The sequence below is a fragment of the Dermacentor andersoni genome, chromosome 1 (genome assembly GCF_023375885.2).
Source record: "Dermacentor andersoni chromosome 1, qqDerAnde1_hic_scaffold, whole genome shotgun sequence".
Classification (NCBI taxonomy): domain Eukaryota; kingdom Metazoa; phylum Arthropoda; class Arachnida; order Ixodida; family Ixodidae; genus Dermacentor; species Dermacentor andersoni.
In genome coordinates, this window is record NC_092814.1 from 7,085,829 (window position 1) to 7,230,007 (window position 144,179).

General features: G+C 46.0%; 4 protein-coding genes across 6 annotated transcripts; all 4 read right to left on the reverse strand.

Annotated features, from left to right (window-relative positions):
• Positions 1-9,065: 9,065 nt before the first annotated feature.
• Positions 9,066-99,762, reverse strand: LOC126544207 (prolactin-releasing peptide receptor-like). Of its 3 annotated transcripts, none has more exons than XM_050191446.3 (2): positions 99,687-99,762; positions 9,066-13,833 (listed from the first exon to the last, which is right to left on the reverse strand). In XM_050191446.3, exon 2 carries the CDS (start codon positions 13,827-13,829, stop codon positions 12,849-12,851), a length of 981 nt encoding a protein of 326 aa, XP_050047403.1. In that variant the 5' UTR covers positions 13,830-13,833; positions 99,687-99,762; the 3' UTR covers positions 9,066-12,848. The 3 variants fall into 3 exon arrangements, with proteins under 3 accessions (XP_050047403.1, XP_054917144.1, XP_054917143.1); XM_055061169.2 differs by lacking the exon at positions 99,687-99,762 and adding an exon at positions 99,572-99,660; XM_055061168.2 differs by lacking the exon at positions 99,687-99,762 and adding an exon at positions 99,438-99,660.
• A 4,673-nt stretch (positions 99,763-104,435) lies between these two features.
• Positions 104,436-104,955, reverse strand: LOC126544210 (uncharacterized). Its single transcript, XM_050191451.3, has one exon. It carries the CDS (start codon positions 104,953-104,955, stop codon positions 104,482-104,484), a length of 474 nt encoding a protein of 157 aa, XP_050047408.3. The 3' UTR covers positions 104,436-104,481.
• A 1,758-nt stretch (positions 104,956-106,713) lies between these two features.
• LOC126544217 (uncharacterized) lies at positions 106,714-108,789 on the reverse strand. The gene is made up of 4 exons (XM_050191456.3): positions 108,223-108,789; positions 108,053-108,160; positions 107,493-107,567; positions 106,714-107,184 (listed from the first exon to the last, which is right to left on the reverse strand). Exons 1-4 carry the CDS (start codon positions 108,527-108,529, stop codon positions 106,799-106,801), a joined length of 876 nt encoding a protein of 291 aa, XP_050047413.2. The 5' UTR covers positions 108,530-108,789; the 3' UTR covers positions 106,714-106,798.
• Positions 108,790-111,415: 2,626 nt separating this feature from the next.
• LOC126545674 (uncharacterized) lies at positions 111,416-112,633 on the reverse strand. Its single transcript, XM_050193615.2, has 2 exons — positions 111,719-112,633; positions 111,416-111,505 (listed from the first exon to the last, which is right to left on the reverse strand). Exons 1-2 carry the CDS (start codon positions 112,631-112,633, stop codon positions 111,416-111,418), a joined length of 1,005 nt encoding a protein of 334 aa, XP_050049572.1.
• Positions 112,634-144,179: the final 31,546 nt, after the last annotated feature.

Here is a 144,179-nt window from a genome sequence, read left to right on the forward strand (position 1 = left end):
CGCCGACCCGGAAATGTCCGAGGAAAAGAAAGTCCGGCTACTGATGCGTGGTGTAAAGGAGGAACATTTCGCCGGTATGGTACGAAGCCCACCGAAGACTGTGGACGACTTTCTTCGCGAGGCCACTAGCATCGAGAAGACACTGGAAATGCGGAACTGTAAATTCAACCGCCGCACGATTTCGACAAGCTACGCCGGTGTTCAGTCACTGGCCACCGACGACCTGCGCGAGACTATCCGAGCGGTCGTGCGGGAGGAGCTACAGAAGGAAGCTGTTCCTGTCATCACGGCCTGAAGTGGCTTCGATTGCCGACGTCGTACTTGGGGAGCTCCAGCAACTCGGAGTAGCCGCTGAATCACCGCAGCCTCAGCCGCAAGCGCTGACATACGCCGCTGTAGCCCGCCGATCTCAGATTGGTGAACAACCTCGCGATATCGCCGACTACTTCGCCACCACTCAGTGGAGCCCTCGACGACCGTCCCGTTCGCCATCACCAGGCCGCTACCTGTCGCCGCAGCGCCAACCATACACTGGCCTAGCCCGGGGCCGCTCTACGAGCTCATATCCGGAAAGCTAAAAGCAGCAACCGATGGAGGTGCGGTTGCTGTTCGTCGAACTGTCGAAGATCCTCCGCTGCCAACGAAGACGACGAAGAGACCATCTCGACGACATAATAACGACACGCCGCCGTCCTGACGAAGTCAGGAAGCCAAGACTACACCGACGAAAGACGACTTGACGACGCGACGTTCCAGCTTCAGTTCAACACGTCGATGCCGTGATCCGACGCCAAGACCTAACTGCCACGCCAGACAATGAACGACCGACCTCGACGTGCTTCACGACGGCCGCGCAGTCACCGCCTTAGTGGACACAGGGGCTGATTACTCCGTCATGAGTGGACACATCGCCGCCCAGTTGAAGAAAGTTAAGACTACATGGGAAGGCCCTCAAATTCGTACCGCTGGAGGACACCTCATAACGCCGATTGGAATATGCACGGCAAGAATTACCATTCACGACCGGACTTACCCTGCCACCTTCGTTATTCTCCAACAGTGTTCACGAGACGTCATTCCCGGCATGGACTTCCTGAATTAACACGGCGCAATCATCGACCTGAAGATGAAGTCAATAACGCTGTCAGAAGGTCAAGCGATACCACCGCATAGCCTTCCTAGTCAGCGCGCCTTGAGTGGGCTCGAATATCAAGTGAGCATTCCGCCTCGCTCCAGCATTCTCATTTCTGTCGGCACCAAAACACCTGCCGACGTGGAAGGCGTCATCGAGGGTGACCAACGTCTACTGCTCGATCGCAAAATTTGCGTCGCAAGAGGAATCGCTCGACTGCGTGGAGGAAAAACTGAAGTGTTGCTGACAAACTTCAGCCAGGAGTTTGAGCACATCAACAAGGACGACGATCGCGTACATCGAGGATGCTCAGGAAACCAGTAATGCGTTTGTCCTCTCGGATACCGCCGCGTCTACCCCGACGACCATGGTTCTCGAGCCAGACTACGACATTAGTACGTTGTTCGGCGCCTACGATACTACAACCTTCGGATGGTTTTCGTGAAGTACCATCGTCAACTCCTAGCAGCAGCAACAGTGCAGTCTACCAGTCGTGTGAAGCGGCGCTGCGGGCCACCTGGACTATAAGAGCTGTCAACGAGACACCGCAACCCAAAGGGCACGGCAGCTGGGCTTGCGCACACATGAATAATCCGCTTGTCTTCCTCGTGCAGTTCATCGCCAGCCTGCTGGTGATACCGGCGGGAAACCAACAACCGCGCCAAACTTCCAAGCCACCGATTTGCTTCTGCGCCAGAATGACAGTTGTTCGGCGCCTACGATACTACAGCCTTCGGATGGTTTCCGTGAAGTACCATCGTCAACTCCTAGCAGCAGCAACAGTGCAGCCTACCAGTCGTGTGAAGCGGCGCTACGGGCCACCTCGACTATAAAAGCTGTCAACGAGACACCGCAACCCAAAGGGCACGGCAGCTGGGCTTGCGCACAGATGAATAATCCGCTTGTCTTCCTCGTGCAGTTCATCGCCAGCTTGCTGGTGATACCGGCGGGACACCAACAACCGCGTCAACACTTCCAAGCCGCCGATTTGCTTCTGCGCCAGAATGACAGTTGTTCGGCGCCTACGATACTACAACCTTCGGATGGTTTTCGTGAAGTACCATCGTCAACTCCTAGCAGCAGCAACAGTGCAGCCTACCAGTCGTGTGAAGCGGCGCTGCGGGCCACCTGGACTATAAAAGCTGTCAACGAGACACCGCAACCCAAAGGGCACGGCAGCTGGGCTTGCGCACAGATGAATAATCCGCTTGTCTTCCTCGTGCAGTTCATCGCCAGCTTGCTGGTGATACCGGCGGGACACCAACAACCGCGTCAACACTTCCAAGCCGCCGATTTGCTTCTGCGCCACAATGACAGTTGTTCGGCGCCTACGATATTACAACCTCCTTCGAATGGTTTCCGTGAAGTACCATCGTCAACTCCTAGCGGCAGCAACAGTGCAGTCTACCAGTCGTGTGAAGCGGCGCTGCGGGCCACCTGGACTATAAAAGCTGTCAACGAGACACCGCAAACCAAAGGGCACGGCAGCTGGGCTTGCGCACAGATGAATAATCCGCTTGTCTTCCTCGTGCAGTTCATCGCCAGCTTGCTGGTGATACCGGCGGGACACCAACAACCGCGTCAACACTTCCAAGCCGCCGATTTGCTTCTGCGCCAGAATGACAGTTGTTCGGCGCCTACGATACTACAACCTTCGGATGGTTTCCGTGAAGTACCATCGTCAACTCCTAGCGGCAGCAACAGTGCAGTCTACCAGTCGTGTGAAGCGGCGCTCCGGGCCACCTGGACTATAAAAGCTGTCAACGAGACACCGCAACCCAAAGGGCACGGCAGCTGGGCTTGCGCACAGATGAATAATCCGCTTGTCTTCCTCGTGCAGTTCATCGCCAGCCTGCTGGTGATACCGGCGGGAAACCAACAACCGCGCCAAACTTCCAAGCCACCGATTTGCTTCTGCGCCAGAATGACAGTTGTTCGGCGCCTACGATACTACAACCTTCGGATGGTTTCCGTGAAGTACCATCGTCAACTCCTAGCGGCAGCAACAGTGCAGTCTACCAGTCGTGTGAAGCGGCGCTGCGGGCCACCTGGACTATAAAAGCTGTCAACGAGACACCGCAACCCAAAGAGCACGGCAGCTGGGCTTGCGCACAGATGAATAATCCGCTTGTCTTCCTCGTGCAGTTCATCGCCAGCCTGCTGGTGATACCGGCGGGAAACCAACAACCGCGCCAAACTTCCAAGCCACCGATTTGCTTCTGCGCCAGAATGACAGTTGTTCGGCGCCTACGATACTACAACCTTCGGATGGTTTCCGTGAAGTACCATCGTCAACTCCTAGCGGCAGCAACAGTGCAGTCTACCAGTCGTGTGAAGCGGCGCTGCGGGCCACCTGGACTATAAAAGCTGTCAACGAGACACCGCAACCCAAAGGGCACGGCAGCTGGGCTTGCGCACAGATGAATAATCCGCTTGTCTTCCTCGTGCAGTTCATCGCCAGCCTGCTGGTGATACCGGCGGGAAACCAACAACCGCGCCAAACTTCCAAGCCACCGATTTGCTTCTGCGCCAGAATGACAGTTGTTCGGCGCCTACGATACTACAACCTTCGGATGGTTTCCGTGAAGTACCATCGTCAACTCCTAGCGGCAGCAACAGTGCAGTCTACCAGTCGTGTGAAGCGGCGCTGCGGGCCACCTGGACTATAAAAGCTGTCAACGAGACACCGCAACCCAAAGGGCACGGCAGCTGGGCTTGCGCGCAGATGAATAATCCGCTTGTCTTCCTCGTGCAGTTCATCGCCAGCCTGCTGGTGATACCGGCGGGAAACCAACAACCGCGTCAACACTTCCAAGCCGCCGATTTGCTTCTGCGCCAGAATGACAGTTGTTCGGCGCCTACGATACTACAACCTTCGGATGGTTTCCGTGAAGTACCATCGTCAACTCCTAGCGGCAGCAACAGTGCAGTCTACCAGTCGTGTGAAGCGGCGCTGCGGGCCACCTGGACTATAAAAGCTGTCAACGAGACACCGCAACCCAAAGGGCACGGCAGCTGGGCTTGCGCACAGATGAATAATCCGCTTGTCTTCCTCGTGCAGTTCATCGCCAGCTTGCTGGTGATACCGGCGGGACACCAACAACCGCGTCAACACTTCCAAGCCGCCGATTTGCTTCTGCGCCAGAATGACAGTTGTTCGGCGCCTACGATACTACAACCTTCGGATGGTTTCCGTGAAGTACCATCGTCAACTCCTAGCGGCAGCAACAGTGCAGTCTACCAGTCGTGTGAAGCGGCGCTCCGGGCCACCTGGACTATAAAAGCTGTCAACGAGACACCGCAACCCAAAGGGCACGGCAGCTGGGCTTGCGCACAGATGAATAATCCGCTTGTCTTCCTCGTGCAGTTCATCGCCAGCCTGCTGGTGATACCGGCGGGAAACCAACAACCGCGCCAAACTTCCAAGCCACCGATTTGCTTCTGCGCCAGAATGACAGTTGTTCGGCGCCTACGATACTACAGCCTTCGGATGGTTTCCGTGAAGTACCATCGTCAACTCCTAGCGGAAGCAACAAGTGCAGTCTACCAGTCGTGTGAAGCGGCGCTGCGGGCCACCTGGACTATAAAAGCTGTCAACGAGACACCGCAACCCAAAGGGCACGGCAGCTGGGCTTGCGCACAGATGAATAATCCGCTTGGCTTCCTCGTGCAGTTCATCGCCAGCTTGCTGGTGATACCGGCGGGACACCAACAACCGCGTCAACACTTCCAAGCCGCCGATTTGCTTCTGCGCCAGAATGACAGTTGTTCGGCGCCTACGATACAACAACCTTCGGATGGTTTCCGTGAAGTACCATCGTCAACTCCTAGCGGCAGCAACAGTGCAGTCTACCAGTCGTGTGAAGCGGCGCTGCGGGCCACCTGGACTATAAAAGCTGTCAACGAGACACCGCAACCCAAAGGGCACGGCAGCTGGGCTTGCGCACAGATGAATAATCCGCTTGGCTTCCTCGTGCAGTTCATCGCCAGCTTGCTGGTGATACCGGCGGGACACCAACAACCGCGTCAACACTTCCAAGCCGCCGATTTGCTTCTGCGCCAGAATGACAGTTGTTCGGCGCCTACGATACAACAACCTTCGGATGGTTTCCGTGAAGTACCATCGTCAACTCCTAGCGGCAGCAACAGTGCAGTCTACCAGTCGTGTGAAGCGGCGCTGCGGGCCACCTGGACTATAAAAGCTGTCAACGAGACACCGCAACCCAAAGGGCACGGCAGCTGGGCTTGCGCACAGATGAATAATCCGCTTGGCTTCCTCGTGCAGTTCATCGCCAGCTTGCTGGTGATACCGGCGGGACACCAACAACCGCGTCAACACTTCCAAGCCGCCGATTTGCTTCTGCGCCAGAATGACAGTTGTTCGGCGCCTACGATACAACAACCTTCGGATGGTTTCCGTGAAGTACCATCGTCAACTCCTAGCGGCAGCAACAAGTGCAGTCTACCAGTCGTGTGAAGCGGCGCTGCGGGCCACCTGGACTATAAAAGCTGTCAACGAGACACCGCAACCCAAAGGGCACGGCAGCTGGGCTTGCGCACAGATGAATAATCCGCTTGGCTTCCTCGTGCAGTTCATCGCCAGCTTGCTGGTGATACCGGCGGGACACCAACAACCGCGTCAACACTTCCAAGCCGCCGATTTGCTTCTGCGCCAGAATGACAGTTGTTCGGCGCCTACGATACAACAACCTTCGGATGGTTTCCGTGAAGTACCATCGTCAACTCCTAGCGGCAGCAACAGTGCAGTCTACCAGTCGTGTGAAGCGGCGCTGCGGGCCACCTGGACTATAAAAGCTGTCAACGAGACACCGCAACCCAAAGAGCACGGCAGCTGGGCTTGCGCACAGATGAATAATCCGCTTGTCTTCCTCGTGCAGGTAAGAAAGCGTTTTGGAAAATGCTTTCGTTCTAGGGAGCGTTGTCTTGTCGTGCTGCCGTGCCCTGCGGTACTTCTCGATGCAATGTCTGACGTAGTGTACATAACAAAGTTACTATTGCTTGCCGGCGATGTTGAAACTAACCCTGGACCTGATATGGCGGAACTTTCACGACAGCTGCAACAGATTGCAGAGGACATAAAAGTAATAAAAGAAGAACGACTAACAGCAATCGACAACAAATTAGAGCACTTAAGTTTCCTAGAAGACAAGCTTTCCTCGTGCACGGAACAGGTAACCAATTTACAGCAGGTGGTGTCATCCTTGGAACTAAGGCTAGACGACCTCGAGAATCACTCCAGAAGGTCGAATCTCATAGTCTATGGTATGTCAGAAGAAGATGAAAATAACGAGTGCCTGGAGCGCTCTGTGAATAAAAAGGTTGTCAAAGGTTCCTTGAAATTGGATGAAGTCGCGATCGAACGTATTCACAGGTTAGGTAGACCGGAAGAAAACAAAACAAGGCCAATAATACTAAAGCTTCTAGATTTCAGGGACAAAGCTAAAATTTTGCGAAATTGTCACAAACTAAAGGGGACTGCGTTTGCCATCAGTGAAGATTTTTCACCCCGTGTTCGCGACATTAGAAGAAACTTGTGAAAATACGGCAAACAAAAAAAAATTCCGGTGATAAAGACTCTCTGGTTTACGACAAACTAAAGATAAACGGAGAGCTATATTTTTGGGACGATGTAAAAAAAGACGTGTGCCTTGTTACACGTGCTTCAAACCAAACAAAAAACCAGGACACAGAAGCACGAACCCTTCGCCCACGCCGCCAGCAACGTCCCAAATAACTTTCATGAACATAAATGCGCGTAGTATTGTCAACAAGCTCGGTCACCTTGAATCATTACTAGTGGGTTTCGAGCCGGACTTCCTAGCCGTTACGGAAACCGGGCTAACAAAAGACATTAACAATTATGAAATAATTCCCCCAAACTACGCTATAATTCGTAAGGACCGACCGACACGTGGTGGAGGTGCGTGTTTGTTAATAAAAGATGAAGTCCCTTTCCTTACAATGCCTGAAGTTGAAGGGGTGGAAGCGATTTTTTGCAAACTCTGTTTTTCTAGTAGCGATATCATAGTTGGATGCGTTTTTCTCAGCCCTTGTTCTTGTTCAGACATATTTCAATTATTATGTACTTATATAACATTCGACGACTGCTGTATAAAAGCCGACGTGCTTGACCCGCTGATCAGATTTTCGACGATCGCCGACCGTGTTCGCCGCTATCGTTGTGCTATAAGTATAGCCTGTTTTTGTGGGCACAGGTTCGCCCAATAAAAGTTAGTTTTGTCTTTCACAGTATTGCTACTGTGTTTTTCAACGTCACCAGCACGTGACAATATCTTGAGGCATGCTCGCCGCGCTGTTAGGAAAAAAGCAAGCCGGCCATAGTGAGTTAGTTTTGCGTGTACAGAATTTTAGTGGAACAAGTTTGTGACGCATTTGATAGCCCTGCAACAACATATACCTTATTTCGGTACTCACGCTTGTCGAAAACGCGACGAGCGATTGCCGAGAGTGATAACACGGGAGTGTGGCATGAGCCGGCAGGACGCGTAAGAGATAACACGGAGGACCTCAAGAACGTGACATTTATGTATTCTGAGCGACTGAAAACAGGCTTTGCACCCACGAGTCTGACTTGAGTGCGATTAGAAGGCATTCTGCGAGCGTGTAACATGGTCTGTCTGAGCCTGTGTTGTAGCCACCTCTGTGTACATGGCGTCCCATTGCGTCGACTGAGGCTAAGTTGTTTTGAAAACGCGCAGTCACCCGTGTATTTGTGCACTTAATGTGAAGGAAATAATGCCCGGGAAAGGAGGGGTGCTTGAAAATCGAATGTTTTGTTCAGACTTTATGGCATTGTTTGGGAGGAGTCTTTGCTGCGAAATGTACGTAAGTGAATTTATCTGTAATGCCGCTCATTCACCAGTTACGGACGTTTCGCCTCTACACGCAATACTCCTGTTGGGTCAATATACCAAAAATGATACATGCTTGTAATTCACTTTCAGCTGATGGCATTCGGTGGAGCATCGTACGGTAACGACTGCTGCTTACCTGGTGCCCCAACTTTGGATGAATGTAGAAGAAGCCCGGAACTAGCATTTATATAGAGCAAAATAAACATTTCCTCATTTCAGAAGACTTCTTGCGTTTTCTTTATGAAATTGCACCTGACGGATTCGGTGGAGTCTTGTAAAAGTCGTTCGCAATCATTTTTACTAAATAACGAAACGATTCCACGCAAAGGCCACGCGGGGTTCAGCAGAAGCGAAAAAAAAATGCCGCACCGATCAGCGGAGCCGGCGCGGCGTGTACCAACTGGTGTTCAAAACGCGCGCGCCCAAAACCGAAACCGGGAAAAGTTACTACCATCCGCTTGGTGTGCTACAGTCAATTCGGACGCTGGGCTCTATGGGAGTGTCCGCTCTCGTTGAAATTTCTTTCTCTATGGCTGAGGATAAAAATGGCGAGAACGAAAAACACCAGCCAAACGCAAGGTCCACGAGTTCCAAGGGCAACCGCAGGGATACTAATCATCATGGAGAAAAACGGGGGCAGAACTGGGAGGACGCGCAAGGGGCGAGGAGGTCGGGCGGTGGCGGCAGAGTTGCTTTGAAATTCCCAAGATGTTTTAAGCGCGAGTTGACCGAGTCGTCGGCAAACGCCGGGCAACCGGCACAAGTTGGGCGTGCGCGTGAGAAGGACGTGCGGTTTGCAGCAATGCATCAGGCAAGGCGGCAAAGCTTAGAAACTCTGGAACAGCAACCATAAGCTTGCGCCTAACGCGTGTTCACCAAGCGTCACTATAATTTCATACAGGGTGCCCCAACTATCACGCACCAAGATTTAAAAATATGCAAGTGGCATGTAACTGGACACAACCAACGTAATGCTCTTTGCCGTCGCTTGCAGATACTCAGATGTTGTTTTGCATTCCGTCTAATTACATATTCAGTCTAAATTAGTTAATGAACTTCTCAAATATTACAATTAGATGAAAGTGTCAATAACAAAATTGTAGAGCAACATAAACAACTACCGATACAGCTTTCTGTTGCTGAATACGTGCTGCATAAACGTGTTTTTCGCATGTACGCGAATCCATGCAGAATTGTTGCGCCACTGCCCACTCTAGGCATTTTGCGTGCATTCGCGGACCTCTTTCACGCTCGGAGAAACACTTTTATGCAGCACGTATTGAGCAACAGAAAGCTGTAGCGGGAATTTCTCATGTTGCTCTACAATTTTCTCATTGACATTCTTCATTTAATTATAATATTTGACAAGTTCATTAATTTTATTTATTTATTTCACATGCTGTCAATCCCTCATGGGATTATAACAGGAAGGGCAAGTACATATAGTAGTATTTGCGAACAAAGACTATAAATATATTATATAATCATAAGTGTGTCATATAATCATAAGGCTTTGGCTTCGCTAAACAAAAGAATTAAGTACTTCATCACAAATGCAATATTTGGGTACAATGTACTATAACGAAGAAGAATCTGAGAAAAGAAGAAACCAAACAAGAGAAAGAAAAAAATACACCTGAACATACATGTGATATAAAATACCCAATGAACATGAGAAACAGAATGCAGTCATGCGTATAATGCATCATACAAAAAGAACTCTCATAGATTAAAGTGTTAGGCTATGAAGATCGGTAACAGACCTGAGTATGTAAATCAGAGCTGTAAGGCAACATGTTTTTCCACTGAATTAGCAAATGTATCTAATGAGGAGCTGTTACTAATGGATTCACTCAGTTTAGTCTACTCTCTTATCGCTAAAGGAAAGAATGAATTTTAAAGCAATCGTTATGAAAAGAATGCTCATTGAGTGTTTGTGTGTTATTATGTCGCGGTGGCCGTGTTTCATTTGTAGACATGTAACTAGAGGTATCAATATTAAGCTTGTTGTGTAAGAGCTGGTACATAAGTTTAGAACGGGCTAGTACAGCTCGGTTTTGTACTGTTAGGATTCCGGCTTGGTTAAGTAGTTCGGTGGGCGAGTCTGTTAATTTATGTTTATTGTATACATACCGTAGAGCTTTACTTTGTACATCTGCTAGTTTTTTAATTATTTGTTTAGTGTATGGGAACCAGATAATATTTGCGTACGTACTCAAGGACTGACCTGACGAAAATTTTGTAAGCCAAAAGTTTTATATCGGGTGGTGCTAGTCGGAGGTGTCTTCTAAGAAAGAAAAGGCGTTTCATTGCAGTCGCTGTAACGTTATTTATATGAGAGTTTCATTTGAAGTCGTGCTGTTAACGTTAATCCGAGGTGCTTGTGTTCATGAACTCGTATTAGTGGCACGTCGTTAATGGTATACATAATGTTCGAGTTACTTTTTTTCCTGGTGATTGAAAGAAGAGCAGATTTCTTAGTATTGATGGTCATCTACCAGTGGGTACACCAGTTAGACACAGATTTCAAGTCGTCATTTATTGTTATGTGGTCATCATGCGAGTTAATATTTCGATAAAGAATGCAGTCGCCTGCAAATAGCCTAATGTTTCCTGTGATTTTTGCGAGTAGGTCATTAATAAAAATTAGAAATAAAAGGGGAGCCAGAACGCTTCCTTGGGGGACTCCCGATGTTGCCCGGGCTGTCTGGGAAATCGATCCGTTCACTTCCACAAACTGGGTACGGTTAGTAAGATAGTCGCAAATCCAGTCAATTATGGGGCCTGTACCTAATGTAATCTCCAGTTTTCTTATGAGCTTTTTGTGTGATACCCGATCAAATGCCTTCGAGAAATCGAGTAGGATGAGATCCCTTTGTCTGTGTTGGTCGATATTAAATGATATGTCGTGGGTTAGTTCCAGTAGTTGAGTGATTGTAGAAAGGCCTCTGCGAAAGCCATGTTGATATGGCGATATGATACTCTCGTTTTCTAAGAAAACGGTTATATGTTTTAGTATGATGTGTTGTAGAAGTTCGCGCACGGTACTCGTAAACGAAATCGGCCGAAAGTTGGACGGGTCGTCTTTGCAGCCTGATTTCTGTATTGGGACAACTTTTGCAGATTTCCAATCCTGAGGAAGAACAGATGATAATGATTTGTTAAATATTATACAAAGGTACTTGGTCATCCATTCTGCGTTTCAAGAAAGCGTTGGGTATTTTGTCCGGGCCTGGCCCTCTTATTGTGTCCAGGTTTAGGAGAAGGTTCAATACTCCGGCCTCCGTGAGGGGGCTTAGTGTGCTGTTAACGGTGATGTCAATTTGACGTAGTTTCCCATGGTCAGTTGTGAAGATAGAAGAAAAATAGTTATTTAGTGAATTAGCGCTTTGTTTGCTAGTTTCGGGCGACACTTAGGGATCGCTTGATGCCTTAGGTTTAAGGTAGTTCTAGAATTCGCTCGGTTCATTTCTTAGGAATCCTTGAAGTGTGTTTGAGTAAAAGTGATGCACACGTCGCCCCACGCTCATTCCGCCTACACCGTAGCTTCACTGTCGCCGCAGAAAAGGACCGGAAGGCCGCGGTGATTCCGTAGAAACATCAAGTCACCCATCAACTTAAAAAGAAAGATCGCTGAGCGGGTTGGCGTAGTTTCTTCTACACCACACAAGCTTTGTTCACCATCAAGGAGAAGCTATCAAGAAACAAAATGCCCCGTGTGAAGCTGCTACAGGCGGAATGGGGGGTCGTGTACAGAATCCCCTTGAGCTGTGCCGCATGATAGCCAGACGAGCAGACATTCAAAGGATCGCCTGCGAGAGCGTGTTGACAATGTTAGGAAGGTTTTCCAGCCCTGTGTTGCAGCGCCCCTGCGTTCAAGTAATTTTTCACGCACATGCACGACCGCAGGCGCATGAATTTCGAAGCAGCTAGCATGGCACGTGAAGGAAGTGAGCCACCCTTGTCGCAAAGGGGTGTTTCCAGACAACGTCGGCGCGAACAGTGGGCGGTATCTCTGGTTTATGTCACATTTCGCATATTTCATTCCCTCTGCTATATATGAACTGCTGTATCAAACAATAGAATTTCAGTAGGCAGCAAGCGCTCGTCTTTTCTGTTTCCCTTTCTCCTGCTCCGTGCACATCATGGAAAACCAACTAGCCCAAACCACCACCCTTCCTAGGGTGGCATTACTGGAGTAAGCGTGAAGCCGAGGCGAAATGAGCAAGCCAGGCTTTGCCCACGACCGGGGCCTGACATTGCTCCTGTAACGTTCACCATCCCATGCTTTTACGGACACCTAATTCGGTTGAGAAATCAAATAGCCCTAAACTTTCAAAGCAGATAGCTTCATTTGCCTCTTTCGCCCGTTGGACGTCGGAGGTCGAACTTGACCGCAGTTAACAAAAGCGCCGGCTTAATTACAAGGCGCGTTCGCCGTCGAGTTCGAGAAGCTCGTGCAGCCGCAGGTGAGCTTTGTTCCCTGTGAACGTTTAGATGCTTTAGTGCAGTGCAAAAAATAAAAAAGGCCGCGCTGTTTTGTTGCGGAATGCGCGGTTACCATATTAGGAAGCCATACTGCTGAGAACGTGGACTCCTAGCAATGCGGCTAAGCCTACGATGGCAGTGCACGTAAAAATGAAGACATTCGAAAAGAGGAGCGCTTGTCTGCATGCGCGTCTCTTTCACGAACTGCCTAACCTCCCTGTGCGGGTCATGCAGCAACACAGGTTTGCAGCAACACATGAAAGTAGCCATTGTTTCACGTATTGAATGTCTGCACTGACACCGCTTGACTTGCACTCGTCCACCGGCTTTATTCAGAGCTTGACGGCGTCGCCGCTGCACACGTAGCGCACGGCGGGCGCTTCGGCTCGACGGCTCGCGAAGCACGGCAGCACGGCCTTGAACTCCTTGCGGAAGCTGTCGTTGAGCCAGGTGTAGAGGAAAGGGTTGTAGCAGGTCGAGCTCATGGCGATCGCATGCGCCAGGAAGAAGAAGGCGTTCGCAAACTGCCAGCTGGCTGCGCGCACCGAAAAGTCGACGGCCAGGTTGTACAGGTTGAGCGGCAGCCAGCAGGCGCCGAATATGGCCACCATCGAGACCAGCATGCGGTTGGTGCGCCGCGTGCGCCGCCGCTCCAGCTGCTCCCGCTGCGCCGACTTGGCGCCGGGCTTGGCCCGCGCGCGCGCGCCCAGCTTGCAGCAGACGCGCATGTAGCAGAAGCTGATGACGGCGAACGGCAGGCCGAACTGCAGCGCGCTGGTGCACAGGCTGAAGGCGCGCCGGCTGCGCTCGGAGGGCCAGCGCTCCTCGCAGAAGCCGCCGCCCAGGCCGATGAAGAGGCCGTACGGCAGCGTGAGCAAGCCGCCGGCGAGCCACACGAGGCCAACCAGGGCGCCGCACACGGGCAGCCGCAGCCGGCCGCGGAACGGGTGCATGATGACGACGAAGCGGTCCACCGCGATCGCCGTGAGCGTGAACGAGGACACGTACACGCTGACGCCCTGTGCGTACGGCACCAGGCGGCAGAGCGCGGCGCCCAGCGGCCAGGCGCCCACGAACTGGTGCAGCGGCGTGAAGGGCACCGCGAGCGCGCACAGCAGGATGTCGGAGAGCGCCAGGTTGGCGATGAACAGGTTGGTCACCGTGTGCATGGCCCGCTGCCGCGCCACCACGAAGCACACGAGCGCGTTGCCCGAGATGCCCACGGCGAACACGAGCGCGTACACGCAGTAGAAGAAGGCCCGCACCGCCGGCACGCCCGACACGTAGTCCACGGGCTGGCTCGCGTTACCCATGGCACTGCACGAGAGGTCGCCGCGATGTCAACATTCGTGGTCGACAAGGCCTCGCCGCATTTGACAGAAAGACCATCGAGCGAGCCCATTACTTGCACGTTGCGCTGTAAACACAACTCGATTCTGCAGTCTTCGGTCTGCTCTTTTGTTAATTACACATCAATGATATCGTTATCAATATTTCCGTTAAAATCAGGTTCTACGCTGATGACGGCGCGTTGTGCCGAGACATAAATTCAAGAGCAAGTTATTTATAGGGGTTCAACAGGACGGTTGAATGCTCACCCACCGTGGTGGCATTGCGCTTAGCACGAGGTCGCGGGAGCAAATCCCGGCCACGGTAGCCGCATTTCGACGTCCGCGAAATGCAACACCCGTGTACTGTGCAATTTATTTGTTTATTACATAAACCCACATTCGCTCCAAGAGCATTATAGTGCACAAGGGGGGGGGGGGGGGGCGGGGGGTGATATACACATATTCCACAAATTTTACACATTTGAACATGCAAATACAAAACACTGTGTCGTAAATAGCAAACAAAGCTTTATACGACATAACCAAAAGATCGCTAGTATCGAGGTATCGTAGCCATATAGAAAAAAAAGATGCACAGGATGAAGCAGTGCTATACAGCTTGAACACGTATAAAACAATGGGTGTACATTAAAAAGCATACAGGCGGTGAAAATTAATCCGGAGCCCCTCACTACAGCGTGCCTCATAATCAGGTAGCTTTGCGGGCACGTAAACCTCCAGAAATTAACTAATTAATTAAATATTGCAGCCAATGGAAAATTTGTCTTAATTTAATTTGTGAACACAGTATACATGTCCAGGAATTCTGGACATTCACCTTCCGAACTTCACAGTAATGCGCAAGTGTACCTGAATGGGCAAAATTCTTTTAAGAATTAGATTTCAAAATATGGGCCTGAGGATCAAAACGTTTCAACTGACTACAACGAGAGGGTAGTCCCTTCTAACAACATACGAGGGTCGTTTGATAAGTATGGTAAAATAAAAGAGATGGCGCTACAAGTCTGTTTTCTGAAACTGAAAAAGGAACTGCGCACTAAACGACCTGGGTTAGCACAAAAAAAACTCGTCTTTCACAAAGACAATGCTCCGCCCCACAGATCGCTTGTTGCAATGGCCAAATTGCACAAGTTAGGGTTCGAGGTTGTGCCTCATCTGCCCTGTTCTCCGAATTCGGCCCCATGCGCCTATTTCCTCTTTCCAAACCTGAAGAATTGGCTGGGTGGAAAGAAATTGTCTTGAGACGAAGAAGTTACCTCAGTGATAAATGACTACTTCCAGGGCCTCGGTCTATCCTTCTTTTTCTGAGGCGATAAAAAATTGGAGCAACGCTGGAACAATAATTAATTAATTTATGGGGTTTTACGTGCCAAAACCACTTTCTGATTATGAGGCACGCCGTAGTGGAGGACTCCGGAAATTTCGACCACCTGGGGTTCTTTACCGTGCACTTAAATCTAAGTACGCCGGTGTTTTCGCATTTCGCCCCCATCGAAATGCGGCCGCCGTGGCCGGGATTCGATCCCGCGACCTCGTGCTCAGCAGCCTAACACCATAGCCACTGAGCAACCACGGTGGGTACGCTGGAACAAGCGTGTGGAGCTGGAAGGGAACTGTGTTGCAAAATATTGTTTTCTGCAAACATGTTATCTTTAATTGCTTTTTGCGATAGTTATCAAACTACCCTCGTATGCATTTATGGCACTTAGTCGGAACATTGGCGGTGTGTTAAAGAAAGCAGTGTTTTGGTCAGGGATAGGCGGTGAAGTCACACGACAGGAGCAAATCGTTTTGCACCCTCCCGGCAGAGGGTACATTCACTTGAAGAAGCTCCAAATTGAAACAGTAAAGTGATTTATTGCAGCTGGCGTTGGAACGGTAATGGTAAAGAGAGTGTTAGGCAGTCTGTTTGCACGCGCAGGTTTTTTAGAGGCAGCCGGGACGGAGTTATTATGCGTATGCAGGTCTTGAGCGCGCGTGCCTCCGTATTTGCGTTTGCATGCGCGGCGTGTGCGCATGCGCGCATTTTCGTGTACGCGCCTGTTAGTGCATGTGTGCGTGCTTGCCGCACATGCGTGGGTGCGTGTGAATGTGTACGTGAGCGTACCTGTGTTCGTTTTTCAGCAAGCACGCGTGCGAAGAAATCTGTGTGCGTATCGATGTCTGTGCGTGCGTATCATGTATGTGTGCGTGTGAGGGAGAGAGAAAGAACGTGTGTGCGTGTGTGTGCGTGTGCGTGCGTACTTGTGCATGCGTACTGTATGTGTGAGCTGCGTTTCTCTTGACGTTCGCAGCTTCGCCGAGCAGGGGGAAAGAGAGCTGAGAGAGAGTTAAAGCAGAGTATAAAAATAGCATAGCGCAGCATATCAACGCGGCCAGGGTGGGTGGTGCCTAGCGGGGGAGAAGGAGCGGCGGGAAAACAGGTGGTGTGACGTCACTGCTCTCCGATAAAAACTGGCGCGCTCGCTTCGGCGGTCCTCTTTCTCGCAGTGGAAAAAAAATTATGCGTGACTCTGCTAACGCAAACACCAGACACCAGCGGAGCTGGGGAAAGCCCAGCAAAAGTTAGATAAGTGTGCGGTTTGACACTACTGTACTGGCCTTTCCCAGCTCCACTAGTCTCTGGTCTTTGCGATAGCAAGCCACGCATATTTTTTTTAATCCATCAGACAACAAATGACACTGCTTCTGAAGCATTAAGTCTTGCCGAGAGCGAAACCCACGCAAAAAAATTTGGAGGACGCTTAAGCTTCGCCTTCAAGACTGGAACGCGGTAGCGTTATCGCACCCCGTTCGCACCGCCTACTCAAACGCGCTACGCCAGCCAAACGTCGCGATCGGCACAGATAGCCGGGCCCCGACGCGCCATGGAGGCGGACGCGATCATGGGGCGAGTGGCGCGCCACGTGTCTGGGCAGCGCCGTACATTGCGAGGATGGGGTCTTCTGTGTTTGCCGCAAGATGGCTCTGCGTGTGCGCAGAGCGCAGAAGAAATGTAGCGGAAACGTACTTCACTACTCGTGAAACTGCGCCTTCTGTAAGTTACATGGTCATAATTACCGATATATACCGCAGTATAACTTTCTACGGCACGTTTCTAAGGCAACACCGCATTCACTAGAGGTGATTTTGCCCCGTTTTGAAGGAGCGAACTTGTGGCTGAGTGGTAGCGTCTCGGTTTCACACTCCGGAGACCCTGGTTCGATTCCCACCAGCCCATCTTGCATGATGTTTTTTATTTATGAAGTGCCTTCTAGTATTTATCGCTCACGGCCAACGCCGCTGACGCCGACGCCGACTTTTCTGCTACACGAGCTCCTAACGCTGTCGCGTTAGAAGAAGAAGAAGTGCTGGAGGCGTGAAGATCGCGGCCTAAGATTTCGTCACATTGACACCATCGGCACTGTCTAGCTGTTATCTTCCTTCCCCCTCGGCGGCAGTGAATTGATGCCAGCGCTAAATCTGCACCATGATTGCGTCGTACATCGCTACTGCGACCAAGCAACCTTTCGGCGGCGCATGTTCGCTGCTATATTGACACTAAAGTTTTAGTCTGCTTGCCTTCGAAACAACAACGTGAACAAAAATGGAAAGTGAACTGGTCGCAAGGAACGTGCTCACGGAGCCGTATTATTCATTAGAGGTTAGATAAAGGCGTTCGATACTGTACGTACCTCATTGCCGTCTGATTGCCAAATTGTCTGGCCTTTGTATTGATTCATTACCACGGTGTTGGCTACGTCTTATCTTCGTGCCAGCAATTGACAGTGGTCAACATAGTTACGTCTAACATTTGCGACGTCACGTCCAGTGTCACCCAAGGCAGTGTGCTAGGTCCATTACTCTTTTTAATATACATCAACGACTTGCCCGCAAATCTTTCATCCTCAGTTAGGTTGTTCGCTGACGATTGCGTTATTTATCACAATATTAAATGTTTCGATGACCCTTATACTCCCCAAAATGACCTTGGACTAACCTATATATGGTGCGTAACTGGGCAGATGTCCCTCAACGCCTCCCAATGCAAGTTAATCTCGTTTAGTCGAAAGCGCACCAACTCTGTGTTTCACTATTCGATTAATAAAAGCGTAGTTTCGATTGCCCCATCGTACAAATATCTCGGCATTTACCTTTCATCGGGCTTATCGTGGATAACGCATCGAGCAGCTGCCTCATGCAGAACTTAGTCTCTCGGCTACCTGCGCAGACACGTGCGCAACGCGCCTTCTAATGCACAAAAATCGGCACATATATCTTACCTATGTTTGCCCACAAACAGACAACGCTTCACTCACACGGTCACCATATCAAGATTATCTAATCCGTATGTTGAAAGCCGTTCAGAACAGGGCAGCCAGATTCATCTCCGGCAACTACGACTTTCATTCGAGCATTACCCGAATAAATCAAGACCATGCGTTTCAGTCATTGGAAGATCGCCGCGTCATTGCTCTTTTATGTCTGTTTCACAGGTATATTTACAGTAATAACTTTCACTGTTTGCCGGTTCATACTCCTGTGCGCACATCTCGACGCGTTCACAACGCAATTAGTTTCATCCGCATTCATGGTCAAACCCAGGCATTTCACTCATCACCACTACCTGGAGCTATTGCACATTGAAACGGTCTCCCGGATGCATCCATCTCTAATCGTGAAACATTCCGTGATAACCTAATTTCGTTGCGTGTTAATATTGCATAACGATGTTGCACTTTGTTATTTTTCTATCATGTAATCACTGTTGCCCCCCTTACTCAATACCCTTCAATGGGCCTGTAAGGTATTGCGAATAAATAAATAAATAAGAACATAACAAAATGCTGGACGCGGTCAGGTCGACCTTATGCAGACGTTATTTTTCTCCGTCAGTTGTGTTTCCAAAGAGTTTATTTGCAAAATATTTCTTCGTGTGGACTCTTACAGAAGCATGTTTAATAAAAATTCTTCGCGCAGCTAGATAATCACCAGGACTGGATCCAAACCACTCTTGCTTTAGTTACCTAAGATCGATTAATGAAAAGTTAATGACCGAAGCTTCGTGTATTACGCAAGCAACTGCTCGACTTGCTCCCTATATAGAGGTTACCAATTTGAACACTCGAATAATAGAATGATGTCACCAAGATTTACATGGGTTTATTATATGTATTTGGTGCACTTAATAGCAGCCGTCCTATTGATGGTGCAGTAGGCTTCTTATAAAGCAAGTGTAACGGCTTGGACAGGTTTTCTTAGCGCAAATCAAGTTGATGAACTTAAACGCCGCCGCTCAACGGTGCACTTTACAACCGATGCTCCTACCGAATGCACGAAGCACCTCAGCGGTACATGACGCAAGGTGTGCGAGAACACTGTGCGCGCTCCCGATTACACTTGTGAGCGTTGGTGGCATCAGGCTCAGTTTCCTGGCATCATCAGGAATAAAAACAGCTGCCTGGGGGAAAGCATGGGATACATTTTCAGTACTTTGTAACAGATGGAGCAGCGCAGACATGTGCGTTAGAACGAAAAGTACGAAAGTATTATGATGGTTGGTTCTTTGCGGCATACATTACTGTCTAATATTAATGTTTTTTTATTTTTTTACATAATACTGCAGACCTCATGTGGTCCAAGCAGGAAGGGCAGATAACAAGGCATATTTACAAACGCCATCAAGTTATTGCATAGACAAAAGGTTGGATACATGATACAAATGAGCGAAACAAGTCAAAGGAAATACATTGCAGATCAATCAGCACATCAAAATTCATTTCTAAGATTTCTTTCAAAACTGTCACTTGAGACAATCTGTTCAGGCAGTGCATTCCAATCGTTTATTGTGCGCGGAAAGTACGAGTACTTAAACAAGTTTGTTTTCGCAAAATATGGTGTTAGGGCATGGGTATGTTGGTGACGGGTTTTTCGTGTACTTGAAGGTGTAACATAAGGTGAAGAAGAAATTCCAAACTTTCCCTGGATGAGTGAATGAAGAAACGTTAATCGAGCAATTTTCCGTCTTATATGAAGAGGTTTAATTTCGTTGGAGGCCATTAAAGCAGATGGGGAATCAGTTCTCTTGAATTTATTGTAAATGAAGCGCACAGCCCGTCTTTGCACGTTTTCCATTTTTGCTATATCTTTTTTGGTGTACGGGTCCCACACTATAGCCGCATACTCAAGTTTGGGCCGAATAAGAGAGTTATAGGCTAATAGCTTAACGTGACTGGGTGCTCCTTTGAGCTTGTCTTTCAAAAATCCAAGTTATTTTTTTTTTACGCAAATGAAAGGTGTAATCAACATGGTCGCTCCAGATAAGCTGTGAATTTATTAAAACGCCTAAATATTTGTATTTTTCGACTTCCGAGATAGTAGTGCCGTAAGCAGAGTAACTAAAGGGGATAGGACGTTTCTTTCTTGTCATGCGCAAAAGCACAGTCTTATCAGAATTGAAGACCATTCCTGATCTGTCACATCAGGCCACAATTTCGCAGAAAGCATCATTCAGTAATATTTGGTCAGCCACAGAACTTATTGGGGTGTACAGCATGCAGTCATCGGCAAATAAACCAATTTTAACATTTCTATCAATGGAACACACAATGTTGTTTATATGAACCACAAACAACAGTGGGCCTAGTACACTTCCTTGGGGCACGCCAGATGTCACTCGGAGTAACGTGGAAGAGGTGCCACCAATATCCACAAACTGTGTTCGGTTTTGTAGGTAGGAAGCAATCCAGTTTACTAAAGTCAAGGGCACGCCTATTAATTTCAGTTTTTCAAGAAGTTTATTATGGGGAACTTTATCAAACGCTTTGCTGAAGTCTAAAAAAATTATGTCCAGTTGTCCAGATTTATCTAATACGGAACTAAAGTTATGGATAGCAGTAAACAACTGCGTGACAGTTGAAAAACCTTTTCTGAAGCCGTGTTGAAATGGAGACAAGAATCCTTTAGAGTTTAATATTTCAAGTATGTGGTTAGCGATAATGTGTTCGATTAGTTTGCAGCAGGTACTCGTCAAAGAAATCGGACGGTAATTGCTTAAACACGCGCGGTGCCCATTTTTATGCACAGGCACAACTCTGACTGTTAGCCAGTCGGGGGGCAATGAAAAAGACGATAAGGATAAACAGAAAATTTTTGTTAAGGAATGAGCTAATGATTCAGCATAACGGCGTAAGAAGGCGTTTGGTATGTCATCTGGACCATGCGAACTTTTGGTATCTAACCAGAGTAGGGATTCAACAACGCCTTCGTAGGATACAGTCATTGATTCTTCAGGTGAAAGGTCAAACACATGTTCATTGGCACTTTCTTCAGAAAATACAGAATGAAAGTAGGCATTGAAATGCGTAGCAATTGATTGAGGACACGTAATCACGTTGTTATGCACAGTGATTTGATTTATTTGCTTGTGGGAAGTTCGAAGGTGGTCCCAAAATTTATGGGGATCATTTCGTATAAATTGTGGAAGACTCTCTGTAAAGTAATGTTTTTTTGCTGAATTAATGTTAACAGAAAGCTCTTCTGCTAAAATAGCTAGCTGACTAGAACTGGCGTTCTTAGCTTTTTTCAGCCGTTTAAGCCTTCGTTTTAGGTGAATAATGTGCCGATTTATCCATGGATTTGCTTCCTTTAAGCGCTTCTTCTTATCGGGTATGAAGCTATTGATACAATATTTACAGTGTTCCTTGAACGTGTTCTATAACTGTGTGACACTGGTTCCCTCAAAGCTTTCATAAGCCAATTCCAAGTAATCAAGGATGGATTCATCCAGTGCTTTTGAATAATCTTTTACGTTCTTATGCTTTGCTTTTTCTATACGTCCGTGGACTACAGGTAAAGATACTACTACTAACTTGTGATCAGATATCCCATCATGAACAGATACTGTGTAATCACAAAAAGAGCGTTTTATGAATACTGAATCTAAGATTGACTCAGTAGAACCATGTATTCTAGTTGGTTCGGTGACTATTTGCTGAAGGTTGTGGGACAAAGATCTACAGAAGAAAATATAGGAATATCGGGAATATACTGGCATACGTACAGTCGTGTTGAATACGGGCTTTGACCTGGCGCCCATGGTGGAAGCAGCCCCAAATCTGCACGGCTACATTGGCACACGGAATATGTTTTTTATTATATACCATTAATCGGAACAGTGTTCAGCTCTGCAATTTTTGGTATGTCGGTGCCGCTGTGCATTCTTGGGGGCCCCTTCAACCATGTTTCAGCTAATATTTAAGGTGACTGTGCTACATTTTTTAAAATCTTTTCCCGGTGACGTTTCTTAAGTTATTGTTTGGGGCTAGACACGCATGCAGGTACATGAAATTTCCATAATGGTGTCGCAGATTTTATTGCGAAACAGTGTGGGTATGCGAATGGTGATTTTCGGGACCGAATCGAATACGAATCGAACCGTGCCAGGATCAAATACTTTTGGAATACTTTTGCAATAATGACCAGCCGTTATCACAATTAATATAAGACGATGTTCAGTATTCTTAAAGTTAGCAAGTTTCTGCAATTTGATCGCACGTTATTAGGCTATGTTTACGAAAAGCACGTCTGGAGCATCAGGAGAAGCTTCTTGGCATGCACGTGACTGCCATTCGAGAGCGCGGACGATCGATGCCTGCAAAGTGAGTGGCTCCCGTATGCAAGCTCTCGTGTAGCATGTCTACACCATGACCATACTTTCGCATTCACAATTATTCGATGGGTGTCAGAAAAATATTGGCATTTACGAATAGTGAATGAACCAATTTTGGGGTCTTACGTGCCAAAACAACGATTTGAATACCAGGCATGCCATAGTGGGGGTCTCCAGATTAATTTGGCCCACCGGGGGATGTTTAATGTGCTCTTATGGTACGCGGGACACGGGCGTTTCTGCATTTCGCCCGTAGTGAAAAGCGGCCTCCGCGGCCAGGTTTTCATCCAGCGACCTCGTGCTTAGCAAAATGATAAATTATTTCCCTAAAAGTGTAAATACCCGCCGTGGTTGCTCAGTGGCTATGGTGTTGGGCTGCTGAGCACGAGGGATCGAATCCCGGCCACGGCGACCGCATTTCGATGGGGGCGAAATGCGAAAACACCCGTGTGCTTTGATTTAGACGCACGTTAAAGAGCCCCAGGTGGTCGAAATCTCCGGAGTCCCCCACTACACGGCGTGCCCCATAATCAGAAAATGGTTTCGGCACGTAAAACCCCATAATTTAATTTTTAAAAGTGTAAACGCACACAGAACAAAAGTCCTAGTCCATTTCCAAGTTTTCACTCAATGAAAATGTAGCACGTCTATACTGCCACGTTGTAGTAGTGTGAAGAACAAGGCAGTTTAAAAAAACGACTCACGAATCTAACTCATTACACAGTTTTAGAATAGCGTTTGCTGCCAAACGTAAAAGCATTACCTACGCAAGGAAATACCGTTCGGCCTCACTGCGCATGCTCCGAACGTTATTGAGTTTCTGCGGCTTACGTGCGCTATGATAACGCACCTTATTTGGAGAATTCAACGCTCCTAATGTTCACGTAAGCTAGGAAATGTCGAACATGGCGACACCCATCGCTTCAGCGTGTTTTCTCGCCATGGCTGTGCTCTCGTCGAACAATGAGCTTCTTTTCAATTCTCCTTGGGAGCACAGCGTGTCCAGTTTCTTCGATCATTGGGCGATCCTCAACGAGACGCGTCCACGCAGCAGTACGTGATGGCGTTGGCTCGAGTACGTCTCACACAAGGCGCCAGGCGGCGCCCCGTCTTTAAAGATTTTTCAAACTTCCTGAGCTGACGCAGTGATGACGTCATCAAGAATAATATAATTAAAAGGTATCCCTGCGCATTGAACTTGTCCCGCCGGCGTTATCAGTGTTCTTGATAAAGCCTAGCCAGTGGGAGGACACTCCCCGGTTTCGGTGGCAGAGGTAATTGGTGCCATCTCTGTAATGGGCAAACGCAAAAATCCGTTTCCCTTGCATGGCCTCATAGATCGTCGCGCGCACGCGCGCCGATCCAGGTGGCCTAGCCCTTTCCCCATCCAATTCCTCTCCAATCGCCCTCCCTCGTTACTCCCTCGAAACTCCCTCACCTTCGACTGTCCCCGCGCGCACGCCGAGCGGCCCCGCCGGCCCGGAGTCAGCTCATCCCGCTGCATGACGTTTCATGTTTGGTTATCTGCTGTTATCGCGAAGCGTGCGCTACTGTGCTTTGACCAGCGTGGCTAGTTTCGTCAGTTTCGTGGTCCTCGGTAGCTGTGTGCTTGTGCTCCGCGATGTTTCACCCGTTTCACGACTCTTACCGCTCGTGCATCGTGCAGTGGTGCACAAATACCTCAAAAACAAGCCCTGCAAGGTTGTTCCGGGTGCCTGCAGACAACAGGTGAGCGCTCAGACCCAAGGTGATCAGAAGGTGCATGTACACGAACACAGCCCTGTCCATTTGTGTGCTCCATGAGGCTCCGTACGTCGCTGCGCCTTGATTGTGCTACACTTGCCTCTTCCCGGTAGAGAAAGCTGACAAATAGATGTTCCTCCTCATTGTCACCTGGTCTGTGACTTGTGTTTTTCTGTGCCAAGTCTCATTCTGCAGCTTCAGTAACTTGCCCAGCTTTCCATACCGCCCTCAGTGCTTTTTCTGTGTATCACGTTCTACAAACGTACTAACAGCTGAAAAATTATTGTTAGTGTTTGTGTACTATCTCAGTAACCAACGATGGGAAAACCGCGCGAAAAACCTTCATGTGTAGGCATGATACGCTTTTTTTTTCTTCTGGAAAGCATGAGCATTGCAAGTGTCCTACATGCAGATTTTTGCAGTTCGTGTTTATTATACACAGGAAAGCCCAGTAGGTGCGACTTGGTGCCTTAAGTGAGGTAATTTTATTGCTAAGCATTGCATTCGGGTCGAAAGAAAAGTCGTGTTGTTGGCTTATTTTACCTGGTCTTTGATTGAGGAGTAAGGCCCAAACAATGAAACCTTCCTTTTGTTCGAGCGCTTCCTAACCTTACGTGAGGCCTCCTTACAGCGAAGGACCGATGGAGGAAGCAAGCGTACTCTGAAAGCTCCCTTCACCCGTCCTCACGTAAGGAGCGGTTGCAGCATGCCTGGGTTCGAGATTATCTCTTGAAAGCTTTACGCGAACACCATTATTCAATAAAAATGTTGTATCGTCACACAATCTTTAAATTGAAGAGCTAATATAGAGAAGCGTGGACGCTTTCTTCTAGTTTTGTTTACTAAACTTTTAAAAAAGTAGCGCATTACAGTGCAATACTTGATGTGCTCCAGCAACGCTGACACGCCGGCGTCGTGCAACGCCTAGCAACGCCAAGCAACGCTTCCATGCCGCACACGTGACTGAAATGAACATGCCGGGCAAGAGTACCGTACACTGTAGCAAGACGTACCGTGCTCGCGCTTCTGCGCAGGTGGGCGACAGCGCGCATGCGCAAGCAAACATCACGTGGTTAAGCAGTAAGGTGAAGCGCTCGTTCAGGGCCAGGAGCGGCGTAAGGACGCATGAAGGTAGCTTTGGAGATACCTTACGCTAAGGAAGCACCAAGGAAGTCTTCGCTGAGGGCCCCTCAGTAAGGAAGCTTTCAGAGTGACATAAGGTAGCCTTCCTTACTGAGGTAAGGAAGATTGCATTGTTTGGGGGGGGGGGGGGGGGGGGCTTTCTGGGAATGTTTTCTATGCGCTGCTGCAAAAGCCGACTACCTTCTGTTCCCCTTGCCACCGTTACTCTAGTTGTGGCCAAGTGCAAAGTAATGTGATAATGTGTGTTTCAGTTTTTAGTACAATGTTATTTTTTTTCTGCCATCTTTTTTCAATTTGTTCAGCAGTAATCAACATTTCACGCATTTCTTATAATTTCGTGCAGATTTATAAGTAATCTCTTTCTTTTGGTATGGCTCTCAATCAAACAACGTTAGCATTTTATTCTATTTTTAGGTATTTTGAGTGTCATTGTTTTTGCCATTACCAGTGAGTTTTCCCTTTTTATAGTTGTCATGACTATGTCATACATGTCGTCCAGTTTTGTGCAATATCTTAGTGCATATATCAGAAGCTCGTCTACATTTCGGTATTGAGGACGTTATATAAAAATCTTGTTTTTTTATGTGTGTGTACATGAAACGGCCTTCGCGTTCTCTAGCGCTTTCTTTTGTTATTTCACCGTCTGTGAACTTTTGTGTTTAGTACTCTTGTATATGTCATGCACCTTTCACCATTGCTCATTTTTTGAGCGTGAATCACACGACATTATAAGAAAAATCTGGTTTCGGAAACGAAGTCAATAAATCGAGACCAAAAGATCTGTTGTGTTGGAAGTGGAATGTTTTTTTATGCCCCGGCACATGCTGGTATAATATAAGTATGGGCAAGACTGCGTGCCTGCCAACGCATAGCCCACGGCGCGCCAGCTCGCAAGCCATGCCAATGCGCTGCGTAGCGCGCGCATTGCTTGCGAGCTGGCGCGTGGCGCGCTGTCACAAGCGCGCTATAAAAAAAAAAAACGCGCCATTTACGGGTAAAAACAAAAAAAAAGTGAACGGCGCGCGCGGAAAGGGCGAAAGGGAGTGGAGCGGGTGGGCATAATAAAAACAAAAAGGAAAGAACATCGTTTGGGAGAGGAGGTGCGGCGTGTTGCCCTGACAACGTAAAAAATCATGTGCGCCGCCATTTTGCTTCTGCATCGCCCATTGCTGAAGGCCGTAACTGAAGGGGTCCTTGGCGCTAGCGTCGAAAGAGCGTCTGCTCAAAAACGGCCAATGGGAGCCATACGGAGTGTCCCCCCCCCCCCCTGGCCTAGCCACTCGTCGGCTGGAAATGACTTATCATCCTGAGAGCGTTTAGTCCCGACGAGGCATGGTTGATTGTGGGCTTTTGATACGGTTCTTTTTCTTCTTCTTTCTCTTTTTCTTTCTTTTTGATGCTACGGAGTAAACAAGCTAGGGTAATTAAAATGAAATTATGGGCTTTAACGTGCCAAAACCACTTTCTGATTATGAGGCACGCCGTAGTGGAGGACTCCGGAAATTTCGACCATCTGGGGATCTTTAACGCGCACCTAAATCTAAGTACACGGGTGTTTTTGCATTTCGCCCCCATCGAAACGCGGCCGCCGTGGCCGGGATTCGATCCCGCGACCTCGTGCTCAGCAGCCCAACACCATAGCCACTGAGCAACCACGGCGGGTTAGGCTAATCGTTAGAAGCACTCTGTGGCAGCCTTCCTTCACTCGACACACATTCTTAACGTCCGAACATCGCACAGCGTCTACGAGAGACGTTGTCGTGGACGGCTTTTGATTTTGACCTGTCGATTTCGTTCAGGTGCCCCCAATTATTTCCCTAACGACTTTGCAATCCGCACTCACGGGTTACCGCAGCAGCTGCAAATCGAGATGTGCTTAAGTATTAAGATATATACATGGATATGTTTGTTTTGCACCTTGAGGCAAAAGGCCCGACACAAGAATTCTGTAAACTGCCTGTGTTGTCGTCCATTAGCATGCAATGGCCGAAGCTGCTCGCAATATTACGTCACATTTACTGGCCACAGGGCCAGGTATACCTTTGGGTATAACATGTATACTACTTGCAGTTCGTTGCCAAAGTAGTCTCCTGTCACGGTTATCCACGTGCGTGAAGGAAGACCGCTATTTAAAATTATTGTGCACTAATATATGCGGCATTTGTCTGTTCTACATATTTTCTACCATGTTGCCGTTCCGCTTTTATAATATAGCTGCAAAGTAGACTAGCAGATAGCGAACGCCATAAAGGCTACCCACAAACTCAAAGACCTGCAGGACGGTTTTTGCATTTCGCTCCCGTCGAAATCCGGCTCCCGAGGCGGGGATCGAACCTGCGGCCTCGAGCAATGCCATAGACGTCAAGCTACCGCGGCAGGCGCAGAGTACTTGATTGGACATGCGACCACTTCAATAGTGTCGCCTACACCCTACGGTGATTAAATGCGGTTTTGCGTCTGCGCGCGCTGCGTCAGTTGTCCACAAATTTGCATAGTGTTTATTTATGAGTGTTAATTTATTATGGCTGCAGCGGTGGAGCGCATCGCGCACGAAAGCTTGCACGGTCCTCTGTCTTACAGGGAAACCTGATGTTTGATCTGCGCGCCTCGACACTACCTGGCTGCCTGTGCTGCCACCTCTCCTGAAAATCCGCTAAACACGAACAAATAACACGGCCAGCTCAGCGGGGGGCGTCTCACGTTATTTCGGCTGCAGCGGTGAAGCGAATCGCGCACGAAAGCTTGAACGGTCCTCTGTCTTACAGGGAAACCTGATGTTTGATCTGCGCGCCTCGAGACTACCTGGCTGCCTGTGCTGCCACCTCTCCTGAAAATCCGCTAAACACGAACAAATAACACGGCCAGCTCAGCGGGGGGCGTCTCACGTTATTTCGGCTGCAGCGGTGAAGCGAATCGCGCACGAAAGCTTGCACGGTCCTCTGTCTTACAGGGAAACCTGATGTTTGATCTGCGCGCCTCGAGACTACCTGGCTGCCTGTGCTGCCACCTCTCCTGAAAATCCGCTAAACACGAACAAATAACACGGCCAGCTCAGCGGGGGGCGTCTCACGTTATTTCGGCTGCAGCGGTGAAGCGAATCGCGCACGAAAGCTTGCACGGTCCTCTGTCTTACAGGGAAACCTGATGTTTGATCTGCGCGCCTCGAGACTACCTGGCTGCCTGTGCTGCCACCTCTCCTGAAAATCCGCTAAACACGAACAAATAACACGGCCAGCTCAGCGGGGGGCGTCTCACGTTATTTCGGCTGCAGCGGTGAAGCGAATCGCGCACGAAAGCTTGAACGGTCCTCTGTCTTACAGGGAAACCTGATGTTTGATCTGCGCGCCTCGAGACTACCTGGCTGCCTGTGCTGCCACCTCTCCTGAAAATCCGCTAAACACGAACAAATAACACGGCCAGCTCAGCGGGGGGCGTGTCACGTTATTTCGGCTGCAGCGGTGAAGCGAATCGCGCACGAAAGCTTGAACGGTCCTCTGTCTTACAGGGAAACCTGATGTTTGATCTGCGCGCCTCGAGACTACCTGGCTGCCTGTGCTGCCACCTCTCCTGAAAATCCGCTAAACACGAACAAATAACACGGCCAGCTCAGCGGGGGGCGTCTCACGTTATTTCGGCTGCAGCGGTGAAGCGAATCGCGCACGAAAGCTTGAATGGTCCTCTGTCTTACAGGGAAACCTGATGTTTGATCTGCGCGCCTCGAGACTACCTGGCTGCCTGTGCTGCCACCTCTCCTGAAAATCCGCTAAACACGAACAAATAACACGGCCAGCTCAGCGGGGGGCGTCTCACGTTATTTCGGCTGCAGCGGTGAAGCGAATCGCGCACGAAAGCTTGCACGGTCCTCTGTCTTACAGGGAAACCTGATGTTTGATCTGCGCGCCTCGAGACTACCTGGCTGCCTGTGCTGCCACCTCTCCTGAAAATCCGCTAAACACGAACAAATAACACGGCCAGCTCAGCGGGGGGCGTCTCACGTTATTTCGGCTGCAGCGGTGAAGCGAATCGCGCACGAAAGCTTGCACGGTCCTCTGTCTTACAGGGAAACCTGATGTTTGATCTGCGCGCCTCGAGACTACCTGGCTGCCTGTGCTGCCACCTCTCCTGAAAATCCGCTAAACACGAACAAATAACACGGCCAGCTCAGCGGGGGGCGTCTCACGTTATTTCGGCTGCAGCGGTGAAGCGAATCGCGCACGAAAGCTTGAACGGTCCTCTGTCTTACAGGGAAACCTGATGTTTGATCTGCGCGCCTCGAGACTACCTGGCTGCCTGTGCTGCCACCTCTCCTGAAAATCCGCTAAACACGAACAAATAACACGGCCAGCTCAGCGGGGGGCGTCTCACGTTATTTCGGCTGCAGCGGTGAAGCGAATCGCGCACGAAAGCTTGCACGGTCCTCTGTCTTACAGGGAAACCTGATGTTTGATCTGCGCGCCTCGAGACTACCTGGCTGCCTGTGCTGCCACCTCTCCTGAAAATCCGCTAAACACGAACAAATAACACGGCCAGCTCAGCGGGGGGCGTCTCACGTTATTTCGGCTGCAGCGGTGAAGCGAATCGCGCACGAAAGCTTGCACGGTCCTCTGTCTTACAGGGAAACCTGATGTTTGATCTGCGCGCCTCGAGACTACCTGGCTGCCTGTGCTGCCACCTCTCCTGAAAATCCGCTAAACACGAACAAATAACACGGCCAGCTCAGCGGGGGGCGTCTCACGTTATTTCGGCTGCAGTGGTGAAGCGAATCGCGCACGAAAGCTTGAACGGTCCTCTGTCTTACAGGGAAACCTGATGTTTGATCTGCGCGCCTCGAGACTACCTGGCTGCCTGTGCTGCCACCTCTCCTGAAAATCCGCTAAACACGAACAAATAACACGGCCAGCTCAGCGGGGGGCGTCTCACGTTATTTCGGCTGCAGCGGTGAAGCGAATCGCGCACGAAAGCTTGAACGGTCCTTAGTTTTACAGGTTGGTCTATCTCTGTAATTTGAACCTTCCTATTTTTGCGCTCCGCTGCTGCCGCTGCCAAACTGCTTGTCTGTGTCTGCTGCCAAACTGATTGTCTGAGTTGATCCTTAATGCGTTTTAGCCACTGTAGCTCTACCATTTCTTACATGTGCTGGTGATTGTGGTTGTAGGTAAAAGCTGCCTACAATGTCCCGATGTTGAACGTGCCATTTAGATATCGGCGAGCAGTTCTGACGTGCTCCGACTGCGGATTTCTTTTTCATATTGGACAGGGTTCGGGCGTGAATGAGGCCGTGAACAAGTGTGAGAAATGTCAGGGGAAAGGAAGCAAAACTGTTGCACATGTACAGGATCAGGTAAAAGATCCGGAAATAATGGTGAAGCTGGTAGAATTGGATAAGAAGCTTAATTTGCTTTTGGACTTGCCAAGTAAAGTAAGTGGCATTGAGCAATCTATCCAAGTGCTGTCTGATCAATTTGATGGAATTTAGAGACATCCGGACTGTCACGAAAAAGACATCAACAATGTAAAGCGTAGAGTGGAAAAGATGGAAGGGGCTCGAACCCTGAGGACCTTAGTAAGCATCGGGATGGCATTGACGCCCTTGAATGGCACAGCAGGCGCCTGAACCTAGAAATTCATGAAGTTCATGAGACTGAGGGCGAGAACTTGTCATCTCAGGTGAACAAAATGGCACAACAACTTAACATCGAATGTTTATCGGTGGAGCACGTTGTGGCTATACACAGGCTGCCAGCTAGGTCGGGCAGGACCCGTGGCATTATTGTGCGCTTCGCGCGTCAGGAACTGCGAAATGCCTGGCTTCCTAAGAAACGATCACTCAGAGATAGTTCGATGAAAGTTTTCATTGCCGAGAACATGACAACTCGATCCAGAAAGCTTCTGGCTACCGCTAAGGAATGGGCAAAACATTCCGGGTATAAGTATGCATGGCACGCGAATGGGCATTTGCTTGTACGCAAAGAAAACGGTGCCCAGGCTGTAGTCATTAAGCACGAGGATGAGCTCTCGACTCTTATTTAGTATGCCTTGCTGATGTTCCTTGCTGTTGATTTTATTCTTTTTCAGCACCATGAATCACTTAGGGTCGCTTTCTAAATAAGAATGGTTTGCCCACATAGAAGCTGAACAAAAGGGAATTAGTTGTGTTGATATTACCGCTGAATCTGTTTCTAGCAAAACAGAAGAACTGGAAAGCTTTTTTGTGGGGATAGATAAGCTGTGTGACGTTGTTATGATAAGGGAAACCTGGTATACGAATGACAGTCACATTTTTCAGCTTCCGCACATGAAAATATTTTACCTTAATAGGTTAACAAGATGCGGGGGAGGTGTGTCGCTATTAATGTCTGGCCATATACCTTGTGAAGTACTTCCTAATTTTAGGCGTACAACGAGTGATTACGAAGTTCTATGTGTTCATTCAGAGAAAGACCTCTTTGCTGTACCGCCCTCCTGGTGGTGTTCGTGCCCATTTTCTTGAAGTTTTTGATGATCTGTAATAATTTGCTAATGAAAAACGCCTAAATGTAATTATTGGACACTTTAATGTAAACATTGGCGCGGATACAGTACGCCGGTCCGATTTTGAAAGGGTATTCATTTGAAATGGTTCTATAAATACAATTCATTCCAGCACTAGAATAACAGAAAATACGGAAACTACGCTTGATTTGTTTATAACGAATTACTCTCCTCAGTGTATCATAAGTGCTGTTTTGAGTAGTGCTATAAGTGACCATATGCCTAGTTGCATGTTTGTCCAAACTAGAATAGCTAGCACCTCGCACAGAACCACAAGCGGAACCTTCCAGAAAGTAACCGAGGATACCCTAACATCTTTTCAAACAGAGCTGAAGAAAATTAACTAGGATGACGTTTTCCAGGAACATGATGCTGAATCAGCGTACAATATATTTCTTAGCAGGTTTGTTGCCGTGTATAAAAAACATTTTGTCTAGAAAGTTAACAGGAGAAAGAAATGCCTCAGAAAGCCATGATTAACGAATGCACGTTGTAAAAAAATGAAGAAGTGTGACAAACTATGTGCCAAATTTATCAAAACTCGAGAACCTCTGGACTTAAAAACATTTAAAATGTTTCGTAACAAATTATGCAAAGAGCTACGGAAAGCACGTGATGCTTATTTTCTACAGATGTTTTCGTCTTGTATGAATGACTAAAAGAAACTATGGAATAGACTAAATGCTCTTATGAATAGAAATCAGAGGAGCGATCCAATTGAACAAATTAGTTAAACGGTAGAGTGTTGGTAAAGGAGGATTCAGCGAACGCCATTAATGATTATTTTGTACACAGAGACGTTGACCTGAATCATCCCATGCCGCACTATGTGTTCATTACTCCAAACGCAAACACAATATTTTTTCAGCCACTCATATGCCTTCGGATGTATGTTCTGTATGCCTAAGACTCAAAACATCTCGCAGCTGCGATGCCGATGGTCTCCAGATTCAACTTATAAAATAGGTTATATATGATATAGCCCCTATTTTGACACATATTTATAATTTGTGCATTTCCACAGGCGTATTTCCAGAAAATATGACGGTTGCTACGGTAGTAGTATTATTTAAAAAGGGTAATAAATTAGATATAAAAAATTATCGCCCAATCTCGATCCTCTCTGTTTTTTTTTTTTTCAAAAGGTCTTGAAAAAATTATTCGAAGTCAGTTGTATTCATTCTGTGAAAAATACAAGATAATTTCAAATGCTCAATATGGTTTCCGTAAGAACAGGTCGACTGAATTAGCTCTTCTGGATCAAAAAGAACTTATATTGCAGAACTTCGAACATAAGCTATTAACAATAGGTATATTTGTTGACTTTACACAGGCGTTTGATCATATTATTCACAACATTTTTTTCAATTCAATTCAATTTTATTTTTCCAGAAATGATGGGTCCTGGAAAGGGTCAAGAGCTAAAAGCTGTCTCGACAGCTTGAGTAGGCCCATGACCTCCTCTACAAGGCAGTATTGGTGCACAGAAACAGGTAGTGTCCATGACGTCAAGAAATGCGAAGAACAATAATTATACAGTAGCATAAGGGCAATTCATTAATAAATCTACAGCATATGATTTCAAAATGTGTGTAATAACTTTATCTATAGTTGTGAACACAAGACAATACAAACAAAAGAAGTTAAGACACCAAAAGGCAAACATACATAGCCATTCATTCTTTGGATAAAAAATACATTCTCAGTACTTTTACGCCGTAATTGATCACACATTTATGCTCATTTCGAATAAATGGCAGATTATGCTGTAATGACTGAACTTTATAATTATTTCGAAATTTAGGGCGAAGCCAAATTTTTAGTTTGTATTCTACAAACTAGAGAAATATGGGATTAGAAGCATTCCACTTCAATTATTAAAATGTTATCTTAATAACATGCGCCACTTTGTTTCTGTAGGCCACAATACATCACTCTTATTTGTTCTTAGTCACACTTTAGATCCTTTACATATCTTAGCAAGCACCATATTTGTTTAAGGCACAAGATATTTGCCACAGCAGTACCTTGTGGTAAAGGACGACGCCAATCCTTCGGCAATTTGCTGCCTATCCTAACCGCTAGATTTTTTACGCAAATAAGTCGTCGCCGACGGATTTTGCTTACCTGGAAAGGGCCTTAAAATTTTCAGAATTATCAGGGAATCGTAAAAAAATTAATTCGAAATACAATCGTGTTCAATTAGAAGGTCGGTAACCAAGTATACACTGTAATCTCATGTCGACCTAACCTAAAATGATTTTGTATCACGATTATGTCAGGTAGTCCACCCGTGAATTGTTCAGAAAACAGTGCGCGCACAGTTCCTAGCCTAACTAACAAGAAAATGGAGCTACGTACGCTAGCCAGATGGGGGGGGGGGGGGGGGGGGCAGAGGACGCTTAGCCTTCATCTAGACCAGTACTAGTCAACTAAATACTGCCAAATTAACGACGATAGTATTTCGAAAGAATACCAGTGTAAAGTCATTAAGTGTTCAGCGGCGCGTCCAAGTTGCATTCGACACAGCGCGGTGCATGACGATCTAATCTGCTTAGCCAAAATAAAGTCGTACGCTTAAATATTTCCGTGTTTCACTTGAGTTGTTTCACGTGTGACAGTAGCCTTCTGCATTTATTATTAATTATCATTATGCAGTTACACCTTTGCTTTGCCTATGTACAGCAATACAAGGGATTTGTCCCTGCAAAGCGTACCCTTGCGTACTGTGCACACTGCAGGGAAAGAAAGTTTCACGCAGAAACTGCTCCGTGCCTGAGTAGGCGGAAGCATGGTGCCACTTGCTCATCTACACGGCGTCATTATCAATGTTATAGAACTTGATCCGACCAACTCTCATCGGTCGATCGCTTATCATGTTCGACACCGAACATAAGGCGAGTTTAATTAAGAGAGAGTTCATTACGGTACTGGAAGCCACTACCATTGGTGTTATGTCCAAATTAATTAAGCAAGTTTAATTAAGATATAGGTAATTAAGGCACTCGAACCCTCGACCTTTGTTAGGAATTGAACAGACGACTTTGGTGTTAAGCTGAATTAGGGTTAATTTAGCAAAGCTCCCACTATATTTGCTGAGGGGTGTATATATGCAGTGCTTTAGTGATGGTTCGAATGCTTGTTTTGAGCTTGTTCTTTCTTGAAACGTATGGCTGTTGTGTGTGTTGTATGAGTGATTTCAATGAATGTATGGGCTGTTCGCTTCACTTTGCTGAGCGCTTTAGCCTCTTCCTTACGTGGGTACGAGCCATTGCAATTTTTGTGCTTGCTTACGGAGGTATGAGCCATTCATTGTCTTACGTGACGGGCAAGTTGAGGAAAGTATCCCCAACGCCGCAACCATAAAAACAGCGTCCATCGTGGAAGCGGAAGAGACTGCCATTGCTTTGGCCATCATGAATCCCTCCGTGCAAACTATCATTCGCGATTCCAAAAGTGCAATCATCAACTTTTCTAGAGGCAGCATAGGCGTCTGTGCAGCGCGAGTCCTACTCAACCTTACAAATGAAAATACTGTTGAACTCGCATAGGTCCCGGCTCATTCGGGGAATCAAGGGAATGAGGAGGCACACTGGGTAGCCCAAGGTCTAATCAACCGGGAGGTGTGCCCCTTAGACTCGGATCCCATGGATGAGGCACCGACGACATACCACGGGATAAGAAACTACTACAAGCAAAAAAAGGCGAATCTACCCGCCTCCAAACCAACGGGCAATGGAACCCAATATGCCAAACTGCACAAATCAAACATTGGTTACCCAAAATCACATTCTTTAGGGGTGCGAGGGCTTACCCCCTCCAAGGTCGCTCCTGCCCCTCACAGCAGACGTGGAAGAAGCTGCTCAGAACGCCGGATCGAAAACTACAAAAAGCCCTCGTTGCCTGGGCCGAAAGGGTCGCTCCTCGTGAGGGGCCATCCTAGGACTCGGGCCTGCCACATCATAACTGAGCAGAATCTCAATAAAGTTTTTGCCCCCACCAACCTTGTTGGGTAGGCATAGAAATGCTTACCCATTTGCCTATTAGCCTTTAATCTCTGTATAAGTAGGCTTCTTTTCATTGAGTTATGTATTTTTTCTATTGCTATCTGCTGTATGAACACTTGTATGAGAACGTTTATTGTTTCTGTTTTGTTCTTTCTCTTTTACCCTCCCTTTTTTTGCCATGTGTTTGTTTTCAGCTGCTGCTCTCACGAGAAGGATTAAGGACTAGTCAAGTTGCTCTTTTGTAACTTTTTTCCTTATATCCTCCATGAACTTGTATATTTATGGAAATAAATTCATTCAATTCATTCATTCAATTTAAACTTCCACCGCAGCTCATGTGCGCGGGTGTAGCACGGGCCGCCAGCGCTCTCGAGCGTGCGCATCGCTGTCCGCGCGCAGCAACGCGTGACCCCCACCGGCTGGATTCTCGGCTGCACGCTGGCGCCATCTTGTTTGACCGGTGCTGTGCACGCACTGCCGCTGCTTTTCGGAGTGGTCACGTTGGCGCTCGTTGCGCGGCCTTACGCAACTTTTCAGCCACCGAAGAAACCAAGTACGCTGGATAACTGGCCGATTCTAATTTACTCAAGTTTGAATTACCCGATTCCAACAAGATTTTTTTATTTCCAAGTTTTTACTCACAGCTACACAAGCTTGCTGGATGTATGAACCAAGCAGTGATAAACCACATTTGCCCTTCAGTTGGGCCCATTCAGAGTTCAAACACCCGTGTACTTAGACCCCAGGTGGTGGAAACTTCCGTGGTCCTCCACTACGGCGTGCCTCATAATCGGAAAGCGGGCAAGTAGACCCGCATAATTTCTTTTGATGAACTTGAAACCTGCTGCGAGTGGCTATGCGGGCGCGATGACGGGTGCTTCGTGGAGGGTCGGAGTGCAAAGGCGGAAGCGATGCGCCGACGTAACACGAGGTCTGGAAGACGGCGATTCCAGCGACGTGACGCTGACGTCACACGACGTTTTGTGCCACTTCATCAGCGTCGATGCACCTGACATACCTCGCTGTCTGCAGTGCAGCGCACGGCAAATGAAAATCGATGCGAAAGAACTGTAGCGATGACCGTGACGCCCGAGCGACACCCTTTAAACAATCAGTATTCGATCGATGGGCAAATTTTAGACCACGTGACAAGCTATAAATATTTGGGCGTACTTATCAGCGCGGACTTAAAGTGGAGCAGGCACGGGTCACACATGGAAAAGAAAGTCATACAGAAGCTTGGTTACTTGAGGTGTTGCTTAAGAAATTCACCCCGTGAGATAAAGCTACTAGCTTACAGAACTTTCGTCTGCCCAATTCCTGTCGTCTGGGGCCCACAGAGCGATATTAACATAAAAAAAGGTGAAATCAGAGAAAGGCGATTCATTTAGCCGGTATGCATCACCAAGTGCTCGAAACAGCAGAGCTAGCTGCCCTACAAAAACGTCAACGTGCACCACAGAAAATTCGGCATCGACACGCACACCGAGCCTCTCGCCCGCCGATCGACTACCCGCTAAGCAGCTTACAGACTGCAAAATAGAAGCGTTTAGAAATTCATATTTTCCCCGAACCATTAGGCATTGGAATGTACAGTCGCGGACAGAATAAAATGGACCACGGAATCTCCGAAAACGTTCAATTCCCGAGCAGCCTGTAGCCGTAACCAGTAAAACTGCCCACGACAATGTTGTTAGCATATTCTAGTCGAGGTCCAAAATGCAAATACCAGATTGCGTTGTGAGGTTGCGGAGATATTCAGCTTTTTCTTAGATTTCATGGTCCATAATATTCTGTCCGCGACTGCACTTGCTGTTGCGGTGGTTGCCTGCGACACCATTGAATCATTCTTAAAACTCCTTAAAGAAATTGTATAAATGAGCGGGGTATATTATTTTTGTCTGGTATCATGTATGTTCTGAAAGCGTTTGCCCCGCGTTGTATGCATATATTCTTCTAGTTTCGTGTTCTTCTGTCTCTTAAATGTTCGCCAATTTAGTGCTAAGAGCACTTTGCATTTTCTTCTGTTGGAATGGTTTCACATTGTTAGCGCTAAATGCTACGTTTTTGCAAATTACAAGCTGTTCATATTTTCGATTTCAGTGCTACTTCATTTTGCTCACGCTTCGCGCCTTGTACTCAATGTATTGCTCGTCATGTATGTAACCACTCCTGCTTAAGGCCTCTACAGAGACTCTGGCAGTACTCTTGAAATAAATCAATAAACAAACAAACAAACAAATAAATAAATAAATGGGCTTGATGCGAATTCCAGACTGCGGAGGCGTATTCTAGTTTCGGTCGAACAAGTGATGTGTAGGCAAGTAATTTTACGTGATGTGGGGCTTTCCGCAAATGACGTCTTAAGAAGTTTTGTTAGAAGCTGAAATGATGGTATGCACATGCGTACGCCAGCTGAGGTCGATTGACACAGTGACACCGAGGTATTTATAAATGCCAGTTGATTCTATACCCTAATTATTAACTGTGTACGCAAACGTCCGAAGATTATGGCTGGGGGTGAACGACATCCTTTTGCATTTGTTAACGTTTAATATCATTAACCAACTGGCACAACATTCTGAAATATTAGCACGGTAACTTTGTAGGGTTATCTGATCAGAAGTGTTACGTACGGCGCGGTAGATGAATGAATGAATGAATTAATGAATTAATTAATTAATGTTTATTTTGACAGAAAAAAAATACAAAGAATCTCTGTCAAAGAGGCTGAGAAAAAGGCACAAATGCCTGACTCAGCGTCAGTCCCCTTCCCCGACCCGTTCCCAGTGCACAAAACACTCAAGCACACAGGGCAAGCATGGTACACAAAGTGGATACATACACAAAAAAATGAGAAGTACATGAAATACGTAACAGAATATTGAATGCGATTTGTGTAAAAAAGAATAAACAGTCATACCTGAAGCGACAGCAAATACATGTTCACTTTTTTTTAAATCCTTAGGGACGGCGATACATTTATTATAGTGAGTAAGCCAGGGCGATGATTCAGAAAATCTGCAACTATGAATGCCTGCTTTTGCACGCCGTAATTTGTACGGATCTTGCCCTTGTAAGTTAATTGCCTTGTGTCGTATTTATGTTCATTCGGCACGTATGCTTTAAAAAAGGCGCTTTCATTGAGTCCTACCTCTTTAAATATTGCAATGGCTGTTTTTTGTTAATGAAGTTTTCTATTGTTAAAGTACAATTCTTCGTGAAAAGCGGAGCGGAGTGGCTTCTATAGGGCGCATTTCAATTATCCTAATCATGCGTTTCTGCAAGGTTAGTAAACTATGGATGTTGGTTTTCGTCGTGGTACACCAGACAGATAAACAATATTGGAGGCGCGAAATCACTTGGCTATAGTGTAATTGTTCTTTTAATCTAGAAGGTAATAGAAGATTTAATTTATTAATAACACCGATGAATTTTGCAATGCTGGTTTTAATGTTGCCGACATGACTGGACCAGTTTAAGTTTTCTTCCAACGCAACACCAAGGAACCTCTGGGAGGTAGAACGGGTAATGACTTCATCACGGAATTGTAATACAAAGCTATCATCAATACACTTGTTACGAGGCCGAAAAATAATGTATTTTGTCTTTTTAGTGTTTAATTCCAACTTATTTGCTCTAAGCCAGTCTGAAAGAATAATGAGCCAGATATTTGCTTCTTGCGCGAGAGTAAGGAAGTCTCCACCAGAAAAGGAGATATTAGTGTCATCAGCATACATGATTATGCCAGGTGTTAGAGGCACGTTTGTGATGTCATTAATGTATAAGAAAAAAGTGTCCCTAGGATGGACCCCTGCGCAACACCATATTTGATTTCACCCATTGCTGATTTTTTTTTCTTTCGAAAGTAGTCCTATTAGGGTTATTATAATTACACGAAGGTATTTCGCCCTCGTCAGCAGCAGTCCTTGAGATAGTTATTCTGGCGGCTAGCTTCCCACGCTATGCGTGCCGCCATCGCACCTGGTTAAGCTTCTCCTAGACTCTAGAGTTATACTATGTCCGCGCAACCTTGAGCGATCGGAAAGCGCGTTTTCCCCTCTTGGCCGGCGGGGACGGGAGGATTTGTTCCGGCCGCAAAGCCCTCCACGTCTCAGTAAGGTGCCTGGTGGTGGTCTCGTACGGACGATGCCCTCTCGGTGAGCGCAAATTTCCCCTCATCTTTTAAGAGGTTCAATACTTACAAGCATTTCTCTCGCAAACCATATTTATTTCAAGGAAATTTTCCACGTCTCAACAATTTCTCTCGTCGTATTCGAGTGCTGATTGCCGTGTTATAGTTTGTTAACGAAGCTTTCCCTCAAGTCTAAATATTTTAAGGCAGTTTGCCGGGTGCGTACCATGGCCACGTACGCTTATATCGCCTTCCGTTTCTCTACCACGGGTGCGCTTTAAAACCACGGCACTGCAATTTTGCTTCAGAGACTTTCCTTTCCTTCCTTCTTCGCCTCCCTTAAACTGGCTCTCTCAACTACTACACGCAGAGATAAAGCAACAGCGCGCGCATTAGATCCCATAGATGAGATGAATATTTACAATTATTGTTAGGGTTATAATTATATTCGAGTGCTGATTGCCGTGCTATCGTTTGTTAACGAAGCTTTCCCTCAAGTCTAAATATTTTAAGGCGGTTTGTCGTGTGCGTATCATGGCCACGCACTCTTATATCGCCTTCTGTTTCTCTACCACGGTTGCGCTTTAAAACCACGGCGCTGCAATTTTGCTTCAGAGACTTTCCTTTCCTTCCTTTTTCTCCGCCCTTAAACTGGCTCTCTTAACTACTACACGCAGAGACAAAGCAACAGCGCGCGCATGCGATCCCATAGATGAGATGAATATATATATATATATATATATATATATATATATATATAGAAAACTATCAGTCATAGCTCTCGTAGTATAGCCCTCTGGGCCGTTTCCTTTTTTTTCTTTCGAAAGTAGTCCTATTAGGGTTATTATAATTACACGAAGGTATTTCGCCCTCGTCAGCAGCAGTCCTTGAGATAGTTATTCTGGCGGCTAGCTTCCCACGCTATGCGTGCCGCCATCGCACCTGGTTAAGCTTCTCCTCGACGCTAGAGTTATACTATGTCCGCGCAACCTTGAGCGATCGGAAAGCGCGTTTTCCCCTCTTGACCGGCGCGGACGGGAGGCTTTGTTCCGGCCGCAAAGCCCTCCACGTCTCAGTAAGGTGCCTGGTGGTGGTCTCGTACGGACGATGCCCTCTCGGTGAGCGCAAATTTCCCCTCATCTTTTAAGAGGTTCCATACTTACAAGCATTTCTCTCGCAAATTATATTTATTGCAAGGAAATTTTCCACGTCTCAACAATTTCTCTCGTCGTATTCGAGTGCTGATTGCCGTGTTATAGTTTGTTAACGAAGCTTTCCCTCAAGTCTAAATATTTTAAGGCAGTTTTCCTAGTCTCTAAAGCCGCTCGAGTTCGCACTTCTCCTCGGGCAGCCATTTTTCCAAGAAAGTATGCCATGTTGACCGACTATCGGGGACAACTAGAGTCCCTTTCCACGTAAGTGTGAGGCTCGGAACAGGAGCTGTGGCGCTTGAAAATAGCCTGGGGCCTGACGAACCAACCGACTGAGCTATCTTTCCGGGCAGCATCGAAGGGTCACGAGTTCAAATCACCTGCTATGTTCCTTTTTCCCCCCCTTTTTCTTTCCTTTTTTTCTTTCTTTTTAATGTCTTTTCCTTTATTTTATCACTGTACGGGAACCCTCCTAAAATAAAAAAAAGAAAGATATATATCTTCAATTATGTATGGCCTCACATGTGCAGGTCATAAATACCAGGTTCTCTAGCCGAGTGCCATCCGTGCGGTATAACCGAGCTCAGATTGGTCCACCTTGACTGATCAAATAGTGCACCACTGTATATTAAATGAGGCGTACAACTCCTGCGGGACCCGCCGTGGTTACTCAGTGGCTATGGTGTTAGACTGCTCAGCGCGAGGTTGCGGGATCGGATCCCGGCCACGGCGGCCGCATTTCGATGGGGACGAAATGAGAAAACACCGTGTACTTAGATTTAGGTGCACGTTAAAGAACCCCAGGTGGTCGAAATTTCCGGAGTCCTCCACTACGGCGTGCCTCATAATCAGAAAGTGGTTTTGTCACGTAAAATCCCACAATTTAATTTTTAAATTTAACTCCTGCGGGGACGGTAGAGTATCCGCCTCCCGTGCAAGAGGATCGTGATTCGAATCCCGGGCCGCACAATTCTCCACCGGAAAATACCAGAAAAAAACAACAACCGTGTGTTGAGAAAATTGCACAAACAGGCCTGGAGTGCGGCCTGATCCCGGTGACCAGAACCGGTAACGCACTCTCTCACCAGAGCAGGATTGGCCACCCTGGTGCAGTACTTGGCCGCAACCTCCTATATGAACACAACAATCAAGCCCCGGCCCTCAGTCCACAGCAGCTGCGAAGCAACTGACCACGGCGGCGGTCAGACCTGCGACGCTGCAGAGGGTGCTAAGAATCCCTGGCTCCGGACAGGCCGCCATTGGAATATGAACCTGGCAACGTTTAACGCTAGAACGTTATCTAGTGAGGCGAGTCTAGCAGTGCTATTGGAGGAATTAGAGGGCAGTAAATGGGATATAATAGGGCTCAGTGAAGTTAGGAGGCCAAAAGAAGCATATACAGTACTAAAAAGCGGGCACGTCCTGTGCTACCGGGGCTTAGCAGACAGACGAGAACTAGGAGTCGGATTTCTGATTAATAAGAACATAGCTGGTAAAAAACAGGAATTCTATAGCATTAACGAGAGGGTGGCATGTCTTGTTGTGAAACTTAGTAAGAGGTACAAAATGAAGGTTGTACAGGTCTACGCCCCTACATCTAGTCATGATGACCAGGAAGTCGAAAGCTTCTATGAAGACGTGGAATCGGCGATGGGTAAAGTCAAAACAAAATACAGTATACTGATGGGCGATTTCAATGCCAGGGTAGGCAAGAAGCAGGCCGGAGACAAGTCAGTGGGGGAATATGGCATAGGCTCTAGGAATAGCAGAGGAGAGTTATTAGTAGAGTTTGCAGAACAGAATAATATGCGGATAATGAATACCTTTTTCCGCAAGCGGGTTAGCCGAAAGTGAACGTGGAGGAGCCCGAATGGTGAGACTAGAAATGAAATCGACTTTATACTCTGCGTGAACCCTGGCATCATACAAGATGTAGACGTGCTCGGCAAGGTGCGCTGCAGTGACCATAGGATGGTAAGAACTCGAATTAGCCTTGACTTGAGCAGGGAACGGAAGAAACTGGTACATAAGAAACCAATCAATGAGTTAGCGGTAAGAGGGAAACTAGAGGAATTCCGGATCAAGCTACAGAACAGGTATTCGGCTTTAACCCAGGAAGAGGACCATAGTGTTGAAGCAATGAACGACAATCTTATGGGCATCATTAAGGAGTGCGCAATAGAAGTCAGTGGTAACGCCGTTAAACAGGAAACCAGTAAGCTATCGCAGGAGACGAAAGATCTGATCAAGAAACGCCAATGTATGAAAGCCTCTAACCCTACAGCTAGAATAGAACTGGCAGAACTTTCTAAGTTAATCAACAAGCGTAAGACAGCGGACATAAGGAACTATAATATGGATAGAATTGAACAGGCTCTCAGGAACGGAGGAAGCCTAAAAGCAGTAAAGAAGAAACTAGGAATAGGCAAGAATCAGATGTGTGCGTTAAGAGACAAAGCCGGCAATATCGTTACTAATATGGATGAGATAGTTCAAGTGGCTGAAGAGTTTTATAGAGATTTATACAGTACCAGTAACACCCACGACGATAAGGTGAGAGAGAATAGTCTAGAGGAACTTGAAATCCCACAAGTAACACCGGAAGAGGTAAAGAACGCCGTGGGAGCTATGCAAAGGGGGAAGGCAGCTGGGGAGGATAAGGTAACAGCAGATTTGTTGAAGGATGGTGGGAACACTGTCCTAGAAAGGTTGGCCGCCCTATATACACAATGCCTCATGACCTCGAACGTACCGGAATCTTGGAAGAACGCTAACATAATCCTAATCCATAAGAAAGGGGACGCCAAAGACTTGAAAAATTATAGACCGATCAGCTTACTGTCCGTTGCCTACTAAGTATTTACTAAGGTAATCGCAAATAGAATCAGGAATACCTTAGACTTCTGTAAACCAAAGGACCAGGCAGGATTCCGTGAAGGCTACTCAACAATAGACCATATTCACACTATCAATCAGGTGATAGAGAAATGTGCGGAATATAACCAACCCTTATATATAGCCTTCATTGATTACGAAAAAGCATTTGATTCAGTCGAAACCTCAGCAGTCATGAAGGCACTACGGAATCAGGGTGTAGATGAGCCATATGTAAAGATACTGGAAGCTATCTATAGCGGTTCCACAGCCACCGTAATCCTCCACAAAGAAAGCAACAAAATCCCAATAAGGAAAGCCGTCAGACAGGGAGATACAATATCGCCAATGCTATTCACAGCATGTTTACAGGAGGTATTCAGAGACCTGGAGTGGGAAGAATTGGGGATAAAAGTTGATGGAGAATACCTTAGCAACTTGCGATTCGCTGATGATATTGCCTTGCTTAGTAACTCAGGAGACCAATTGCAATGCATGCTCACTGACCTGGAGAGGCAAAGCAGAAGGGTGGGTCTGAAAATAGTCTACAGAAAACTAAAGTAATGTTTAACAGTCTCGGAAGAGAACAGCAGTTTACGATAGGCAGCGAGGCACTGGAAGTGGTAAGGGAATACATCTACTTAGGGCAGGTAGTTACCACGGATCCGGATCATGAGACTGAAATAACCAGAAGAATAAGAATGGGCTGGGGTGCGTTTGGCAGGCATTCTCAAATCATGAACAGCAGGTTGCCACTATCCCTCAAGAGGAAAGTGTATAACAGCTGTGTCTTACCAGTACTCACCTACGGGGCAGAAACCTGGAGGCTTACGAAAAGGGTTCTACTTAAATTGAGGACGACGCAACGAGCTATGGAAAGAAGAATGATAGGTGTAACGTTAAGGGATAAGAAAAGAGCAGATTGGGTGAGGGAACAAACGCGGGTAAATGACATCTTAGTTGAAATCAAGAAAAAGAAATGGGCATGGGCCGGACATGTAATGAGGAGGGAAGATAAGCGATGGTCATTAAGGGTTACGGACTATATTTCAAGGGAAGGGAAGCGTAGTAGGGGGCGGCAGAAAGTTAGGTGGGCGGATGACATTAAGACGTTTGCAGGGAGAACATGGCCACAATTAGTATATGACCGGGGTAGTTGGAGAAGTATGGGAGAGGCCTTTGCCCTGCAGTGGGCGTAACTAGGCTGATGATGATGATGATGATGATGATGATGATTGCTGATTTAGAATTACAAATGTATGTGTACTGTAATCGGTTGGTTAAATAATTTTAATTAGGTTAAGAGCAGTTCCCCTAATGCCGTACTTATTTAACTTTTGTGACAAGATATCGTGTTTAATGAAATCGAATGCCTTTTTAAAGTGAAGAAATAATCCTATTGTGTACAGCTTGTCCTCAATGCTGCTGATTATTTTTTCTTTCATCTTTAGCAACGCCATTTCAGTACATTGGTGTTTTCAGAAACCGTATTGCTTTTGTGTTAAAATATTATTTTGAGTACAGAAATTTCAAATTCTTTCGTTATTGACCTGCTCTATAATTTTGGAAAAGATTGGGAGAACTGAAATCGGTCTGTAATTGTTCACGTCATTCCTGTCTCCCCCTTTAAAAACTACCGACACCCGTGCAATCTTTAATTCATCGGGGAATGCGCCAGTGCACAAAATTCTATTGCATATGTGTGACATTGCAAATATGCAGCGCCACAGCTTGTATTGGTTCTGCCTTTATGCCATCCACACCACATGCTTTGGAATTCTTTAACTTTAGAAATAAGTCACTTATTTCTGCCTGAACTGTTGGTGCAAGAAATAGCGATCTGCTCATACGACGTGGAATATAAGACCTGTAAATTGGGCTATCAGCATCAGACCCGCCACATTGTAAGAAATGCTGATTACACCTATCGGCCAGTGCAGTCCCTGTGAATTTATCCATAACCTCAAAAACAGGATTACCGCTCGGAAGCAGATAACTAAATATTTTCCAAACTTTTTTTGGATCATTAAGACTAACATCTTATGGTTTGCCTGATGCCAAGGAAACATGGCAAGAAACGGAAACAAAATTAATTGAAGTACTAAGCGAAATCGTAGATTCATTTCCAGCTGGTTCAACTGAACGTGCGCATGGTCCGGGCACCGAACAAATGCCGTCCCGTTATTGTGAAATTTGTGAACTTTGAAACCGAGGAGCAGCTACTTTCCGCACGCAAGCTGTTAAAATAAAAAAAATTAACAGTATCTGAAGATTTCTAGTCCTCCACTCGTGTCACACGAAGAAAACTAACCGAATTCGCCAAAGACCTTCCCGGTTCCCCATCCTTTCTACTCAGCTACAACAAGCCCATTGTTAATAAGAAACGCTACAACACAATCACGGATAGCATCGAAGAAGTTAAAACCAATGAACGCACTGAGCAGCATGAGCCCGTCACTGCAAATGCAGGCGAGATGGGCGGTGGACGGCCATTCGCACAACTGTCTATCATGTACACCAATGCACGCAGCGTCGTCAACAAACATGATTCATTGTCATCGGCGATAGATTCCTGCTCTGCGCACATTGTTGCTCTTGCGGAAACTTGGCTCTCTCCTAACCTACAAGATCGCCAAGTCTTTCACGAAGCTTCACATTTTAACATATACCGATGCGACCGCACTGCGTCTCGGGGTGAGGGCGCACTACTTGCGGTTTCAAAAGATATTCCTTCATCGATCATATCAGTGAGCAGATACCTCGAAATCATCTGGCCATTAGTAAAAATTGACCATCGCAAACTCATTTTAGGCGTGTGCTGTACACCCCCTTCTTCCTGTTTTTAAATGAAGTGCATGACGTCCTTAATACGATTTACACTCGGTTTCTCACGGCACCCGTCATACTTTTAGGGGATTTCTACTTCCCTAATATAATATGGAATACGAACCCTCCTACTTTAACTCCGTACTCAACCAAATCACAAGAATTTTTGGATATGTGTTCGGCCTTTTCGTTAACCCAAACTGTTTCCGAGCCAACCAGATTATCCGCTACTGCACCCCACACACTTGACTTAATTCTAACAACTACCACTGATCTTCTCTCTGATGTTACTTGCTATCCTGGAATTAGTGACCACATACTGCTAAACTTTCACATCGAAACAACCGCGCCAAAACGCTCAAAACAACGCAAAAATATGTTTGACTACTACAGAGCAAATTTTGACACAATCAATACTGAACTTCATGCATTCATAGACCTGTTCTTGCATAACTTCGACAATAACTAAGTACACTCTAATTGGGATGTATTCGAAACTAAAGCGAACGAACTAGTGAAAAAATACATTCCAAAGCGAGTCATCACCACCCATTCGCAGGCACCATGGTATAACGTTTATTTAAAACGGCTATCCAACAAGAAAAAACGTCTTTATCGCGCAGCCAGGCTCTCGCCTTCTCATTTATGTTCGGATGCTCACAAGACTGCATCTGACGCTTATCTTGCAGCCATCAGAAACACCAGAGAAAACTATTTATCTACTGTGCTTCCGTCGATGCTAGCCTCTAACGTAAAGAAATTTTGGCGCACCATTAACCCTCCACCGCCACGACACTATTACCTTACGTGATTCTTCTGACGAACCCGTATCCAACAAACTTTGTGCGACCCTTCTTAATCAAACAATTGTACAGAATTTTTCCTCTGCAAATGAATTACCCCTGACACAAGCGCTCAATTGCGTAGCTATGCCTTCAGTGCGAATCGACGTATCTGGTGTCGCTAAGCTTATCGACGGGTTAAATAACTCCTCATCTCCTGCCTTCGACGCCATTAACACCAAATTTTTGAGAAACACTAGTGCCTACTGCTCTATTATAATAACAAAAATATTCCAACAATCTTTGGACACGGGTACGCTCCTCGAAAAATGGAAAATAGGGAAGGTGATTCCAATCTTCAAATCAGGCAATAAAAACTTTCCTTGTAATTATCGCCCTATTTCTCTCACCAGTATCTGTTGTAAAATACTAGAACATGTAATCTACGGTAACTTGGTTAACTTTCTGGAATAAAACTCATTATCTAGCGCGGCTCAACACGGCTTTCGCAAAACATCTTCATGTGAAACGCAGCTTATATGTTAGTCACGCGTTGCACCAAATATTAGATCGATCATCTCATTCCATTTGCTTATTCTTAGATTTTTCAAAAGTGTTTGACAAGGTCTCACATAGATTACTGCTTCATAAACTAAATCAACTAAATTTAGACACTAGTGTGTTAAAATGGATTGAATTTTTTCTTACACATCGTTCACAGTTTGTGGTCGCGAATCAGTGCTGCTCTGCTTTTAGCTACGTTTCTTCAGGCGTTCCGCAGGGATCGGTTCTTGGACCGCCTTTGTTTCTTATTTATATCAATGACTTGCCGCCTCTCCTAAAATCTAACGTTCATTTATTTGCTGACGACTGTGTTATTTTTCGCGAAATAAGAACTGTTAATGACACTACCCACTTACAGTCCGATCTAGATGCGGTTGCTACCTGGTCCAAAACGTGGTTCATTGAACTGAACGGTAGCAAATGTAAAACAATGCATATTTCCCGCACTAGGACCTTCATATCTTCTTTTTACCTTAACAATGTTCAATTAGAATCAGTCACCTCGTACAAATACCTCGGCATTCACATTACCACTAACTTAACCTGGAACATTCACATTGAACATATAGTCAGCAACGCAAACCGCATGTTAGTTTCCCTACGTCGTAACTTCCTTAGAACGCCATCGTCACTTAAGCTATTGCTGTATAAAACACTAATACGTACCAAGCTGGAATACGCATGCTCGATATGGGATCCAAGTCAGGACAAACTTGTAACGGCACTAGAACTTGTTCAATATAACTCCGTTAGGTTTATTCTGTGCAACTACAATAGAACCGCTAGTATTACTGCCATGAAGTCTAATTTTGCTCTCCCTTCCCTGTCTGCACGCCGCCAAATTTCCCGACTAACTCTTTTTCATAAGTTGCACTATCATCCTGCTCTGCGCGACCAATTGATCTCTAGGACCCATTACGGATCCCATCGCATCGACCACAGCCACAAAGTTGGTATTGACATTTGCAACACTAAGCATTTCTTTCACTCCTTTTTGCCCCGGACTAGTCGCGATTGGAATCACCTTCCTTCTGTTGCTGTAGCTATCAGTGATAACCAACACTTCCGAAATTTTCCAGCCAACAACGTAAAAACAGGGTCTTTGTAATGTTGCTTTTTCATGTTATTGTGCTAATATCTTATGTATCTTTCTTCAATGATATAGCTAACATTGTAAAATGAGCGAATATTGTATTTTTCTTGTACGTTTTGCTTGTATATTAACACCACTTCCCTCTGTAATGCCTTTGGCCCTGAGGGTATCATAAATAAATAAATAAATAACTTAATATGAGTGAACTTATTCTCATAATACCTCTCCCTTGCCAGCTTTATATCACGGCCTAATTTATTCCTGAACCCCCCCCCTTATTGTATTTCATTAAGTACTCTAGTTGCCTTGTCTTTATAAAAGTAGCGAAAAGTCTATCGCGTTCCTTTATTCGTTTCAGAAGCACGGTGTCAACCCACGGTTTCCTGCATTTCTTGCTTCTTCTAGCTTCTCTTAGAGGGAAAGCTTCGTGATAAAGGAATTTGATTATGGCCGAAAAAGCGATTCAATGCCTTGACAGGATCCGTCAATGCGTATATTTCGGACCATTCCGCTTTGCTGACTGACGCTTCAAAATCAGCAATCGTGTTCTTGGTTATCTATCTGTACTGTCAGCGTGTGTCACTTTTGCGCTGTTGGCACACTTTCGTCTCACGTGTAAAAAACTGGAAGATAGGCATGTGATCACTTACATCAGAGATGAGGACATCCGAATCTAATCCAGTTGATCGCATAGTAAAACACAAGTCAAGTAGGCTTTCAGAATTGTTCGTCACCCTGGTTGGAACAATAACATTTTCGTAGCCAAACGAAAACATCCAGAAACGCTTGTTTGGATCGGTCCATTGAGAGGAGGTTAATATTAAAGTCGCCCGTTACAATGAGGGGAGTGCCAAGCTGTGCAAAAAAATCCAACGTACATTCAATGAAATCTAATATCATGGATACAACACCGGATGGAGGCCTGTAAATAACCACAAATATAGTATTTGCACACTTGATAATGAAGGATTTATAGTGCTAGTTCATGACAGAAAACTCACAAATTACATCAAAAGATAGATTGTGTTTTACATAAAAAGCTACACCACCTCCTTTCTTGTATTTACGGGACAGTGAACAACACTTATAGCCTGAGAAGTGTACAGCATCCTACTCGTCGCGGAACCAAGTCTCAGAGAACGCTAAAATATCATATTCATGGTGCAATTCACGTAGAAGCATGCAGACAGATTCGTGTTTGCTTTTTAAACTTTATGCATTCAAATGAAACAAAGACATCTGATTTCTATTACGTAACTCTCTGCTCTGTCTGAAGGAAAGCTTGTCGTAGTACTTGCATTCCTGAAAAGGCATTGCCATCTTGAAGAACGCGCATACAAAACCATACTGCCTGATTATCCTATTCTGTCAAGGTGTTCCATTGTGATAACCCTGATGAGTCGGTCACGAGGACCGCGACGCACGAAGAATTTTCCATTCTTATACCAGGCGAACTTGTACTCTTTTTCAGCCGCCCGCGTCTTCATATGCCAGAAAAGCTTTTTGTTCTGTGGTGTGAGCTTCTTATTCAGGTCAATTTCTGACTGATTTTTTCAGTTGCGTTTTTCTCCCGAGCTAAGCATCTCTGGTCGCGCGAAAAGTGAAGCGAACCAGGATAGCTGGGACATTTTCTGATTTTTCTGTGCCGATCGTTTCATTTTCAACGTCAACCGAGTCAGCCTTGACCTTCAACGGAATGCGGTGGACGGCTTCAATGTCCTGTTTCGAAACTTGTGGAAGCTCGAGATCATCCGCTAAACAGTTCAACTTTTTTAGCAAGTTTTCATCGACATGATGCGACAGACCACGCACTTCCGAATTCAGGCGTCTGCCGTACTGATCGATATCCTTCGATCCTTTCCAAGTTTGTCGATTTCTTGCTCTTTTACCTTGATTTCAAGTTTTTCCACACGCTTTTGAAGATAACACAGTCATCCACGAATTATGTGTATATTACAGCATTCATGCAAAGGTAAGTCGTCGATATAGATTCAGAATAGGAGCGGGCCAAGAACCGATTCCTGGGGGACGCCTGACGTTACTGAAACCGGAGTGAATAGGTGGTTACTTATTACAACATATTGACACGTGTACTTATCTTTATCGGGCGACCACGTTTTACCGCCTAACAAATGTTATCGCACAGCGCGGGACGCGCCTGCATGTATCCGAAGTTTCTGGAATGTGATCGATGCTTCTATCTGCTGTCTGTTGTCGCCGAACCTTATGTTATCTGATTTCATCTCCTGACGCGAATGGTGTAGAACTTTGTGGAAGGCACGCCGGTCCCAACGATTAGTCTGGAACGTTCGACGATTGATGTATAAAAGCCGACGCGCTTGACCCGTTGATGAAATTTTCGACGATCGCCGACCGTGTGCGCCGCTATCGTTGTGCTATAAGTGTAGCCTGTCTTCGACGAGCACGCCTATGCCGAAATACACACTGACGCCAGTAGCCTAGGCCTCGGTACCGTCCTCGTCCAGAGAAAAGATGGACATGAACACGTGATAGCTTACTCTAGCCGGTCGTTGTCAAAAGCGGAAGGCAATTGTTCTACAACCGAAAAGGAATGCCTCGCCATCGTTTGGGCTACAACGAAATTTCGCCCTTACCTATATGGCAGGCCATTCAAAGTGGTCAGCGACCACCACGAGTTGTGTTGGCTAGCTAACTAAAAGGATCCTTCAAGACGGCTGGCACGGTGGAGCGTCAGACTACAAGAATACGACATCACTGTAACATACAAGTCCGGACGAAAACACTCAGATGCCGATTGCCTATCACGCGCCCCATTGACCCGTCACCGCAAGATGACGAGGATTACGACGCCTTCCTTGGAATAATAAGCGCGGAAGATTTCGCCGAACAGCAACGAGAAGACCCGGAGCTAAAAGCCCTAGTCGAGTATTTGGAAGAGCACACCGACGTTGTCCCTAGGGCATTTAAGCGTTGATTGTCTTCGTTCACGCTTCAAAACAACCTACTCGTGAAGAAGAACTTCTCACGAGTCCGCGCCAACTACCTTTTTCTTGTTCCGTCGGCGCTGCGTGCAGAAGTACTGCACGCCCTACATGCCGGTTTCTTCCGGACGCTATCGAGGATACAAGAAAGGTATTACTGGCCGCACCTAACTGCCAATGTCGCCTGTTACGTCAAGACATGCCGAGAGTGTCCGCAAGACACCACCGATAAGGCCAGCGGGATTACTACAGCCGATCAAGCCTCCTTACCGACCTTTTCAGCAGATCGGGATGGACTTGTTGGGACCGTCTCCGACATCAACTTCCGGAAATAAGTGGATCGTCGTGGCGACGGACTATCTCACCCGCTTCGCTGAAACTAAAGCTCTACCGAAAGGCAGCGCAGCCGAAGTGGCGAAATTTTTCGTCGAGAACATCCTGCTGCGACATGGTGCTCCACAAGTCCTCATCAGCGACAGAGGAACGGCTTTTACAGCAGAGCTCACGAGAGCCAATCTGAAATACAGCCAGATAAGTCACATGAGGACAACTGCCTACCATCCGCAGGCGAATGGTCTCACGGAGCGACTGAACAAGACCCTCGCCGACATGCTAGCAATGTACGTCGACGTCGAGCACAAGACCTGGCATGCCGTCCTGCCGTACGTAACATTCGCTTACAACACGGCGGTGCAAGAAAAAACACAGATCACGCCATTTAAGCTGGTTTACGGCAGGAACCCGACGACGACGCTCGACGCCATGCTGCCGCACGTCGCTGACGAGGAAAATCTTGACGTCGCGACCTATCTCCAGCGCGCCCGCCTGGGGATCAAGAACCAGCAGAAGACCGACAGCCGACACTACAACCTCCGACGACGCTTCGTCGAGTACCAGCCCGGCGACCGTGTTTGGGTTTGGACCCAGATACGCCGACAAGGACTGAGTGAGAAACTATTGCGGCGCTATTTCGGACCCTGCAAGGTCATCCGACCTATTGGTGCACTGGACTATGAGGTCGTGCCAGAGGGCATTTCGCATTCACAGCGGCGCCGCGCACGATCTGAAGTGGTCCACGTGGTGCGCCTTAAACCCTTTTACGGACGCTGACGAACTTCCTTATTTTGTTGTTCTCATTGCTATGAGTGCTTTTCTTTATTACTTTCGTTTGTTTGCAGCATCGGGTCGATGCTTTTTAAGAGGGGGGTAATGACACGTGTACTAATCTTTATCGGGCGACCATGTTTCGCCGCCTAACAAATGTTATCGCACAGCGCGGGACGCGCCTGCACGTATCCGAAGTTTCTGGAATGTTATCGATGCTTCTATCCGCTGTCTGTTGTCGCCGAACCTTATGTTATCTGATTCCATCGCCTGACCCGAATGGTGTAGAACTTTGTGGAAGGCATGCGGGTCCCAACGATTAGTCTGGAACATTCGACGATTGATGTATAAAAGCCGACGCGCTTGACCCGTTGATCAGATTTTCGACGATCGCCGACCGTGTTCGCCGCCATCGTTTTGCTTTAAGTGTAGCCTGTCTTGTGGGCACAGGTTCGCCCAATAAAAGTTACTTTTGTCGTTCACAGTATTGCTACTGTGTTCTTCAACGTGCCCACCACGTGACAATATTGCGATCTATTAGTAAAATTCTGTAATCAATGTTGGGACAGTAGGATGTAAATTTAGCTAGGAGAGTTTCGCAAGCAATCGTTGGTGAGACACTTTATCGAATGTTTTAGCATAATCAGGAAGGATCGCGTTAGTTTGTACGTTACCATCCAGGTTAGTGTAGATGTCATATAGAAAAACTGCAAGCTGTGTTTCACATGACAACCCCTTGTGGAAGTCATGTTGTGAAGGGTGAAAAAGTTATTGCTGTCAAGAAAATTTGTTAAGTGGGAGTGATCACATGCTCCATGATTTTACAGTGGACGCTTGTTAGGGCGGTAATTAAGTGGGGAATTTCTGCTACCTGACTTGAAGACCGGAACGACCTTCCCTGTCTTCCAGTCGTCTGGAATAACTCCTGAAAAAAGTGACTGTGAAAAAATTAGGGTGAGATAAACTGAGGCATTATCTTTGGTGTTTTTCAAGATGTTGGTATTAATTTCGTCCATTCCAGCTGAAGATGACAATTTGATATTTCCTATTACGGATGAAATCCAATTTTCACAGAAATTGATCACTGACATGTGACAATCAAAGTCAAGCAAAGGTAAACGGGAGGGTGCGGTCAGTTCATCGGAAAACACTGTAGTAAACAGCGTAAAGACCTTGAATAAGTTCGCACAATCCACGTCAGCAGTCGTTTCATTGAGATCACTGGTGAGTACGATTTATCGCGGTTCGTCATCTTTCAGTGTATTACAAAACTGTTTGGGATTAGTATTTAGTAGCTTGGGGAATTCTAAGTGGTAAAAAGACTGCTTTGCTTGATGTAGAGCAGAAAGGTAGTTTTTATTTGCTTCGTAATACTTCTCCCATGCATTTGGTTGATCTGTAAGCTTTGCAACCCGGAATAGGCGTTCCTTTCTATTTGCAAGCCTTATTAATGTTTGCGTAAACCATGGTTTGGGACGACTGGCGCTGAAACTTACTTTAGGTAGAAATTTAGCTGTTAATTTCTTCAGCTTTTTCTTAAAGCGTGTCCAAGTGGTATCAACATTATGGTTGTGAAAAGTTGTCCGAAATGTGAGGTAAAATGTGCTAAGGCCCCCATTTATCGCTTCATAATCACCTTTGTGGTAGAGATGTATCGTTTTCTTGTACATTTCGTGCTTTGTTGGTCCAAAAGAAAAATCGGCATGAATTACTTTATGGTCGCCGATTTCGTTGAGATAATGAACGTATGATAGGCTTTCGGGGTTGTTGGTTAATATTGGATCTAAGATATTGGATGTATTCTGTGAAACACGTGCTGCTTCAGAAACTAGCTGGGTCATATTAAAATTGAGGCAGATATCGAGAAAGTTCCTGGCTTCGGTTAGTCCTGTCAATGAACACAAATTGTCAGTGCGCCAGTCTATTTGCGGGAAGTTGAAATTGCCGAATAGAAGTAAATGCATTTGGGTGAGCAGCAATAAGTTGACACATAGTTTGGTTAAGCTGGCTGCAAAATTCGGAAGTACTGTGGGACGATCGGCAACAAACGCCTAGTTGTACGGTCTGTGGCCGTGATTGAATAATCACCCATAATATTTCCAGCTGCGGCTGAATATTGATGACTGCACAAGACAATCGCTCGTGGAATGCAATCAGTACACCGCCACCGCGCGTAGATGCACGGTCGTTGCGGTACTCACGAAAGTTCGGTGAAGCCCGATAGCACTTCAGTATCACTCACGCCGTCAGTGAGCCACGTCTCGGTAAGTATTAGTGTATTACTCCTAGAGGACAATGCAATGCTAAATATACGTTCACGCTTTTGAAGAAAGCCGCGGACGTTAGTGTAAATTGCAGAAAGTGAAAGAGCATCGCTAGAGACAGCATATGCTCGGTTCTTTTTTTTCATTTTCTTGGCGCTTCGGTTGCTACGATAACTCTTTGATGCAGTTTGTAGCGTCGTCAAAGATGTACCGCTTTTGGTTCATGCACAGCGTTTTGAAACGCACGGCAAATGGCTTTTTCTTGCTTTTTCGCAAAAGCAAGGAGTTGTTTACGGACATTATGGACTGGGCGCGAGAAATCCTCACCGATGCCATAACTTGTCCCTTTAAGCATACGGCCATTTGACAGTGTTGCAGTGTGGGTCTTATGTAAAGCAAGCTTCACTATTACGGGCCGACAGCGACCAGTTGAGGGACGGCCGAGGCGATGCGCGCGCTCTATATCCCTTGGTTCCAAGGTTAACTGAAAGTTATCGCGGCAAAGGTTTGCTCTGTCTCTGCGAGTGTTTCCGAGGAGGAGCGGTCGGGGATGGCGAAGAATATTAGGGTATTTCGCCTCGAACGGTTTTCGGCGTCATCCATACGGGCTTCCAGCTCCGAAATTCGAGAGGCAGTGCGCTCTGTGCTAGTGCGCATGATTTCAATTTCTTTCCGCAGTGGTACCAATGCCTGATAATGATTTTCGAGATCTGTTAGTCTTTTGTTCAACTCCCCCGATTGTTTTGTCAGTATTGCCGAGCTGAGCTTTCAGGCCTTGTATTTTTGCAATCAAGTGCGCTTGGCCGTTTGTCAGGCTACGCAATTCAGCGAGAAGGGCTTCAGTAGAAGGGTCGGGATTATACTCAATATCGCCACCTAGGAGTAGTAGCAAGCGTATTACACAGACACATTCCGTAACAATAGTAACACAGTACCATGGGCTCGGCAGCCGTACCAGGCAATAATTGCTCGTTGTTTTCGCAAACATGATGTAAGGTTCACCAACCTGCATAGCGAGAGTGAACTGATTAGTGATCTGTGCAGTTGCAGTCACCAAGCCCACAGGGTTGCGCCGAGGGTGCTTGTTCTTTTATGGCTGGTGGACTCGTTATCGACGATGGTGCGGCCGCCCATGCTTGGTAGAGTTCCGCTGTCCGGCGTGCCCCATGCGGCTTGGGCAGGAACTGCAGCTTGCGACAGGTAGGAGCCGGGCAGTGGCCCCGTAGCTTCCAGGTTAGGTGAGGCCGCATTCCGATGATGTTGGCGATGCTGCATGCGAAAGCGCAGGTAGCAGCAGACGCACAACGACGCAGTAGACCATCTGCATAGCGAGTGTGAACTGATTAGTGAGCCGTGCAGTTGCAGTCACCAAGCCCACAGCGTTGCGCCGAGGGGGCTTGTTCTTTTATGGCTGGTGGACTCGTATGTAATCGACGATGGTGCGGCCGCCCATGCTTGGGAGAGTTCCGCTGTCCGGCGTGCCCCATGCGGCTTAGGCAGGAACTGCAGCTTGCGACAGGTAGGAGCCGGTCAGTGGCCCCGTAGCTTCCAGGTTAGGTGAGGCCGCATTCCGATGATGTTGGCGATGCTGCATGCGAAAGCGCAGGTAGCAGCAGACGCACAACGACGCAGTAGACCATCTGCATAGCGAGAGTGAACTGATTAGTGAGCCGTGCAGTTGCAGTCACCAAGCCCACAGCGTTGCGCCGAGGGGGCTTGTTCTTTTATGGCTGGTGGACTCGTATGTAATCGACGATGGTGCGGCCGCCCATGCTTGGGAGAGTTCCGCTGTCCGGCGTGCCCCATGCGGCTTAGGCAGGAACTGCAGCTTGCGACAGGTAGGAGCCGGTCAGTGGCCCCGTAGCTTCCAGGTTAGGTGAGGCCGCATTCCGATGATGTTGGCGATGCTGCATGCGAAAGCGCAGGTAGCAGCAGACGCACAACGACGCAGTAGACCATCTGCATAGCGAGTGTGAACTGATTAGTGAGCCGTGCAGTTGCAGTCACCAAGCCCACAGCGTTGCGCCGAGGGGGCTTGTTCTTTTATGGCTGGTGGACTCGTATGTAATCGACGATGGTGCGGCCGCCCATGCTTGGGAGAGTTCCGCTGTCCGGCGTGCCCCATGCGGCTTAGGCAGGAACTGCAGCTTGCGACAGGTAGGAGCCGGTCAGTGGCCCCGTAGCTTCCAGGTTAGGTGAGGCCGCATTCCGATGATGTTGGCGATGCTGCATGCGAAAGCGCAGGTAGCAGCAGACGCACAACGACGCAGTAGACCATCTGCATAGCGAGAGTGAACTGATTAGTGAGCCGTGCAGTGGCACAGTCACCAAGCCCTTTTAAAGGCTGAGGTCTTTTGTGCGGAGGCTTTTAGAGGCCTTTTGTGCAAAAATCACTACTAGTAATAACATTTAGCGCTTCCCTTTGGAAGACACCGCAGTTAAAATACTGGCTTGCGCGGACGATGTTGTCACTTTTTGCTCTGACAAAGAGCGTGTTACGAACGCAATCGTTAAAGGGCTCTGATATCACTGGCTGAGCATAGGCAGCTCTGGAAGTGCCAGGGCATTTGGCATGGCGAATGGTCATCGTCCGAAAACGTCCACTGGTGGACAACACCAACATGATAGTACACACCAAACAAAGACACAAGGCAAAGGTAACACATAAGCACTGTTATCATAATAATTACAGCGCATCATAATGAATGGCATAACGAATGGAACGCCCAACTTTTACAGCCCTCGATGACAAATATCCGGACACGGCCGCCCGAACACAGGAATTTAACACACAGGGCCAAACAATGAAACCTTCGTTACCTTCGTAAGGAAGCCTTCATTGCGGTGAGTCTACCTCATGTCACTCTGAAAGCTTCCTTACTGAGGGGCCCTCAGTGAAGGCTTCCTTGGTGCTTCCTCAGCATAAGGTAGCTCCAAAGCTACCTTCATGCGTCCTTACGTCCCTCCTGGCCCTGAACGAGCGCTTCACCTCACTGCTTAACTACGTGACGTTTGCTTGCGCATGCGCGCTGTCGCCCACCTGCGCAGAAGCGCGAGCACGGTACGTTTTGCAAGGCATGCTCGTTTCAGTCCCGGTGCGGCATGGAAGCGTTGCTAGGCGTTGCACGACGCCGGCGTGCCAGCGTTGCTGGAGCACATCAAGTTTTGCACTGTAATGCGCAACTTTTTTTAAGTTTAGCAAACAAAACTAGAAGAAAGCGTCCTCGCTTCTCTATATTAGCTCTTCAATTTAAAGATTGTGCGACGATACAACATTTTTTTATTGAATAATCGTGTTCGCCTAAAGCTTTTAAGAGATAATCTCGAACCCAGGCATGCTGCAACCGCTCCTTACGTGAGGACGGGTGAAGGGAGCTTTCAGAGTATGCTCGTTTCCTCCATCGGTCCTTCGCTGTAAGGAGGCCTCACATAAGGTTAGGAAGCGCTCGAAGGAAAGGAACTTTTCATTGTTTGGGCCACAGACTCTACGATGGTCAATATCAACTCGAAATTTCTCAAACAACTTCTCGTCTTTGTTTTTTGGCTAAACTTTTCCAACAGTCGCTTGGTCATGGCATCCTTCCTCTAGATTGTAAAGGTGGTTCCCGTTCATAAAACAGGTAACAAACATTCTCTCCTAAACTGTTTGCACTAACAAGCATTCCCTGCAAATTAATGGAGCACATCTTGTACACTCATAGCCTTAATATGGTAAAATACAATTCCATCTCAACACGGTGTTAGGCGTTCCTTTTCTTGCGACGCTCACCGCTGTTCACTGATCGTTTACATTCAATATTTGACAGTAATTCCAGAATCGATGGTGCCTTTCTAGATTTCTCGAGGGCTTTCGATAAAGTTAACTACGTCCTACTTATGCTCAAACTCTCTTACTTAAACGCTGTCCGCAGTCTTGGGTCGAATACTTTCCAATCAATCGTAGACAGTACGTTTCTGTAAACGACCACGATTCGCCCTTAACTAACGTAGCATCAGGGGTACCGCGGAAGGCTCCGTTTTAGGCCCACTGCTATTCTTAACCCTCTCAACTGAATTTTTTCAGCTTACAGAATTTTTTCTTCATTTTCTATATCTTTACTACCGCTTAGAAGCACATAAATATATTTCCCGTACCCTATCACTGTAGGATATGGCGGCACGGCCTCTAAACAGGTCACCAGGCTTAGTGGTCGTAAAAAGCAATACGAAGTATTTCCGCGTTTCAAATTATGCGCAGCTGGTTCACACATTTACCTTTCTTGGAAAACTTGCTCGATTGTAACGAGACCGGGGTTATTGCACGGGGCATAAAACATTACTTATGCACAGGTGTTTATTGTACTTGAATAGCCGCCACCTACATCTTGGTCGCTTCGTCAAATTTATTTCCGTCATAGGTGCCTGACTTCTCGTCTACTGCCTAGCGGTTCATCCCGCCGGCATTTGCAAGCTATATGTCCTGCACGTGATCGTCGTCTACTTCCGACACGTATTGTTCCTGCAATGCAGCAAACATACGTTAGTCCTCCATGCACGGCAGTTTAGACAAAAAACTGAGAAACGGGACATCAACGAGGGGGCTCTGCATGCATGGCAGAAACGACCGGCCTGGTGAAACATGATCGAAACACATGTTTTTTTCGCCATCTTGTTTTGATGGAAGACGAAGAAACTGCTGCCTAGGCTGGTAGAATATCCAGGATATCTCAAGGTCTTTGTGCTTCTTAACCGTTTTTGTCACAACCTAGAACCATTTGTCTTCATGTATTTTTTTATAGACACCAGGATACATTAACGACTGACCCGATTGTGTCTCGTTGCCTGTTCCCTTATAAGCCGATGACTGCGTACTGCATCGCGAGGATCGTAATGATAATGACAAGGAAATTCTGCAGACTGACTTGAATAAAATTGCCGCTTGGTGTGAAAATTGCCTCATGCAATGAAACCATAAAAATGCAAGCTGATGACTGTAGGGCTGTTCCACGTCAACTGTCCCAACCGTGGCGCTCGCGAAATATCCATTTCTCTCAAAAATTTCAAAAACATTAGACGTATACAACAATTACTTGCACATATTATGAGGAGACACAAAGGACAACATAGGGGAAGTTACTTGTACTTACTAATTGAATTAAAGAAATTATAATGGAAATGAAAGTGGATGAAAAAAAGTATGCATATCCCACGAACTGTGAGAATCGATGTAAGCGAAGCATTCCGTGCTGGATGCTTTGATTGACGATAATTACAGCTGATGTTGACAAATAAAGCTTAATTTATTCAACATTTAGTCTAACACGCGAGCGGTGAGTTGATGTTAAACGTTACTTTGCGGTCACCACTGCTGTTCGTCTCCGTAGTACACACAACACACAGGGAGAGGTGTTTGCTTGAGACATTGTTGTGCGCCATATTTCATAACCTCTCAGAGGGTTGAGCATTGCCATTGCATCATATGGCACATCGCACCGTAGCAGAAGTATTAAACTTGGATTATGGGGCTGTAGGTGCCAAAACCACAATCGGATTATGAGGCACGCGTAGTGGGGGACTGCGGATTCATTTTGACACCGTGATGCTCTTTAACATGTCCCAAAATCTAAGCGCACGGGCGTTTTCTATTTCGCCCCCCGTGGAAATGCGGCGGTGGGGATCAAATGCGCGACCTCTGTCGATGCCGCAAAGGCGGCACACAAGTGGTCGAGCGCCTGTGCCCTGCGGTGCGCTTGAATTCGTGGCGCCTCTGCACGACCTGCGGAGTTTGTCATATACTTGCATGGTGTTCAGAAATAGCAGCAACGTACTCTACCGTACCTTCAACTTAAGCTTATTCCCCGCCGTCGTATAGCGTTTGCTTGCCTCTTCACCCCCTCCCTTGTATGGGAACTGCGTCAGCTCCTCCCTACAGTTCTATCTGCGTTAGAAGTTTATTTCTTTACAGAAAGAGGAAAGAAGAGCTAGAGGCCATATGACCTTTATCTCTAACACCCCTGTAAAGCGGGAAATTGCACCTACGGAGAGTGCACTCGGTTTTAAGTGCACTTTCCCAAATCTAAACGTCGCAAGCTGAGTGCACTCGCAGAATAGTGTGTCGGAGTGCGTTCAGGAAACGCACTTTGCTGGTCGAGTACGTAGCCTCGCCGCCAGCGGTTTCAAAGGTACAAAATGTAATGCGTAGAAAAATTACACAGAAGTTAATTCTAGCTGTTGAACAGCTTTCAACAAAGTAATTAGAGCATAACTCGCTGACATTCTGTTCTAGCAGGATCAAATGCCGCCTCGTCGCACGCCACCATCTTGTTCTGGATTGGCTAGGCATTCGTCTTGGCCGTCCTTGACTTGCAACGCTCTCATGATAAAAATACTTTCGTTTTTGTTGAGTAAATATAGATTACGATTGTTTTTTTTTTTAATTTGTAATACAACTAATGCAGTCGCTTTTTAGAAACTCTTATTTTATTTTAATCTACATCTTCAAAAAATAAGGTTTTAGTCTTCCGCCATTTTTTTTAATGCGAGTGCACTGTTTTCCCGTTTAGCACCGCGTAGCCTATAGTGTCACTCAAGCTTACCGTAAGTGCACTTAACTTGCCCGCTTGACAGGGGTATTAGTCCCCTCTGGACCCGCACTTTAGTAGAAAGGGAAGCGTTGCAGTTTCTGCAATGCTTCTGAGGAGAGTCACGAGTAATTACAGCTGTCAAGAGGCTAATGTGGCGACGGCCAGACACCTCCAGAGGTAATAGTGCAAATTCGACGCAGTGGGATGAAAACGAGTTTCTAGCATCGCCTTTCCTCGCTGACTCACTCCTGTCGTGTATGCACATGCACCCCCCCCCCCCTCCCCCACGCTGTGTGCCTGACAGCAGCAGCAGCAGACAAGTCGAAGGAAGAGGCAAAGAAAGCTTCGCTTTAAAAAAACTTGCCGCAGGTGGGGAACGAACCCACGTCTTCGCATTACGCGTGCGAGTAATGCTGCGGATACAACACCTTTTTTTACGCAGCAAATTTAGTTGGTTTGCGTGTCCCACCAACATGCTATGAGGTGAAGTAAAATATATTGAAGGGTAGGCAAACCAAAAGATTGTAATGGTGGGACTCAAATCCAATTTTTTTTATTTCTCGGTGAGAACGCAAATTAATACAATTAAAATTAGTGTCGTGAAAGTCGTTACGCTCGTCAATTGTATCCCCTTCTCTGCGTGTTTTTCCATGGACCACCTTAGTGTGTTACCAATGTCTAAACATAGGCTAAGCTGGCATTTTTGGTAAAGTCAGGCGTTTATTTTTGAGCCTGGGCGCAGTACATCGGGGAAAATAAAATGTTTGAAGATAGCACGTTTTAATGGGCCCCTCGCCAGGTCAGGCCATATTGAGCTGACAAGCGCAGAGATTACATTGAGCGATAGCGATCGTGTCTGCAAAGTATTGCATTGCTACGCGCCACGGAAAGACCTGAAATTTCAAACCGAACACTGTTTTTCCTTCTCGCGGACGCCGCGCTTCAAGTCGGACGGTGACGTAGTCGTGCCCTTGCGCCTATGTAGTCGTGTCCGCAGTGTGACGTCGCTCGTGGTGACATGTGACTTCGAGAATTATTCAAGACAACCTCTGTTATCTGTGCGATCTATTGCTTGAATTGACAAATTGAAGTTTAGAGAAATAATAAAACACACAAACAAAATATGTGCGTGTTTTTTGTTTTACTTCGCACCGAAGGAAGAGAGATGGTACTTCCGCTCGTCTGCTTGGTCCCACGGTCGTGCGGTCACGTGCGCAGGTGCCGAAACTATGCCATTTTCTACCGTGCTCCTGCGCGTGATCATGCTCTGTAATCCGCTTGTTCTGTCTCAGTATTCGTGTAGCACTGAATTATACCGCTAGTCATGTGTCCTTGTTCAGCGCGCGCAAAATCGCGCGCTGCGCGAACGAGGCAACAGCTCGCGCGACGCCGTCAGCGGAAATGCGGAGCGCCGGAAAAAAAAAAAAGCGAGGAGAAAAAAATGAAGGCGGGACCTGTGACGTCTGCGTCACGTGACCCTCGAAGTGTGGGAGAAAGCAGGGAAGGAATTTCGCTTGCGAAGGCTAGACGGGGCGAGTGGAGAGAGCGTCTTGCTTGGCAGTGGAGCCCGCATGCTCGTGGCACTGAAATATTTATATCTCGGCTATTAATGGGCCGATTTGAAAACTTCTTGCGGCTGAACGCTCCCTAGAGGACACGTAACGACTTCCGGCGTATAACCAACATTTTCTATGGGGCCTGGTGAGGGGCCCCTTAAGGATAGTTCCATAAAAATAATTCCAAGTTTCCTTCCGTGACCTTTTCCTGATAGAAAATTCCCCAGAACGCTACAATTTATGCATCTTTACTTCTTTGCTGAAGATTGAAAAACAAAAACACTTTGCGAAACTCTTTCCAAGGGCTGTTCACCAGGCCCCATAGCAAACGTACTGCAGCGATGCAGCCGTTCTGCCGCAGCGGCTCAAGGGGGTGAGCTCCGGCCGGGCCAAGTACAGATCCGCAGCTACGAAGACGACGAGAGGTGTCATTTGAATAACTAGGTTTGTTAATTTGGGATTGAAGTTTACACTGTACACATGTATTTACACAAAAAACGATGTCATACCCAACGTGCCTGACCGGCCTCCCGTGGTGAAGTGGCGCCGTGTGCGCTTGTCTCCTTGCTCTCCTCAAAACTACTCCCGTCTTCAATAAGTAGATTTTTGGCAAATTTTTGTTTCGTACCTGGTTTTCCATCGTTTCGTGAAATCAAAATGGCCCTCACGGGCAGAAAAAAATTCTGCTCATAATATTTTTGGGTAAGAACTGTGGTTGTGTATGCGCAATGTTTTTGTAATTTCGCGAGAGAAATGGATACTGCTTGAGTGCCACGGTTGGGACAGTTGGCGTGAGGCCAAGTGTGCGCTCCTGCATATAAGCTGTCCATCTAGAAGATCGATTTACTCTTATGTAACTCTTATGTAACTCCCACAACCAAACTTTCTGATGCCCTATTGCGAACTGTGCTTTTGTACGTCTCCGTTTTTTGTCGTTTCCCTACTTTTATTCCATCAATCCTCCAATCGCCTCTTACTAATCCCTACTGCGGACATCTTTACTTTTTCACTGCTGTTACTGAACCCAAGGGCTTGAAGGAGGCCAGTGGAGCCTAAATCGACCGCTGGGTAGACATCACATTCTAATAAAACATGCCCCATAGTTTCCCTAGCTTTACCGCAGCGAGTACATGATTCTTCTTCCTTCTTATATCTCGCTTTAAAGGTGCGTGTTCTAAGGCATCCCGATCTCGTTTCAAAAAGTAAGGAGCTTCCCTTTGAGTTATCGTAAACTGTTTCTTTACTGATTTCGTTTTTTCCTCATAAGTAGTTACTCATACCAGCTTTCTTTTCCATTGCCGCCACCCATGAGATTATCCCAGCCTCTCCGACTTCCCGCTTGACGTTCGTTGTTGCTGTGTTGCCCACCCTACAGGCCGCATACTTGCCTGTAAGCTTCCTAGTTCTTTTCCTCCACTGTGAATCAATGTTTTTCCTGTACAGATACCTCAATACTCTCCAAGCCCATTTACTTTCTTCCATATTCCTCAGTCGCTCTTCATACTCAATTTTACTGCGAGCTTCCCTCACTTCAAAACTAGCCCAGCCCATATCACCCTGCACAGCTTCATTTGTAGTCTTCCGGTGAACGCCCAATGCGAGGCATCCCACTGACCTTTGGTTGGCATCGAGTCCTAATTGTACTCCCAATTTCAAGCAAACAACGGCATTTCCAAAAGTAAGTCACGGAGCCATTATACCTTTCCACATGACCTCGAGCACCTCATACTTACAGTATCTCCATAGCGCTCTGTGTTTCATTATGGCCGCGTTTCACTTCCCCCTTGCCCTTATTGTTTCTTCTTGTGCTTCCATATATCTATTGCCTTCGTTTATTCATATAACCAGCTATTTATATTCTTTAACCCGAAGTATTTTCTGGCCATGTATTGACACTGTCTGTTCACTGTTTTCATTCAATACCATAACACCTGATTTTTTACGCTGTATTTCAGCCCTAAATTCTCACCTTCCTGTCCGCAGATATTAGCCAGACGTTGCATATCACTTTGCTCGTTAGCTGGCAACACAATGTTGCCTGCATAAAACAAACCTCGAAGCTGCTGCTCTACTACTGTACCCTCCTGTTTGTATGAGAGATCAGACGCGATATTTCTCCCTTCTATCGCCCTTTCCATCCTCACCATGTACATCATAAACATCAGTAGGGATGAAGAGCAACCCTGCCTCAGTCCCTTGTTGATATAAACTTTCTCCTCGCTCCTCATCCATTCCCATTCAACACAAACGGTATCTATTAGGTAAATCGCTCTCAAAATTTGTATAAAGTCGTTGTCTATGTCTTCCTCTTCCATAATATCCCACAATATGTTGCGGCTTACATTGTGAGACGCTCCGGTTATGTCTAAAAATGCCAGATATAGCGGTCTCCTCTTTTCTCTGGATATTGCAATACACTGAGCAAGGACAAATAAGTTATCTTCCAAAGGGCTACCGATTCTGAAGCCATTCTGAAGTTCTCCCAATGTGTCATCACTCTCTGCCTATGCTCGCAGCTTTAATTTAATCGCCTGAACTTAATCACCAACCTAACCTGTATATTACGGATGTAATGGTCCGCGGTCTATACGAGTGAACTTTATGCTTCTCCCCTTTACCTTTATAAATTAAATTCATCCTAATTTGTCGCCAAGTGTTTGCCATTCGTCTATCTTTTAAGGTTTTTTTCTGCAGCTTTCAACAGAGATCCCTTACTTTTTGGTCCTACTTCATTATTCAGCCTCACGGGAACCTCGTCTAGCCCTGTGACTGTGCGCTTAGGAATTTTCTCTTCGGCTTCTTCTTTTCTCATCGACTTTACAGCAAGAAATGAGTGACAGATGTCAAAATGTAAAACGTGTGTAGCAAGAGACCGCGACTCTTCGCGGGTGGGTCGACGACGCGGAAGACAGATCGCGACGAGGAAATCTCATATTCTTCGGGATATGGAATTACGACGCAAGCAGCGGAAGAACTATTGAACGCGAGAGCATCTGGATTACGAGGGGCAGAAAAGGCAAGAAGGACGCAGAGCATCAAACGACACAAGAAAGCAACCCAGCCAAGCAACAAACGAATGGAAAGCCAACACCACCGCAGCAGCGAAATCCCCGAATGCCGCCTCTACCAGTCGACGACTACGAGGTCGTATTCCGCCCACAAGCAGGCCTCGAGCTTGCAAAGTGGAACAATGTCGCCATTATGCACGCCATCGGAAGAGCCAGCGGTTTCTCGCAGCAAGACTTCGGCGAAAAAGTGTGTGTTCAAGTGCAAAGAATTGAGAACCTGGGGCCCTATAACGTAAAACTATTCCAATATGTTTCTATTCCAATCTCCTGACGTCAAATTTGCGTAACCACCGACGCAACCAACGGGCGGTCACCCGCAGGTTTGTCTGAACACACCAATAAAACGCTCTCCTCGTTCATAGGAGGTCACTTTTGTTTGCTTGAAAAACGAATAACATTGCCTAGACTGAGCGGCTTGTCGTATCTAATTGGCTGACAAGAGGCGAGGAGAACGCTCAAGTGGAGAGGTATTCGATGGGGCAGAGCCAGTGCGCTGAAAATCGGTAACCGGATGAAGAGGGTGGTGCCGGCGTCTGCGATTGGTCGGCTTTCCCTTGCTTAGCTTGCGGTGGCTGGTCGAAAATCGCGGCGGCATGCAACGGAAGCTTAAGAATGACGCTAAAACAGACCCTCAGCAGAGCAGAGTTGGCAGAATGAGGTGGTAAACGTGCCGAAAGTGCTCGAAAACGTTACACGGCCACGCAAGAAGCTTTATTATGCGCAAATACACCCATGCTCTCCGGCAGACGCGAGTAGCCAGCGCCTGAGTGATCGGCGGCAGACATATTTTATTCCTTTCGGAACGGGGCAGCCTGCGGCTATTCAGAAGAAAATTCAGTTTTGTTCGGCATATTAATGCATCTTTAATGCGTACACGTCACTTTGACGCGGTGAGCTTTCGCGGTTTTGTGACGTCGTGTGACAGGCAGATGAAGTGGGTGCTGCCCGAAAACTGGCGAAACGGCGTCGAATCAGAAATAACTGTTTTTCTTTTTCCTGTCAAATCATGCATAATCAGTGTGTACACATCATATCAGATGGGGAGGTATCGCCGTTTTCGTGACGACGCGTGACTGACAGGTGAAGTGGGGGTGGTCGAAAAAAGTTTTTGACCAATCGTGGAGGGCTGATAGCAGAATTGGAATAGAAAAGTTTGGAATGGTTTTACGTTATAGCGCCCCTGATTATTGCAAGCACGGCCGAGTGGGAAGACGCGATGAAACTCGAAAATATCAGCACAATACAACTTGGCGGCACTTTCTTCACTGTAAAAGGCAACACGAGAACCCCAGACGACGTATCCAGAGGCGTAATAAGCGGGCTCTTAGCTGGCACGAGTGAAGAAGAACTCAAGGCAAGTCTTCGCGCACCAGCGAGGTACACCGTCCTCAACGCTCGTATGCCGGAGCAAACGTGCGCGGCCGTGATCTTTTTCCAAGGACCGCACGTTCCTTATTACGTCCGCTTCCAGAGCCTCGATTTTCGATGCCGACCCTACCGCAAGTCAGTGCAATACTGCAGAACTTGTGGCAACACGGGACACCGCCAGGATGTCTGCCCGAGACCATTGCCAGCTTTTTGCTCTAAATATGACAAAACCGATCAACTACCCGACCACGAGTGCAAACCCGTATGCAAGTTATGTGGAGAAGGGAACGAAACCGCAAGCAAAGATTGCAAGAAAAGACTGAAACCCAACCCGCCGCCATTCAACCTACGACAGTAACGCATCGACAGGCTCAAAGTGTGAGACAGTCGCTGGAGCTCAGGCGGCGAACAATTTCCACAATTAGGAAGCTCAACCACCAGCTTGAGGGACAGTGATGGCAGCCTCCCCAAACGAAGTAGATCTAGATCTATACTCCGATCGCCTTCCCGATCACGCTCACGCTCGCACTCGCCCAAACGCGTGCGCTACGCGGATGTGGTAAGCGGATCGAGTGGATCGACAACCACGAGCAGCTCCAAATTCTTATCGGCCGAAACTGCGGCCCTTCAGGCTCTCAAAAATAAGGTGCAAATTCAACAAAACACGTTGCACAATCAAAACAGTCAACTACAAAGCCAACAGGCCCTCATCGATAAACTGCAACAGAGATGAACGAAAGTCCAAGAGAACATTGCGCAGCCGCGACCCTTACTTCCCGACGCAGATGTTCAATCCGTAGTTGACGCAAGATTCCGAATCCTCCAAGAAACTCTCATGAAATGTACCCATGACACAATTGAGAATATCGTCCAGGTAGCAATAACGAATTTTGCCGCAAGTATAGCCAAGAAGGACACCACGCTAGACGCCAAGGTGGATGGACTCGCAGCGCAACAAAACAACTTCATAGCCCACATCAAGAAGACGTACGTAACAAAACAGCACCTCAACACGTCACTAAATGACATTCAGCCTGACAGAAAGCGGCCGCGAGCGAACGGCCGAAGTGCCTCTCGTTCAGATTCACCTAGCCGCGAGCGCCGGCAGGGAACAGAAACAACCGAAGATGGTGGTCCCTAATCACAGGCCTACAAATGCGCACTCAACTCTCCGCATTTGGCAGTGGAACTGTCGTTCCTATCGACCACGGCATGCTACCTTAGAAGAATTTGTCAAACAAGACCCACCCGACCTCATAGCGCTGCAAGAAACAGATACACAAAACGTCCGGTTACAAGGGTAGAACGCCCACGTACAAACACAACGCACGGCAATTCTCACCAAGAAGGATCTCACTGTACAGGAATTGGAACCCGTCAATACACCGATCGAACACACCTTAATCGAAATCATACCGGAAAGGAACTCGCTCAAGAGCGTATTCGTAGTCGGTGTGTACAGCCCTCCCAGAGACGCCCTTTCAGACTTAGACCACCTTGTCCGAGAAATTAAGACGCGCACCGATGGTCATCAAGTCGTTATAGTAGTGGACTTCAACGCCCCACACACGGCCTGGGGATACCAGACCACCACGAAGAAAGGAGCCAGGGTGCGCGACACTGCACAACAGCACAGACTCACCATGTGGAATGACCCACTCCAAACAATGAGGATAGGTAATAGTGTCTCCAGGGACACAAACCTGGATCTCACCTTCACGCTAAACGTGCCCTCGGCAGAATGGAGCTCGACTCCCAGAAACCCTGGGCAGCGATCACCACATCCTCTAGCTAACCGTGGCTCACACTCGCAAGCCCGCTAGGCTGGGAATGGTCCGGGTAACGGAGTGTAAGTCATTCAGAGACGTGCTAAATGTCGAGACCATGATCGAGAACATAGATGACTGGCTGGAGAAAGTCCTCGACATGGCAGAACGCCACACGAAAACAATACAGCTGAATGAAGTAGTGCCAGCCATCGACACGCACCTCCTTGTGGAAGAAACAGAAGCTAAACAAGAAATTAAAGAAGCGAATTGCCCTCCTCACCGAGCAAGCACAGGCATACGCGGAGAGATTAGGAAGACAGAACTGGCACGCATTTTGCGACAAACTCCAGGGAACGCTGAGCACAAACACGACGTGGCATCTCCTGCGCGCCCTTCTCGACAACGGCCCTACGAAGACGGTGCAGCGACAGAACCTCTGTAGGCTCGTGCACAACCACGCCGGATCGGAAGAGAACCTCCTCCGAGAAATTCAGAAGAAGCTGTGCGGCGACCCACCCGTTAATACGACGGCACATGACAAAGTTTACGGTGGGAAACCAAACCCCGACCTTGACCAACCCTTCACGCATGCTGAACTCTCTGCAGCACTATCGACGCTCACCAGAAACACCAGCCCGGGCAAAGATCGCATCATGAACAAGCATCTTCGGAACCTTCCGCAGCAGGCTACCGCAGCCCTGCTCCAGTACTTCAATGCATGCTGGGAGAGAGGAAAGCTACCGGCTGCATGGAAGCACTCGCAGATTACCATGATCCCCAAACCAAACAAACAGCTCAGCATCGAGAACTTGCGCCCAATTTCCCTTACCTCGTGCGCAGGGAAACTTTTCGAGCATATGATTCACAACTGGCTAACCTCGTACCTCGAAGACAACGGATATTTTCCAAACACTATGTTCGGTTTCAGGCAGAACCTGTCAACGCAAGATGTCTTCCTTCTACTCAAGGAAGACCTCATCGACCACCTCGGTACCAGAAGCAAATCATCGATTTCAGCCGTCGACGTAAAGGGAGCTTTTGACAACGTCAGTCACGAAGCTACCCTCTGCAACCTCGAAGACCTGGGCTGCGGTTCTCGGACATACGACTATGTCAGGAATTTCCTCACGGGCCGCACGGCCACAGTTGGAATATACAACCTGCGTAGCGACAGCTTCCGACTACCGAGCAAAGGCACCCCGCAGGGTTCGGTCATATCGCCGTTGCTCTTCAAAGTCACAATGATCAAAATACCCAGCCTCCTTGACGCGATACCAGACGTAAGACACGCTTTCTATGCAGATGATATCACGTTATGGACAAAGGCCTCAAACACTGGAACACAAGAAACACGCCTACAGGAAGCAGTAGATACCATCGAGAGCTACTTGCACAAATGCGGCCTCCACTGTGCTCCCGAGAAGTCCGAACACCTCGTCCTCAAGTCAAGAACGAGAGGCAGACCACCCGGCTACGATGAACCTGATCCTAACATCACCCTCAATGAAACGCACATTCCAAAAGTGGAAACCCTACGAGTTCTAGGGCTACACATACACAAAGACGGGTCCGGGGCGGCCACCCTCCCGTGACTACAGCGAGCGCTATCACAGCTCACACATCTCGTCAGAAGAGTTGCAAGCCATAGAAGCGGACTTAAAGAACAAGACACGCTAAGCGTGATGCAAGCACTCCTCACCAGTCCAATAACATACGGCACGCCCTACGTCACGCTGAAGAATGTAGAGGTAGAAAAAATTTACATTCAAATACGAAAAGCCATCAAAATCGCCCGGGGCCTACCATCTACGGCTTCGACTACGATACTTCTCAAGATGGGCGTACACAACACCTGGCAAGAGCTAGCTGAAGCTCACAAAGCCAGTCAATTAGAACGACTGAAGCTCACGCCCACCGGAGGATCAGTGCTGCAACGGCTGAGCTACGGTGAAACCTTTATAGCCACCACGAATTCCTTCAAACCTCCGCGAATCCCCCTGCATAGCCCCAATACAACGCAACATGCACCCCTCGTACCACAAGGAAAGAAGACAAGCCCGAGTGGATGCTCTACGGTGAAGACACAGGCAAGATCCGGACGCCAGATACACCGACGCAGCCAAAATACCCGCAAAGAAACGCTTACGCCCTGAGCGTCGTAGATTCTCAGGGCAGAGAGCTAGCGTGATTGATTGAAAACCCCGAGATTGCAGAAGAGACGGCGATCGCCCTAGCAACTACCACGTGCATGGACGCAGCTGTCATCTCCGATTCTCAAGCAGCCGTCAGGAACTACGCAAAGGGTCGCGTGCCGACAGAAGCACTGAAGCTATTGAAGCACCGCAGTACTCCGATCCCCTACACCTGCGGGACATGGGTTCCTGGGCACGAGGGGCTGGAGGGGAACGAAGCGGCACACGCCGCGGCCCCCGGCCACACCTGCCGGGCCAACCCTTCCTACTCTCGAGACGCCCGGTCTGCGCCAGCGGAGGCAGAGACCGTACCCATCACGTACTCAGGGATCCTTCAACATCACAGGCTGGAACGCAGGGTGTACCCACCACCTCACCCAAAGCTCAACAAAGAAGAAAGCACTACACTCAGAAGACTGCAAAGTAATACTTATATCCACGGAATCATCATGCATAGACTGTACCCAACGCTACACGAATACCACTGCCCAATGTGCGGCGTACCGGACACCTTAGCGCACCTGATCCTTGATTGTCCATGGCATCTAGACAAAGACGCATTGCCTTCAACGAGAGACTGTTGCAACGCCAGACAAAGCGAAGACCTCATAGAAACGTGGGAGGCCAAGCTCGTCTCCGAGGACCTGGAACAACAACGACGTCTCGTCGACAGGGCCAAGGAAGCAGCGAAGGCCAGAGGGTTCCTGGAATGAGGAGACCTCCCACCGAAAGTAGAACCGGGGCTTACCCCGGAATACTGTTTCCAAAATAAAAGTTTATTCCTCCTCCTCGGGATATCCCGTATGAGAATGCGCGTCAGTGTGAAGAAACAGTTATCTCCATCGCCTCAGACAAACTAGATGTACGTCTACCACAAGATAGCACAGAGCGTGCACATAGAATCGGTAAATTTGCCAGCGGGAAAAACCAGGCCTCCAGTAGTGAAGCTTGCCACCTTCGAGACAAAAGAGCTGGCGTTTCCCAAACGGTCCCGGAAAACTGGTCTCGGTGTAAGCGAACACTCTTGCTCTGCAGCACGTGCGGAAGAGACTTCTGGAATTCGGCAGCGGCTTAAACACTAACTTCAAATTAAGAGACTATTTTCGATGGGCTACGTGTTGAATACTGACGAAAATTCTGTTATCGAAGTGAGCACTGACCCATGAGTAACCCGTTCCGGGCGTGTCTATGCGGCACACGCGATGGGTGGAGGCTCATCACCAACAGCATCCGTAATTTTTACTAACATTCAGAGCGTTTTTCCTAAAAGTTTCAACAGTCTAATTAGCGATACTGGAGCTGGTGACTGGCAGCAGCGTTGGAGACACACGGCTTACGCTTGTGTATCGTATTCGGTCCTTCCAGGTTAGAAATCGCATGAGTGTCTACTTTTTATGGCTTGCGTAAATATTTTTGTTGCAGCTGCCATGTGTTGACTAGTCGTTCTTGTTTCTGTCGCCCTATTCTCTTATTCCAAGTATGACACCTGATCCTGAAATGTTAAAAATGTTGAAAGAAATCAAGCAGGAAATTCGTGACATGCGCGCTTCTCTGAAACGAGAATTTAGAAAGGAAAACAGAGAAGTAAGAGCTAACATGGAAATGATTCACCAATGTTTCGAAGAAATGAAAGCTAGCATTCAAAAGGAAAACGCAGATATTAAGGTTCACAATGCTTGCCTTTTGTCTGAGTGTGCACTCCTTAAAGAACAGGTGCAAGCGAATGAACTGAGAATGGTAGAACTGGAACAGTACTCAAGAAACGAAGACCTAGAAATAAGGTATTCTAGTTTCGCCGGATGAAAGTCTCCAGAACATTTCGTAACACATTGGCTATGCGGTCGGTAAATCAATTGTACAGGGCGATGTTGAAGTATGCCGCAGAATTCTAACAAAAGGCTCAGCGCAGTCAAACATTCTTGTACAGTTTTACAGCAGATCGAAACGCGATGCAATTTTAGAAAAGGCTAGAAAGAAAAGATTTTCAACGGCTCATATTGGTTTCGCAGTCTGCCCAAGTATATATGAACGAGCATTTATGTTTCGAATTAAAGAAGCTGCTGGGCATGACACTCGCGAAAAAGAAAGAAAAAAATTGGCGTTTTGCACGGATATAGCACGGCAAAGCTTTCGCAAGGAAAACTGAGTTTCCCGAGCAATGCGTATAGCTTGCATCTCTGATCGTGATAATATCAACTAGGATGTTTTCTTTCGACGACGTAATACCTACAAACACCTCTTGTCCTACTTATCTCTCGCCTTGCGAAGTAGGTAACTTATATGCAAAAACAAGAATTCATTATCTTTCGTCCACATTAACGCACAATCAGCCAGAAATAAGGAAGACCAAATTGTAGCGCTTACTGCATCATTTGGTTTCACCCCAGATGTGCTAATGATAAGTGAAACCTGGTATACAAATGAAATAGATGTGCTTTGGTTGCCCGGTTATAAATCATTCTTCGTAAATCGACCCTATCGAAGAGGAGGAGGCGTTATGTTGATCTTAAAAAACACGCTGCATTGCCCATGATTGAGTCGTTTTCCTCTGTTACTCTTGATTATGAAGTGCTTTGAATTAAATGCAATGATAATGCATATTGTGTTGTATATAGACCTCCAGGTGCAAACATACCAAGATTTCGGTCCTTTATAGGTGAGTACCTAAGCTGGACTAACAATAATGGTTTCAAGCTCATTATGGCAGGTGATATAAACATTGACTTGAAGACTTCTAAACCACGTGATGAATTGTATAGGACACATGAATCTAATGGTTTTGCAAATTTAGTCAACTCTCCCACTCATATTTCAGATTACTCAACTACGCTAATAGACGTCTTCAAAACAAACATTGAAGATACAAATCTCTCATCCGGTGTTGTAGGCACTCACATCAGCGATCACCTCCCAATTCTTTTATTTTTTAAACATAACACATCTATTGGAACCACGAACGACATTCCTTTGACTGCACGGGATACTAATGCACATAGTTTAAACAATTTTTGCAATGAAATATTCCTCATTGACTGGTCACCTCTACTGCTTATTACAGACCCCGAGACCACTTACGAATATTTTCACGAAGAGTTGAAATCTGCTTACGAGAAATTTTTCAGGCACAAGGTTTTGAAACCTGTGCGTAAATGTAGAAATCCATGGGTCGCGAAACACTGTTTAGAAGAAATACGAACAAAAAAATCGTTGTTGACGTCATTTCAACGTGGCCTGAAGAAATGTTGGGGCAGTTTAGGATTCAAGGGAATAAAGTAAATAGTTTTCTGCGTCGCGAGAAATGGATGTACTTACAAAATTTATTTAATGTTGACGTTATGAAACAGACAGATATTGTTTGGAAGCGTATAAACACAGTTCTTGGACGAAGCGGTTGTAATGAGACTGTTAGGGAATTTACAATTAATGGTAATGCAATATCACCAAAATAACTAGCCGAATGTTTCAACAAGTATTTTACTAATTTAGCAAAGAGTTATCAGGATCCAAATTGTTCGCACTAACTACAAGGACCAGCCACTCTGCATTTTTGACTCCTACGACAGATAGGGTAATAATCGACACTTTCTTATCTATCAGAAATAGTAAATGTTGCGATGCCGATGGTTTTGAAATTCAGCCTGCCAAATACGCACTAGATGCCATCACTCCGGCGTTGACACACATTTATAACCTTGTTTTATCTGATGGTACTTTTCCAAAAAGCCTCCAGGTTGCTAAAGTTATAGTGTTACACAAGGGCGGCGATAAAAACGAATTACCTAACTATAGACCAATATCCGTCTTGCCAATTTTTTCAAAACCTCTGGAAAAACTAATTAACAGCCGCATTACATCCTTTACAACTAAGCATAAATTAATAACAAACACGCAATTTGGATTTACGAGAGGTCCAATCTACTGAAACTGCCCTTCTAACACAAAAGGAAATTATATTAGATTCTTTCGAACGTCAGCTATGTACATTGGGTATTTTGTCGACTACTCAAAGGCGTTCGACTGCATTAATCATGCTACCCTACTAAAAAATGTAACTGTTATGGCTTCCGAGGCGTTTTTTTGAAGTTAATAAAAACACATCTCCAACACCGCATGCAACACGTAGTTATAAACAGTTACGCGTCCGATTTGAAACCACATATCGCAGGAGTACCACAGGGCAGCATTTTGGGCCCCTTATTTTTTTTGTATCTATATTAATGATCTAGTGACTATCTACAAAGACGTAAAATTTATTGCATATGCAGACGACATTACAATTCTTGTAACCGAAAAAAATGCTGAAGATCTCATAATTAAAGCCAACGAGGTGCTGTCCAAATTATCATCGTGGAGTATCGCGAACTCGTTAACAATAAATGTTAATGAAACAAAGGCTGTACTTTTTAGGCCAGAAAATCGAAATATTGATACTTGTACCCTTTTACAGCTTAACAACTCCATTCTGCCTATTGTTCCTTCCATTAAGTGTCTTGTAGTTATATTTGAGCAACATTTGTCGTGGAATGCTCACGTGGAAATGGTAATTGGTAAGCTCTCTCGAGTGACTGCAATACTATGCAAATTGCGTTTTTTTTCTTCCAGAAAATATTAAACTCATTTTGTACAAATCACTGTCATTACCACATATAAACTATTGCCATCTTGTCTGAGGCACTACAAGGCTGTCTAATATCAATGTACTGCATAGAATAGAGAAAAAGGCCGTACGTTGTATACTAGATGTCCCTTAATTAACGCATTCTAGTCCTCTATTTGAAAAGCTCAATTTGCTGTCAATACTTAACATTTATGAAAATGTGTTACTACGAAATTGTATGACCAGTATTAAAAAAAGAACTACACCCTTAAACGTATTTCCAACTTAATAGCAAAACATAAGGCGGTCAGTACAGGGAGTTCTGAAATATGGGAACTACCGAGGCCTAGAACAAATTATACTTATCAAATGTTACGTTTTCGACTACCCTACCATTTAAACAAGGTAAACATAAAGTAATGCTTATTTCTGTGCTAGGATAAACATATATCTAGATGGAAATATGTATATAGACGGTTGAAGGTTCTTTGAAAAGGTTCAATTCTTCTACAATGCTTTTTGTACTGCGCGTATCAAATCTTTCTGTACATGTTACTGTAAAATATTTTCATATATTGTGTCTTATAATAGAGATGTACATAGTGCTGCACTTTTTATTAATTCTTCTGTATTTTGTGATGTATTCATGACTAGCTGTATTTATGAGAATTACTCATCATGTATGCTTTACTTTTTTCTAATACTTGCTCATAGTTATAATTATTATGAAAGGGGGTTTATTGCAGCTCGTATGCGGGATCGCAAGTGGCTCTTGATCGCGAGTCCTAGCTGTTCGCATCAGCAGCCCGAGCTCGGGTCTCGCGCCGCAGCGGTGGCAGTCCGCACAGCGCCACATGCATGTTACCCACTACAATTGCCCCCGCGGGGAAGAGGAGCCATCCTGGCGACCTAAGGTGATGACACGATAAGGGGGTCGTGGTACGGCTTCAGGCGGCTGACGTGAACCGTCTCGCGGCCACGGCGGCGTTTGTCCGAAGATGGCGTCACCGGTTCGGCCACATAATTCACCGGCGATGTACACGCGACGATCCGGTACGGACCCTGATATTTCGGAGCAAGCTTTGGGCTAAGGCCTGGAGATTGGAAGGGCAGCTGAAGCCAGACGTGAGAGTCCACGGCGAAGGACTGTGTGGGCTGCCCGTTGTCGTGGCGATCTTTGTGGATTCCTTGGGTATCCGACGTGAACGAGCGAGCCAGTTGGCGGCACTCTTCAGCATGGCGAGCAACTTCGGAAAGAGGGGTGAATTCAGAGGCATCCGGATGATATGGTAGCATGGTGTCGAGGGTAGTGGATGGTTCACGTCCATAAAGAAGGAAAAATGGGGAGAAGCCGGTGGTAGCCTGAACGGCGGTATTATACGCGCACGTCACAAAAGAGAGGACATCGTCCCAATGGGAATGATCAGACGCAACATACATGGTGGGCATGTCACCAAGAGTGCCGTTGAACCGTTCCGTTAGACCGTTAGTCTGTGGGTGATAGGCCGTAGTGGTGCGGTGAATAGTGCGGCAAGCGGCGAGTAGCTCATTAATAACTTCGGACAAGAAGACATGGCCTCGGTCGCTGAGCAGTTCTCGCGGTGCGCCATGCCGTAAGATGAAATGCCGTAACATGAATGCGGCGACGTCGCGAGCAGCAGCCGAAGCAAGTGCAGCAGTTTCGGCATATCTTCTGAGGTGGTCTACTGCGACAATAATCCAACGATTTCCTTTAGCAGTGCATGGAAGAGGCCCATAAAGGTCGATGCCAACCCGATCAAAAGGACGTGCAGGACACGGTAAAGGTTGCAGAGGGCCTGTCGTATGAGGAGATGTCTTGCGTCGCTGACAGGCTGCACATGACCGAATGTATTTGCGGACATAAGAATACATGCCGCGCCAGTAGTAGCGCTGGCGGAGCCGCTCGTAGGTTTCCAGGACGCCAGCATGAGCTTGTTGTGGGTCGGCGTGGAAATACGTGCATATGTCGGAGCGCAAATGGCGAGGGATGACTAGCAGCCATTTGCGACCGTCCGGCTGATAGTTTCGGCGGTACAAGCTGGCGTCCCGTAGCATGAAATGGGTGGCTTGGCGACGAAGGGCTCGAGGGCATTTAGCCGTCGAAGAACTGTGAAGAATGTCAATGAGAGACACAATCCACGGATCTTTCCTCTGTTCAGACGGCATGCCAGTAACAGTAAGCGTAGCAACCGGGCACTCTATGGGTGAGGGTGGCGTTTCGTCGGATCGCATGGGCGATCGGGAGAGTGCATCGGCATCAGAATGTTGGCGCCCGGATCGATAGGTGACGCGAATGTCAAATTCTTGGAGCCGAAGAGCCCAACGTCCAAGACGGCCTGATGGGTCTTTCAGTGACGCAAGCCAACAGAGCGCGTGGTGGTCTGTCAAAACATCGAACGGATGGCCATAAAGTAAGGGCGAAATTTGTTTAACGCCCAAACTATAGCCAAACATTCTTTTTCTGTGACGGAATAATTGGTTTCTGCCTTCGTGAGGGCTTGCGTTGCGCAAGGGCGGCTCCAAGACCAACGCCACTGGCGTCCGTATGAACTTCAGTCGGTGCAGTCGGGTCATAGTGGCGTAGAACAGGCGGTGAGGTAAGCAGATGACGCAAAGTGGTGAAGGCTTAATCACATGCCGGAGTCCAATCGCGAAGGTCACCTGGGCCAGCCAGGAGCTTCGTCAGGGGAGCGATGATGCAGGCAAAATTGCGCACAAAGCGTCGAAAATAAGAGCAAAGGCCGATAAAACTTCGGAGCTCTTTCAGGGTAGTCGGCCGCGGAAATTCTGTGACAGCACGAAGTTTGTCAGGGTCGGGAAGGACGCCGTCTTTGGAAACGACATGGCCAAGTATGGTCAGCTGGCGGGCGCCGAAGCGGCACATTTTCAAGTTAAGTTGAAGGCCGGCGGTGGCAAGGCAAGTAAGGACTTCGCGTAGGCGAGAGAGGTGAGTGGCTAAATCAGGGGAGAAAACTACCACGTCGTCTAAATAACATAGGCACGTCTTCCATTTGAGGCCTCGCAGAATATTGTCCATCATTCTTTCGAATGTCGCGGGCGCATTGCAGAGGCCGAATGGCATTACTGTAAACTCATACAAGCCATCAGGCGTAATGAAAGCTGTTTTCGAGCGGTCGGATTCATCCAGTGGCACTTGCCAATAGCCCGATCGCAAGTCCAAAGAAGAAAAGAATTCAGCACCATGAAGACAATCCAGGGCGTCATCTATGCGCGGTAGTGGATAGACATATTTTCGTGTAATCTTGTTGAGGCGACGATAGTCCACACAGAAACGAATCGAGCCATCTATTTTTCTTAACGAGTACTACGGGCGATGACCAAGGGCTGCAGGATGGCTTGATAACACCACGGTCAAGCATGTCTTCAACTTGCTCGGTGATGACACGACGCTCGATGGATGACACGCGGTACGGACGCTGGCATAATGGTGCGTGATGTCCCGTATCAATGTGGTGAGAGACGGTACTTGTGCGGCCTAATGATGCTTGGTTCCAGTCAAAAGAGGCGTGAAAATCATTTAAAAGAGTAATTAGTCGCTCACGTTGTGTCGGCTCGAGGTCATCGGCAATAGAGCGACAAAAAACATCCGGTGGTACTCGGTTAGATGGCACATGGGGTGTCAGTGCTGTTACGTTGGCAGTATCTACGTCGTCGGCCATAGGGAAATGCACAATAGCGTCAGCGTCCACAGACTCGACGGTACCAATAGTCTCGCCACAGTGCAAAGCCAAAGTGTATGAATTTGGGTTTGAAATCAGTATTTACCCGCCGTGGTTGCTCAGTGGCTATGGTGTTGGGCTGCTGAGCACGAGGTCGCGGGATCGCATCCCGGCCACGGCGGCCGCATTTCGATGGGGGCGAAATGCGAAAACACCCGTGTACTTAGATTTAGGTGCACGTTAAAGAACCCCAGGTGGTCGAAATTTCCGGAGTCCTCCACTACGGCGTGCCTCATAATCAGAAAGTGGTTTTGCACGTAAAACCCCATAATTAAAAAAAAATCAGTATTTCTGCAGCACCATGGTGAACCGTGAGGAGGGCGAAAGGCAACAATATAGGCTGGCGGCGAATGAAGACGGCAGCGGGTGTAAACATGACCGTCGCTTCGGCAAGCGATGCGCATGAAAGAGGGACAAATACAGCACTGCGAGGAGGAAGGTCAATATCTGAAGCTACACAGATCCTGCTAAGATCCTGAACTTGAAAGTCGTGACATTGCAAATCGCACAGAACGGAGAACTGAACCTCAGCACGTGCACAGTCAATGACGGCATGATGGCGCGACAGAAAATCCCAACCGAGAATGACATCGTGGGAGCAACAAGTTAACACAAAGAAATCAATCGAATACAAAATGTCTCGAATCAGCACCCTGGCAGTGCACATAGCGACTGGCTGTACTTGTTGCGCACTGGCTGTTCTAAGCAATGGAACCGAAGGCTTCATGGTCACTTTCCGCAATGCACGACAAAGCTTCTCACTAATCACGGATACAGCAGCACCTGTATCGACGAGCGCAAGGGATTTAATGCCATCAACAGACACTTCAATAACATTAGCGGGGGAAAAACGAGGACTTTGATGTTCCGACGATGACGCAGTTCGTGCCTCAGGAACTGCGGAAATCAGTTTTCCGCCTCAGTAGTACTGGCACTGGGTCTACGACGCATAGGTGAGAGTGAGCGCCGACGAGGGGAAGGCGAGCGACGAGTGCCGTAGAGCTGTGACTGCGGTGCCGGTATGTCATCAGCAGCGTAGACTTCCGGTGGTGGTCGTGAAGGCATACGGAAAGGTTGGAAGTCGGAGCTGGGTCGTCGCGGGGTGCCCACGAAGGCCGGCAAGCGCCGGCGGCAGAAGCGCACTACATGACCCGGGGTACCGCAGGCATAGCATATTGGGCGGTTGTCAGCAGTGCGCCAAGGATTTGGACCCCGCTGCTGTGCACTGAAAAAGGGATCCGCCGGCTGGCGAGGCGAAGGCGGAGGAGAGAACACCGGCGGGCGAGGCGCTGAAGGCGGAGGAGAGAATCCCTGTAGACGAGGCGCCCGTGCAACGGCTTCAGCTTACGTCAGAGGCGCGGCCACGGGAGCCGGCTGACACGGAGGTGGAAGAGCTTCGGTCACTTGCTCTTGAATTATCTGTCGGAGCGCTGGAGCCAAACATTGAGAAGGCTTCTCCGTGGTCGGCAAAATCGGGAGCTGTCGTGCGACCTCCTCGCGCACAAATTCTTTTATTTGCGTCAGCAAAGTTGTGTGGTTGTCGCCAATAATTAATGCGGCTAACCAATCTTCCGTAGGCGGTGGGCGCCGAGCTAAGATGCGTTGTTTCCGTAGCTCGTCAAAACTTTGGCACAAATTGATAACTTCGGCCACGGTACGCGGATCATTCGCTAACAACATCTTAAAGGCGTCCTCATCAATGCCTTTCATAATGTGTTTTATCTTGCCCTGTTCTGACATTGACGGATATTCACGCGCTTACACAGTTCACGCGCAAGATATTCACGCGCTTACACAGTTCAATGACATCTTCGATGTAACTTCTGAAAGTTTCACCGTGATGTTGCGCACGCCCCCGTAAGCGTTGTTCTGCGCGAAGCTTGCGCACAGCGGGGCGCCCGAACACTTCTGCGAAACTTGTTTTGAATGTGCTCCATGTTGCGAAATCGTGTTCGTGGTTTCGGAACCAGAGGTTCGCGACGCCGGTTAAGTAAAACAGCACGTTGTGCAACTTGGTGACGTCGTCCCACTTGTTATGCTGGCTCATCCGTTCGTAAGATGACAACCAATCCTCCACGTCATGATCGTCGGTGCCGCTAAAGATGGCAGGATCACGCTGGCGCAACACACCGGAAACGATGACCGCCGGAGGCTGTGGTGCATCTTCCTGGGTGGCTTCGTCAGGCATGGTCGTAGCAGTCGGTAGCGTCCGGCTTCGGAGTTCCAGTTTCCGAGGGCTACCCCGCAGCTCCACCAAATGAAAGGGTGTTTATTGCAGCTCGTATCGCAAGTGGCTCTTGATCGCCAGTCCTAGCTGTTGGCATCAGCAGCCCGAGCTCGGGTCTCGCGCCGCAGCGGTGGCAGTCCGCACAGCGCCACATGCGTGTTACGCACTACAATTAATGTTTTAGCAGTTATTAGTGTGGAAATCCTATTTTTCCAATTTCTCGTGTATTTAACTTTGGTCATCCTTTGCTGTATTTGTTGCTGCCTGTAAAACAGGGCCATGGACCACGTCAAGCCTTGCTGGCTTTTTGTCCACAGTCCTCAGTATCAGTAGTATGTTGAAATAAATTTGATTTGATTTGATTTGACATTGTTGTATTAACAGAAACCTGGCTCAATGGCAAAATCGAGGCAGGCGAGCTGTTTCACTGCAACAAAAAATTTACTGTATACCGGCTAGACCATGCCGATAGGATAGGCGGTGGTGTTTTAATTGCTATTAATTCTAGTTTTCAACCGTTCCTTTTGAGTATGACTACTAATATTGAATTACTCTGGTGCTACCTACCTATAGGTTTCAAAAAAATAATCATAGGTGTCTGTTATCGTCCACCTAATTCATTGTGTTTTGCGGAAAAAATTCATGACACCTTAAACGAAATATCTGTTCGATTCGCTGGTTCACCCGTGTTTCTCTAAGGAGACTTTAATTTCCCTACTGTCGACTGGTCACGTTCCTGCCCCTTTTCTAATCCAGTATCTGCGGAGGCTACAGATTTTCTTAAAGTTTCCTCAGATTTTAACCTTTCGCAGTTAGTTATCAAACCAACACGTGTGACATGTTCCTTGCTTGACCGTATTCTAACCTATCATCCTGATAATGCTTCACCAGTAACCCACGTGCCTGGCCTAAGCGACCACGGCACCATACACTTTACTATTTCTATCCCTTCTACAAAATTAAAGAAACGCACTAAATATATCAGAGACTACAAAAAGGCTAACTTTAACGCTATCAACTCTACGGTATCTGCCTTCCTTGACTGCTTCCTTGACTGCTTCCTTCATTTTGGCAGCAGGGGCAGTAGCAGGAGTCGACACTTACGTTTCATCTGTTCTGCAGATTTCTGCAGACGCTCAACGACCTTCAAGAAGACGGTGGGCGGTTGCATCGTAACCTTGAGTGCAACTGCACCCAGCGGCTGCATCGCTGCCTGCCTGGACTGCCTGGATCGCCTACGACTGATTGTGGGAGCCACGTGGATCTACGTCACGTCGATTGCTCTGCAAGCCCTCTATAAGGAGCACTGCTGGCCCTTCGCCGTCATTTGGCAGCAGGGCCAGTAGCAGGAGCCGACACTTACATTTCATCTATTCTGCAGGTTGGAAATCATTTTTTTGTATTGCTTATAGTCTGCTTTTCTGCTCTGCTGCCCTGCTGCCAACTTTTGTCTGAGGTGCTCGCACTTTTTGCTTGTTTGCCGTGTGTTTCTGCTGTTGCCCAAAATGGGAAATGACGAACTTAAACGGGAAATTGCGGATCTCAAACGCGAGTTCCGTGAGGAACTTCGAGAGCTCAGGCAAAGTGTAGAATTTACTAGTGGGCAGTATGAGTCTCTAAAACTAGAATGTGAAGCACTTAGAAAGGAAAATGCCAACCTAAAAGCAGCACAAGAGCCTCTTCTGCAAGAAGTTGAGAAGCTGAGAAAGCAAGTGTGTCAGAACTCACTAAAGATAGTGACACCGGATCAATATCTGGGAAATAGGAACATTGAGGTGAAAGGTGTTCCTTGCTTGCAGAATGAGAACCTTGGGAACGTTCTGCAGAAGGTCGGGGAAGTGCTTGGCGTGCCGATAACTGAGCAAGATATTGATGCTTGCCATCGCGTTCCTGTGCGGAATTCTGATACTGATAAGAACATACTAGTGTCTTTCAATCGTCGGTCGAAACGTGATGCTGTGATCAAAAAAGCGCGGAAAGCAAGGATCACCGCAGAAGACATCGGTTTTCCTTCCAAGCAGTCTGTCTTCGTGAACGAGCATTTGTGTTCTCAACTAAAGCAACTGCTTGGCATGACTATGGCAAGGAAAAAGGAAATGAAATGGCGCTTTGTATGGGTGAGGGACGGAAAAGTATTCGCGCGAAAAACGGAAGAGTCTAGTGTTGTTAAAGTTACATGCGAGGCAGACCTAGCTAAAATCTGCTAGTGGCGATTGGCAACGAACACTTTTTGTATCTTATTTTGCTATGATCGTGCCACGCAACCCTGTTCGTCCTGGTTACGCCGACTCTCTTACCTTTTTGCATTTTAATGTTCAGTCTGCCCGTAATAAACACGATCAGACAGAAGCATTTCTTAGCGAATTCACGTTCAAGTTTGACATAATAATGATAAGTGAGACATGGTACAACTCGGAAGATGATGTCATTTCCTTGCCCGGATACCAAAGCTTCTTTCTAAATAGACCAAACCGCCGAGGCGGAGGTGTGATGCAGATGGTGTCAGGAAGGCTTTCATGCGACTTGATTGCAGATCTCTCAAAAACCACACCAGACTACGAAGCGCTTACGGTACAATGTGGATCCTATGTCTTCGCTGTTTTGTATCGACCACCTGATGGTAATAGTGAAAGATTTCTTGTCTTTTTAGAACAATTACTGTGTTATGCTTACCAGAATAGACCGTGCATAAATACAGGCGGTGACTGTAACATAAACTTACTGCAATCGAATACAGTTTCCCGCAATCTGATCTTACTCCTTGATTCTTTTGGTTGTGCAAACGTGATAAAAACACCCACTCGAGTCACGTGCCTGTCTGAATCCCTTATCGACTTATTTATTACGAACAGCCCAATGCTAGATATCAATGCTGGTATCATTGCCGCCGATCTAGGTGATCACTTGCCGATATACATGTTTTCTACACGAAATAACACACTTAAAGCGAGCCGAAACCAATGTAAATATTTCGTCATGCAGGAAATAAATCCAAAAACAATGACTGACTTTCGAAACCAACTTCGACATGTAAACTGGGCACCAGTATTCGAGTGTAACGATGCTGATACGGCCTATGATACGCTCATGCATATAATTAAAAATGCGTACGCTAGTTGTTTTCTATTAAAAAAGGTAAAAACATCTAGAAAGATACGGAAACCTTGGTTAACAAATGAGTGTTTAAAGCTAATTCGTAAAAAAAACCAATTGTACTCTCACTTTGTGCAGTCTAGAAGCCCGGATGATCTTTTTGCATTTAAGAAATACAGAAACTTCGTAACTAAGTTTCTTCGAGATACAAAAAAAGAGTATCTGGAAAAGCTATTTAGTGATGCTGATACCAAAGGCGACCTAGTTTGGCGTGCGCTTAATAAGCTCCTAAATCGCGACAGAAGTCGTTATGAAGAGCTCGAGATTACAGAGAATGGGAAGCAGCTAAAGGGTATAGAATTAGCAAATCGTCTCAATGAACACTTTACAAATTTAGTTATTAGCGCTGACAATATAGCTGCTCTCAATTACTTGGGTGCGCCTAGTGTAAATACAGTGTTTTTTGAGCCTACGACACCGGACGAGGTTTACTGTTTTTATATCCTTAAAGAACAGTAAGGCACGTGACATCGATGGTCTCCAGATTAAACCAATTAAATTTGCAATAGACTTGTTAGTGCCCGCTTTCACCCACGTATTCAATGTTTGCTTGTCTACTGGTGTTTTCCCTAAAAAAAATGCAACAGGCAAAGGTTACTGCTCTCTTCAAATCAGGAGACAGAAATGACATGTCAAATTATCGGCCGGTGTCAGTGCTCCCTGTCATATCAAAAGGCTTAGAGAAGGTTATCTGTGAAAGGGTTATGTCGTTTTGTGAAAAAGATCAGTTATTATCTCCGCATAAATTTGGGTTTCGTAAGGGCCGATCGACTGAATTAGCTCTGTTAACACAGAAGGATTTAATCTTGAACGGCTATGAAGACAAACAATTAACATTAGGCGTATTTATCGATTTTTCCAAAGCCTTTGACAGGATCAATCATATTACTCTACTAAAAAAACTCGAACATTACGGATTCCGTGGATTACCCCTAGACATTCTAAAATCATACTTAACCCATAGGAAACAATGCGTGTACATCTCAGGAGAATACTCAGACCCCTTGAATTTAGAAGCTGGTGTTCCCCAAGGGAGCATATTAGGACCTATATTGTTTAACATCTATATAAATGATTTAACAAACATCAGTAACCAACCACACTATATAATATACGCAGATGACACCAGTCTTTTCTTCCAATCATGCAATGCTGATAACTTATCACAACTAGCAAACACCGTCCTTGATAAACTATATTCTATATTGGTGGAGCAAGGCAAATTCTTTACAGATTAACTCTAAATAAACTAAAGCTGTTCTTTTTGCACCCGCCCAAAAAAATGTAAATCGTAATCTAAACATATTCTATCGATGAGAACGAAATGACGTCACAGCGGACGTGAAAACACTGGGAGTGATTATTGATCAGCATTTAAGTTGGGACAAACACGTAGAACGCGTGGCAACAAGTGTGGCAAAAGCATGCGGTGCGCTTTGTAGGCTTCGAGATGTTCTTCCGTTAAAACTACGGCTATTGCTGTATAACACCATATTTATTTCTCATGCAAATTATTGTAGTCTTGTATTGGGGACAACGTCACAAAGAAATATTCAGACATTATCTCTACTACAAAAAAAAGCATTGCGCCATGTTGCTTGTATTTCTTACAGCAGTCATACAAGTGCATTCTTTTCTAAGTTTCATGTTCTTCCATTTCATTACAATTATCAGTTTAATCTTGCTATCAAATATAAAGAAAGCGTAAAACGAGGCCACACGGGATTTACTGGTCTTTGCAATCTAAGCAAACCTCATCACCTCAACTACGACATTCGGGAGCGAGAAACTCGGGCCGTGCCTTTTTCACGAACTAATCATGGAAAGGACAGACTACCGTGCCGCATATCGGTATTACTGAACAGTCTTGAAAAAGAAAACATGGATCTTAGGACTCTTTCACGTCGAATTTTGAAGGAATATTTCATTAGCCGTGCGACTGCATGTGATTAGTGTATGTTGTATTTGCATTTCCTTTTCTTGGTTGTAACTTAAGTATGGAATTATTTTTGTATTTGTCTTGTATGTGAAAGTGCTTTTATATATCGTTATGTAATTGGGAAAATGTATTGTTTCACCACGTTACATAAATCTGTATTTTTCTGTTAAGAGAAGGCATGTATTGCTGGTAAAAAAAAAATGTTGGTTGTAGTGTGTTTTCAAAAACGCATGTTATCATTCCCTTAGACATGTTTTTCAATATATATTTTATGTACCGGTGTATTGTTGCGTGAAAAGTGTTCACAAACTGTCTGCTGCCAAATATTGTAGGGGCAGGGGCCTTTGTCAAGCCGCTTAAAATAGCGGCTTTTTGCTCCTGTCCTAGCATTTGTACATTTAAAGTTAAAAACTGAAATAAAGCAATAAATAAAGGAAACATGGTGACTTATCCGTTCAAGAAATGTTGTCTTTCAAAACTACAGTAATGCATCCCATGAGCAAATATATTCCACTTTGAGCAATTAATCAATTTTCTAACACCTCTGCGTACAACAGCCATCTGAAACGATTATCCAACCAAAAAAGCAGACTTTTCCGTTCCGCCAAAAGATCATTAAACGATGATAGATGGTTACCATACACATCCGCTTCCAAAGCCAAAGCACGTCCAAATGTAATTTCATTAACTCGACCCTACCTTCTCTGATAAAAACTAACCCAAAACACTTCTGGAATATTATTAAATGTACCAAATTTAACAGTATAAGCCAGTGGCGTAACCAGAAATTGCGTGCGGGGGGGGGGGGGGGGGGGGGCTCATTTTGCAGCTGGGCCTCCTTCTTGTAGAAGTACTCGAGGGATCAAATACATTAAAGAATAATAATAACTGCGTTCCCATTGCCAAAGATGCTGCAAACGAATTCAAGACAAGTATGTATTTTTTCATAAAAGAATATACTCGTATGTCTCAAAATTGTGCCCGAAATAACTGATATCAATTCTTCCACGTTTTCTGTATATTTAATAAGTGAAGCAAATGTCACACGAACTTTAGAACTATATCAGTTTGAAACCAGCAAAGCAGTGCATGCCGCTGATATGAAAAGTGTAAAGGCCATGAAATGTACAAGTTGAGGACAATTTTTTTTAATGAAAATTTGTTAGCCTCCCGGCCTTCCTCTCATTTGCATCTCTCTCTCCCTCTCTGTCATTTAAGAACCTTGTTTACATTTGTGTACATATGTAAAGACCAAGAAAGAATCTCAATGACGTTGTCCTTTGCTACAATGTATTGCGCAGGAGCAGCTGTCACCGGTCGTGTATTGCGAGTAATTGATCTGAAATTATAGTCGCAAGAGAGAGCACATATAAAAAGCAGGAGTTCTGCAAAATATACGAGGGCGATTCAAATGAAAGTGAGCCAATGTGAATATATGACAAACGGAGTACCTTATTTAAAAGTAGTCTCCATGAGCATTTATACATTTGTCCCACTGACTAAGGAGTCGCGTAACATGATCTTGGATAACGAGTCGCGTAATTCCCGTCTAATAAAACTCCTTAGGGCGCTGCTTCAAAAATCTGCAACTGACTCTACGTCATCGTCCGACGCAAATTTGTTTCGCTTGAGCAGTTTTTTTCAGATGCTCCCAAATGTGGGAGTAACAAGGCGACAGGTCTGGGCTGTATGGCGGATGTTGCAGTGATTTCCTCTTGAACTTTGCCAGTTTTGTGTTAACCACATCAGCGACGTGGGGACGGGCAACGTCGTGGAGCAAGATGATCCCATTGCTCAACTTTCCACGTCGTTTGTTCTTGATTGCGACACGCAGCCGATCCGACGTTTCACAATATCGGAAACGATTGATAGTCTCTCCAGGTTTAGCAAATTCGATCAATAATGGCCCCTGACGATCAAAAAAAAAAGTCAACAACACCTTTCCGGCAGAAATGACGCCTTTGCTTTCCTTGGGGTTGGTGAATTCGAATGTTCCCACTGTAAGCTTTGCTGTCGTGTTTCAGTCTCGTAGTAGTGGCACCATCATTTGTCCCCGGTCACAAGTGCAGACAAGAAGTCGTCACCCTCATTGTGGTACCGAATCAGATGAGTCCAGGCAGCGCCGAACCTTTCCGTCTTCTGGCGGTGGTTCAAAATCTCGGGCATCCATTGCGCACACAAGAGGTGATAACCGAGATGTTCATGAATTATGGTGTGACCCGAACCGTGGCTGATGTTCGCACGCTCTGCCAGTTCATCGATGCTTATCCTCCGTTCTTGTCTAATCACCTCATCAACCTTTGCATTTGTGTTGGGGTTGATTGCACGGTGGCTTTGGCCCGGTCTTGGATCGTCCTTGCAACATTCACGTCCTTCTTTGAACCGTTTGCTACAATGCTTCACAGTGGCCAATGAAATGCAATGTTCAACGTACACGGCAGCCGTACGGCGACCAATTTCTTTTTGGGAAACACCTTCAGCTGTCAAAAACTTCACCACACCACGCTGTTCAACTTTTGGAGTGTCCATTATGCCACGCAACCATGTTCAACCCAGTGTATGAGAGCATTAAATAATATTTATCCTCATCCCTGCATGTCACTTTTGTCAATGAGATGCCTATGTGCTATGCGCATGCCTTGCAAATAATGAACTGAACCATTATTGCGCGGGGCGGGTTGGCTCACTTTCATTTGACTCGCCTTCGTACATTAGAAATGCGAACATACAATGGAATATACAAATGCGAAGTTACAGATTGATAAAGGGCAAAAAAGTGTCAGTGGAAACAAAGTTCCCTGCGCATATACACAAAACCTCGCAAAAAATATTTAAATATACGTATAAGTCTCCAATAAATCTACGTATCTAAGAAATGTCGCTATATGTGATGCGTTAACCAAGGCAAATAAACATGTTGGGCAACCGCAGATTCACAGATAACAGCCCCCCCTCTCTCCACTCCCCCGATGTATCGCGCGCGACGGAAGGCGGCGCGCTTCCTCCCCGCTTTTCTCCCTTGCGAACTCATGAGGGAGCCAACATCATCGGCTCACCCATGCCCCCCCCCCCCCCCCTTACGCTTTCACTCGCACATACAACATGCGGCGCGCGGTCACGATGTTATCGCCCTTGGACTTTATGTATACGGAACACGAGGGCGACGGCGACGGCAAGAATGCGCCTAGAGTGTCCATAAAGTTGCTATCGCAACAATATAATAAGAGTATCCGGCAACTGAAGCGTCCCGTGGCCCATTACTTTCCGCAAAGGAAGTAAGAAAATCGAACTTTCACTATGCGACAATTTGCCGCGCCGCAACAATGTCTTTTTTTGGGGGGGAGGGGGGGGGGGGTGTCGCCGGAGTGAAATAATGCAAATGAAAGCATGTAGGCTACAATCGAATGCGTACTTTGAGCACCTAATGTGGCTACTGAAGGAATATCGAAGAAAACGTGCGACGCTTGGTCCACAGAGAACTATACGCATACGGCTCGGTATCCTACACCGGCGAGACAAAATTTCCGGAGAGGTTGTGCTCAAGCGAACGCGTTGCAATCCGTCGAGTCTCTGCAGTGCTGGCGGCGAGCGACTTTGCATTGTTTCGCTTTCTCGTATGCTAGCCAGAAAGCGTCTAAAACTCTGCCAGGGAAAATCCAGTCGGCCAGAGAAAAACGAACGCGAATCAAAGTGCGCTGCGCGGTGGTCGATGCAGCACGAGAAAAACGCATGCGCTCTGGCTGGATCGGCAGCCCGCGGGTAGCGAGAACAAAAACAAAAAAAAGTAAAGAAAAAGAGGCTCAATGAGTCCCCGAGAATAAAAGTCCAAGTAGAAAAATAAATAAGAACTTACCTACCTTTGCTCACTTTAATGTCTTGACATGGATGCTTTGGCGCAGGTGAAAAAAAATATGTTGATATTCTTTTCTTTGACATGATGGCAAAAATGAACCACCACAGCGCTTCGTCTCATCGGACCTCGCTGCGTGCTCTATCAACTTGTCCGATAGTGTGTTGAATAGTGTCTTCTCGATGCTGGTGGCCTCGCGAAGGAACTCTTCTACGGTCTTCGGTGGGCTTCTGATCATTGCGCCGAAAAGTTCTTCCTTCACACCATGCATGAGTAGGCGGACTTTCTTCTCCTGGGGCATATCCGGGTCGGCGTGGCGGAACAGACAGCTCATTTCTTCCGTAAATATTGCAACGTTCTCGTTAGGTAGCTGCACTCGGGCGTCCAGCGTAGCTTCGGCCCTTTCCTTGCGCACGATACTCGTAAAGGTGCGCAGGAAGCCGCTACGGAACAGGTCGTGTGTTGTCATGGTCGGCTCCCGGTTGTCAAACCACGTTCTGGCGGCGTCTTCTAAGGCAAAGTGTACATACCGCAGCTTGTCGTTGGAGTCCCAGTTGTCGAAAGTCGCGATTCGTTCGTAGGTCTCTAGCCAGGATTCCGGGTATTCAGTCGCTACTTCATGGAAGGTCGGTGGGTCCCGAGGATGTTGTAGGATAACGGGCGACGCTGGGGCAGCCATTGAGGTTGTCTTGACCATGATTTTCTTTGTCGTCTCAGTCCGTGCTCTGGGGGCAGTCCTTGCAGTCTGCGGCTAGCACACTGGTCTTGGGCGATGTTGGTTTTGTCCTCGGGATTCGGGCTTGGATCGCGGCTTTGCGGTCAACTGACTCACTGGTCAACTGGTCCGGCGCTTTCCCTGTGGCAGAGCAGGCGTCCCACCGTCGAAAGATGCGTGTCTACCCAAGCCATGACAATCAACCGCGGACCTAGGCAGAGCCGTCATCCTTGGCTTAACCATGATTGTATACCCAAGTATAATAAAACAGCTAAATCAAAGGTTAGCAAAGTGAAAGGAAAACTTAACCAGGGTAAACAATGCTTTCGCTTTGCATATCTAGGGTTAGTCGAGTTACGCCGCAGCCAATTTTTTCGGGGGGCCCACGGGCGCTCAGGAGGCCAGTGTAGGTAGTAATGAAGAAGGTCCCCTAGGGGAAGCTCAGATTAGCATCGCCGTCAATAACAGAGAAAGAAGGAAAACAAGAATCTCTTGTTTTCCTTCTTTATGCAGCCATGCAATAGTCTGCACAAACACAAAGGGCGACAGAAGAAAAGTGGGTAGAGATTGAGGAGCAGTTAAATAGAGAACAAATAGGGGTGTATGCGGTTACAGAAACGCACCTAAGAGTCTCGGAATAGGAGCCAGTGATTGATAATTATGTTTGGGAAGGGTGCAACAGAACTAAATTGGAAAGAAAGGGTGGGGGAGTCGGAATGCTCATCCATGAAGGAGCCAAATGGAAAAGAGTAAATTTAAAATGTCAGGAGCATATTTGGTTATTATACACAATGAGCGGAAAGAAAACTTGGCTGGACGTAACGTATTTGTGGACCGCAAATAATTGCAGAGAGAAGAGTCAAGAGTTAGTGGAATGCCTAAGTGCTGTTGCCGAAATTATCCTATTGGGTGACTTGAATGCCCACATACAGGATCAAGATGGCTATACCGAAAACATCGGAAAGTCAATGCTAGATCTTTGTGAGCAACATGGCCTTCCTATTGTGAATACAGGGCTTAAGCGTAATGGGCAGACCCCGTGGGAAGTGGGAAACGGGCAATCGACCATTGATGACTGTATGATGACAGAAGGAATTTATGATAAGTTCAAAGAAATGGTCGTTGACAAGGAAGGGTATACCAGCATAGAAGCGACGAATAGCCAGTCCAAATTTGAGCGCCGAACAAATAACAAGTATAGGCACAAGAGTCGAGGAAGAACTTGGCAAATGGCCAAGCAAATAGAGGGAATATAGTGAGCTTCCAAGTGTAATTGCTACAGAAATACTGAAAAAGAAGCAACATGCTCGTTGGAAAGGAAAAAATAAACCGAGAACCTGGTGGAACAGGGAGGTACAAGAAGCGATAGTCGAACGACAGAAAGCATCCCGAGAGCACAGCCACGCAAAAAAAGCGCAGTTACCGCAGGATGAAGTAGCCAGAAAATGGGAAATATACCGGGAGAAATAGTCTATGGTTTAAATATTGGTTCAAGCTAAGAAAAAAAGACGAAAGTGAACATTGGTCGTCAGATATGCGTGAGAAAAAAATGACAACCATTCCAATCTGTGATGATGGAGTGGCTGCGAAAGCTGTCGACAGTCAAAGCCCTCAAACGTAAAGCAATGTGCTTTATTTATTTATATTTTATTTATTTATAGTATCCTCAGGGCTTCAATGAAGAATTACAGAGGGGAAGGGCTAATAGATACAGATAATTATACAAAAAAGAAAACACAATAATCAGATAACAGTACGTAATCCAATGTGAAAATAAGCAGTGAACAAGAAACTAGGAATAAGCAAGAATCAGATGTATGCGTTAAGAGACAAAGCCGGCAAGATCACTACTAATATGGATGAGATAGTCAAGCGGCTGAGGAGTTCTGTAGAGATTTATACATTATCAGTGGCATTCACGACGATAATGGAAGAAATAATAGCCTAGACGGATTTGAAATCCCACAAGTAACGCCAGAAGAAATAAAGAAAGCCTTGGGAGCTATGCAAAGGGGGAAGGCACCTGGGGAGGATCAAGTAGCAACAGATTTGTTGAAGGATGGTGGGCAGATTGTTCTAGAAAAACGGGCCACCCTATATAGGCAATGCCTAATGACCTCGAACGTACCGGAATCTTGGAAGAAGGCTAACATAATCCTAATCCATAAGAAAGGGGACGCCAAAGACTTGAAAAATTATAGACCGATCAGCTTACTGTCCGTTGCCTACAAAGTATTTACTAAGGTAATTGCAAATAGAATCAGGAACACCTTATACTTCCGTCACCCAAAGGACCGGGCAGGATTCCGTAAAGGCTACTCAACAATAGATCATATTCACATTATCAATCAGGTGATAGAGAAATGTGCGGAATATAACCAACCTTTATATATAACTTTCATTGATTACGAGAAAGCGTTTGATTCAGTCGAAACCTCAGCAGTCATGGAGGCATTGCGGAATCAGGGTGTAGACGAGCCGTATGTAAAAATACTGAAATATATCTATAGCGGCTCCACAGCCTATTGTAGTCCTCCATAAAGAAATCAACAAAATCCCAATAAAGAAAGGCGTCAGGCAGGGAGATACGATCTCTCCAATGCTATTCACAGCGTGTTTACAGAGGTATTCAGAGACCTGGATTGGGAAGAATTGGGGATAAGAGTAAATGGAGAATACCTTAGTAACTTGCGCTTTGCTGATGATATTGCCTTGCTTAGTAACTCAGGGGACCAACTGCAATGCATGCTCACTGACCTGGAGAGGCAGAGCAGAAGGGTGGGACTAAAAATTAATCTGCAGAAAACTAAAGTAATGTTTAACAGTCTCGGAAGGGAACAGCAGTTTACGATAGGTAGCGAGGCACTGGAAGTGGTAAGGGAATACATCTACTTAGGAGAGGTAGTGACTGCTGATCCGGATCATGAGAGTGAAATAATCAGAAGAATAATCCAATAGCCCAATCTTATTCTTCTCATTGTTTCAGTCTCGCATGTCGCTGGGGCGCTCTTCAGTTTAAGACCGCTGCCACGCAAGGTCAAACTTATTTTGTACAACGCTCTCTTCCTGAGTCACGTACACTACTGCTGTCTCGTGTGGAGTACGACGTCTGCTACAAACATAAACGGGTTATTCTTGCTTCAAAAAAAAAAAGGTAATACGTAGCATCTGTAATGCTCCAGTAGACGCTCACACAGCACCTCTATTCAAACAGTTGAAATTACTCACACTGCATTCTGTTAGAGTTCAGGCTGGTACTAGCCTATCGTAAAGAAGTAAAACAAAGCCAGTCATACATCACGTGGTTAGCGAGATTAATTAGAAACACAACAGAATACAGTACACAGTCACCTGAACATTGGTATGCGCCGCATCCTCGCACTAACTATGCTCTTCAAATGTTGCACCATCGCTTACCATGCCTGTTAAACACGCTTAAATATAATAACATAGATGTCACTTCTTGTCCTATATCGCATGTATATGAGCATTTCAGTGATTTTTGAACACGAGTTAGTATGTTGTTTGTGACTGTTTCTGAGGTAGACTGTCGTTACACATCTCCGTTTGATATTAAACTCTGTCAACAGCTCAATCATGTCTTATTCTTTCCTTACAATGATTACTTGGTCAATGCTTCTATCTCTGCTTTTGTTGCTGTAGTGTACACTGTAGATTGCGTAGTTTTTTATGGTTTGTAATGGTGTCTTACATTGGATTTCTGTTTGCTCGCATAATGTCTAAGTCAACTAGTCATTTTTTTGCTTATGTATTATTTTTGTCGGTCCTGAATCAGTGCCTGTGTCTTCTGCTGCTGCCGTCAGACCGGGTTTAAGGCCCGTCAAGTTGCTGCGAGCAACTTTATCCTTAAATCCCCCATAAATTGTATGTTTATGGAAATAAAAGCATATTGTATATTGTATTGTATAATTCGACCGCACTCCGCAATGCCGGCATGTCTAGGGCACAAACGCATACAACACGCGCTAAGAAGCCTCCTCCGTAGTGCCTAGGTAGAGTCACATATTCAAGGAGCAAAGGCCCCCAGATTTTCTGTCTCGCACGCGCTCTTACTCACGCCTGCGCAGAAACGTCACGAGAAACGCCCTGCTGTGCCTACCGGCAGTTGGAGCATGACGGGCGGCCCTCCGTGCCCGCTTTCCGCCACTGCGCGAGATTGCGTCCGCAGTCGCCGGCTCAACAGCGCGTCACAAGCAGCATACGGCCACGATTTTATCGGCCGTGGACATTATGTGGAACGGCGTCGGCAGAAATGCGCCTGCAGTGTTCATATAATTGCTATCACAATAAAATGATCTACCGAAATATAATCTCTACAACAAATACACTCCTTCAAGACACATCATTCTTTTGAACCGAATTTATTTTATTTGGCTCATTCTTCCGTTATAACGGCCAATAGATTTCTCATAATCAGCGTGCACGTACCAACTAGCGCCCCAAGCGGCCGCGGCGCGAGGCTTGCGCGTTTTGAATCGAACGAGCGCGTTTTTCGCGAATTATTATAAGTACAGTTTGATTATTCAAGAAGGCAGGGGACAGAGAGATACTAGAAGAGAAACCACATGAGACAAATGCAGTGATTATGCTGTGGGAAGCTAAAAGTTTGTTTACGTAGCGCTTAAAAATTCAGCACTGGAAACCTAAGGCGACGAATATTTGCACTTGATTTTCGAGACGAAAATGGTCAATGTGACAAAACTAAGGCGGCTGTCGTAATAGCGGGTACGCTGTGAGTAGTCCAGAGACTCAGCTTTCGATTTATGGCTGCCTAGACTCTCCAAACTTAGCATAACACTGTTCCCAAAAGCCATTTTTGAAACACAGTGGTGCAAACTCACATGGCATCTTGATCGTGCTGGCAGTGTTTCAATTCGATGGCATATTCCTTATAGCCACATAGGACTTAGTACCACAGTTTGCCTCGAGAGCGTGCAAATAGAAAACGTAAGATGCCCCTTGTCAAATCCATCATCATCATCATCATCATCATCAGCCTGGTTACGCCCGCTGCAGGGCAAAGGCCTCTCCCATACTTCTCTAACTACCCCGGTCATGTACTAACTGTGGCCATGTTGACCCTCCAAACTTCCTAATATCATCTGCCCACCTAACTTTCTGTCGCCCCCTGCTACGCTTCCCTTCCCTCGGAATCCAGTCCGTAACCCTTAATGAATGAGGGAAAAAACGCCAGTTAATGGCATCTTAGTTGAAATCAAGAAAACGAAATGGACATGGGCAGCACATGTAATGAGGAGGGAAGATAACCGATGGTCATTAAGGGTTACGGACTGGATTCCAAGGGAAGGGAAGCGTAGCAGGGGCGGCAGAAAGTAGTGGGCGGATGAGATTAAGAAGTTTGCAGGGACGACATGGCCACAATTAGTACATTACCGGGGTTGATGGAGAAGTATGGAAGAGGCCTTTGCCCTGCAGTGGGCGTAACCAGGCTGATGATGATGATGATGATCATCTGCATAGATGATGTATCTGATCATGATGTATCAGCAGCATCATAGATGATGCCGCTCTATCTTGAAAGCCATCTGCTACTGGTATGCAGAGTCCGCGCTGCGCTGTGTTTTCAAGGCGTAGTTCACGTTGATGCGAAGGTCCCTCGCTACTGCTGCCGCGTTTCCTCACTGCACAGTATGGATAGCGAGTTTCCGCGGTCATCGAGTGAGATGTGTTTATGTTGGCTTGTGTGGCCGTGGCACCATGCTTGTTCATTTAGCTATATTCGCGGACAACTTTCTGTGGCTATGAAGGGAAAGCTGCGGAGGTAAAGTGCGCACAAGTGAAAGCGCGTCTAAAGAGAGTCTAAAGAAACATAAACACCTTATTAGCAACAGTTAAATAAGACAGAACACACCACTGAGTGTAAAGGTTTACTTATTTTGCGGCTTTTCCCTTCCCTGTCAGGGGAAACGCGAAACCATTGCACGTGGAAGCTGCGTCCATTCAGCGTCTGTTTCGAGCAACCAAGAGCACTGTCACTACAGTGACGGACTACTTAGGGCGGTAACACACATGCAGCTGCCACGCGCCCGTAGCTTCATAGCCACAGATAGTGGCCAGCGTGTATAGCATGCCTATGGTTTATAAGTTAATACGGCCGATAAAACTACTATCCATACTTAGTTTAGCTGCACCCCTAATTTGCTACTGCAATCGATGTATCGCCTTTCGGGCGAAACTTTTTTGCGTAATTCTGCCGGGAACCAATGCCGGGAACCGGCACAACTGAAGGGTTATGTGCGGATTGTTATACATATGTGCCGATTCGTTGTGCATGTGCTATCCTATGTTGAGCCACGCCGGGCAGTTACGTAGTTTTCGTAAAACACAACTCTGCGGGAGACATCAAAAAACACCGCTTCTGCGGTAATAAGCAAGTAGAGTAATTGGTTTGTGGCAATAAAGAAACTAAAAGCAAATGAAAATGCACAAGCGGGTCTTATGTGTAAGAAACAGTTTGGCAAATGCATGCTCCTTTTTACGCCGGCAGAAATGGCACAGTATATGTTTGCTGCTTGCTTCGAAGACTTAACGCATCGTGTGCCATCCGGGAAGTAACGAACACGAATTTAGAGAGGACTTGAGGAGGACTGAGTGTTTGGCTAGTTGGTCGTGCATTATAATTATTGTAGTTTAACGCAAATTGATGCACGGACACACAAGAACAATGTTGACAAGGACTGATGCTTTGTAACCAAGTACAGTGGCCCTTGCCCACTTTGTTCGTTTGTATTAATTTGTGCTAAACTACCATAAATATAATTAGAGAGCATTGATGCACGCAGGTCGCGAGCACGGTGCGTTGCCGAAACACTTCTCGGGAGTGAACGGGAGACGCCTCGCAAGCAGCACACGGGTTCTTTCCAGTGCGGTTTCTTAAAAATGCATGGCTCGAACACATTATAATTTTGGAAAGCTTGACTTAAGGTACGTTTCAGATACCTGCTTCCAGAAATAAGGACCACGTTGGTTCAGTTGCGCCGCAGCGGGCTTTGAGAAAACGGCGCCGGGGATGCGTGCGCCGTGAGTCAGCACGCCGGGTCGATCTGAAAGCGAACGCTAGGCACATTTCTCACCGGGCAGCCGTCTCTCTCGGCACGTAACAGAAGGACACGGTGGACCCATGCGGCAGCAGCAACGCGCGAGCTGCACATTTGCTGCAGAGCAACGCTTGGCGGAATGAATACTCACACGACGGAGGTGCGGCCGGTCGATACGAGCCTCCATGTTGGCTCTCCACGATTTGAGCGCCCCTAGTGGATTGCGAGGCGCGCCGTTTCCAAAAGGCGGCAGCGAATCTGAAAATGCCGAAACCGCTCACTGATTATGAGGCACGCCGGGGGACTCCGGAAATTTGGACCACCTCTTTAACGTGCACCTAAATCAAAGTACGCGTGTGTTTTCGCATTTTGCCCACAGCGAAATGCGGCCGCCGTGGCCGGGATTCGATCCCGCGACCTCGTGCAGCCCATGCCACTGAGCAATCAGGGTGGTGGGGCGCGTGATCGTGCTTGTCCAAATCTGCAGTGCTGCAAGCGCTTTCTTCATTATTCCATAGCAGAATAGCTGCGCCAAAAGGGTGGGACACTAGGCTAGTCAGTGCCGCACCGGTAGTGGAAAAGAGTGCGGAGAACGAGGACAAGCACAGTCCTCGTTCATTTCTCCCGCTTTTCTGGCACCGCAAGACCTGCGCGTCACTTGTACGCGTAAAATGTACGCTTCAGGGAGTTTCTATTTTCCAGATAAAGTGGCAAACGATTTTACATTAGTAAGATTGTACAAACTTCACACGTAACTTACCCCTGCTTTTTGTAAATGTTCTTACTACGTGCAGGCGTTCGTGAAATTTATCTTGTTTTCCTCCAACAGTTTTAGCCCACCATGAAGGTACAACTAGAACAAGCGAGGGCCAAAGCAGTGGTGCATCCAACCACTAATTTTAGGGCTGCTGGGGTGGTTGCTCCAAGTGAGACCGAGGAGGTGCTTCGTTTATTTTCTGCTTGGTGGAGTTACTGCTATCGCAATACCGCCACCATACAATGAATGCTGTTAATTTTTCGTGACGGTTATCCCACCCCTTTCTTCTTATCGGTCTTCCCCCTCCTAAAGAATTGTGGACATTAAATCTTTACGGGCGACCACGTTTCAGGTATCTCCATAGTTTGCAACGCTATTTCTCTAGATCACCTAGATTGGTTCTCGACGTATTATAGGGGAAACAAACACAATTACATTATTAGAATGAGTGAGCACTCATCTTGGTGCATTAACAGATGCGATTTTACACTAGTAATGGCGATGGGTGGAGTGCGAAATTATTATATACCAGACATATAACGTTGCAGTTATGAAGATAATTTTATTTTTGCACAATAAATTAAACTGATGCAATTTCATTCAGGTAATACATATACTACATTTACTGTAAGAGATAATAAAACTCGAAACGTTGCTCCTACATGCACTGTAAAAAAGAGCTGTAAATTCAAACATTTACACAAGTTCTCTGTGAATGGTGTATGACAGAAACCTGTTACAAGTTAAAAACAAATTGACTTGCCATCCGCCCTGCGGAAGTGGATGTCCAGCCAAGCTGTTGAGAGACGTGCTGATTTCGTAATCGGTGGCCCCGCCGCTCACCGTTGGCGTCGGCGGGCGTCGGGTGTGGCACGCCGACATTTGCATTCGCGCTGTTGCGCTGCGTGCGGTGCTGCAGCCAGCGTAGGAACTGTGGGCAGCGCACTACCTAAAGTTCGTCCTTCTGGCCGGTTTCGTGACTTTTCAACAAGCTAGTGCGTAATAAATAAGTAAACATTATTAAAGCTGTCCGACGGGAGGATTCCAACACATGACCTGTACAGTGCACAAGTCCGATATCGGAAGCATTACGCCAATGACGCATAGGAGCGCCATAGAAGGCCCTTGTGAGTTTCTCGTGGGCAAGTTTTCAAATATGCGGTTGGGATGCCTGTTTTGTGCTTCTTATCTATTGCAACGAATGCTGTTGCATATGTTGTATGCGTGATTCCGAAAAATGCCTCTCGCTTTGCTGAGTGCTGCCAGCCTGCCGCGGGCCGGACTGCCGCCGGGATGGGCCCACATTTCTGCCCGCGAAAAATGCCCACCAACTACGGAGGCTAACAGATTCGCTGTAAAAACAGAAATGTCCTGTTCTATAAGGCCAGCCTATATATCGAGCCAGAGCTTGAATATAACCGTTCTAAATTATTGTATATGCATAAGAAACTATAAAGTAACAATTTAGAATATTTCTATTTAGGCTTCTTGCGACAATATAGGGGTGCAGCGCAGATGCACAGAAGAAACGAGATTCACAGACGAGCGCTGCAATTTAGAGGGATTTTTTTTCCCTTTCATAAACGACGCACTTTGCATGTGCCATGCACAGCCTGGGGTACTACTTTGGTGCCCCGCGCCATATTCAAGATGGCTGTCCTTCGAGTCCACGCGTGGCTGCTCCATTTCTTCTTTCGCCAATCTCAAGAGCTGAGCGGTTTCCTTTGCAAGTACATTACCCAGAGTGCACGACATATTCTTTTACGCGAAACTTTTCGCATGGTCACGACGCACGAGAAGACTGCAATGCCCGCAAAGAAACAGTGACGAAATCTTGCGACTACGTGTTCCGACATTTCAGCGCACGTTGCGCTTGACGAGGCCGCGCGTGGGTCTTGAATTGAAGTTTTGTTGCCAATCACAGGGACGCTCCGCCTCTACCGCCGCGCGCGAGGAAGGGCCGGCGGCTGCTTGCGGTGCTGGCCGACTGCGCGCAGCGTGCACGGTGCTTCGGTCGTGGAAGCGAGAGACGGTCAATTCGCTCGCAGCCGCGATTCCTCAATCCAGCCTTTTGACAGCGAGTTTCCGCGCTCATCGAGCGACATGTGTTCATATTTGCCTGTGCGCGCGATGTTATTTAGTTAAAACACGTTGGAAGACTAGTTGGTTTGAATCCATGATAGAATGTGTAACTAACGGCGGCTGAACAAGGACGTAGAAAGAAACAGACACACAGCGCTGTCTCTCTGTGTTTCTTTCTACGTCCTCGTTCAGTCGCGCTTACACATTATATCCTTGTTAATTTAGTTATAAGCGAATGTTTACAAGTTTATACAGCCGACAAAAGTACTATCCTTACTGAAATCAAGAGTTTGACGAAATCTCGTCTGGCCGGGAAGTAACGGCATCAAAGGAAGAAAAACAGAACGCCGAACAAAATGGTTTTGTTTAAAAATTTACCCCTTTACTATTCCTACTTCGTGTAGCTATCTACTAATTTGCTATCGCAATCGGTGCTTCCTCTTTCGGGCGAAACTGCGACTTTTTTTTCTTATCGCACACGTAAGGGCTAGCCAGTGTGCTTGAAAGATGTCTTGTCTATTCTCGCCTTGTCAGAATAATTTGTTTTTGCTGTGGCTGCGAGAAAGAAAAAAAGTGTGCCTGAGTTCTCAAGACAGCTCACTCATCGGCGTTAGCTCTTAGCGACGATCAAGTGTTTAGTTTTTTAAGGAGACCGGAAAGTACTACTTTTATTCTGTTGCGTAATATTTGATTTTACCCTTTTTTTTTCTTTGAAGTTATGCTGGCATATGAACCCGCCGGATGTGAAGGCACATTGTACGCAGTAGTGACTTCGTTGCTTCGTTTACCGCGGTTCGGGTTTTTTTTTTTTTTTTTTGCTAACGACGCGTAAATATTTCGCCCGGCGGCTCACTACGTCGTTTAATTTTGAAAATAGTTAGCGGGAACACTGGAGCTGCTTGCCTTGGTGTACTATCTGCGCGTTTAGAAAACACTGCCGAAGATGCTAGTTCCCGAGCCACGAAGATATGCTGCCATCACGCTCGTGGGCACAAAGAATTGCTCGCCTGTCGTCTGCTAGCCTCACTTCCTGACTGACGAAGAATAACTAAATGTGTAAATGACGAACCGCAGAAATACGACATAAATGGGGAAAATTTTACAGCGAAGCTGTGTATAGATAGCCGATTCGTCCGTCCGTCCGTCGCCTGTACACCGAAAATCCTAACTCCATGCGCATGCGCGAAAAAGAAAAGGGAAGAGAGGCGCGCGATTGGCGGCGCCAGCAGTGCCATCGTTCGCCTGCGTCGGAGCCGAGCGCAGCAGTTTCTCTCCGGCTCCGAAATGGGTGAGCCACGCGTCATTCGCACTACTTAGGAGAAGGCAGATTTCGATAAACAACGCCGCGAGCAGAACCGGGAACGAGCTCGTCCACGCCGTGCCGATACTGCAGCCCGGGCACATTCACACGCTCGCGCAGCCGAGCGCAGGCAGCCACTGCGTACCAAGGATCCGGCAGCCTACCAAGCCGTCGTTTAGTTAACCGTCGGGTTTCACCCAGTGATAAACACCGGGGCCGCACGTTTCAGCTTCGCTGGTTGACCACTCTGTACGGAGTGCTTGGGCGGTGATTTGTTTTTTCACAAACAGGACTCCAGCAATACGTTCAGTAAAAGAATGTAATAAGGCAGCATGTGTCATTGTTTCACGTAACTCGCAATTATTATTCTTGCATGTTCGAGTGTGTTGCAGGAGTTAAGGAGATCCCAGTTGAAAAACACAACAGGAAATTTCAGTCTGTCGTATTTTGGGACGTTGTTTCTGTAGTTCTGTTGTCTGTAGTTCTGTTGTCTGTAGGGTGACGTCCTGTAGTAGAGAGTTCTGTAGTTCTTGATCAATATTTAATTAAAAATTGACAGAGACATCCTTAAGGCTATGTAAATTTGTTAGTACAAAAAAGAAAAATATAAAAGAAAGAAAAACGTCCCTGCCGAGGATTTGAACTTGCGACCTCACGATTCTGAACCCGGCATCTTACCACTGCACTGCTCCTAACTTTTTTTCTTTACTGCATGGGATTATCCGTACTGTCAAACCAATGCAGTTACATTACACATGAACATACAAGAGAAACAAATTCACAGATAGTATACAGTCCAATGACAGTTCAAAATTCTGGCAAACAAACACAAGCGTCCAGACGCGAAATCCATTCAGGGACGGGATCATATGTAGCCACCACACTACGGACTTGAGCAGTCTCTTCTCGGAAGATAGACCTTGTCGAGCGAGGTGGCTCGGAATGTCTGTCGATCATTCGACTTCTACATAATGAATAAAGTCCTAATAACATAAACAAATCATACGGTGTATTACTGGCTGTCTTTTTGAACGGAAGGAACCGGATACCATAACATGTGAGAGGAAAGTCTTTTTTGATAGTTCTTTGTAAAATGTCCCAAAAAAGAAATGGGTCACAACAAAGTATAAAGCAATGTTCTATTGTCTCGGGTTGATTGCAAAGCCTACAATTTGTATTCCAAGGTATATACAGTCCTTTTTCCTGAAGCCACGTTTTAACTGGCAGTGTGGAGGTGTGCAGCTTAAAGAAAAACGTTTTCGCTGCTGGCGCTATGCACATTCTACGGACACGGCAAAGAACATCTTGACCAAATAGAGACAGATATGGCTTTCGGTACAGAGGTTCAGGGAAAAGGTTATCTATAAGTGCTACATTTAGTGACGTGCGATTAACGGTAAACAAATATTCAAGGTTGAATCTGGCTTTTAAGAATGAAATAGTGTCGACAAGTTCCTTAAAGAAGCCCCATAACGGTAGTTCCTGAGCAAAGTTTGTCGTGACAAAAAGAAAAGGGAGGTGTGACGCAAGACGTGCTCGATTAACTGCGAGAAGGAATGGATGACGGACATTTTTAAGGTAAAATAAGCGCATGACCAATGGACCTTTTCACAAATTCCGCCGCGCCCCCAAGCGGCCGCGCAAAGCACTCTGGGAAAACGGAGCGCCGCCGCGCCGCGCTCGCGTCTTTCCGTCCGCCTCTCCGACTGCGCCCGGCCACCGGAAAGGCTTTCTGATTAATTCAGACAAACTATGGTTTCTTTAACACGCGCTCATATCGCACAGCAGACTTTTTAACACATGGAAGTCACACTGCTTCCCTAATGCATGTGCACTATGACTGTTTGCTATGGAGGTGAGCAGTTTTTGTTAAAAGGCCTCTAGATCTCAATGCTTCTGATTAAACCATGTAAACAGCCAAGAGGCAGTATTTTTGCAGTTGGAATAAGACAAACAAGAGTTGTGTGTGCATTTTGTTTTTAATTTTTCCACAGAGGTAATACAGTAGTGTTTACACTTCTGAACGTATCATTCATTTGCAGTCTGCTTTTGGCAATTTTTTCATTGCATTGTTCTCCACTTGTGCCATATTGTTTTTATTGTATGTTTTTTTCAGTGCAGTACAGAAATGCGTTGTGTAACAATGTACAAAACTAAGTGACGGACAAAAACTGCAATTTCTTTATGCTAATCATTACAGAACTGTGATAAGCTTACAACTTTCATCAAATTGCGTGCTCAATGTAGTTATGTTCAGTGCTCAGATTCCTTATTTCTTTGCAATACATAGTGTAAACAATTATTTCATTGCAATGTTCTTCCCTTCTACCCGCATATGCTCCATTTTAAATATTTTGTGCATGTTGTTTCATTACAGCACAAAAGCACTTCCACAATAAAAGTGGGCAGATTGAGATGGTTGTGGGGCAGTTTGGTTGTTTAGTCATTTTAGAGCTGTAAAAGGAGTGAAACTTTACAAAACATCAGCAGTATTCATGCAATGCGTCAGGCATACTAAGTGTTCACATTCCTTACTCTTTTCAATGTTGTGTTGAGAAGTAAAGCTTGTTTTTGACGAATACTGCACTGCAGTACCTGTTCCTTTCCCATGTAGTAGAACATGCAAACTGACACACATTTTCTGTAACATATCATGCCTTTATTTGAATACTTTTAATTTTTAAAAATGTAGTATTGAAGTATAATAAGCTGATATGGACAGCTTTGGGATCACAGGCCTTTCAGAGCCTATTTTTTTATTTGCTGCTGTCAGAGACAAAGGAGATAAACCCATTAGGTGTTATCCCCAGCAGGCCTTTTGCTGTATTGTGACTTTTGTAGGCACTGAATGTGTCACTCTGCACAGTGTAATCAGATGGGGTCTCAATAAAAAGTTCTGTACAGTCCAGTATCACACGAGTTGAAGGATAGAGAGCCCTGAAAGACTGCAGCATGTACGAAGACACAGTTTCACGTGATGGCCACACTGGGATCTGAACTAGCACATCACTCAGGAAATCTACCCAGTAAGAGAATATGCCGCTTACCAATGATGTGCTTATGGCAAAACGGAATGCTATATCCTGCTCTAGGAGGCCGACTCTTAACCTGCACAAGCAGATAATCAGCAGTTCCTCACACTAAGCATAGGTCGTCGGCCAGCTGGCGAGTTCGTTGTTCTGTGCTTGGAACAGATAAATGCAACGAAGCATTCAAAGCGCTTCAGTGAGGAGAAGCCAGTGTAAAACCTAAGCTGCTTGTCATCCTTGACTAAGTCTTCAATATGAGAACTTTGCTTAGTTGTCTGCTTATCTCTAGCCCTCCCAGTCTTTTCCTTGTGCAGCAAAGAACGCAGTTTAGCTACTTCTTCTTCAAGGAAACTGGTATTCTGTCTCAGCTTTTCATTCTCTTGCTGTAGTTGTTGACACCTAGTTACAAGCTCTGCAGCCCTTGCTTGGTAACGATGTGCTGCCTCTGATGCTGGTCCCATGGAATACATATGGTCGTAGTCTGGAATGAAGCAATTTAAAACAAATATGGTAGGCTGCATTTAGCAAACAGTTTTTATATGATAGCAAGGTCAGGTGGGAAAAGTGAAGCCAGATTTATATGAAGTTGTTTATAGTAAAAATAAGCATGCAAAATAAAATAAAATGACAGAAACAAGCCATAGGCAAGAGCTTAACAGCAGGTGCAAAACACAATGCCAGGATTATATCTTCGTGCTCTCATTTCCAATTCCTCAATCTATTCCATTCTAGTTGCATTTTTCAATAGGTCTTGCTGTACATATACACAACATTTCACAGCGAGGTTACCTGCTGGTAGCTGGGGATGCATGCTTGATGGAGAAGCAGCTGGAAGAAGCACAGGTGAAGTAGCTGAGAGGTTGTCTGCAAAGATAATTTCAAAATACTTTAACAGCGCGGCTGTAGCTGCAAGACAGTACCTGAATTTAAATAACCTGAATGAGCGGAATAACGTTCTCTGGAAAACGAACTTTTTAGTAACAGCTGTAGCAGAGCCAGCTCATAAAGAGAGGTATAAATGTACAATCACTAATAGCGAGAAAGCCTACTGCCCCCCTCCCCTGAAAAAAAAAAGTCATTGCGTCTGCTGGTCACGGCGACACGAATCCAAACAGACAATGATAAGACAGCGCTCCGTTTGCAATGCCGACCAAATCCCATCTGTCTCCCTTTTCACTTGCGCATGTTATGCAGTGCCAAAATTCAACAAGTCCGTTTACTTACCGACCATTAAACCCGCTCCCTTCTTTCTAGCGAAAGAAAGTAAAGCACTATAGCAGCGACTGGTTCGCTTTCCACATTCGAAGCACATAAAGCTTAAATGCAAAAGAAAAAAGGCTGTTACGTACGTTGCTGAGATTCCACTTCAACCGTGCCACAAATGCAGAGTTCGTCCTGGATATAGGCTTCCTGCGACATCGCCACGACGCGCTTTATACGGCGTCGTTTCCCAGCGCCTGGCAAACATAAGGAAGCATTAGCAGCAGGCAACTATCTCCTCTTAAAGTGGCAGTCTTACCCGTAACCACAGCAGGTGTCCGTTCTGCATACACTCGGTGTGGAAAGATCGTGGGGAGACGATCCATGTATCCCTTGCGCCCGCTTGTGTTGAAATGCGCACCACATATTTTGTGGTGCTTTGAAGGCTTCCACAAGGTAAATCGTCCTTCCGAGCCTTGCCGATTTATCCTGCGCACCCATTCTTGCTTCAGCTTGTTGTCCTTGGGGAATCCGTGGAATGATATGTTTTTGTCCTTTCTTGTGTTGTTGCTACAGCCGGGCACGCAACATGTTTGACCGCCACCGCGATTCTCCTTTGCGGACATGTCGAACGTCTAAAAAGCACCACAAAACTGCAGAAAGATTAACAGCTAACCACCACTACAGTCCACTGCTAGATATTACTAAGAAACACCAACAACACGCACGAGAAGACGCACAAGGCCAGAAAACTGCGGCAGAACAACGCAACACCTGACAGCAGCCGGCAGGCGAGCATAGAAAAAGGGGGAGACGATCACTCCGTTCTCCCATCATGCTTTGCGCGGATCCGCTAGGGGATGGCGCGGCGCTGCAATTTGTGGAAAGGTCTATTGTCGAACAAACAAATGCACAAGACCCAGGCCTCCCTTTTCAAGCGGGAGAAAAAGGTTGTCCCTTCTCATGGCTTCCCATGATGAATGCCAAATAAAACATGCAAATATTCTATGAAATGCCTGAACATGGACACGTGAGCAGTGCAAGACCTGCAGAACATAAAGAAGCTTAGAAGCGAGAAATGTATTGCATGCCTTAGCTCTCGCAAAAATGGAGAGATCACGTCCTTGCCAGGTGGTCACCTTTCGACGGATGGTGGTTATCGTGGACGTCCAATGAGGTCCACTATTACGGAAGTTATCGAGAGGTACTCCAAGATATCGCAACGGAGACTGATTCCAATTAATATTCGCGAATACAGAGGGAGTGAGCGCCCACATGCCTAGCCAAAAGCCTCTACTTTTGTCAAAATTTACAGTAGCTCCTGCAGTCTCACAGAAACGCAGGGTAGCGTTTATTGCCTTCGTAATGCTTGGCTTATCGACGCAAAAGAAGGCAATGTCATCTGCATAAGCTAGCACTTTAATTTCCTCATCGGCATACATGTATCCTTTAATGCTCGAGTCGCAAAGCACGCTTAAGCAAAGCGGTTCTAAGTATATGGCGAAGAGTAAAGGCGAGAGCGGACAACCTTGACGAACGGATGACTGTACTTGTATTATATCTGAGAGTGTACGGTTCACAATTAACTTTGTGGTGCAATGTTTGTAACAAAGTGTTATACCATTGTATAATACATCTCCTAACTGAAGATGTCGCAGTAGTTGGAACAAAAATTCGTGTTGAACCTTATCAAAGGCTTTGGCGAGGTCAACCTGGAGAAGAGCTACTTGATCCGTACTACCATCTATGCACTCAAGGACTGAACGTGCGATATGAACATTTGTCTGTATAGAGCGGCCTCGAATTCCGCATGTTTGATGATCACCTACTAATTTAGTAATGACTGTCTGCAATCTATTTGTCAGTATTTTTGCAAATATTTTGTAATCCACGTTACATAACGATATCGGCCTATATCCGTTTACTCTCTTTATTGTTTCAGCATCAGTGCTTTTTGGTATTAAGGTTGTGTGGCCCTGATAGAAAGATGGAGGAAGCTCACCATATTGATAGGCTTCCTCGAAAAGCTGCTCCAGAAAAGGACACAGGAATTCCTGAAATTTTATATAAAATTCAGCACTAAGGCCATCAGGACCAGGCGTCTTGTTCTTCTGCAGAGTTTCGACGGCAAAATTAATTTCTTCTCGAGTTATTGGCCCTTCAACGCTGAGTCGATCATCTTCTTCTAAGTGTGGCATAAGCGAAATAAACTGATCAGCGTTTTCTTCGTATCCATTCTGAGGCTTAACTGCAGCGAAAAGATCTTTATAGTGAGCTTCAAATAGGCTTATTATTTGGGACGTGTCTGTGTATATAGACCCACCAGACTCAATTTCTAATATTTGCTTGGAAAGCGCGTATCGCTTCTCATCACCGAGAGCCCTTTTTGTGGGCTGTTCCTCTGTGAAGCGAGTTGTGCGTGAACGCACCATTGCTCCTTTGTACACTTCCGTCTCATATTTCTGTATTTGTGCGCGAACTGTGTTTATTTCATCGCTATACAACCCTGGTTCCTGGCTTTCGAAAGCGTGCAGCTTGTGAAGTAGATCATGAAGGTAATGCTTTTCAGCTTTTTTTCTTTGAGACAGCTCACATGAAATGGCAATCTCCTCATTTTTACTCTATTTTTGAACATTTCCATTGAGCAAACAAAGGAAGCTGTTGACATTGTGTTATTTCTAGCCATAATTCTTTCACTTTGTTTACAAAACTTTCCTCTCGCAAAAGTTGTGTATTAAGTTTCCACAGTTCCCAGTTTGGAGCAAACCTGCGAAATTTTCGGGGACCCCATGAAACAGCTACTAAACAGTGGTCTGTGAAAAATACAGGCTTCACGGCGTAGCTGTGAATGTTAGACCAGAGATTCGTCGAAACATACACACGATCAAGTCGAGCATGGGAGACGCCTTGAAAGTGCGTGAACCGCACCGAAGATGGTGCGTAGGCGCCAACGTCTGTTAGATTGTGATCTTCGGTTAACTGATGCAGGAAAGTAGCACTTGCATCATAACGATTAGTTAGGTATGAGTGGTCTCTGGAATGACAAACACAGTTGAAGTCTCCCAACAGTACCAAATCTCTGTCAGTATCTGGGAGCGGGGCAAGTGAGAGGAAGAAAGCCTTCCTGTCACTCACTTTTGAGGGAGCATAAACGCAAATAAATCGCCAATTACGGGAATGAAACGAGAGGTCACAGCATATAAGGCGGCCTTCCCCATCAACATGCAGCGACAATGAAGAATGATTTAACTGCTTTCTGACTAACAAAAAGCACCCAGCGGAAGCACCACATGCTTGGCTAATACACACCTCGTAATCAGGTTGAAAAGTTTGCAGCGCAAGGTTGACATCCCAGGAGACGATATCTTTGCTTCTTGCACTGCACCAACATGAACTTCATGCTGCCTAAGCACGTGTAGTAACTGCTGCTGACGCCTTATATTCCTCAGCCCACGTACGTTGAGTGTCGCTACACATAAGGGGAGGGTGAAGGCGGTAGCCACTTTGCTCACCTAAAGCTTTTGTGTTTCATCGCCCTTGGCCACAGGTATATCTGTGGTCTTGCTCCCTTTGGACTTCTTTGTGGCACTCTCCTGACTACGCTGATAAAACCGGCGCGGCACATTATCACCAGGAGAGGGAGTTCGCTGAGCACTAGGAGACACTTTCTCGCGCGCCTGTAGTGCACTTTCTGTTGCTTCGTCGTTGCATGGTGCCGGACGTTTCCTTGCCTGACTTATGCCCATCGCCTCTTCCTCTTCTTCCTTGTCATCAGGGGGCTTTTCTTTAAGGCTTGCTAGGCCAGGTGGGCAAACTGAGTCATCCTGGCCGGTAGCTTCGCTAGTATTACTTGAGCTGTTGTGACTGGTTGGCATTGGCTTCAAGGACTCCTGGTCCTCGTCCTTAATGCCACCTGTAGTCTCTCCGGTGGCATCTACTACCTCTGTAGAATCCATGAGATGGTCCAGTTGTGGCTCGTCTGCGCTATATTGCCCAGAACGAAGCTTATTGGCGTAGGTGGACACGCAGGCGTCCGCTGAGTGACCAAATCGGCGGCACTGTAAGCATCTCGGTGTTCTGCATTGTCGTCGAACGTGTCCCACGCGCTTGCAACGAAGGCACAGCGGAGGCCTACCGGGGATAAGTACAAGGCACTGGTGTCCATAAATGGACATAATGTGCGGTATTGAGGTTACGGTGATGGTGTCCTTGAGCACCAAGGAAACCTCCCGGTTTGTTGTCACCCACTGTTCCATGCCAGTGCATCTCCATACTTCTCTCTCCACCGACTTCACCTGACCATAGGCCTGGAACGCCTCTTCAACGCGTCGTGGTTCAAGGTGAGGTGGAAGCCATAGTAATTTAAGCTTGATGTTTTTAGTCTCCGGATCTATCACCATACACTTCAGCCCTTTGACGCGGAGCTCACCACAGGCGACGAGAGTCTGTTTTGCCGCACTACTAGCGCAAGTAACCATCCATACATGGCTCATTTGATACTGTCCGACACCTACAATATCTGAAGTATTCACTATCTCAAGCAGAGCGTCTCGGAAGTCGGGAGCACGGTATGGTCTGCCACTCAAGTCCGCATGAAGGAAAATAGAATTCAAAACATCGTTACCGGTTGGTACACGCGGGAGGACAACTTTGTAGCTTGCATCTTCGTTCAAAAACGGGGTCGACGATCCTCGGCCTGGGGCCGATACGCTGTTTCCAGCAGAGAGCATTTTGGAGCACAGCCGTTCCACACGGCTTCTAACATTTCTCCTAACATTTCTAACTCCTAACATTTCTTTCGAGCGTACATTTTGGCCGTGTCAATAGTGCGATGCGCTGATGTTTACATTTGCATTTTAAGAGCCAAGTTCCGCTATCACTACACCGCGTCAACTGCCGCATCTCTAGAAGAGAAAAAGAGTTGTTGCCATCGACAGGTACATCGTGGAGTGCTAGAACATCAACCTTGATGTACTATATCCATATTAAATAAGAAATTCAGAAATAGACAACGGTGACTGTTACGGTTGTTACTGCTAATTTCGAAAGTTGTCTCTCGTTCTTTACACTTTCGAGCGCGCATATAATTCGTGTGTTCAATGCAAAACAGCTACATGAACATTCGTCGATGAGTGTTCTTTCTGACAGCATACTGGCTTCTCACGGCAGCGCTGTACCAGAATAATGAGACCAGAGCGAGACAGCTTTTCACGCCACTTTAAGGAGCAACCCAATACTTCCTTTTCGCTTCGCAAAAGCTTATGCGATATTTCTGGGAAATTTACTAATGTGTCAGTGTAACGGCACATGTAAGTCTACAGGCCTGTGTGCCACATCTTACCAAATAAAGTAAAGCGGATACGCAGCCATTCCCGCAGATGGTATGATTTTGATGAGGCCGGTATAGCGTTTCTAGTGCCTCGTCGTAAGGCACAATTATAACAATTGGCGACGTCGACTTTAATACCGGTGTCGGTGCTATCAGCATTGCCGTCTTCAGAGAAGCACGATTGAATACAGTGCAAGAGAAAAGTACAGTGTACACCACCTATGCGAAACTGACATACAATTTTAAAGCGTCGCGACGGAAAGCGCTTCTGTCGAGGCGTGAGAACTTATGTCGCTGCGACAGAAAGTAGCACATTTTTGTGTAGTCCCGACAGAGAGTTCCTGTTGCGACGTTAGAATCGCTGTTGCGATAAAAAGTTGTTGTTGCGACTTCATACACTCTTGTGGTCGCGACAGAACGTTTCTGTTGCGACTACAGAACTCTTGGCCGTCGCGACCGAGTGTTTCTGTTGCGACGTCGGAATTGCTGTCGTAACGTCAAAGTCGCTGTCACGATAGAAAGCTGTTGTGACTACAGAATTCTTGTCACAACAGAACGTTACTGTTGCGACTTCAGAACTCTTCGTCGTCGGGACAGAATCTTTCTGTTGCGACGACAGAATTGCTGTCGTAACGTCAGAATCGCTGTCACGATAGAAAGCTGTTGTGACTACAGAACTCTTGTTGTCGTGACCGAAAGTTTCTGTTGCGACTTCAGAACTCTTCGTTGTCGCGACAGAATCTTTCTATTGCGACGACAGAATTTCTGTCGTAACGTCAGAATCGCTGTCATGATAGAAAGCTGTTGTAACGACTTCAGAACTCTTGTTGACGCGACAGAACGTTTCTGTTGCGACTTCAGAACTCTTGGTCTTCGCGACAGAATCTTTCTGTTGCGACATCCGAATTTCTGTCATAACGTCAGAAATGTCTGTCGCAACTACAGAAACATCAGGAACTTCTGTCATACAACAGAAATTTCTGTAGTCGCGACAGAAATTTCTGTAGTTGCGACAATAATTCCTGTTGTCTTTTTCAACTGGGATGTGGAGCAAATTAAATTCAATTACCACATTACATAAAGCTAATTTTATTGTACAAGAGATAACTGAAGGGGATCGAACATACAGGGGCAAAGCATTGGCTGAGAAATTTAATAATCACCTTACTTCGTCGGTAGACAGCGTCAGTGACACCACTGCACTACATTACATGTCCGCCCCACAAGTAGCTTCGTCGGTTTATCTTTCCCCAACAGATGAATATGAGGTTATGTGCGTTTTCAAAAAACTCAAGAAAAGTAAATCAGAAGATATTGACGGTTTGAAGAACGCTCCAATCTGTTTTGTTATAGATATATTAGTCGTCCCTTTAACATACATTTATAACCTCATTTTAGGCATAGGTATTTTCCCACAACGTATGAAGCATGCAAAAGTTACAGTACTGTTTAAGGGGGGAGACATAAATGATTTAAAAAACTATAGGCCCATATCTGTTCTACCATTGTTTTCAAAGCCGATAGAAAAACTAATATGCATGAGATTATCGAATTTCTTTACAAAACACTCGGTAATTACGCCGGCTCAGTACGGTTTTAGGTCAGGGCTGTCGACAGAGGTTGCACGACAAAAGGAAATTATATTAGGCACTATAGAGGACAGGAAACTTACACTAGGTATATTTGTTGACTTCTCTAAAGCCTTTGACCGGATCAATCGCAATACCCTTTTACAAAAATTACCCTATTACGGCATCCGAGGCACTGCACTGAACTTATTTGCCAGTTATTTGAGCAATAGGCTACAGTGTGTAAGTATAAACACAGAACAATCGTCCTTGCAAAAAGTTGCTCAAGGTGTACCTCAAGGTAGTATATTGGGGCCACTACTTTTCATTACTTATATCAACGACATTACAAACATAGACCAGAAAATCCAATATGTCATATATGCGGATGACACTTCCTTGTTTTTCACAGGTGTAGACGTAAATGACATCATTTCAGCAGCAAACGCGACACTAGGTGACTTGTATGCATGGTCGACCGTAACCTCCCCACAAATCAACTGCTTAAAAACCAACGCTGTTCTGTTTCGATCGAAGGGAACAACGTACACAGCTACTTCAAACCTGAACGGTTCCGCGATTGATTTTTCTTCGACAGCTAAAGCATTGGGAATAATTTTTCACGAACATATGTTATGGGATTCCCATAGTGAAATTGTAAGAAAAAAGCTAAGTAAGGCACTAGGCATGCTTAGGAGATGTCAATCATTTCTGCCGACTACTCAGATGTTAACTATCTATAACACGCTTTTTTGTTCACAGCTACGCTATGGTCTTTTGGTGTGGGGCACTGGCACCCTGCAATCTAAGCAAAAATTACTCGCGCTTCAAAAAAATGCATTACGTTGTATAGCAAATGCCGAATATAATGCACATACCTCGTCTTTATTCAACGAATTCAAAGTATTAAGATTTGATAACATGTATGAATATTGTTAATTAGTGTCCTTGAAAACTGAATTTAACAAAGGAAACAATAATCTTACCTCCATAGCATGCTTAGAGCGCAGCACCTCGTCTCGACCTACTAGACAGAGCGATTATTGGAAGTTTCCTCGATGCCGAACAAACTATGGTCTCCAAATGCTGAAATATTCACTCCCCCACATACTAAACAAGTTCAATTTTTCATTAGAGCGATTACGCCTTCTTTCGCGACAGGATATGTCCAATCTTTTTTACTGACATGATGTACTTCTTGATGTCTTTTCTTGGTCCAAAAAATGCGGCATGAGATGCTGCATTTTTACGATTTTTTTTTGTCTTCTCGAGGAGTACAAATTTTTATGCGTTTTTCGTTTTTGTATAACTATATTTCCTTATTGTACCAATTTCACTATGTAGTTATGTGCCTATTTACTTGTTTTCATGACTACGAATGCTGTCACTTTTCTGCCTTGTATTGCTGGGATGTGGGGCCAGTCAAGCTGCGTTTATGTCGCAGCTTTTTTTCCAGCATTCCACACCACACATTGTATCTTTGCCTCGTGTATGAATATGTAAACATTGAATCACTGTGGTGAAATAAACTCCAACTCCAACTCATACTAAGAGGTTGATGTAATGTGTCCACCACTTTACATTATCAGGATTGTTTTCTACCTTGAACCATTTCGCTTGATATTGTTGGAGAAATAGCTCAAGGGTGATTTCCTTGCGACGTATGGCGCACTTGAAGGCTCGCATAAGTGTTGCTTATGGTGAATGGTAAATCATAGGTTAGTGAGGGCTAGGATTCACCTCAATTTGAACAGAGAAAAAGTAAAATTGGCCAAGAAAAAACAGGTCAAGTTAGAGGCAATGAGGGTAAAAAGTAGACAAATTTAGCCTGGTACTTGCAAACAAATATGCAGCCTTAGAACAGATAGATGAAGATGACATAGAGGCAATTAATGAAACCGTAATTAGGCTCGCTTCAGAAGCACTAATTGAGGTGGGACGTAAGGCACCAAGGTGACTAGTAGGTGATCTCTGCCAAGTACAAAGGACCTAATAAAGAAACGAGAAAGAATGAAAGTGTCCAACTCAAGAGATCATGTAGAATTCGCCGAACTGTCAAAACTAATCAACAAGGAGAAAATAAGGGATATTCGAAATTATAACGTGAGAAAGACTGAGGAAGCAGCAAAAAAATGGACGCAGCTTGAAAACAGTGAGAAGGAGACTAGGTATCGGAAAAACGAAAATGTATGCACTGAAATATAGGAAGGGAAATATCATCAGCAATCTCGAAGATATAGTAAAAACAGCGGAAGAATTCTATACTGACCTGTACAGTACCCAAAGCAGCCACAATACCTCCATTCGAAGTAGTAATCAACAGGTTACAGAGGCTTCTTCTATAGCGATGAAGTTCAAACGGTCTTGCAAGACGGGGAAACAAGAAACGGCGAAAAACGGCAGGGGGAAGATGGACTACCAGTCGATTTAAACAAATATGGTGGAGACATAATGCTTCAAAAACTAGCGGCCCTTTATACGAACTGTCTGTCGACATCAAGGGTCCCATAGAACTGGAAGAATGCCAATATTATATTCCACAAAAAAAGAGACGTTAAAGAATTGAAAAATTATAGGCCCATTAGCTTACTTACAATATTGTACAAAATATTCACCAAGATAATATCCACTAGAATAAGGGCAACACTGCACTCAGTCCACCAAGGGAGCAGGCAGGTTTCAGGAAGGGGTACTCTATAATGGATCACATCCATATCATCAATCAGGTAATCAAGAAATCCGCAGAGTACAATCAACCTCTCTATATGGCTTTCATAGATTACGAAAAGGCATTTGATTCAGTCGAGATACCAGCAGTCATAGAGGCATTACGTAATCAAGGAGTACATGACGCTTACATAACTATATTGGAAAGTATCTACACAGATTCCACATCTACCTTAATTCTCCACAAGAAAATTAGGAAGATACCTATAAAGAAAGGGGTCGGACAAGGGGACACAATCTCTCCAATGCTATTCACTGCGTGCTTGGAAGAAATGTTCAAGCTATTAAACTGGGAAGGCTTAGGAGTAAGGGTCAATGGCGAATTTCTCAGCAACCTTCGATTTGTAGATGACATTGTCCTGTTCAGCAACACTGTGGACGAGTTACAACAAATGATTCAGGGCCTTAACAAAGAGAGTGTAAGATTGGGGTTGAAGATTAATATGTAGAATACAAAGAGAATCGTCAATAGCCGGGCAAGGCAACAAGAGTTTAGGATCGCCAGTTAACCGATAGAGTCTGTGGAGGAGTACGTTTACCTAGGTCAACTAATCACAGGGAACCCTTGCCATGAGAAAGAAATTCACAGAAGAATAATAAGAATTGGTTGGAGCGCATTCAGCAGACGTTGTCCAATCCTGACTGGAAGCTTACCATTATCATTAAAAAGAAACGTGTACAATCAATGCATTCTACCGGTGCTGACATAGGGGGCAGAAACTTGAACTGGCAAAGAAGCTCAAAAACAAGTTAAGGAGCGCGCAAAGAGTGAATGAAGAATGTTAGGCATAACGTTAAGACACAGGAAGAGAGCGGTGTGGATCAAAGAGCAAACAGGGATATTCTATTTGCCATTAAGAGAAAGAAATGGAGCTGGGTAGACCATGTAATGCGTAGGTTAGATAACCGATGGACTATTAGGGTTACGGAATGCGTGCCAAGAGAAGGAAAGCCCAGTCGAGGACGGCAGACGGTTATAGGTGGGATGATGAAATTAAGAAATTCGCAGGCGCTAGCTGGAATCGGTTGGCGCAGGACCGGGGTAATAGGAGATCGCAGGGAGAGGCCTTCGTCCTGAAGTGGACATAAAATATGATGACGATGATATGATGATGCTGATGATTATGATGATGGCGGCGGCGGTGGTGGTGGTGGTGGTGGTGGTGGTGGTGCTGCTGCTGCTGCTGCTGCTGCTGCTGCTGCTGCTGCTGCTGCTGCTGCTGCTGCTGCTGGTAAATGCTGTAAATTTCTGGTAGTGAAGTATAAATGTCGATATTTTTTTCGTTTCTGCTGTTCAACGTTACAGTGGATGAGACGTAGGGCATACGACACATGATAGCTTCGACTACACAGTGCTCACGATGAATATAGTTTTACATTTGGCGCCCTGTCCGCCTGCTTGGCATCTTGAGCTGTAATAGTAGAAGTGGTCCAGAAAACACGCTGATTGCACAGGCGTCCATAGAGTAAGAAATTTTGTGGTATACTCTCTGGATTCCTCCATCCAAAGGGTGAGCTTGCTGCCACCCTCCCCAGCGTGGCCGCGCGTCGCACAAGCGCTGTGACGCCTGTCGTGCCTGCCATCTTGTGGACTGCTATACATGCGCTTTGGGCGCACCTAGCCTGCATTGTGGGAAAGCAAACTTCGCTTTCAATTTGATATTTCGGTTGCAGGAAAGCCAGCTTCGCGTGTGTGCAGTGGATTTAGCTGTGTTCTATGTCCTTTCTTCTTTCTAGTTCGAAAAATAAAAATGCGCATGGAGCGCAATTTGGCCTCTTGTCGTGGATTATCCGGAAAAGTGCACTTCATTTGAGCGACAAATCTCACAGGTGGCTCACTAAAGCGATTCACTGGATAACTTTCTACTTATTCCCTTTAGGGCATATAGGTTTCAATTCCTAAATTGAGGCCAGGAAGTAACTGCCGTCGCTCTGTAGTAGAAATGCGAAAGCTAGCTCCACTGGCCAACACATCCAAAATCTGCTAAAGAAATGAACTGGCGTCACAGTAAAACTCATCCTGAACCATATCATGAACGCATTCGGGAAGCTATAAGCTGGAACGCCCATTAATTTCATTGCAGACTTGAAGGCCATATATCTCAAAAGACTCGAAATCCATAAGAAGACAGGGGTAATGTGAGATCGCTGGGAGGAGCAATCGTCCTGCTGTAGACATAGATAGGTTGATAACGATGATGCTATTAATAATCGGTCATCACCATCATCTAAACTGGTGCTATATTTACTATTTTCGTTAAACAAGAATCACTTCTCCGCACATCGGCTTCAATTCCACAATGTCAACATGTGCCATAATGTGAAAAGTAAGATAGTCGACAAGAGTTATAAGAAAGTAAAACACGAGAGGATGCGGATATTCGTTCTTAGTGTCACGTTCTAACTGGTTGCATTCTTTAAAAAAATTTTCAGCCATACTTGCACACATGGTTTGTTAATATTGTCATGAATAGGTGACATGCATAAAAACAAAAACGACAATACAACCAAGACAGTCCGAGGGGGTAGTTATACTTGAAGCTGAATCAATGGAGCAAAATATGGGATCTTTTGCTTTTTTTGTCGTCATCGACTGTTGACTCCTTTAAATGAAGCAATAGCCATTCTCAATGTGGCTTTTTTGTATGCTTAAGAGTATTTCAAGTGGACATGAAGAAAACCACAGACGCCTCTGTTAACCTGAGGTTGACACATCATCTAGCTTAGTGCAAATTGACAACAATAAAATGAAGCTTGTAACCAGTGCAATGTTCTGTACAGGCTTCTATATTTCTTAAACCAACAGTGACCACTAACATAGTGTACTGTCTGTGTTCTGTGAGTTGTGTACATGTGTGTTGTGTTTGTTGTGCGGGTGCGTGCACACGTTGTACCATGGCGAGCGCTCTTTGTTTCAATGTGTCTACTGTGCCACTGACTGGCCAGGCACTCATCTTCTGCAGTTACCTCAAAATGAATAGTCGTCTGGTTTATATAAGGAAATACAGCGAACACTTGCAAATTTTGTAAAGGTTGCCTGGGGCAGATAGTTCTAGTTTATGAGCCTGTCTACTCGAAGCGGCGGACACTACTTGCACAGAAAAATGAAATTGAAAAGATTAAAAGACAACTGCCTGGTGAGACCTTTCAAGCATTTACAAACAGTCTTCGGGGCGTCTACTTGCGATTTTGGCAGTGCTAACGATAACATCATCCGAGACTAATTACTGGAAGGCTCTTAGTCCCGAACAACGCGTGAACGCATGGTCTTCGCTGACGCTGCAGCGTGCTGTTGACATCGGGAAGCAAACTGAGCAAACGCAACAAGAGCTCGGGGAATTCGCGCATAGCTCTGCGGAAAAGGTCAGACTCTGAGCAAGGAAGCTGCTACAGGTGCGGCTCGTCATCGCATATCGACTGCATGTCCGGCGAGGAACAAGCGTTGCCACTCTTGTGGAAAAATTGGTCACTTTTCAAGCATGTGCAAATCGAAGAAAAAGAAATATGCCGTTCGAAAGCCCGAGCAGGCCAACGCCGTCACGCTCCTTCAAATCGGTGACCGTAATGCCTCGGCGAAAGATATTCGAGCCAACATTTCTATCGGGAAGATAAGATTGTCGTTGATTGTCGACACAGGCGCTACGGTTTTTTTGCTCAGTGAAGAGCACTACCACAAATACCTAGCCAACAGATACCAGTTGCGACCGCCGACTGCCAATTTGTGTAACTATTCCGGAGAGCAAATCAAGTTAAGCGGTTGCTTTCTTGCTGACGTATCTTACAAGGGAAACAGAGCCAGTGTGCTATTTCATGTCACAACCAAGGGCACATCGCTGCTGGGGCTTGATGCCGTTTGGAGCCCGGGAATCACTATCAACGGCTCAACCTTGAATGGCTGCCAGGTGACATGCCCTAACTCACTGCCTTCAGAATTCACGCACCAGTTTGCGCACTTGTTCACGGAACAGTTAGGGCATCTGAAAGGCTTTGTTCACCGTGTTAAATGCCGTTTATCTGTGAAACCAGTCGTTGCGAAGCTCCGACGCCTGCTGCTCACGCTACGGCAACATGTATCGGTGGAGATATAACGTCTGCTGGCCGAGGATATAATTGAACCCGTCGACGCATCGGAGTGGATTTCACCGATCGTCGTCGCGAGGAAGAAGGAGAGATTACGAGATCTTTACTTGTGGCCGTGTTTGAATAGAGAGAGAGAGAGAGAATCAACTTTTGAACTGAGCCCTTAGTGACGGTTGGTGCGCGCTGGCACCAGATGGGGTGGAACCTTATTCTCAGGTCCCATATGCGTCCAGCAGTTCCTGGCCCCTAGTCGCCAGCGCGAGCTGGGTCGGTAGGTCGGGGCTGGACAACAAGGTCTCCCATCGCTCGGGGGGGTTGGGGCTGGGGAGGGTGGGGGGTAGGGATGGTGGGGGGTTCTTGAGCTTAGTGCACTCTGCAAGGATGTGTGCTAGAGTGCCTTTTGACCGTCTGCAAAAAGGGCATAAAGTGTCATGCTCTGTTGGGAACATCTTGTGCAAGAGCACGGGATGCGCTAGCGACCCCGCTTGCGTGCGTCGCAAGATCGTTTGCTGCTGTCGGCTGAGTTGCGGATGCGGACGGGGAAGCCTACATGTGCCGCTTCTGTACATTTGCGTGATTTCTTTGTAGCTTGTCACGGGGTGCGGTAGCTCTGGCTCGTCCTCGGCCCGGATTGACAGTTCTCGGGCATAGTGGTCGGCGAGTGCGTTGCCTTCCACTTGCGAGTGAGCCGGGACCCACACGAGCTCAACGGCCCGTCCCGGTGATTTGCATTTGGTGAGGATCGCTAGTGCCGCGGGAGAGATGTTCCCCTTGCGGTAGCTTGCTTAGGCGGTCTGGGAGTCTGTGACCATGGTCCTCACTCCCGGTTGTGCGAGTGCGAGGGCCACGGCCACTTCTTCTGCTTCGGCTGTATTCGTCGTCCGTATCGACGCGCCTGTGACCAATTTATCGATGGTGGTGACGACCGCCGTTGCTTTGGTTCCGTGCTTGGGAAGCGAGGCGTCCGCGTAGAGAACCTCTGGGTCCTTTTCCAGCTGTCGAGCCATTGCCTTGGCCCGCGCAGAGCGTCTCTCGTCGTTCCTCCCCGCCTGCATGTTCCGGGGGATGGGCTTGGTCTTAATAATGTCTCTCCACGTTGTAGGGAGCGGCTCCGTTGTCGGTTGCTGTTCAATTTGCCATCCTACCTTGCGTAGGACGGCCCGACCGTGCTCTGTCCGGCTCACCCTTACTCTCTGGTGGGATAGGTGGGCTTCCACCAGCTCTTCCACCGTGTTGTGGGCACCCATTTCCAGCAGCTTCTGCGTTGACGAGTAGACTGGGATGCCCATCGCGAGTTTCACTGCTTTCCTTATCGTCGTGTTCAGCGTCTCGCGGTTCACCTTCGCAAGCTGGAGGTACGGGGCGGAGTACGTTACGCGTGACACGACGAATGCCTGCACCAGGCGCAGTGCGTCTTCTTCTTTGATTCCTCTGTTCCGGTTGGTGACTCTCCGGATCATGCTCAGGACTTGCTCTGATGTGGCCTTGATTTTGTTGACGGCTGCGTGCGCCTTGCCGTCGCTGCGCAACAGAAGGCCCAGTATCCGGATCTGCTGCGTTGGTTTGATCACTGTGCCGTCGATGGTGATGATTATGTTTGGCGGCGGCTCTTTCTTCGGTCTTCCGGGCTGTACCATGAGCAGCTCCGATTTCTGTGGAGCGCAGCTCAGGCCGCAGGCCGTGGCATACTCGTGGACGGTCGTTGCCGCTCTCTGCAGGGCTTCCTCCGCCCAGGCGTAGGACACCGCGCGGTTCGTCCACACCGTTATATCGTCGGCATAGAACGCTGGGTCCACGCCGTCAATCTGATTGAGTAGTTCGGGCAGGGGCAGGTAAACAATAAACAAGGTAGAAGAAGCAATCCATTTTTGTCATAACTGCCAGACCGCAGGACAAGTCCGCTACACCGTCGTTTGCACCGCTGCAGTCGGTGACGTTTACGGCGCTACCATGGCAGAAGTTAGCACTGGATATAGTGGGACCGATTGACTGGGCGCCTTCAAACTGTAGGTACATGATATCGCTGATCGATTATCATTCCAAGTGGCCTGAGGTTGCCTTTTCATCTACAGTGACGTCACAGAGTGTGGTCGATTTTTTGCAGACTGTGTTCAGCCGAGAAGGCTATCCGGTGGAAGGTTTCACAGATAATGGGCCTAAGTTTAGATCACAAATGTTTCAAACATTCTTGAGAGAGAGGGGTATTGCGCATCGCTGTTCTTCTCTGTACTATCCACAAAGAAACGGCGCGATTGAACGCTTTAATCGCGTGCTGAAAGATTTCATGCACGTTGCCAGACTGGAACAACGGCCCCTCCAGGCCGCTGTGGTTGACTATCTCGGCTATCTCGTTGTCACGCCGCACGCGACAACGGGTGTGTCGACAGCCAAGTTGCTTCACGGGCGCCAGCCAAGTACAAGACTCAATACAGTGGGTTTGCCGACAAGAGAGGGTGTCCATGCCGGTTCTAATTAAAATGTTCCTGCTAGAGTTAAGGCGAAGCAGACGTATGCAAAAGAGTATACGGACAGGAGGCGAGGTGCGAAAAGGACAGCCTTTTGTGTGGGGGACTTCGTTCGTGTACGCAAGCCAGCAGGCGGTGGCAAAGCGTCGGTAAACTACATGGGACCTTTCAAGATTGTCGGCAGAAAAGGCAAAAGTAGCTTTTTGATGAGCGACGGTCGTTGCTGGAATGCGTCTAAACTAGTCCGGGTTCCGTGCAACCAATCGCAGACAACAGATCAATGGGCATGGGAATTGCCTCGTCCTGACCACTCGGGTACCGCTGGGGCTGGAAGCCGCACAGAGTGCGCAGACGCTGAACAGCGCGAAATGTTGCGATCGCCGGAAAGAAGGGCTCAAGTTAACGAAGAACGGGTCGCTCCTTTAGAGGATTCGGTGGAGCAACCTTTGCGTCGCAGCACTAGGGTACGCCGACCTGTCGAAAGATTTGGGTTTTCTTTGCCTGAACAATAAGTGTTCGAGTTATTTTGGTTGTTACAAATTACTATTGTATTTTCAAGCGCGAGGCGATGTTGTATACTTCTTTATTGTTTCCGTTTAGTTTCTTTCAGTGTACATATCGTCATCGCCATTCAATGTTTTGCTATATAAGTGGCTTTACTGTGACGAATCAAGGGAATGTACATACTGTGCTTGCGTGGTCCAGTGTCATGCGTCTGGTCTGAGTCAGACACCACAGTTTCCTCTGACGGCTTGACAATGCGCCCTCGATTCGAGTGAAGTGCACCGACCCAGAAAAGCGTCTGATATCCAGATTATTCTAAGTATGCTTAGCAAAATCCCCATTATTTAAGATATGTGTTTCCATTGTCTTCCTTATCAAACGCAGGATGGCGAAATGCATGGCTTTAGCTCCGCAGCGCTGCCACTGCGAGCACCCGAGGCCCAGTGAACGCGCGCAACCTTCTTAAGCCCAGACCACCCGTAGGCTTTCGGACGCCCACGCATGCGCAGACGGTGCGGCATGGCTCGTACTCGTCGAAATGCGGCGCGATTTCGGGGAACAGCTCCTCTCTGTTATCGCGCGCTTCAGCTGCCTCATAGAAGAAAGTAAAACTTTAGAGAAGGGAAACTGTACCTTCCGCAGTGGTTCGAAAATAAGCAGTGGCAGCGCATGGAACTTAACTAGGTGGACGCCAGATGGCGATGCTAAAACAGGAAGTGGAAATGCGCATTTTTTTAGAGCATTATCCAATATGGCCGCTTTTCGCCAGTCGTGTACGCTTGTATCCGCTCGTACGCGCCGTACTCGCCCCGCCGGCTATGCACCATGCCTCGATGCCTCGGCTGCCGCGTAACCGGTGCGTTCTAATTGCCAGGAGACCAAAGAGCCTCTACTGACGCCCATACAAACAAGCCACAAGTGAGTGAACAGAACGTGCGACTTTATTGGCAGAAGACAAGCAGTGTACATTCTCGTGCAATAGCAGAAATAAAATTTGTATGTCGAGATAGGCTGGAATCTTTGACGCGAGCTCGTAAATGGCTCACCGTCGTCGTCGCACATGGCGGTCTAGTAACTAGCGACAACCAGCGGCGCAAGCAGATTAGACAGAGTGTCCCGCCTGTTTGCAGCGGCAGTCGCCGTTAAAGATGAGCAACTTGCATTGCGAAGCAGTCGGGTGAACCAGGCATCTGCTACCGCAGTCAACATAGCGACATGGACTACCCGGCATTTAAGAGTTAACTCCTTTCCAACCTGCACGTTACTTTTCTTTCGGGGGCCGCTAATGTCCGCGCTCGCCCTTGGTGTCCCACATTGTCTAAATATGGACAAGTCGCTTTCGTGGGCATCACCTTCATCAGCCACTTTTGCGGGCCTTTGCACCCAACTTCACACACGTCGGACCATGTAAGCACGTATGCCGGTCTCCGTTCGTGCTCAATCGCGGCCGAGAAATGCAACAGGCACAATTTGCTCATGGCTGCAGCAGGAAAGGCTGAACGGGGAGCACGAATCACGGTGTGTAAATTGGGAGTCTATGTCGGTGTGAAGATTGCAGGAGCAAATGCTTACTTCGAGAGACTGCATTCCAATGCAACTGACCAGGCCGCCACATCCGATAAGCATAAGACGGCGACCGTAACCAAGTGAGATAACAGCAAAAATAAACGGCAATCATTCATCACATAGTGCTCAGACAATACATTATACATTGGCTCCGAACCATATGGCAACAGTGAGCATTCACATACACGGGTCTCTTAGGATACATTCAGCCGCCTACTTATAGGCATAATGCTTGCCCTCGTCGCATGGGGTGGTCTGGTAGCTAGCGACAACCAGTAGCAGGAACAGATTGGACAGAGCGTCGCACCTGTTTGAACCGACAGTCGCCATTAAAGATGAGCAACTTGCATTGCGAAGCAATCGGGTGACGCAGGCATCTGCTACTGCAGCCTACACCGCGACATGGACTTCCCGGCTTTTTAGCGTTGACTCCTTTCCAACCTGCACATTTCTTTTCTTTAGGGGGACGCTAATGTGTGGCTCACACTTGGTGTCCCACATTGTCTCACTATGGACAAGTCGCTTTCACGGGCATCACCTTCATCAGCCACTTCTGCGGGCCTTTCCATCCCTGTTGCTATCAACTTCATACACGTCGGACCATGTAAGCACGTATGCTGGTCTCCGTTCGTGCTTAATCACAGCCGAGAAAGGCCACAGGCGCAATTTTCTCATGGCTGCAGCAGGGGAGGGTGAACGGGGAGCACGAATCACGGTGTGTGTAAATTGGGAGCCACTGTCGCTGTGTGGACTGGAGGAGCAAATGCTTACTTCGAGAGACTGCTTCCCAATGCAACTGACCTGTCCACCATATTCGAAAAACATAACGCGGCGACCCTAAACAAGTAAGATAACATCAAAATTAAACAGCAATCAATCAATGCATGAGGTTCAGAGAATACATTATACATTGGCTATGAACCATATGGCAACAGTGAGCATTCACATGCACGGATCTCGTAGGATACATTCAGCCGCCTACTTACAGGCATAATGCTTGCCTTCGTCACATGTAGTGGTCTGGTTACGAGCGACAACCATCAGTACAAACAGATTGGACAGAGCTTCGCACCTGTTTGAACCGACAGTTGCCGTTGAAGATGAGCAACTTCCATTGCGAAGCAATCAGGTTACGCAGGCATCTGCTGCCGCAACCGACACAGCGAAATGGACTATCCGGCATTTTAGCATTAACTCCTTTCCAACCTGCACGTTTCTTTTATGTTGAAGGCCGCTAATATGTGGCTCACATTTGGTGTCCCACTTTGTCTCAATATGGACAAGTCGCTTTCGTGGGCATCACCTTCGGCAGCCATTTTTGTGGGCATTTCCACACATAGGGCTATCAACTTCATACACTTCGAACCATGTAAGCACATATGCTGATCTCCGTTCTGAGCAAATCATGGCCGAGGTAGGCCGCAAGTACAATTTGCCTATGGCTGCAGCAGGAAAGAACGAACAGCAGCACCAGTTACGGTGCGTGTATACTGGGAGTCTATGTCGCTGTGCGGACTGCAGGAGCACATGCTTACCTCGAGAGACTGCTTACCAATGCAACTGACCAGGCTCCCACATCCGAGAAATGTAACACGGTGATGACAACCAAGTGAGGCAGAAACTACATTCTGCAATCAATCATTCAGTGTAGCTTGCGCAAAGACCCAGGCTATCCAGGAAGAAGAGCAATCATCAACGAGACTCGGAATATGGAAAATGAGAAAGCTTGCATTCAAGAGAGAAGCCACTCTGCTCTGCAAGTATTGAAGGCCAAAAACATCAAGAAAAGTAAAATGGTGCATAGCAAACGGTGCGTAGGTTAATGCAAGACACATGTCGATGTTGCATCAGCTATTTCAGGAGACGAATTGTGCATGACAACATACCCTAAAAGGTACTGCTACAGATATGTTATGCTACTAGACAGTGACTGGTATTAAGTATCAGCGAAGAATCGGTTGACCTTTATGTGTGGATGAGGATGAATGATCTCTAACGAGAATGGGCAATGAAAAAGCTTGCATTTATAGAAGAAAAATTACACTTGGCACAAATGGAATTGACATGGCCAGGAAGCTGATTAAGGGCAAACTGACGGAACTATTTTGGCCAGCGTCGTCCGTGCTTGATCAGAAGTTGCAGGTGCATCTGAAGACGAAGAATTTCTATAAAGTCCTTTTTGAGTTACCTGGATGACTCAGCCAATTTGTCCGTGCTGGTGGAATGGTGGCTGAAGCTCTTTTCAGTCTTGACACAGTGCTCTGCAGACTTGATATCTCATGCAAATTCTTCTGCATGCGCTTCTTTGTTCGTGGTGTAAAAGCCTTGCAATTTCAGCTCCAGCCCCTTTCTGTTGGTGTGGATAGAAGCTCCTGTGATGACCAAGATATGCTTGGCATGGACTCTGTTGGGGCAGAACGGTGACACATGAGATACAGCACAGATTAGCCAAACTCATGTGTGTTTTCTTTTATGTTCGAACCAATTATACTGAACCATAAACATGAACAAACATTCATTTCTGCTGCAAACAAATGACATGTATCTCAATACTAGCAAGCCAATACAGCATATATCAGGGATATTTATTTCTGAACCATGTGTTGTTTACCTTGTAGTAGCAGCCAACGTCCACACAATGGCCTTGTTGTAGCAGGCAGCAGCTTCTGTGTAGTGTGTGGAGTGTGTTGCTCTATACTGGTGCCGTCCTCATTACTGCATATCTGGGACAGAAATTTTGACTAAATCAGAAATTGAAAAAGCACAATTTTGCAATATGAAATGCAAAAAGCTGTGACATATATATTGTAATGGTTTGCGACTACAGAACACATGCAAATGTACACTGTTCTAGGGTGCTTAAGCAGCACGTTAAATAAATATTGCTATTGTCCATAACATTTATGTCTGCCTAACTATACAATGCATGTAAACAGCTTAAGTATTATTAAGATCACAAATGAAAACATTTGTGCGTTCATTTATACACTGGAAGAGATCACACTGCTGGTTCCACAAGCAAATGCATGAAAGTCATGAAGCTATTAGAACTGATGCATTATTTTTCTGCACGAGCGTGATGCACTGCTTCACTTCCGCAAAAATAAATTCCCTACGGTAAACCAAACTGAACAGCAAGAACATTAGGAACCAATGAATACAAAATACGAGTGAATTATCACGCTTGCAACTGTTTAAGACATTAAATTCTGTACCTTCACATCATTTTACCAAAGGATTATTCGGTTTTGTCGACGACAGAAGTTGCCGACGGACTCGAAAAAAGTTTTCTATGTATATAGTTAAGGCTACCCAGTCACCTATGGCCACGGCTACAATAAGATGAAAAATGAGACGCGCGTTCCGATATCGCTCTTTCTTTCCCGATTGTGTGTGTATAACGACAGCCTCGCAAGTAACGGTTTATTTAGGAAACAGCAACGGAGGAGGCCGACTGCCATAGCTTGTGCAGGATCTAGTTCGTTAACTTGTCTCCGCCTGTAAGTTAACGAGACGAATGTTACATAACGATTCAAGCAGCGGTGTTAAACGACTCACCGTTATTGCCGTTGTCAGCCGCAGCAGAATCCAGCTGCCGTTTCGATGCAGACGTGTTCCGAATGGCTCACGACCGAAACCCAACTTCCGGGCTTACATGCCCGCTTGCAAACACGTCACTTCACCCCACGTTAAATAACGCGAGACATCGAAGCGCAATAAACAAGTTTTAGCAAAAGAGAAGCAACCAGTCTGAGTGCACGAACGAATGAATCCGTGCCGCCATGCACTCGAAAATACCGGTAAAAATTTTAAATCCAGGCCAGAGGTCACGTGAAAGATCGATGATGCTGAACGCTATTTGCGTTTAGAGTGACAAAGAAACAATGAACTTACTTACAAAGAGTACAATATCTAATTATCAATGATAATTTCGCTCTCTTTTTTATGTAATAAAAATGCTTCGGTAATTGTAAGAGAAAGTTTCTAAGATAAAATTGCGCTTATTACGGCGCCTGTAGCGGAAAATGTTGAAACTAACGTAAGCATCCCGAAGTGATTCTACTATGCTGGCTTTGTTAGCAGCAGCGCGGTCGATTTTTTCGCCCTCTGTGGCCATTTGTTGAACTTGAGAGCGTGCGAGGCCTGGCTGCCTCGCGTCGGCGCGCCTGGCTACGCAGCTACGGCGCGGAACACTCTCAGTGAAGCAGATTTATATCATGCAAGGAAGTGCTTCTTCTTTCCTTTTTGTGCTTATCTAGCAGCTATAAAGATATAACAATTACGTTTATAGATCTCGAAGCATTTTGAAACACTGTCAATAACGAAGTACAAAGCGGCGCCTGTTAAGGCCGCCGTTCCTGCGACCCGGTCGACGGAGTGGAAAGGGGGGGTAAGCGTTATAGTGCCCTGGTCGTTCGAACGCTTAGGGCCCGAAAGCGTTAGGTTCACCCAAATAGACGCTAAATAATGGTTTGGCTTGGCTCCGTATATTATTTTTAAATAGGTGGCGCTAAAGCGATGAACGCGACGAGAGCCTTGAATCGGTGCTTCCGTTCTGCCCGTGCGGTATGGTGCGGTCTTCGCTTGTGTCCGTGGCTGTGGAGAAGTGATTGTAGCTGTTTGATGTCGTTAAATGTGAGAGCTTGTGGCGAAGTCATTGAGTATGGCCGTAGTAGTTCTGCCCATGTAGTGTTTTGCGGACTTCACCTGTGCCTGTGACTGATCGTGTTGCCCAATAGCTTTGTGGAAAGCGACGTGGTTTGTGTGGATGTCATCGCAGCTTGCCAGCTCCTGGGTGGCCCCTGTGCCAGTTGTTGATGGCGTTGCGCAGTAGCTTTGTGGAAGTTGATGTACCTTGTGTGGATTTCGTTGGCGCTTATGACTGCCTTAATTATAGGTGGTCACGCTGCCTTTTGAAGCGCGTACGTCCGAGCGCGAGAAACTTCACCGAATTTTTTGTAAACAACGTGGACGCCTCGAAATGTTAGCTAGAAATCAACCAGCAGCAACCAAGTCTGTATTTTGTGGTTTTTCGAGCTTATGCTCATGCGAGCAGCAGAAGGACAAAAGATCCGTTACATAATGTCAGTTCCATAAAATCCGCTTTGCCGCAATACAGTCAAGTTATGCGGTGAAGCATACGTAATGTATTGCGGTAAAGTGTATGAAAAAGTAGGCAGGGACCACTGCGTTACTGGGGCGATTTTCTTGTATTATGATCATGGCCGTGCGCAAACAAGGAAGAATCACAGTCGAAGCGCATGGCACAAACCTTGCCAATGCTTCAATTGGAAAAAAAAAAAAAGAAAACGAATTGGAGTGGGTGATGCCAAAAACAAAGCCTTGACTTTTGTATTATCAAAGCAGTTCCGAGAATAGTCAATCATATTCCAAGTTCCTGCATTATTTATGATTGTTTAAAGTATATGCATATATTGTGCACCAGCCTTAGCACCAATTCTAATGTACTTTAATGATGTAAGTTTAATAACATGTGGCAAATATATAATTTGTGCTGTATGGTGTTGTGTTGTTTATAAGCTGCTGCTTTCATGTGGTAATGTGTACATCGGCTGGAAGAGTTGATGCATCCTCCTTATAGAACTCATTGAAAGGTGAACCACCTGTCAAGCCATCATTGTTCTTGCGGTTGTACACCAGATTTCACAAACATGGGGATAGTTATATAGAAAGAGTAGCTGAGGCTTAACATATCCACATGCATGCACAGGAGTGCGGGAGTCGACCATCTATCTCTCTAACTAAGGTTGAATGTGCATACTTGAGTAACATGTAACACTTCTTGGGTGTCAGGTTTCTTTTATTGTTAGCCTAGTTTGTGTTTTTTCTCCCATTTGTAGGTTTTAGTGTGTGTTGCTGTGTATGTATATAATTGCTTCCAGAGTGGCTTTCTTGTTGCTAATAAATTTAGAGAAGGCAGCGTTCTTCATTTTGTGCATCAGACAGCAAGTGAGCATGTTTCAAAGGATGTTGCATTTTGTTGCCATAAGCAACAAAAAGGCATAAGCATATAGACTGCTTGCTAGAGGTACTCTTTATAGCATTAAGGATATTATCATGCTGATAACTCTGTGCACAATAACTAGAAAGATCACATCATGTCTGACATGTCTTCTTGCCACCATGAAATCTTGTCAGATGCATAACACGGGACATACACCACAGATCTTGGCCAGCCATTCTCATTTGTGGTCTCGACCTCCTACCACTGAGCAGACTGGTCCAAGAGACAAAACATGCAACTTTTATCTGATTAAATGTAGTGCATGTTGCACAAAATTAGATGTCAGGTGTTATTGTTGACACAGATACATATCTGTGAGCCTCATAAACTAATGTCAAAAGAAAGAGAGTAATACCCATGAAATGCACTCTTGGTAGGATGGCAGGACCATTCTCTTGCAGAGGTAAATAACAACCATGCAGCAGTATCATGATATCAAGCTGAACAATAATTCACTCCAAGAATAGGTTTCTTCATGCATGAATGGCTATGTATGTTTGCCTTGTGTTTTGCAAGTACTGTTTTCACATGAACATGTATGTATTCTATTTTCTTTATATTCTTGTGTTTTAAACTTCTTTTGTTTGTATTGTCATATGTTCACAACTATAGATAAAGTTATTACACACATTTTGAAATCATATGCTGTAGATTAATTAATTAATTACCCATATGCTACTGTATAATTCATTGTTCTTCGCATTTCTTGATGTCATGGACACTACCTGTTGCTGTACATCAATACTGCCTTGTAGAGGGGGTCATGGGCCTAGTCAAGCTGTCGAGACAGCTTTTAGCTCTTGACCCTTTCCAGGACCTATCATTTCTGGAAAAATAAAAATTGAATTGAATTGAATTGAACATTGCACTGATAGTCTTGGAATACAATACCCATTGCTAACAGAAGGCCTTCTAAATTATGCATGACAGGAGGGCATATTTTAGGAAGCAAGAATGAAAACGGAGCCGGTTAACTATGAAAGTTGTGAATGCAACTCTGCAGAAGTTAGAAAAATGAACCAAATGGAATAGTTTAAAAGTAAGTGGTTTAGAAACAAAAGGCCGTTTTATTCCATGCCAGAAAAGCAAGCATAGGTTGAAATGCTTTTTACATACATACCTTCAAGGTGCATGTACAGGGTCTGTCCTGAGAGTAGTGTCAGTAAGGCGATTAAAAACCATTTATTGAATTTGTTGTTACAAAAAGTTAAAAAATCTTCAAAATACTCTCCTTTTGCATCAATACATCGGCTCCAGCGAGACTTGCAGCTCTCGAATGCGTTGCGGTAGTCCTCCTCCAGAATGGCCTTTAATGCTGTGGTGCTAGCTGCTTTGATCACGTCCGCTGTCCCAAAATGATTGCCTTTCAGGGGTGTTTTGAGGCATGGAAACAGAAAAAAGTCGGGGGGGAGCCAAGCCCGGGCTGTAAGGGGGCTGGAGGATCGTTGGCACCCCTGCTTTAACCAGGTAGTCAGTGACGATGAAGGCACTGTGGGCCAGCATATTATCGTGGTGCAACTTCCAGTTGTGTGCAATGTCCGGCCGGATGTGTTGAACCCTGCGTTTCAGTCTTTCGAGGACATCCACATAAAATTTGGAGTTCACAGTGGTTCCAGGTTCTTCAAACTCATGATGAACCAGTCCGTGGATGTAAAAAAAAAAATGATGAGCATGATCTTGATCTTTGATTTGCTCATCCTGGCTTTCTTCTGGGGAGGGGACGAGTGTGTGTGCCACTCAGATGATTGCCTTTTGGTCTCCAGGTCATATTCAAATACCCAAGTCTCGTCTTCTGTAATGACGTCCAAAAATTTTCGCTCACGTTTGCACATGTTGAGATTTTCTTGGCACGTTTCAATACGGCGTGACTTTTCGTTTTCAGTTAGCACTTTTGGAACCATTTTTGTGCACGCCTTCTGCATGCCAATATCGTTTGTAATAATTTCATGAACTTGAGTTTTCGGAACGTTTGACATGTCGGCCATTAGACGAACACTTAATCGTTGGTCTGAGTTCAATTCTCTCGCTCGTGTCACATTGTCAGTCGTAGTGGTCGTGGATGGCCATCCAGCGCAGTCCTTGTCGTCGCCCTCTTACCGGCCTTCCAAAAGGCCTTGTGCCACCGAAACACTTGCCGATCTGACAGGGCATGTTCTTTATAAGCAGTCTTGAGCATAGTAACAGTTTCCGCAGCGGTATTGCCAAGTTTCACACAAAACGTGATCGCAAATCTTTGTTCTAATGAGCGCTGCATTTTCACTTGCACAAGAATAAAAAACAGCTCTCACGGACAGGCCCGTCCAACACTCTCCGATGTTCGGAGCACAGTGAGTGACGGACCGCTGTGTGATGTGTGGTGCGCGACATGGTGCTTAGATGGATTCTGTCACTACTAGTTTCAACCAGTTAGACCACTCTGACATACAGTCACATCACAATAAATTTACTGACATTACTTTCAGGACAGACCCTGTATGTGGTGATAGACAAGCTTTTTAGATATAAATGTTGGGAACCTGGATGGAGGTGAGGGACATGTACAGTAAAAACAAGATGTACTATAAGGTCAAAAATTAATTCTTTTAGTCAGAAATCGGTCAGTGGTGTCTGGCTTCTCTTGTTCCCTGGCCCTGGATGGTGAATACAAAGTATATATATATATATATATATATATACATAATTGTGTACAATCAAGCATAGAATCATTGCCTTCTACCTGTGCTAACGTATGGGGTAGAAACTTGGAGGTTTCTTGGAGACAAAAAAGGGCATTGTGTTGTCATGTTGGAAAGCACTTTTCCGGAGGAGGGTGTGTCAGCCACTGACATAAATTTTAATGAAATTTATACCAATATAGCTGACAAAATGTTGAGCTGTCACAAAGTTGAATCAGTTTAGTTTGACAACAGTCTCAAATGATGTTAAGGTAGAAAAAGGTCTTCTTTTATGCGCCTTCTTCAGTGCAAAACACACAAGCTTAGGGAATCCGTTTCAGAACCATTTTGTCGGAATATAAATCATGGCTTCATGTTTCAGAATTTCTGCAGGCACACCTTGACAGGCTGGGAATCAACGACCAATTTCTTGCTGCCAGCTCTCAGTTTGTTGTACACTTCCTGCAGGAGCATAATCTGGGAAAATGGACAGGCTTTAGTATAGATGCAGAAGATCTATACAATTCTTTGCCGCAGGTGCGTCTCTTGCAGTTTGTTAAGGACTGCATACACAATCAAACAGGTTAACCGAAATTTGCTGGAAGGTGTAAAATTCTTGTTTCAAACTTTCTGGAGCTTCTTGATTTCTATTTAAGGTCAATTTTGGTCTGGTGGGAAGGTAAAATATGTGTCCAGAATGCTGGCATCTGCATAGGTTCCGGTGTTGCACCAGTGCTTAGTAATATTTTAAGTTATGTTGACCAGAAAATAATCAAAACCTGAGTGGGCTTACTCTTAAAATTTTCCAATACGTGGATGATTATTTGTTTTTCATAAGCAAATGATAACTTTCGCAGAGCTGTCATCGAAGTACTGAAGCTATCTAGAGAACAATAGCAAAGTTTCAACTTCACTTTAGAAGTTCCAGAAAAAAAATGTGCTGCAACTTCTTATATCAGGCTTACTTTTATGTGGGATCATGTATGCTGGGGATATCAGTCGAGAACTTCTAAGCCCCTTCTTGATTATAGGTCTAGCCATTCAAAACTTATTAAGTACAGTATTGCCACTCACACAATTAGAGATGCCCCAACCAAGAGCTATCCTCACCTTATCCTTGAAAGTGTAAGGAATCTGGTGACAAGGCTTAATGAGGCAGGTTATTCAGTTTCAGTGGTTTTTTTATCTTGAAACACGTTAATTAAGGAACTTAAGGTGCAACCAGGGTGGAAGAAGCTTAAGGAGCAAGAGTGGATCAAAGTTGCCATTATCCCCTCTATTAATTGTCGCACACGCAGAAAAAGGTGGCTTCCAAGTTCCAGGAGAGGATTGGGTTTTCATTTAAAGATAAGCTGAAGGGAATATGTGAAGCAATAAACAAGCACATTCTTCACAACGGGTGTCTGAGCAGGGAGGACTGCAAATTGAAATATAGCATACAGTTTGTCTCTTGCACACGAAATGTTGTTTATTCGATTCCTTTTTCTTGAAGCCTACAAAATATATATCAGTCAGACTGGAAGGTGCTTAAACATTCAACTAAGGAAGTACCATAGTTTTTTTAAAGGTTCTTGCGCATCCACACCTTTCTGTGCATTGTTGCAGCATTGGGCATCATGCAGTTTTTGAAAGTACTATTCTGCTGTTCACACACTGTGAAAAGCTCTCACATGATATAATGGAGGCTTATCACATTAGAAAGAAAGGCTCACTATGTGTTAGCCAGCCATCCATCTCGCTGCAAGATAGCGAGGTTGCCGTGTTAGATCTTAAGTAAAGCCACTGAGTTGCATTGTGCCTTAGTAATTGTTTTTTTACGTTGATTAATCAGCCGTGACATGTGTGTTGCCGTCAAAACATGTGCATTCGGTGATGTGAAGGTTGTTTTGGTATGTTTCTGCATATGCTAGGGGGCCGGGTGTTGGTCACGTGATGTGTGTTATATATTGGTTGTTTTCTTTCAATAAACTTCATTTGATAGTGCTGTGTCCTGTCCCGTTTTATTACTTTTGTCGGCATCTGTCATGCAGTAGCTGCCATGAAGCTTCAACAACTTGCCCAATTTTCTATCGTATGGAGCATTAGAGTTACGGAATGGATGCCATGGTGTGTGTGTGTGTGTGTGTGTGTGTGTGTGTGTGTGTGTGTGTGTGTGTGTGTGTGTGTGTGTGTGTGTGTGTGTGTGTGTGTGTGTGTGTGTGTGTGTGTGTGTGTGTGTGTGTGTGTGTGTGTGTGTGTGTGTGTGTGTGTGTGTGTGTGTGTGTGTGTGTGTGTGTGTGTGTGTGTGTGTGTGTGTGTGTGTGTGTGTGTGTGTGTGTGTGTGTGTGTGTGTGTGTGTAAAGGTAAAATGGTGGTAAGGTGGGGTGGTAAAAGTAAAATGAAGAGATTTTCACATCATGACTAGTCCTTTTAACACATTTACCTACAAAATCAAACACCCTGCTCTTATTAAGCACCTTGTACATAGGTATTCATATTACTAATAATCTTTCAATGCAAATGCATATCAACTTTTTGAGTAATGCTAATAACTGAACACATGGCTTTTTGTGCTGCAAGTTTTCTTGGACTCCTGCTTCCCTTAAACTTATACTGTATAATATGCTTGTAAGATCAAAACTGGAGTATGCTTCATCAATCCGGGATATACCTACAAAAAATACAACTCTCATATTTAGTTGAAGCCATACAAAACCAACCTGTACATTTTATTGTAGCTGCTTATTCCCATACCGCAAGCATATCAACAATTAAAAGTTGCCTTGATTGGCTAGGCAACAAGAAAACTTACCTGTTTATTTCACAAATTCTAAATTGAAACATGTTTTTATTACCTCCTTGTAGCTCATTGATATATACGTGTGTGCGTGTGTGTGTTCTGAGGCTGCCTTTTACAGGAATAGTAAAGATTGGTTCGGCAAGTTGGCACCTGTACCTTGAGGTTGTAGTTCATTCTCAATGAGATACAAGGAGGTAATAACATATGTTTCAATTGAGAATTTGTGAAATAAATGGGTAAGCTTTTTGTTCACAAGTCTGGCCAATCAAGGCAAGTTTTAATTGTTGATATGCTTGCAGTATGGAAATAAGCAGCTACAATAAAATTTACAGGTTGGTTTTGTATGGCTTCAACTAAATATGAGAGTTGTATTTTTTGTAGGTATATCCCGGATTGATGAAGCATACTCCAGTTTTGATCTTGCAAGCATATTATACAGTATAAGTTTAAGGGAAGCAGGAGTCCAAGAAAACTTGCAGCACAAAAAGCCATGTGTTCAGTTATTAGCATTAGTCAAAAAGTTGATATGCATTTACACTGAAAGATCACTAGCAAAATATCTGATAGGGCAACCTAATAAAAATTATATCAGTTCTTTTCTATTGCATTATGAAACAATACAACTGATACACTGATAAAATTACTTTTAGTTCTATTCTGGACGTATTTGTGCTATTCTGCTGGTACCAGTCTACTAGTGTATTCTTTTTATTAGTGTAATAATGTATTCATATAGTCTATCAGTATCTATATGTGTTGTATAGGTGTAATGTGCTTCAAGGAGAAGCAAGCTTCCTCATTTGCCCAAAAAATGAGTCAGAAATAATGCATTTATATTATCACAAAAGACAATACATACAAATCAAATATGAAGCCCAGGATTCAGAAAGGAAAGATTGTTGGAACAACTATACACCATACAACAGCTTAAAAAGAATAAAAATGTGATCACATTTAAAAGAGAAAAGGTGTTTACATTGGTTCACAACAAAGTTTAGCCTCTTTAAACAGGAGGTTATTGGCAGTCAAGCCACCGAATTGATTCACACGTACACCACGAAGATTATCAGACTTCACAATCTGGAAAGCTAGTGAATGGAAGTGGTGGGTTCTTCATTATTCATTACCATGCCTTCATGGCTTTTTGCCGGATAAGTATGTCAGACATTCCAGTTTGCTTGTGGAGGGTGTCTATATACTTCTACTGGACACCGTCACTTCAGATGACCATAATGAGATCATCTGATCTTCTCTCGGAGTTTGTTGTGAGAGCACAGTCTTTGTATGGATTGGGTGCAATGACATACAATGTACACCAAATCCTGCATCTTCTTAAAAGTGCGGCTAAACTAGGACCTCATTGGTCGCATTCTTCATTTGTATTTGAAGGCGGAAATGAACTTCTTGTGAAATTGGTATGCGGAGCTAATGATGTTCCTTTACAAATATTGCAATGTTATGTACTTGCTCGAAAGTTACAGGCAGCTAAAGCTAGTTTAAATCTTTCACCAGAAGCAGTGAGTTTTTTTGGTGTACAGGAGAGGAGAGCAGGTCAGCATACAGTTTTGTTAGGCACTGGAAAGCTGTTCTTGAACATGGATGAAAGTGAAAAACAGGCTGTAGTCCACAACCGTGGCGGTGACTCAACAAGTGTCACTGAATATTACCGAATGGTCATCAACCAACAAACAATCCACTCTCTCCAGTACACTTGAACTATAAAGACTAAAAACAGTGCATTTGTCAGCTTCTCAGGTGCGTTTTCTCTCATTTGTAGAATTCTTACTGGAGCGAATTCTTGTATAATTCTGAAATGCAAGAAACTATTTCCTGTTGAAATTCTCCATGCAAAGCACCTTTCAGTCTGCGTCAGAAGAGAGGAGTCACTAGTTTACGTAACACCCAGCGAAGTTATGCGCCTTTATGTGTTTATAGAAATAGACAACAATATTTTTGAATGAAAAATATGAAACCATTATGAAAGAGACTAATTCCCGTGCTCAAGACATGGCAACGATGAACAGTATGTCTTCAGCCATGGTACATGAATGTCTGGTAATAACAGGTTATAGCTTTAAAAAACAACAGTTGGTAACAGTGCACCACGCTTTATGGCGTTCTGTAATAATCAGCTTTTTGATGTTTGAATATATTACACAAGCCAGAGCCATCAAAATTCTAGATCGTTTATTTTTTCTTGCGATAGCTTTTTGTTTTCCTAATGAACCAGCTAGCCCAATTTGCCACTCTTCATTATTGTACTCTTGTTGATTAAGTGCTTGGGGAATTGCATGGTCTGCATGTTGGCAGTAGTGATGCAGCTGCTGATGAACAGTTGCAGTAGCCAAAACATGACAATATTTTACAGGACTTATGCACAGTTTCGGGTCGGTGTCCTTACATGTAGCGAAGGGCCCTACTTAACCACGTGACTGCCTTGAGTGGGTGATCACAGTGAACAAACAGTGCTTCACTAGCAGATGGTGAAGAGGTAAAGCTTCTCAGTCTGTATGCAGAGGCATAGAAAGCAGCTGAATGTTAAGTGAGCAGTTATGCTACTTGATACAACAGCAACATTTTCACACCATGCGTCTGTCTTCCTCACTTTTTTTCTCCTTTGACTCAATGTAGCTGGTGCAAGTTAATCCGTTAACTGTGGCGGCATGACTAAGACACTATCTTTTTTCTGAATGAAACAAGCAAACTCTGAAATTTTATTTTAACAGTGTATTACGGTTTGAATCAAGGACTCCAAACACTATATATGAAGCCTGTTCTGATAGTCTTCTTTGCTGTCGCGTGCTGAAAGCTACACAGGTTAAACTACTTTTACACATTTCGACGTGCGGTGGTTGAACTAGCACCCAGTGAAGAATTGTGTCTTCTGATTTTGCAATATGTGCACTGATGTTTAGCTGTTTTTGTTCATGAATATGTGGTTTTAATAATGGTAAATCCATGTTCTTACTTGAATAAATTCTCAGATCTGTACTCACTTTTGCTTAAATAATATTGCTGTATTGTCATGTTCTGATATATTGCTGTAGATCTTGTACCAATAGCGATGCTTGTCCTGTTTCCTTGCTTCCTGTCAGTGTGCCATGCCAGTTTGTTCTTTTTGCACAAGCTCACTTGTGTTCTGTCACATATCACAACACTTTTGGGATGAATGCAAAAGTGCATAGTCTAAAGAAAATAGCTTCATATGAAGTTGTAATATGATAAAAGCATGTGCCAATTAGACCTGGTGTTCTATCCAGCATCTGTGAGCACAAATGGGCATGGTGAAGTTGGTACTTCAGTCTGCATTCTTCCTCTTATGTGCTTGTTTAAATGTGGCTAAAGTTGCTTGCTTATTCTTTAGATAATGGAGTGTAAAATACACCCTAGTCATGTTTGTAGTCATGTTGCTTGTGTCTTGTCCTTGTTCCTTTGTGGATGGATGCATTAGCGTTGTCATAATTTTCAAATCAAGTATGCACCAACTAGCCCAGACAGTAGCTTTAATGAAATCACGTTGGTAGTGTCTAATTTATGGCATTCACAAACTCAGCCTGACATGTTAGAGCTACAGTTAGTATTCACAGTCTTGAAAGTGCTTTGTTTTGCTTTTGTAAATAAACTTTATTACAACAGTAGGAAGATACCTATGAAGAAAGGAGTCAGACAAGTAGACACAATCTCTGCAATGCTATTCACTGCGTGCTTGGAAGAAGTATTCAAGCTATTAAACTGGGAAGGTTTAGGAGTAGGGATCGACGGCGAACACCTCAGCAACATTCGGTTTGCCGATGACATTGTTCTATTCAGCAACACTGCGAACGAGTTACAACAAATGATTCAGGACCTTAACAGGGAGAGTGTAAGAGTGGGGCTGAAGACTAATATGCAGAAGACAAAGATAAGGATAAATAACCGGGCAAAGGAACAAGAGTTCCAGATCGCTAGTCAGCCTCTAGAGTCTGCGAAGGTGTACATCTACCCAGGTCAACTAATCACAGGAAACCCTGACCATGAGAAGGAAATTCACAGAAGAATAAAAATGGGCTGGATCGCATACGGCAGACATTGTGAGCTCCTGACTGGGAGCTTACCATTATCATTGAAAAGGAAAGTATACAATCAGTGCATTTTACGGGTGCTGACATATGGCGCAGAGATTTGGAGACTGACAAAGAAGCTTGAGAACAAGTTAAGGACCATGCAAAGAGTGATGGAACGAAGAATGCTAAGTATAACTTTAAGAGACAGAAAGAGAGCAGTTTGGACAAGAGAGCAAACGGGTATAGATGATATTCTAATAGACATTAAGAGAAAAAAATGGCGCTGGGCAGGTCATGTAATGCGCAGATTAGATAACAGTTGGACCATTAGGGTGACAGAATGGGTACCAAGAGAAGGGAAGTGCAGTAGAGGATGGCAGAAGTCTAGATGGTGCGCCAAAATTAGGAAATTTGCGGGTGCTAGTTGGAATCGGTTGGCGCAGGACAGAGGTAATTAGAGATCGAAGGGAGAGGCTTTCGTCCTGCAGTGGACATAAATATGATGATGATGATGATGATGACAGTAATCCTGGTTTGGATATGCATTAAATGTTGCACATCCGTCTCGCAAAATTTGTAAATGTAATTTTGTATAAAAGAACTGGAGCACACCTGCTACAAAGATGGAGTGATACTTTTCTCATGCAACTTCCCCAATGTAGTTTCACAGGCTAAGTAACGCTGCTGTGCTTTGAAAACGTGTGCTTTAATTTATGTTGAAACATGTTTAGGATAATATATGTGCATACAAGCTGTAAAAAGTTTTGATAATTGCACAGTTTACACGCTTCATTTTTATTTGATACTCTAATATCCCAACTGTGTTTGTTAATCTGTTCACGTGGCAGGCAATGCATTCAGGGTTGTATATTCAGTTCATTTTAAAAACGTCTCTTCAGGCGTGTGGGCACCGGCATGTGTGCTATTTCTAACATGCTTTATCAGTGCCTCAATCAGATTCCTGTATGTCACATGATGATCTCTACCTGGGTTTAAAAGACTGATACATCATGCTATTTGGTCTTGTAGGCAGCACAGTGAGATCTATCTGCTGCCTGCCAGTCTGGTAAAGAGTTCTATGGGTCAGGTAGGAATATATATCACTCTTAGAAGGACCCATACAACCTATACATATTCCTAAGAGACTTGTAGAAATTTCTATCAGTTTTTTTTGCTAGGGTACTGATATTAGGTTTTAAACTAGTGATGGCACTCCGAAGAGACATTAGTGGAGGCATGCCCCACTGGGCAGGTGCAGCAGCTAAGCCCAGTGGCCAGTGGGTGGGGGGGGGGGATATGGACTGGGCGCCGGCTTGCGAGAGCAAGGATGACGTGGCATTGCGGCGGCGCCCTCTCCCCTCACGCAACACCTGGCGCACTAGAGTGATGGCAGATGTACCCTTTCACCCGCTCTGCTCCGTAGAGGCACGCTCGCAATGTGGTCACAACCAATGGGATTTGAGGTTCCATTTCACTGAGACGACAGACGCTAGCTTTTTTACTCAGTGGGCCATTTGTTTAGTCTGTTTGAACAGAAACGGACCTGCCAGAGTTTGGTTGTTTCACGACAAAACACACAGTCATCAACAGAAAGTTTAGTTTTCTACGTTAAGTTCTTTGCGAGATCTAAAATGAGAAAAATCAAGGGCCTAAGCACTCAGCATTGTGGCATGCCAGAAGTGACAAAAGACAGATTTGTGAATTGGAGTTGTTAACATACAAATTGTGTTTAGTCATGAAGAAAGCATTCAGTGAATTTTAGTAATTGCATGTGGATCAATATTAAGTTAGCTTATTCAGGAGAAGGAGGCAGTGGCACAAAGTAGCAGAACTTAAAACGCTAGAAGCATCCATTCAACGCAAGAACTAAGTTCAATGGAGGAGATCAAGTTAGTGAACATGACAATATAGTTATGTTTTTCATGCGAGACAAGGTCTTATGGCAACCATGTTGACATTTGTTGTAGAAGTTTTGTGACACAATTTAGGATTATTATGGAGATTGAAATAAATGATGCTAGGGAGGCTTGGCGATTGAGGCCAGCAATTGTTCCGCCCAAGTGTCTCTCATAATATTACTGCGGCAGATCACCACGTGCATTCTGTTCTAGAAGCTGAAAAGGTAATGCTAATCTGTGTAATGCATCTGTCGAATGCCGACAACAGTATGATGCTGATGCGGTGACAACGATGGCATGATCGACGATGGGATGACAATTCTAGAGTCATCACGATTGAGGCATAACGACTTTGGGATGATGAGTGCATGCATGGCAATGACTGCGTATCTACTACACAGCGTGAAGGCGGCAGCATCCAACGGCGTGATATTACAACTAATTTGAAATGACAATGCAATGATGACGACAGATTGAAGACTGTGAATGGTGAACAATGATGCGTCCACTTGGCAACTAAAGAAAAACATATGAGGACAGCTAAGCATGTCTTATCTGAGTTGTGATTGCGAAAGCATTAATGCCCAATTGAACGCCACTGAGCAGTCCGAGTTTTACGCTGCAAGTGATGCACCCTA

Excerpts from the sequence above, each read along its gene's own strand:
- LOC126545674 (XM_050193615.2), bottom strand. The coding sequence starts at position 112,633 with ATGCTCTCTGCTGGAAACAGCGTATCGGCCCCAGGCCGAGGATCGTCG. Across the intron at positions 111,506-111,718 it reads CTACCGGCCAGGATGACTCA|CGTAGTCAGGAGAGTGCCAC; the intron begins GTTTGCCCACCT and ends CGGTTTTATCAG.
- LOC126544207 (XM_050191446.3), bottom strand. The coding sequence starts at position 13,829 with ATGGGTAACGCGAGCCAGCCCGTGGACTACGTGTCGGGCGTGCCGGCG.
- LOC126544217 (XM_050191456.3), bottom strand. The coding sequence starts at position 108,529 with ATGTCCGCAAAGGAGAATCGCGGTGGCGGTCAAACATGTTGCGTGCCC. Across the intron at positions 107,568-108,052 it reads TGAAGTGGAATCTCAGCAAC|ACAACCTCTCAGCTACTTCA; the intron begins GTACGTAACAGC and ends TTATCTTTGCAG. Across the intron at positions 107,185-107,492 it reads GCATCCCCAGCTACCAGCAG|ACTACGACCATATGTATTCC; the intron begins GTAACCTCGCTG and ends GCTTCATTCCAG.
- LOC126544210 (XM_050191451.3), bottom strand. The coding sequence starts at position 104,955 with ATGTGCATAGCGCCAGCAGCGAAAACGTTTTTCTTTAAGCTGCACACC.